The sequence below is a fragment of the Schistocerca piceifrons genome, chromosome 1, assembly GCF_021461385.2.
Source record: "Schistocerca piceifrons isolate TAMUIC-IGC-003096 chromosome 1, iqSchPice1.1, whole genome shotgun sequence".
Lineage (NCBI taxonomy): Eukaryota > Metazoa > Arthropoda > Insecta > Orthoptera > Acrididae > Schistocerca > Schistocerca piceifrons.
Window position 1 is genome coordinate 594,920,571 of NC_060138.1, and position 144,179 is coordinate 595,064,749.

The 144,179-nt window shown below is 39.9% G+C and overlaps 1 protein-coding gene and 1 non-coding gene across 2 annotated transcripts; both read right to left on the reverse strand.

The window, feature by feature from the left end:
• Positions 1 to 8,639: 8,639 nt before the first annotated feature.
• LOC124804768 (FAD synthase-like) lies at positions 8,640 to 115,576 on the reverse strand. Its single transcript, XM_047265090.1, has 12 exons — positions 115,416 to 115,576; positions 112,176 to 112,270; positions 87,747 to 87,870; positions 84,576 to 84,688; positions 74,470 to 74,613; positions 69,721 to 69,866; positions 53,748 to 53,836; positions 53,511 to 53,643; positions 40,640 to 40,813; positions 22,974 to 23,083; positions 10,336 to 10,477; positions 8,640 to 9,804 (listed from the first exon to the last, which is right to left on the reverse strand). The coding sequence occupies exons 1-12, from the start codon at positions 115,540 to 115,542 to the stop codon at positions 9,681 to 9,683; spliced, it is 1,521 nt and encodes a 506-aa protein (XP_047121046.1). The 5' UTR covers positions 115,543 to 115,576; the 3' UTR covers positions 8,640 to 9,680.
• Positions 115,577 to 136,407: 20,831 nt separating this feature from the next.
• Trnal-caa lies at positions 136,408 to 136,482 on the reverse strand. The gene has a single exon. It is a non-coding gene; the product is annotated as a tRNA-Leu (tRNA).
• Between the last annotated feature and the right edge of the window lie 7,697 nt (positions 136,483 to 144,179).

A 144,179-nucleotide genomic window follows, 5' to 3' on the forward strand; every position in this document is an offset into this window, starting at 1 on the left:
TATTAACTTCAGTCATTACACAGAAATTAATGACACATACAACACAGAACAAAATTATAAATGAAGAACAAAAAGGCTGCTGCAAAGGAGCACGAGGATGTAAAGAGCAACTGATAATAGATGCAAAGGTGACATATCAAGCTAAAATTAAACAAAGGTCGCTACACTACACATACATTGATTACCAAAAAGCTTTTGATAGTGTACCCCACTCATGGTTACTACAGATATTGGAAATATACAAAGTAGATCCTAAATTGATACAGTTCCTAAACATAGTAACGAAAAACTGGAAAACCACACTTAATATCCAAACAAATTCAGATAATATCACATCACAGCCAATACAGATTAAGCGTGGAATATACCAAGGAGACTCATTAAGTCCTTTCTGGTTCTGTCTTGCTCTGAACCCACTATCCAACATGCTAAATAATACAAATTATGGATATAATATTACTGGAACATACCCACACAAAATCACACATTTGCTATACATGGATGATCTAAAACTACTGGCAGCAGCCAATCAACAACTCATCCAATTACTAAAGATAACAGAAGTATTCAGCAATGATATAAATATGGCTTTTGGAACAGACAAATGTAAGAAAAATAGCATAGTCAAGGGAAAGCACACTAAACAAGATCACATATTGAATAACCACAGTGACTCCATAGAAGCGATGGAAAAAAACAGATGCCTATAAATATCTAGGATAAAGACAAAAAATAGGAATAGATAATACAAATATTAAAGAAGAACTAAAAGAAAAATATAGACAAAGACTAACAAAAATACTGAAAACAGAATTGACAGCAAGAAACAAGACAAAAGCTATAAATACTTATGCTATACCAATATTGACCTACTCATTTGGAGTAGTGAAATGGAGGAACACAGACCTAGAAGCACTCAATACACTTACACGCTCACAATGCCACAAATATAGAATACATCACATACATTCAGCAACAGAAAGATTCACATTAAGCAGAAAGGAAGGAGGAAGGGGATTCATCGACATAAAAAACCTACATTATGGACAGGTAGACAATTTAAGAAAATTCTTTCTAGAACGAGCAGAAACTAGCAAAATACACAAAGCAATCACTCATATAAATACATCGGCTACACCACTGCAATTTCATAACCACTTCTACAACCCTTTAGATCACATAACATCAACAGATACGAAGAAAGTAAATTGGAAAAAGAAAACACTACATGGTAAGCACCCGTATCATCTAACACAGCCACACATCGATCAAAGACGCATCCAACACATGGCCAAGAAAAGGCAATATATACAGTGAGACGGAAGGATTCATGATTGCAATACAGGATCAAACAATAAACACCAGATATTACAGCAAGCATATTATTAAAGATCCCAATACCACAACAGATAAATGCAGACTTTGCAAACAACAAATAGAAACAGTAGATCACATCACAAGTGGATGTACAATACTAGCAAATACAGAATACCCCAGAAGACATGACAATGTAGCAAAAATAATACATCAACAACTTGCCATAAAACATAAACTAATAAAACAACACGTTCCCACATACAAGTATGCACCACAAAATGTACTGGAGAATGATGAATACAAATTATACTGGAACAGAACCATTATAACAGATAAAACAACACCGCATAACAAACCTGACATCATACTCACCAATAAAAAGAAGAAATTAACACAACTAATCAAAATATCCATACCCAATACAACAAATATACAGAAGAAAACAGAAGAAAAAATTGAAAAATACATCCAACTGGCTGAGGAAGTCAAGGACATGTGACGTTATACCAATTATACTATCAACTACAGGAGTCATACCACACAATATCCACCAGTACATCAATGCAATACAGCTACATCCAAACGTATATATACAACTACAGAAATCCGTAATTATTGATACGTGTTCAATTACCCGAAAGTTCCTAAATGCAATATAACACATACCATACAGTTAAAGGAAGTGACGCTTGATCAAGGTCCGCGTCACTTTCCACTTTTAACCAGACTTAACGTCTGAGAAAGTAAAGAAGAAATAATAATAATAAAAATGAATGTAAATTACCTTCATCTTCAGTCTTGGAGCTGTCACTCTCCACATTAGCGACAGGTTGGTAATCTTCATCTGTAAAATCTTTCACAAGGTCCTCAATTTCAGGATCATTTTCAGCATCCGATTCATACAAAAGTGTGACAATTTCTTCATCTGAAAGTGGCCGTGGCCATGGTTTGTATCGCTGTGACATCTGAGCCATGTCTACTGCTCTGAGACCAGTACTCAACTAATCAGTCTTGTTTATGCGAAACCCAATAGCAAACAATAAATGACATATTGCATTGTTGAGCTTTTAAATTCAAACAATGCAAATAAACTTCAGTAACCAACATATTTAGTACATTGTTGACGAGTGCTAAGAATAAATCCGGTGACTGATGCACAACAATCTTCAACTAATCTGTTTTCAATTATACATGTAAAGTGGTCAGTGACCACTCAGCGGTTTTAAGAATAAGTGGTCATTCAAAAAAAAACTAATGGAGATAAAATAAATATTGGACTACTTATATGTTCTACATAAACATTTAGGAAAAGTCATTAACTTACAACAGCACAGATTAGAAATTGACCGAATAACAACATGTTAAAATATAAAAAGTGGTCAAATTGACCACTCGGCAGTCCTCGTGTTAAAGTAACGCTTTTCAGACATCCATTCGCAATATTTTCCCGTGCCATATTAGAAACAGGCTCGTTCCAGCAGTTGCCGGAGAGCGACAGATAACAGGTGGCACCGCACTTGCGCAGCTATGATGGCGCAGAAAGCCTGTATGTTCGTATGTGTAAAACATTAAAAGATCTTACATTAGGTCATAAAAGAAACAAGACATCAGAGGATACCCCAAAAAGCATCGGAATTTCGTGAACCATACTAAAATGTGCACATTTAAATTGCATACTTTAAGTGCAGCCGGCCGCGGTGGTCTCGCGGTTAAGGCGCTCAGTCCGGAACCGCACGACTGCTAAGGTCGCAGGTTCGAATCCTGCCTCGGGCATGGATGTGTGTGATGTCCTTAGGTTAGCTAGGTTTAAGTAGTTCTAAGTTCTAGGGGACTGATGACCACAGAAGTTAAGTCCCATAGTGCTCAGAGCCATTTGCACCATTTTAAGTGCTCATTCATATGTCCAGATTCTCAATGAAGTAGGCCTCAACCTGATTTTAAGCTTTTCAGTGTGGTTTTCAGGATGTAAATTTTCTTGGAATACCAGTACTGTATTGTCTCATGTTTGGTTCTTTATTATGGCATAATGATGCTAGAAGATGAAAATGTGCACTTGAAATGCAGTGAACATTTGAAACTAGCCAATAGTTTGGAATTAAACACTTCGTTTAAAATACATTGACTGCCTTAGGGGAAAAGATTAGTAAAAGCCAAATTACTTTACCAAACGGACAAAAATAACTTCATTGTTCTGCAAGGCGATTAATGCTTGACTGTCAGAAAGGTGGAAATAAATCTGAAACTAATAACATATTTTAGCCTTCCATAATTATGTGAATGTACTTTAATTCACTCGATAGCCACAGAAATTCGATTTGTTTTCATTTGACGACAGAGCAGTAAACGAAGAGGAAACAGCAAAATCACTAAATGTAAACACAAGTCATGTGGAGACTACACACTTCCCCACTATAATTCAGACTGCTCTGCACATCAGCTCCAGATCTACATTATTTCCACACCTGGGCAGTATGAGATAGTGGCGCTCCCCTCCCCCTACCGCCCTCCTACATAGAGCGTTTGAGATATGTCAAAAATTTAAAAAAAATCGAATTTTCAAAAATATGTTCATTTGTAGTGCACATCTTTCTGAAGAGTCTGATACATAAAACATATGTGCTCGATGAAATGTAAGGCATGTTATTTGGTCTTAAGTGTGCCAAAGTGCAGTGCCACGCCTCTTCACACAGCATTCTTCTATCGCACGTCACTGTATATCACTCTGTGGAATTGAAACGCGTATATTTTGTAATGGATGCCATCAAACCATATTGAGGACAGTGGAAATTAAAATGTCCAGTGATACCTCTTCTGCTCCCAGTCGGCCAGTTTGACACCCTGCACCTCTTTCTTTCTATTTTTTTCTTTTTTTAATAAAAATCATAAAAAATCTCGCAATTAATAGATGATGCAATTATTTGTAATGGGAGAACAAGAACTCAGAAAATTTGCGCTCTTTATTGACTATTAGGCAATAACTTTCTCTTTCGCTTGACATAAACTAAATATAGGATACATAAAACCAGTAAAGACAAGAGACAAGCAAGGCAGTGAACTTTTCTTCAATCCTTAACTCCTAGCATTTTTTTCTCTCTAACCTTGCTATGGCTTTATATGGCGTGCTTTCCTTTCCGCAAAAGAATATATTACCTCAACAAAGTTTGTCAAACGTTTTGCTACATGAAAAGTCGAAATGTGGTTGTCTAATACTGCAAAAGCTGTTAGTATATATAGTACCCAAGAACAGTGTGGTTTCTCGAACTGATTACGTGTATTTTGTCACTGTCTGCTAAATAAAACAAAATAGGCTTTCTAATATTGCAGCAGTTGTCACACACATCAAATAAACCAGCCTGTTTTGGCATAAATGGTCATTTTTATAACACGACAGAATATAATTCACGAAGTACCAATATCAAATGCCTATTAGGCCTACTACAAGCAAAAAGCTTTATGTTAGTTTCACATTTCATTCATACGCTCCAGTTTCTCAAGCATGAGATCGAAACATAGTAGTACAAAATTTTTATATAAATTTGAAATTGTCATATTCTTCCATAATTTGTGTGATGCCCCTGTTTCTTCTCATTCCTCATTCTAACAAACAATCTTATCATCACTAATTCCGGAACTATTCCTGCCACTGTCAAAACTTATTCGCCGGTTAATTTCACTAACCCTACCAGAATCACCAGTTTAGTTATAGCGCGATTATTCTCCGGTTAGGCATTTTGATATGTATGTACAGCGCGTCTTCCGCGCTACTTCCAGAATAGAACTGCTAACCAGGAACTGTGCAACTGACCCTTATTAGTGTAGTGATCTGACCAAAAATTTTCTGTCAAAGTTTCATTTCCTTGGATACACCGAGGATATAATACGCAATCTTTCTTACCTGTTATTCCTGTTAGTCATTCATTTCCACTCTGGTAGTCTGAATCTATGGATTTCGCTTGTAATTATAACAACGCTGGTCATTCGCAAACACAATCAACCACATAATCAGACAGCGATTGGCATTCACCCGTTCGGCTTTACTCCGCTCAGCTTGTATAGCCCCATCCCCTTTTGCCTGCAGGAAAGTTTATTTCAAGATACGACGAGGATTCCCCTGACATACACATCATGTACATTATGCACGCATTCAAAAACCAACTTATGATTCATTCAGAAATCGGCTTAGAATGTGTTCAAAAACTAACAGGGATGCGTTTCAAAATCATATGAGTAATCAATAGACCAACGTGCGCTGGATGCTAGGCGCTTTGTGAAACGAGGTCTTTTACCTCAAGAATATGAATTGCCTTGCCCCCCCCCCCCCCTCCCATATATCCGGGCCTGACGCGCATACGTGAATCTGGTAGGTTGGGCGCGAGAGTAAAATTTTTCCCAGTTGCATCTAGCTGATGCTGCGACTGCTTACACAGCCAACAATCACGTTTCTGTAGCCAGAAGTGGGAGAACGTACTACTCATCCGCGACTCAACTGCGCATGTGCATGAGCTCACTCGTATCAGCTAAAATGAATCTAAATGTAAACAGTTGTGACGTCACGCTCATCGGAGGCAATTTGTTGTTATGAAGCATTGCATAGTCTCCCTAAAGCCTTTGACACATTTTTCTATTGGCAGATGCTTGTATGAGTACTGCGTTTTGTTGTTGCGTATGGCACATTTCCTTTGCAATTTAAGTTTTATTTTAGGTTTTTTCCCTAGTTCATGTTTTATTGGTGCAGTATTATTCTGCAATAGTGGGATACAGTAATATCTTTTGTTAGAGTATCGGTTCTTACCAGTCAAACTTACAAAAAATTAACTGTAAACTAAAACAATGAAAAATTCCCGAAATTCTAAAAAATTCCCGGACTTTTCCCAGTTTTCACCCGGATGAAAAAATTCCCGGCTTTTCCCGGATCTCCCGGGTCGTATACACCCTGCTGGTGCCAGTAGGATCCGCGGCGAAGACTGTGATAAGTTTTATATTTGTCAGACGGGAAGGAATTTCAAGACTTGTCTTAGAGAACACACATGCAGTCAAAATAAGAGTGCATTCGGTACACATCTTGATAAATGAAAACATGTGGAAGGAAGTGTAGAGGATAATATGTAACTGTAGCATAAGGCACCAAAGGACACTTTTGAACCAACTCGAAGACACGGAAGTTTACATACACAGAAAATGGCAACCAGGATTACTGCTGACTGAACAGAATGAATTCAAGTTGAATACTTCTTTGATGTATTCAGAAACTTAGCCAGTTTGAGCAGAATTAAGTGCTGCAGTAGCCTGATGTGCGGTTATGTGAACCAGCTATCAGTGGCAAGGAGACTGTGCCTTCTTCTGCAAGCTCCACCACAGGAAAAGAAAAACTTCTTACAGGAAAACCATGACGCGGCACCAATGGGATTCCACTCAAATGTGTCATCAACTATAGAGGTTTTAATAAATAGTCATTGTCTTCTTAATTATCTTACACTTACTGTTATGTTTTATTGTTTTGTCATGCTGAAACAGTTCAATTTCTAGATGTAATATTACTTTTAAACTTTTTGCTGTTTTACACAATTATGTGTTACTTACTTTGTCAGGTGGGAACTTTCTGTTATTTCTGTTTACATGCTTTACATGGATTTTACGTATGGATTTAATTCCACATATCATATGACAGTTCAAGTTTCATTGTCAGAAGTTCTTTTGCCATGTTGTTTTTGTGGTCTTCAGTCGTGAGACTAGTTTGATGCATCTCTTCATGCTACTCTATCCTGTGCAAGCTTCTTCATCTCCCAGTACCTACTGCAGCCTACATCCTTCTGGATCTGCTTAGTGTATTCATCTCTTGGTCTCCCTCTACGATTTTTACCCTCCACGCTGCCCTCCAGTACCAAATTGGTGATCCCTTGATGCCTCAGAACATGTCCTACCAACCGATCCCTTCTTCTAGTCAAGTTGTGCCACAAACTCCTCTTCTCCCCAATTCTATTCAATACCTCGTCATTAGTTATGTGATCTACTCATCTAATCTTCAGCATTCTTCTGTAGCACCGCATTTCAAAAGCTTCTATTCTCTTCTTGTCGAAACTATTTATCGTCCACGTTTCACTTCCATACACGGCTACACTCCAACAAATATTTTCAGAAATGACTTCTTGACACTTAAATCTATACTCGACGTTAACAAATTTCTCTTCTTCAGAAATGCTTTCCTTGCCATTGCCAGTCTACGTTTTATATCATCTGTACTTCGACCATCATCAGTTATTTTGCTCCACAAATAGCAAAACTCATTTACTACTTTAAGTGTCTCATTTCCTAATCTAATTCTCTCAGCATCACCCGATTTAATTCGACTACATTCCATTATCCTCGTTTTGCTTTTGTTGATGCTCATCTTATACCCTCCTTTCAAGACACTATCCATTCCGTTGAACTGCTCTTCCAAGTCCTCTGGTGTCTCTGACAGAATTACAATGTCATTGGCAAACCTCAAAGTTGTATTTCTTCTCCATGGATTTTAATACCTACTCCGAATTTTTCTTTTGTTTCCTTTACTACTTGCTCAACATACAGATTGAATAACATCGGGGATAGGCTACAACCCTGTCTCACTCCCTTCCCAACCACTGCTTCCCTTTCATGTCCCTCGACTCTTTATAACTGCCATCTGGTTTCTGTTCAAATTGTAAATAGCCTTTTGCTCCCTGTATTTTTGCCATATGAAGTACTTTTAATTAATGATTACATGTACTGCATTTTAACTATTGAATATACAATACTCGTTATTCATGTATCCTAGCAACAGTGTGCTCTACTGGCCTCAGTTATTAGTATAAATAATGGGCGCATCTAGGCCATCGGCAGACTTACTATGTACCAAGATACATGGATTTTGATGTTGATACCTACATTAAAATATTTTTATGGTTTGTATGAGTGGAATGCTTACTTTTCTTGTGTGTCACTACACCTGTTATAAATTTCACTCCAGCTAATTGAACTTGCTTGGTTACAAAACTGTTTTTCTTTGTAACAGATCTGAAGATGATTATGGCTGAACAGGTAACTGTGAATTGTACAATTTATTTGATCAAGATGGTCCTTTACAAATAAATTGTCATAACATAATCTTGGCCTCATTTACAGACTTTATGCTGTCAGTTCACAAACTTTGGAAGTCTGGGCTACTTGACCTGAACTCAACTAGTGTTGACCAGACTCCTCGAACTCCCCAACCATACATTTAACTGCTAAGATAACTAAGTAGATCACACTAAAGTTACAACCAAGACAGGAGGTTTCAAATAATAGTACAAAAAAGAATGGAGTAATATGCAAAAATGTATTACAGAACTTACAAAGATACACAGATAATGCATCTTAAGTCATTTGAACATGTATAATAAGTTTGTATTCTAAACTTTCTAGTTATTTGAATGCCACAATAGGTAAAAATGATGAATAATTTTAAAATAACATGAATAATTTTACTTTAGAATGCAGAGGTCAGGATTTGGCATCACAGTATCAACAACACCTTCACTACAGTAAAATAAGTACCTTCGATTTAATCTATAAGGAACAGAAAATAGTTCTCATGTGACACCCTTAATTTACTAGTGTATCAGAAGAAAATTATCTTCCATCTGGTCTATTCTTAAATCATCCTGCATCATTGGAATTCAAACTGTTTTTCATTATTTTCTCTCACTGAAAAGTTCATGTCCACTTATTCTGAAAACACACATTAACAGTCCCATGGAACAGTGCCAGTTTGAGAATTTTTGCTGCAGAAGAAAAAGTACATGTATTTATCTTTGTTAAAATATCTTTGTTCTTTGGTTGTATTTACATCAGTTACAATCAAAAATTGTCAGAGAAAACTATCATTAGAACCACATTTTATGCAGTCGATTTGTACTTCACTTAAGTTAGAATTTCCAAGATGCTCCTCAGAGAGTTAATAGCTGTGGTATATCATCTACTGAAATAGAAAACAATTGTTCATTGAGTCCATCCAAATCTGACATAATCCTGTACAAAATACACATGAAGCAACAAATTAAAAATACTAACATTACACACCACGACAGCTGCTACTAACATTTCTGCCCACGTATAAAATTTGGCTGACTTTTTTTTCATATTGAGTAACAGAAATATATTACTGTCCCATTTTTTGTCAGCATTATGTCCAGAAAAGATAAGATTTTCCTTATTAATGGACAGCTTATGTAAAATCTATTTATTATTTAGAAACAATAGTCAATACATCAAACAATAAATGGTATGGAAGAAATATATACAATTTTTGTTACATAAGTCTAATGCTCAATTTCTAAAGTGCTAACTGTTCATTTTTGTGGAGCTCATGGTTCCAAAGATGTTTTCGTAGGTTTGTACTGATGAATATTCTTGCCGTCATTATGACTTCTTTCAGGTTCCTGGGATGTAAGATGAACTTCTTCCATCATGCTTCTAACGGTGGGATACCTGCCACAGGATATGTGAATAAAGCAGCACAGAATGACAAATGTACAGTCAGTTCCATGATAAATTTGTTATCACATTTACAGCTAAGCTGATACAAACACTGAGTACATATTTAAATGTTTTACAAAGCTTCATGTTCCTTACATACTAATACCAACAACACTACATTATAGCATGGGATAAAAAGCTCTATATATCATTATCACAATTCTGCAGTGGTATATGTGAACTACATCTGTTTCATTGGTAATCAAGTAAGCTCTAACCTGGCAGCAAAAAAAATCATGTTATTCTCCATTACAATAACATAATTTTGCTGATAATGCAGATGTGTCTTATGCATGGTGCTTAAAAACTGTTTATGGACACACTAAAACTTGTTTGAATATTTTTGCTATTCCTACAGCCCATAACAAAACCATTTTCAGAAAATACATGCAGTCTAACTATCTTTGAAAGCTGTAAACTATTACAGTACTGTTGCAGCTACGCTCATGTAATAACAATAAGGAAAAACTATGAAATAATTACCCTCTGTCATAAAGTCCACAGTATGGTATGTACAACGATCGGATGAAGCTCCATATTTCTGATGATGTACATGATTGTAATGGAGCAGATATGTCAATTCCATGTAGACTTTCAAATGATGCCCTTGGGTACTGCATGTCATCTAAAAGCAGAAGCAACTAGTTGTTACTGTGAATTAAAAGGGCAATGCACACTGAAATAGACATAAATATTTTACAGGAGGAATAAATGTAGATCAATCTTATAGAAAATTCTTATATTTTAACACAAAAAAACTATTTGGATAAGGCAATCAAGTATGATCTTAAGTTAAAGACAAGAATGTCCAGTTCATCTAATGAATGGCAGCTCTTTAAATGAGGATACAATGCTCATAACACAGAAAAATAACCGTATAATATTTGGTTACAAGATCAACTGTAAATTTCTGGATGTTTTTTCATTGCTTAATGATGTAATTATGAATCTATTAAGCAATAAAAAATTGGAACATAAGGAGCAATCGGCAGAAGGGAACATGACTGGAATTAGTTGATTTGTTGTTGACTTCTGGAAAACTATGGTGCCTCTGAAAATGAAACCACAAACAAGATACCAGTGCCACCAATTTTAGTGTAAGTTCCAGTATTGTTATGACGCAGGCACGACAGTAAACATCAAAGGAATTCAGAAGTTAGATGACTGGACAAAGATGAAGGAAAATATCGTATTAGAGGAGAGGATCACAGAAGATTCAGCAGTAATTTAAATATTAAATTAATTAAGCTGCTTTCAAAGTTAACATTTACCCTTTCAAACCAAAATAGAGAAAGCAGGCAATATCAGAAACATGACAGATGTAAAGGACAGAGCATGGACAAATCTCTTAAAGCACATTTCACTATCAGTTAATGTTGGATATCATTTTTCAATTGCAGGAAACAGATCATTCAAGCATCTTTTGGTGAAAATGCAAATGTCGCTGTTTTAATCTTGGATTAGGAGATACATTGTCCACTAAAGGCAAGCATTTCATATGTGAAAACTCTCATGTAAGCTTTTAATACAGGGCTGTGTATCCAATCAGTGGACTCCTTACATCCCTAGTAGGTAAATAAATAAATAAATAAATAAAAACTATGTACAAAAAGATAGATTGCTACTTACTGTAAAGCAGACACATCAAGTTGCAGATAGGAACAATTAAAAGACACTCACACACAGCTTTTCACACGCGCGCACACACACACACACACACACACACACACACACACACACACACACACACACACACACAAGTGCGCACTTGCACACACAACCGCCCACTCCAGCATCGTAGGCCAGAATATGACATCACGTGGGATGCAAGCAGCAATCCGGAGGGTGTGGGGAAGGGATAGTAGTGTATGGGTGGGGAGAGAGACGAATGCTATCTGGAGGAGTGTGCAGAGACTAGATTGCCAACAGGTGCAGTGTCAGGAGGTTTTGGGGCTGTGAGGTTTGGAGAAGAGGAAGAAAACAGGAGAGGAGCGGGAAAAATATGGGCGGATTCATTGGCAAAGGGCTGCAAATAAACAGGGTGAGAGACGAGAATGGGGAGGAGATGATAGGACACGGGGGGTGGAAACTGTTGGGTGGAGGATGTGGAGACAGTATGTTACCGCACATTGAGGCCAGGATAATTATGGGGGCAGAAAATGTGTTATAAGGATAACTCTCATCTGCGCAGTTCAGAAACGCTGGTGGTGGAGAGAAGGATCCAGATGGCTCAGGTAGTGAAGCAGCCATTGAAATCAAGTGTGTTACGTTCAGCTGCATGTTGTGGCACAGGGTGGTTAAATTTGTTCTTGGCCACACTTTGGTGGTGGCCGTTCATCCTGTTGGACAGCTGGTTGGTAGTCATACCAATATTAAAAGCTGTGCAATGATTGCAGCAGAGCTGGTGAATGGCGTGGCTGCTTTCACAGGTGATCCAGCCCCTGATGGGTTAGGATAAATGTCTGACTGGACTGGAATGGAAAGTGCTGGGTGGGTGGACTAGGCATGTTTTGCACCTGGGTCTTCCACAGGGATATGATCCTTGCAGCAAGGGGTTGGGACAGGGAGTGGCATTGGGATGGACTACGATGTTGTGAAGGTTGGGTGAATGACAGAACACCACTTTAGGAGAGGTAGGAAGCATCTCGGGAAGGACGTTCATCATTTTATGGCACAGTGATAGGTAATCAAAGCCACGACGAACGGTGTTCAGTTGTTCCAGTCAGGGATATTACTGGGTGACACTCCTTTGTGGCTGGTTTTCAGGAGTGGTGGGAGGATTAGGTTTGTGGGGGTAAATGGCATGGGACATCTGTTTGTGGACTAGGTCTGGCGGATAGTGCTCATCTGCGAAGGCCTTGGTGAGACCCACAACACACTGAGTAAGGGAGTTTTTGTCACTAAACATATGCCTTCCCCAGGTAGCCAGGCTATATGGAAGGGATTTTTAAGTGAGGAAGAGATGACAGCAGTCAAAATGCAGGTACTGTTGGTGGTTGATGAGTTTAATACAGGTATGAATGGAGCCATAAGAGAGGAGGAGGTCAACATCTAGGGTGGTGTGCTGGTTTGAGGAGGACCGCATGAAGCAAATGGGAGAGAAGGTGTTGAGGTTGTGAAGGAATAAAGATAGTGCGTCTTAGACTTGGGTCCAGATCATGAAGATATATCATCAATGAACCTGAACCAGACTAGGGGTTTGGTGTTTTGGGAGACTAGGAAGGTCTCCTCTAGATGGCCCAAAAAAGATTGGCATAGGAGGGTGCCATGCGGGTGCCATTGGCTGTGATGCAGATTTGGTTGTATACCTTCCCTTCAAATGAGAAGTAGATGTGGGTTAGGATAAAGTTAGTAAGGCATATGAGGAATGACATAGTGTGTTTGGAGTCTGATGGATGTTGGGAATGGTAGAATTCAATAGCGGTAAGACCATGGGCATGAAGGATGTTGGTGAATCGGGAGGCAGTGTCAACATTGATGAGTAGGGATCCAAGAGGTAAAGGGGTGGTGATGGTGGAGAATTACTGAAGGAAGTAGTTGGTGTCTTTAACGTGGGAGGCTAGATTACAGGCAATGGGTTGGAGGTGTTCGTCAGTGAGTTCTGAAATTCTTTCAGTGGGGGCACAATAACCAGCCACAATGGGCTGTCCAGGATTGTTGGGTTTGTGGATTTTGGAGAGCATGTAGAAGGTGGGTATGCAGAGTGCCATTGGGATTTTTTTTTTTGGGGGGGGGGGGGGGTGGATTCAGGGGAGACGTTTTGGCAAGGGCCTAAGGCTTTAAGCAGGGATTGGAGTTGGTGTTGGACTTCTGGAATGGGATAACTCTTGCGAAGTTTATAGGTGGAGGAGTCAGGCAATTGGTGGAGGCTTTCTGCCAGGTTGTCATTGCAATTCATACCAATTGTGGTGGTGGAACCTTTGTCTGCAGGTACTATGATTAGGTCAGGATTTGTTTTGAGAATGTGTATGGCAAAAACAAATTACAAAAAATATCAGTAGGCTCTGTTTCTGAACACCTACACTGATCTTCATTCTCAGGGGAATATCCTTCACAACTGCACAAGCACCCATTACAAGACTATGGTCATGAAAGTGGGTGGAGAAATGTCTCCAAGTATTACAAGCACTTGCTCAAAGTCACAATAAAATTTAGTTTTAAACTGGAAAAAAATCACAAACACTCCTGCTTCAACTCTATTATGGACATCACTTGACAACTATGTGATGGCCAATGGATGCCCCTACACAGTGTTGTACACTACGATCTCCTCACAAAATTTTACTGAAACCTGACTTCATTGACAGAAGCTTATGCATTTATTACGGCTTAAATAAAATAACTCCGTGACTGTTAGGAGGTTGTGATTTCACCCTGTACAGACAGGATGCCAAATGCTCATGAATGTAGTAACTCTGATTGTACATCAATATCTTAATAACATATTTGAGGGTGAGTAGTGGTACTGGGATGAGTGTTCAGTATCACATAGTAAATGTTGTGAAGTAAAAAAATGTCTTATTAAAACAACTAAAGTTTCAGTACAAAAGGTTTTACCATCAACAAATGCATTCCACTTTAGTTGTTGTGTGTTTACTAAAATTGCTGTTATAAGGAGATAATTAGATTTAATGTTATCTTTCATGACATATTTATTCTCTCATGCTTTCATTACTTTCTTTGTGTGTTTCACACCACTGTGCTCCAAATTTTCTAATATTTCAATTGGGAGGGGATACAAAGCTGAAACAAGTGATCTGAATGACAACAATTGCCACACTGACTGTCATTACTTGGTTTAAAGTAGCCTGTCATTTTGTATTCATTACTGCTGCACAGGTTCCACAGTTTTCAAGGGTGTAATATGAGTGCCATTCATAAATTAACTTTCAATTGACTGTTAAAAAAATAGATACTTTGTTTAACATAAGATCTGTACTTACATGTCGAAGTTACTTCTTCACTAGTTGCCACCCAAATTCAAACATTTGCATACTATGGCACCAACTGTTTTTATCCCTTCTTCAAAGAATGGTACTGCCTGGTGCTCTCAACAGTTACTTACAGCATCCTTGTGCTCATTGTCAGTCATGAAGTGCTGAATAGCTAGCCAGGCCTTCATCTTGGGGAAGATATGAAAGTCACTTGATGCAAAGACTGGATTATATGGAGGAAGTTGAAAAATCTTCCATCCAAAAATTCTCAGTTTTTCCGCCATTCAATATGCAGCATAGCTCACACTGTCATAAAGGAGAATGATTGCTTTGGTAACCATCTTGCACCACTTGTTTCAGACTGACCATCAGAGTTTTGTAAGAGTCTCGCAATAAACTTGTGATGTCACAGTATTCTCACAAGATATCCTCATTAAATCTATTGCCAAATTCTTTTGCAATCCCAGAAAAACCAAAGCCATCATTTTGCTTGAATTGTTTGGTCTAATTAGGAACAAACAGTGTATCCACTGTTTGGACTGTTTGTTAGTTTCGGAGTTCACATACAGCATCCACGTATGATAAAGGCCTTAAGAATAACAACTAGAGTAAGAACTAGAGGTAGTACTCTAAGTATCAGTGTAAAGAGCTATTTACAAAATTTGGGCACCCTTGATGCACCAAGTGAATACATTTACCAGTCTGCAGTGCATACCAGGGAAAACATTAATAAATATTTCACTAACAGTCCTATACATAATTACGGAACAAGAACCAGTTTGGACTAACATTTATCTAGGAAAAACAAGCAAACAAACTCAAAACAGCATTTTCTATCTGGTAATTACACTGGCTAGTAAACTGCTCAAGGAACTGAAAAGATTACTAAAATACATATTTAAAATGTCACCTAAAACATTCTTCAGAAATACCACATACTGCACAATTAAAGATTACTTTGAGGACTCACTAGCGGACAGTAACAAAAGTGGATAACTACAACATCCTGTCACATTTCAATATGGTTTATTGCTTTCTGTAAGGAAATCATGTGACAAGATGTGAAGTGCATGACAGAGTGTCTTAAATGTCTTATTCTCCCGAGTTCAACATTTCACTCATCATGGGAGGTTCCTGACTCAGCTTTTCAAGTGGACTGAAGAGCATAATTGAATGTGTGCAGACATGGAGTCAGGTACAGTAGTGCCTTTACAGTCCCATCAGCAGGTGTCGTTATTGTGAGCGGTGATGAAAAAGGAAACTATGTTCTACATTAAATGTTACCTGAAACAAATTGTGTGTAAATCAAGGAACACTATTAGGGACCAACTGAATGATGCAATGCAGCTGTTAAAACACTGACCTCATATTTGGGAGGATGGAGTTACTCTGTTCGGCCTTCCGTATTTTGGTGTTCCAAGGTTTTGCTAAATCACTTAGGCAAATGCCGGGATGGTTCCTTAGTCAAAGTCATGACTGACCACTTGTCCTATCCTCATAAAGCTTGTCATGTATTCCATATGTTGTATATTTTGAGCTACTGACTTGCTTTGTATTACTATGACAATTACTATATCATTGAGAGATGATCCTTGGATGGATGAAGAATAAATGTCTCTTCCCCAGTCACAATTCTGTTCAGAAAATCCTCATCCTCTTCATGGTAGTACTGAAGGAATATAAAAGCTGAGTCCAATCTTTCAGTTTTGCAAACATCGGTTATATATTTGGGTATCCACTGTGGACAAAAATTACACTAACTTAACCAGTCTGTGACAGCATTAAAGAAAGTTTAGAAATTATGAGCCAATGTCTCACACGAATGTCTTCCTCAACTACTTTCACTGTGCTCATTTGCACATCTAGCCTTGAATTTTCTGTATGACTCCTTCATTACACCTTCACTTGTAAATCCACAAAGACAACATAATCAACAGCGAATCTTGGCTGCACTGATTCCTCCTCCTTGTAAGAAGTGAATGACAGAACATACCTGGCAAGTGGCAGGAGACATAATAATGCAGTACATTTAAATTGTGCACTGCATACACATTACAAACGTAACAGACTGTCGCCTGACACAATTTGACCTTCCAAGTCTCCTTTTCAAACCATGCAAGCACCATGAAGCTACAGCCATTTCTTAATTTTTAAAAGCCAGTCAGAAGTTAATTTATGAACACCCATCATATAAACCACAAGACGGTCTGGTGATGGACTGTTTATAGCAGCCACCCCACTGAATTTTTACAATATATGACCAATGTAGGTTATGACTGCAACCCAAACATGTCTGTACAGTGGATTATACTATACATTGAAAAATGGCTACACACTCAGAACACAGTACAGCAGTGAGGAACTTATTTATTTATTACACCGTAGCCTGTTACCCATAGTTTAAACAAATTATTACCACCAACAAGATTTTTTTCCCCTACACATCAACAACTAGTTACGAAATATACATTATTACATCCTACACTACACTACTTCCCACCACTGTAACTAAGTCTACTATTAATAAAAACTACAGCTACTATCATATCTAGTGTACCAACATTATAACATCAGTTCTTGTTTGCCACATTCCACAATGCATTCCATTGGTCCATAGACACATTCTGCTGATTCGTTACGCACTGTGGAAAGTACTGTGGTTCATCTGTCTGTGTCAGCTTCCTGGTTGCAGAAGCGACTCCCATTTCAAAGGAACATCATTGCTGCTGATGAGGAGCACAGTCACATGGTGGCCGAGACATGGCCCACTGCTGTGTTCCCACTCTGTTGCTGTTGTTGAGATCACCGTGGATGCGATGCTGTTCACCTGCCACAGTGTGTTGACCTCAGCTGTCTTCGCTGCATTGCTTCTTGAACTTCTATTCACAAGAGCAGTACACAGGATTTGACTGATAAGGTAACACACTAGTCAAGCCTTTCTTAACATAGCATTGGCCAAGTTGTCCTATCCATCTAGAATGAAATTTTCACCCTGCAGTGAGGTGTCCACTGATATGAAACTTTCTGGCAGATTAAAGCTGTGTGTTGGACCGAGACTCGAATACGGGACCTTCGCTGTTTGTGGGGTAGAGCACTTGCCTCTGTAAAGCAAAAGTCCCAAGTTTCAGTCTCAGTCTGGCACACAGTTTTAATCTGCCAGAAAGTTTCAACACAGTATCCCTTTGACTCAAGTCCTCAGAGCCGATTCAGTTGTTGCCAATCAACATTAGCAACATCGGCATACAGGAAGACTTTCTAGATAATATGTTCTTGCGTGCCTCCATCACCACAAGCACCACTCTGGAGGTTTTTGTTTGACTAATTTGATGCCAGCAGGCAGAGAAGGGCTGTGGCTTTGCAAGAATGTGTCAGGCCTGTTGAGGGATTCAGGTGCCTCATTCCCAGTCTCTGTTTTATATCTGGGAGAAAGCTATAGGTGTGTCTCACTGTGTGGGCATCATCACATTATATCTTCCACAGATGGAGAATCAGACTGTGGATTTGCTGCTTGCTTGTGGCCTGTATTCCTATTAAATTCAGCACTTCATGATATTATTCTCTCTTCAGCTGCTTTTTCATGTTATCTGGAGATTGAGTGGAGAATTCCAAGTGTTACCTGTAATGGCTCAACTAACGCAATGCATAAAGCTCCCATCAACTGAAAAAATATTCCATATTGCACCCTGTTAACTACCCATGTCAGTCTCATGAGCAGAAGCACTCACATAGTATCCCATGAATAAGTAGTGAAGAACACAGAATAAAAGGACATTTTAATCTTAGTAACAACACCCAGTGTAGCAGATACTGTGATTCAGAAGAAAATATAGTTTTCTATGAAACCTCCACTGTCAGTAATTTCAAGCAGGAAAATCAATTAACATGGTGCTGGTTATTGTTTCTTTTTTCCCAAAAATGTTCTACAGTAACTATTAGCATTTGCTACATCATTATATTCCTCTTCCCACAATCTATCACACACTACTAAAAAACTATCAAAAAATTATATGGTTCTCCTGTAACAAAATTGCGTCTATATGTAGGCACAAAAAGTTTCTAGTGTTAACCTATGTCAAAATACTTGCCTGTCTGCTATACTTAAATTAAAATTATTTTGTGATTGATAGATTGCAATAGTGGGGTGGAGGGAATGGAAGGGGGGATCCAGTGTTGCTGATGTGCAGCCAGCCACGCATCACAATGTGCTAAATGTAACTTGCAACACACACAACATTGCATGTTGAAATGTCAGTCACCAAGTAATTTCAATCAGAGTATAAACATGGTGTGCAAGAAATCTTGTTTCGATGTTTCAGACTGATTATGAAATAGTAGAAGTGTTACAACTTGAATGGTTTATGCTGCGTATAAATATAATGCTGTATCTGCAGTAGCCTGCCTGTAGACAAATTCACAAATGAAAAGAACTGTTTATGCAATATAACTTCTACTGTGTCTGTGATTAACTTGATAACCCATTTACAAAAGATAAATACAAAATACATCAATGAATTTGGTATCATATGCAAGCACAGCTTCTAACATGATGTAGTATGGTGTATTGCACATTATATAAAATATGTTTACAGCAGATTGAAGTGAGACATAGCTCTCCTTACAACTTTAGGAACAATTTCAGTATGTTTGCCACATGCTGTGCACAGGAACACATGATTTACATCCCACTTAATGATAAGTAGTCAGTGACCACACTTTTAATTTGAAACTCTTCTGCTTAAGTGCCACGGGTTACTTGATTTTGAAGCATCATAAATCCTACCATGAAAAGATGGCATTTCATTATGAAGCCTTGAGGTGTGACTGTAGAAAAGAATCAAATTTAATAACAATACAGCTTCCCTAAAGACTGTGAATACAAAAAGTGTTTTCAATTTTTTACACAGAAAGTAAATGATTTAACAAAAGGCTACCTTCAGAAACTGGTGTTGCTTTGCTTATTTACTTGCCCAATTACACTGACATAAAAAAAATCAAAGCACCAAGAAGGAGTTGCATGACACAAATGAAAGTTGGTAGGCATATTTCTACACCTGAAAGATGATGTCTACTAAAATATCACACTTGTCACATAAGAGTGCAGCTAGTAGTGCCATTGTGAGGATGCAAATCAGGTTTGTTTTAAATACATACTGTAACAGTCATGAGCATTAGTTACATTTGAGATTGGATGTGGTGAGTTAAGGTTAGGAACACCTTAAGGTGCCAAGGACATAATTATTAACACATCACTGAGTTTCAACAAGTTCCTGTAATAGGGCTACAAGAAACTGGATGCCCTTCTGCAATACTGCAGAAAGACTTAGCAGGAATTCAGCCACCATACATGACTGCTGGCAGTGGTGGTCAGGAGAATGTATGGACGCACGAAGACCGGGCTCCAGGTGGCCACATGGCACTACCAAGAGGGAAGACTATCATATTCAGCATATAGCTCTGGCACATTGTACTACATCTATAGCAGCAATTTGAGCAGCAGTTGGCACCACCGTGACACAACAAACTGTTACACATCTGTTACATGCAGGACAGCTCTGAGCCAGATGCTCTGTAGCAACCATTCCACTGACCCCAAACTGTCAAAATTTGTGAGAGCTCACTGGAGGGCAGGGTGGAGGTCTGTTGTGTTTTCTGATGAAAGCTGGTTCAGCCTCGGGGCCAGGTATAGTTATCTGTTGGTTAGGAGGAGGCCAGTTAAGGCCCTGCAACCAACCTGTCTGTGCGCTAGACACAGTGGACCTATACCTGTTGTTATGATGAAGGGTGTGATATTGTATGACAGCAGAAGCACTCTCATAGTTATTCCAAGCACCCTGACTGCAAATATGTACGTCAATCTGGTGATTTAACCTGTTGTGCTGCCATTGATGAACAGCATTCCAAGGGGTGTTTTCCAACAGGATAATGCTCACCCACATACCACTGCTGTGATCCAACATGCTCTATCAGAATGTCGCATGTTGCCTTCGCCTGCTTGCTGGATCATCAGATATCTTCAATTGAGCACATACGGGACATCATCAGATGACAACTCCAGTGTCATCCACAAACACCATTAACCCCCCTGTAATGACCGATCAAGTGCAACAGGCAGGAACTCCATCGCACAAACTGATATCCAGCACCCATACAACTCAACACATGCATGTTTCCATGCTTGCATTCAACATTCTGGCAACCCTTACATTGGTTAGTAATGTACTAGCTTTTCAAATTTGTAATGACTTATCTTGTGCTTACATTAACCTCTGACCTTGTGATGTTAATCACTTATATATGTTACACAGACAAATGTAATCCAAAAATTTCATTACTCTACATTAATTATTTTTTGGTTTTGTGATTCTTTTTCCATCAGTGTATTTTTTAGGAGGCACAACAGGTGACGAAATCTTTAGTTTATGAGTGCCACCCCCCCCTCCCCCCCCCCCCCCCCCCCCACCATCCCTTGTAACCTGCTATGCCTGATACTGATCTGTATGTACTTACAAATCAGAAACACACTGAGCATGTGATGCCCCGAAAAAAGAACTGATATTTAGCTCCTACCACTCTACTCACTGAAATATCAATTACAAGACTGTTTTAACGGAAGCACATTATTGCATATAGTGAAACTGCGGGATACACAACTATTCTACCTGTAGGAGTTACAGACACAAGTTTTCAGATCAGGCAATTGCAAGCATGCAGATTTTGAACTTTTGCACTGGCCTGTCAGATTATATGTCTCGAAGGTAATTGGGGTTATTTTTACACCACAACATGGGGATCACTCATTCATGTTGATGTGAGCATCAACAAGGGTGTTTATTTCAACAGTCACAGTGGCCAAGTGCTGCCTTTTGTTTTCCCCCTTCATGATGAGTATACTGTAGACACTCTCATCTTCTAAGATGACAACAGCTGGGTTCATAGGGCCGCATACACACATTCATGGTTTGACCAACATTCAGGCACCCTCTCACACCTTGACTGACTTGCTAAACTGTCCAGTCTTAAGGCATTAGAAATGTCTGGGTCTCTCTGGAACAATGGGTGATAAATAGCAACCAATGTCCCAGGAATTTGGTAGCCTTACGAAACCTAATCACCAATACGTGGCCTCGACTGCATATTGCATATCAGAAGAAACTTACGGACCCTCTTCCTTTTGTTAAGGCTGAATTCTCTTCCTTTTTGAATTAAGGCCACTGTTAAGGCTAGAGGAACTGCTAAATGTTATCAGTGTGATGTCTGCTGGGGCTGACTAATATTTTGTCCAGTGCGTTTGCTATTTACACCTTAATGGAGAAATCCTGGCCTAGTTATCAGACTTGAGGTTGCTAACAAATCACCTACACCATTAGCCCAGGCTATATCTTGCGGCTAAGAGAAGCAAAAAAGTGATCAACAAAGCAGAAAGAACAACAGTTAAAATACACTGATTTACTAAATTTCCCAAAGATCATGTCATTATATGTATAAACTGTTACTGTTGTTGTTGCTGTACTTGTTTACATTCATTTTATATCATGAATTCCACAGTGAATGAGAACATTCACATGTCTGGAAGGTAAAAGGTAAAGCCCTTGTCAACTCAAAAATGAGTTTGAACAACACAATGCTTTACTAGACCTGGCCCTATTGGAAATGGTATGCCCTTGTCTGCCTTTCAAACCAACTTACCCACCCAGTTACAGGAGGATCTACAGTTTCACATGGACTCCAAACAACGATGCAACACTGAAAACTGGACACATGGATTTGTAGTATACACCAATTACACATCAAACAATGCTAAAGTAACACGAATTCTCTGCTCTGTGTTAAAAATTAATTTAGTTATCAGATCATTTGTAATTACAGAGGCCAAATTTGATATAGTGCAATTAATAGTAAAGATGCTACCCTTAAAAAAGCTGCTGGTTCCTCAGGTGCACTAATTACTTAATATCAGTAAGATTACACAGATAATTGTCACAAATATCAGGTATTTGCATGCTGCAAGCATAGAAGCCTTCTTAAAATGTAAATACATACTTCAGTCTACTTCTGCATCATTTCCAATTTCTAGATTTTTTCAATATATGTTTTTGACATAAATTTTAAAACTTTTTTAAACAAAGGCTCCAATCCAGCTCCATTTGTTTATATCTTAACAGCTACATACAGCAAATATGAAGTTACCTTCAAGAGAATAACCAACAACTAGAATTTTCAGTCCTTTATGTTTTGATATGTGTGATTTCATGGCCTTGTTAAAATCTCCATTAAGAACTTGAAAGTTGGCATCATACCTGTGAAAACAAAAGTGCATCTCAAATTAGATAATACACAAGACTTAACATTTCTTGTAAAATCCGCCTAAGAATTTACAGACAATTTGCATTGTCGGAAATCACCAAAGGAATGGCAATTTTTTTATCGACAACATACTTCTCAAGAATTCTACAAGTTAATGGCACGTGTGTTTAATACGCCGGTGTTTGGAGCTTACACATGCTCAATGGCAAGGTTATCAGTGTCCTTACACTCACTGAAAGAAACGAATGTGGATAAAATGCCTAAAATTTTTTTCAAACAGTGAGGAGGAAACCTATAGAATAATACTCATTCATTCACTCCCACCTCACTCGCACTGACCTCAAATGCCTTTACACTATGGAGAGAAAGGGTGAAAGTTACAACAGAGGAGCTAAAAGAAAGGCACAGTGAAAGGTGACTGCAGACCACTTACAAAACTAAAGGGTGTAAATTAAGAACATCTCACTAAACATTTGGCAATGGCCTTGCCGCAGTGGATACACTGGTACCGAAGTTAAGCGCTGTTGGGCGTGGCCGGCACTTGGATGGGTGACCATCCGGGCCACCATGTGCTGTTGCCATTTTTCGGGGTGCACTCAGCCTCGTGATTCCAACTGAGGAGCTACTCGGCCGAATAGTAGCGCCTCCGGTCAAAGAAAACCATCGTAACAACCGGGAGAGTGGTGTGCTGACCACACGCCCCTCCTATCCGCATCCTCAACTGAGGATGACACGGCGGTCGGATGGTCCCGATGGGCCACTTGTGGGCTGATGATGGAGTGCCCTCACTAAACATTTGGAAACAAATAGGACCTATCAGAAAACCTTAAAACTCTGATCACAATCATTTAAATGTCACTTAAAATTGAGGGCAGATCTCTCAGCAAATTTGTCACTGCCCTGTCTGTCTGTCTAATAAAGTGTAAGGAAAGGTAGATTGCTTTTTACTATAAATAGGGCATGTTAAGTTACTGACAGGCTCAATTACAGAGCTTCTATTGTTGGATTTAGGCCAATAAAATGTGGCACACAGTGATCTGTACACCACAAGCACAAACATAGGAGGGTCCCCTTGCCGGAGGAGGAAGCCATGCATCATAGGACTATGATCTATGCAGAGTCAAGTAAGGAGAAGCTCGTCCCACTTAAGTGGCTGGAAGGAGGTACATCACAGCCATGTTGTGCGCTTTATTGGATGGAGTTTACTGTCTGTCATTTCCAGCCACTCACCTTCTCAGTGATGCATGACTCTGGACCTCAACAGCATAATGATAGCAAGTGTGGGAATGGCACATTGAACTGAGGATCATGACATGCCCCCTTATCTGGTGCATCTGCTCTTTCGTTCCCTCCAATACTCGTGTGTCCTGGCATCCAGCAGAAAGACACCTTCTCCCCCAGTCTTTATAAATGGAGAAGGGTATCCTGGATATAATGGACTACCATACTTTATCGGCTGCATACAACTGTTGCGAGACTGAAGGTCACTCTGGGACTCTAAACAGATGAGGAATTTAGCAGACCCGGCACATCTCATCTGCTCCAGTGCCCTCAAGATCACAGATAATTCAACACTCTAGAGGCAACCGAATCTTGAGGACACAATACAGGAAAACAAGGGCAGCCTTCAGATTCCCCCTTTTCAGACCAACCTGTGAATACTGCAACATAACTTTGTTGCTCATTTAAAATATGGGAAAATATTGTATTAAAAACAGAAGCAGGAGTGCAATCTCTCATGTACTGCACTAAATCTAAAATTATTCTGGGCCTCTGCAGTAACCAGATGACAGTTGGTTAAAATGCCAGATTTGAGTCCGTACGTATCCCACACCAAGGGACTCCAACAAACACTTTGCACAACTCCCACACGGCCTACTTACCCATTCACAGAAGAGCTTCTGTGAAGTTTGGAAGGTAGGAGATGAGGTACTGGCAGGACTGAAGCTGTGAGGACGGATTGCGAATCATGCTTGGCGAGCTCAGTTTGTAGAACACTTGTCCATGAAAGGCAAAGGTCTCGACTTCGAGTATTACTCCGGTACACAGTTTTAATCTGCCAGGACGTTTCATATCAGCGCACACTCCGCTGCAGAGTGAAAATATAAAAAGGTGCTTTGATAAAAAAAGCCTGAATGAAGATGGGGAGACAGCCAAGAAAACTCCATTGGTGGAGCTCCTCTAGAATACTGTGTCTCCAAGTAGTGTCGTATGCCATACTGAAGTCAAAGAATATACAATGCTGTTTAAGTAGCTACTAGCCTGCTGGATAGCTGCCTCCAGCAGGATCAGGCTGTTGACAGTGGATCGACATCTCCTGAAAATACACTGAGAGCAGCTTAGGAGCTACCTGGACTCTTAACATACAGACCATTTGCTCAGAGGTTTTTCCTACACAGCTCATTACGACAATGCTCTGGTAACTACTGGGACACAATCGAACCTTTCCTGGTTTGAGGAGAGGTACAAAATTATCTCCCTCCATGAGCTGGGAAAGTAGCCTGTCCCCCATATAAAATTATAACATTTTCAGAGGACTTCCTTTGACACTGGTTTCAAATTCTACAGCATGCTGCAATGGATTTGGTCGTGACCGGGTGCAGTATCATAAGCCACAGACAGTGCCAAATTCTGCCCCCACATGGAGAACAGGCAGTTGGAGGACTACGAATTTTTGGACTTGAAGTCCAACTCATACCTTTCTATGATGGCATGTTAATGACAGAACACTGGATCTCATCTGGCAGTGGTCATTGCAAAATGCTCTGCCCTTGTCTGTGTGATGTCTCCAGGAGTTGTTTGGAGAAACTCCTGCTTCAAAAACGCCACTATGGGTAACCAACTACCTTTACCGGAAATCGTCCTCATGGCTTTCCATACTGTAGCGCAACAAGTGGGACAGTTGACAGAGTTCAGGAACGCTTCCCATGACCTTCTCTTGCTCTCCATGATGATGCATATAGCCTTGGCCCTTGCTAAATGATTAGCTGTGAGGTTTTCCGCCATCGGGCAGCACTTAAACCATCACACAGCTGCATGCCTGACCCGGATTACTGCCCAGCACTTATCAGTGCACCAAGGGGCAGGTGATCCCCTAGGATGACAAGAGGACTCAGGATAGAGAAGTTAGTGGCACAGTGGGTTACTTGGGTCATGTGGTCCATCCACTCATGGATGCTGTCATAGTGTTCAAACATACCCAACTTGCTGAGCAACATCCAAGTGGCTCTGCTGAACATCCATCATGGCCACATACATGCAGGCAGAGCTTCATCCAGTACGTGAATCCAGATTAGGAAGTGGTCACTGGAATGAAGGCCATCAGTGACTTACCACTGAACACAACCCGCAAGGGTTGGAGAGTATAAAGAGAGGCTGATGGCCGAGGATGACCCACTAACAGCACAGAAATAAGTGGGAATGACTGTTGAGGATACACTGCTTGCGAGACATCACAAGGCTCTCAGAAATTTGACCCCAAAAGCAAGCAGAGGTCGAGTCCAACAAAACATGATGGGCACTGCTCTTCCAGTATGACAAACAGTTGGGCGAGTTGTTCTATAAGATCCGTGATAGCCACAGAGTCTTACAAATCTTGTGGAGGTAAGTACAGTGAGCAAACAGTGATTCTCCGATGCACATGAATTTCAACTGCAACTGCTTGCAGGTAAGTAACCAAGGGGAGAGCAGAGGGGTCGTGTGCATTATCAACAAACACAATGACTCCTTCCTTGGCCCTATCTCTGTCAGGTCACCATTTCGTTGAAGAGTATAGCCCCATAATAATGGGGTATCAGATGCTTTAAAATGTGTTTCCTGCAAACACAAGCACAGGGGGTGCTCCTGTTCAAGCAGTTTCATTTCCTCCATGTGTCCTGAATCCAGTAATGTTGCACTGTAGTATGGGAGCCAATTATCACTGGAGTTGCACTTTTATCCTGTCATTCTGCTGGGGAGGGGATACCTTAGAGGGTGGAGACCCATTCTTGGTGTGAGATCTGCGCGCCAGGCTGAATCACAAAAGACATCAGAGAGAGTGACATCAACATTGTAAGACTGCTTACTTCCCTTCTCCATCAGCAATTGATTCTTTGCTTCCGACTTTGATTTGTTTGCTTGTCAATGCTTCAGACCCACAATTGTGCAAGTGGAAGTGACAGTGCTGGATGGTGGACAAATCTGAGCCTTTGGAGGGACAGCAAACTATACAACTTCAGCAACCATGCCCTTTTCTGATGTTTTGAGGGGAGGTGCAGGTTCTGAAGTAATTGCGGCAGCACAAGTGCATTGACAAACACAGGTACTAGTACTGACACTAGCAACTTGCATTTGTGTAGCAGCATTGGTTTCCTGAACTGGTTGTTTACGAACAGAATCAAAGGAGATAGCGAACATGGGGGAGGCTGGGTGGGGGCAGTATGACATAAGTCTTTTTTGGCGTCACCAAATGGAATGCACTCCGTAGTTTTAAATTCTTGTATTTATGTTCCTCAAGGTACACGCTGCAGGCCCTGCTACAAACAGGGTGATCCCCAGAGAAGTTCACACACTTGAAAGGAGATGAACAAGCAACTCCTTTGTGGGCGGCTTTGCCACATTTGTTAGAAGTGACTTTTCCATTACACCCAAGAGTAGTGTGCCAAAAGAGCTGGCATTTGAAACAGCCCACTGGGTTGGAAACGTAAAGCTACATGCTTAAGCTAAGGAAGCCTACCTTGATGCACTCTGATAGTTTCATGTTGTTAAAAGTAAGTACAAGCAAGTCTGCCTTAATCAGATCACCAGCTACCCTTTTCATTATACTTTGGGTGTCAACAATGCCTTCTTTGACCCATTCATCTTTGGGAATGTCCACCAGACCCCTGCATATCACAGCACCTTTGCTGTAGTTCAAAGTGGTAAGGAGCTCAGGCTCAATGGCATATTCCCCAAAGCTTTTGGCTTTCTGCAAATTTGCCAATTATTGAGAACTTGAGCTTTCAACCAACAATGACCCATTTTGCAACCACTTAACAGATTTTAATGTACTGGCAATCCCTTCTAAAGCCTTTAGCATGTAAAAAGGTGCAACTTTTTCAAATCTTCCTTCTTTCCTTTCAACTACTAAAAACACATTCTGAGTAGCACATGCTAGTCTGTTACAACAGAATCTAGAATTCTGAGATATTCCTGAGTATGGAAGCCCTCTTGTTATAATGTGCATTATAACCTACCAGTAGCCCACCCTCACTGAGTGGGTTGTGCAGTGGTTAGCACACTGGACTCACATTTTGGAGGATGATATTTCAAACCCACATCCAGCCATCCTGATTTTGGTTTTCTGTTACTTCCATAAATCACTTAAGGGCAACGCTGGGATGGTTCCTTCAAAAGGGCATGGCTGCTTACCTTCTCCATCCTTCCCTAATCCGAGCTTGTGCACTGCCTCTAATGACCTTATTGTCAACGAGACATTAAACACTAATCTTTGGTCCCATAGGAATTTACCATTTACCACTAATCTCCTCCTCCTCCTCCTCCTCCTCCTCCTCCTCCTCTGAAGCCCACCTGTTCCACTGGGAGGAGGAGATAATTTTGAGGGTTCCATCTTGTTCCCATAAGCAGCAGGGATATAAAGGTCCACTTGCTTGAGTAAGCATTATACAATTGAGTTGCGACTGTTTCCCCAGAGGTTGCCCACTAATGATTGCTCTACCTCAACAGCCATGCATCTCATTGAAGTGCAGCATGCCTTGAGATTGAGTGTTTTTTTAAGAGCAGTTTTCACCATCTTCACAATCCACACAGGCAAGCCAGTATACCGGATCCCGATGACACATAACGTCCCACTGTCGCGCCACACACTGGTCACTGAAGCATGCCCGGAGCTTACAGTGACAGAAGTGGCAGTGCTTACTAGTCCCCAGCTCAAGAGCTCCAGCGTTACCAAGAACATATCCAGCAAATGAATGCTGAGCCCCCGTGGATGCGAGAAGTAGAGATCCACTCACCACTCTTGGACCTGCTGAAGAGGCTGCTGGCCAGCCACAAAGTGCTGCCTGGACTGCTCACATTCAGGTCACTGGCCCTTTATACTTGGTACAGCAGAAATAAAGGAGAAACCAATTAAGTTTTAAATCACAGACAAAAGAGGGGTGGGGTCAGGGGTGGGGGGGGGATAAAAGAAAATTGCTATGACAGCTGGAAGTTGTTAGGAATAAATTATTAAAAAAAAGTCAGGGAATAGAAGGTAACAGGGTAAGGTGTATGTCAGTTAGGAATGACTGGAGGCTAACTGCAGCTTGTTATGTAGCAGAAGACACATCCCTGCAATCGACTAGGAAAGGAACACTGCACTGTTCTTCTTAACAATATAGGCACTGCAGGCAGCAACTGTAGAGTAAAATACCTTCCCCTGCACGGGAATTATATAATGGGTGTTCGAGTACAAATTGTGATGCAGGAATGATGATGTATGGAAGTTTAGGCCTGGGTCATGCACAGATAGCCAAAACAGTTAAGGTCGACTGCTCATGCAAAACAGGAAACCCAGGTTTTGAATCCCAGTTCAACACAAATTTTCATTGTCGTCATTCCTTATACAGCTGATGGCTGTCCGTATTTGCAACCACAAATACATTTCCTGCATTTCATAATGGCTGTAGTCGCCACAGTGTCTGTTCCTTTGGACATGCATGCATGCATGTACAAAAGAATCTTACAGCATTTTTCTTAACAACATAAATACTGCGATGTCATTATGAAGTGTTTGCTGTTCCAAGGAGAATTATCAGTTGCAGTGATCAATCAAATGGGTTTGTATACCATCATCCTATAAGCCGCCAACCGCAGTTGGTGAGGATTGTGCTATAGCCACCAACATATTCCAGGTGTAATACTACACTGAACAAAGTGGAAGAGATGCTATCAGACAGTTCTGTCATGATAACATTGCATTTTATACTGAGATTCTAAAAGCTCACAGTTTCTTCAGATGGATTGGAAATGTTGTGAAATATCATGCATCAAAGTGATTGCTGGTTTAAAGTAAAGTGTAAGTTCAGTGTTGTGTATTAAGAAATTTATCTTCCTTTGCTTTTTATTTTACTCGTATCTGTAAGGATGAAGCCAAGAACGCTGTGCTATATACTTTATGAGCTGGTTTAATTTAGCATGATAATCAGCAAAAGTGGTACCTTCAAGTAAGTTTTGATCAATCAGATTGAGAATGTTAAATTTCATTTGCTCTTTTGCATCTTTCTGTGAACATTTGGACTTTTTCTTTTATTAATTATTAGCTGCTTTTGCCATACAGTGTATTCAATTTGTTTAACTGCATAAATGTTATGCCAGGAAAGCTATGCCTGTTATATATTTTTCGTTATTCACACACTAAACTGCTTTCTCTCCTAAAGGGAAAGAAAACATCATGAATGGCTACGCCATCAAACTGTGCTGTGGTAAAGTGTACCCACTCTATATTCTGATTCTTGATTCTTCAGCAGTTCCTTGAACTGGAAGCAATTTACACCATGATGTAACACAAAGTCTATACATTTCACCACACAATTTTCACTTAATACCTAAATTTCTCGTTTTTGACATACAATACTTCTTGATGAATGAAGAAATTAATATACAAAAGTTCTCTCCAAATTGTATCGGCTTTATTTTTTTTTAAATGAGGAACAAAATTCTGATGATGGTAACAGAGCTCTTCACAGAGAATTCCTACTCCCCACTGAGACTCAAATAGCTTCATAAATACCAAAACATCTGTAAGTTCCTAAGTTACTTCCACTTCCACAATGACAATACTTAAATAATTAAAGCTGTACACTGTATGATTATAATAGAGGGAAACATTCCATGTAGGAAAAATGATGTGTTGGGAAATGTGCCAACACCTTGTAGATAGAGGCGGCCTAAATGCACGCTATCTAGCGCAGACGGGCGTGAATTCTGGAACAGGATAAGTAGTGAATTCTAATAAGAAAAGTATGCAGCTCCTCGAATACTTAACTTTTATATAGTCCTTTGGTACATCGCTCTTGATAATACAAATAAGACTATCTTCAGATACGGTTAATGGCACCTTGCTAGGTCGTAGTCATGGACTTAGCTGAAGGCTATTCTAACTGTCTCTCGGCAAATGAGAGAAAGGCTTCGTCAGTGTAGTCGCTAGCAAAGTCGTCGTACAACTGGGGCGAGTGATATATCGTATCTCGAGACCTGCCTTGTGGTGGCGCTCGGTCTGCAATCACACAGTGGCGACACGCGGGTCCGACATGTACTAAATGGGACCGCGGCCGATTTAAGCTACCACCTAGCAAGTGTGGTGTCTGGCGGTGACACCACAAAAAATATATCTAAAAACAAAGATGATGTGACTTACCAAATGAAAGTGCTGGCAGGTCGACAGACACACAAAGAAACACAAACATACACACATAATTCAAGCTTTCGCAACAAACTGTTGCCTCATCAGGAAAGAGGGAAGGAGAGGGAAAGACGAAAGGATGTGGGTTTTAAGGGAGAGGGTAAGGAGTCATTCCAATCCCGGGAGCGGAAAGACTTACCTTAGGAGGAAAAAAGGACGGGTATAAACTCGCACACACACATATCCATCCACACATATACAGACACAAGCAGACATATTTAAAGACAAAGACTGCTTGTTGTGTATTAGATGGAAGACAGTTTACATACATGAGGAACAATAGTGGATCTAAGACTGAGCCCTTGGGAACCCTATATATGATTTCTCCCCAGCCAGAATTATGTCCCTGGACTACATTGGTTGTATTACTAACTACAACTTTCTGCATTCTTTTGATTAGATATGACCTTATACATTGGTTGGCTATATTGTCAGTCCTATAAAACTTAAATTAATGTTGGAAAATACTGTTTCACTGCCAAGTAACATTGCTTGATTCAGCTTAGACCAATACACAGAAAGAACTACTACACTATAGTACAGAAGGTAACTCTAAGAAATATGCAGCGAGATGAACAGAAGTGACATTTTTACTGAAAGCATTAATTATACTAAGGTCACTGTGATTTAACACAGTCTCATGGACATTACAAAAGATGGGATACAGTTCTTAATACAGTGTGTGATCACTATTCTCTGCAACATATTCTCATGCTGGCCACGAGGTTGGTACAGAGTTCTGGTGGTAGGGCATTCCTTTCCTCTACCAGCATAGTTGATGATTGCTGGATTGTCATTGGTGTATGTGTGCATGCTGCAATAGTTCTCCCAAATGCAACCCACATGAGTTCCATGGGATTTAAGTCAGGAAACAGTCAGTGTGGTCCATTCATTGAACGTTCTCTCATTCTAAGAGCTCTTCCACCAGTGCCATTCAATTGGTCGCCCCACTGTCATCCATAAAAATAAAGTCAGGGCTGAATATACCCCCTGAAAGGATGCACATAGGGAAGGAGGACAATGTCAGAATGATGTTAACTGGTGAGTGTACTGTATTCAAACATTTGGAGGTCAATGCGGCCATGCACATTTTACTTGCCACACAACAGTACCTGGACCACCAAAATAATAATGTTCGAAATCAATGTAACATCATATGTCAAAAGTAAGACCACGCAATGCACCCAGGAATGTTGTGGAACATGAAGATGGTCCAGGTCTGATGGTGTGAAGAAGCATAATGTTGCATGGGTGCACTGACCTCCAAATCTTTGAATGCAGTGGTACACTCACCAGTTAATGTCACTGCGATGCTGCACTCCTTCCAATGAGAGGATATTCAGATAATGGATTGGTCTTCTCCTTCCTTAGACTTAAATCCCAATGAGCACATAAGGGTTGCATTTGGGAGATACATTGCAGCACATTCTCATGCAGCAATGACCATTCAGCAGTTGTCAATGGCACTGGGGAGGAATCCAGCACCCTAGCACAAGAACTCCTAACAAACCTTGTGGAGCACATTGCAGAGCAAGCACTGCCGTTAGTTACAACATACCTATACTCTAAAGTGTTGTTGTTATTGTGGAATTCAGTCCAGAGACTGGCTTGATGCAGCTCTCCATGCTACTCTATCCTGTGCAAGCTTCTTCATCTCCCAGTACATACTACAACCTACATCCTTCTGAATCTGCTTAGTGTAGTCATCTCTTGTTCTCCCTCTACGATTTTTACCTTTCGTGCTGCCCTCCAGTACTAAACTGGTGATCCCTTGATGTCTCAGAACATGTCCTATCTACCAATCCCTTCTTCTAGTCAAATTGTGCCACAAATTTCTCTTCTCCCCAATTCTAGTCAATACCTCCTCATTAGTTATGTGATCTATCTATCTAATCTTAGCATTCTTCCGTAGCACCACATTTCGAAAGCTTCTATTCTCTTCTTGTCTAAACTATTTATCATCCACATCTCACTTCCATACGTGGCTACACTCCACACAAATACTTTCAGAAACGACTTCCTGACACTTAACTCTATACTCAATGTTAACAAATTTCTCTTCTTCAGAAACGCTTTCCTTGTCATTGCCAGTCTACATTTTATATCCTCTCTACTTCGACCATCATCAGTTATTTTGCTCCCCAAATAACAAGACTCATTTACTATTTTAAGTGTCTCATTTCCTAATCTAATTCCCGCAGCATCACCCGATTTAATTCGACTACATTCCATTATTTTCATTTTGCTTTTGATGATGTTCATCTTATGTCCCCCTTTCAAGACACTGTCCATTCCATTCAGTTGCTCTTCCAGGTCCTTTGCTGTTTCTGACAGAATTATAATGTCATCGGTGAACCTCAAAGTTTTTATTTCTTCTCCATGGCTTTTAATTGCTACTCCGAATTTTTCTTTTGTTTCCTTTACTGCTTGCTCAATATATAGATCAAATAACATCGGGGATAGGCTACAACCCTGTCTCGCTCCCTTCCCAACCACCACTTCCCCTTCATGCCCCTCGACTCTTACAGCTGCCATCTGGTTTCTGTACAAACTGTAAATAGGCTTTCGTTCCCTGTATTTTATCCTGGCCCCCTTCAGAATTTGAATGAGAGTATTCCAGTCAACATTGTCAAAAGCTTTCTCTAAGTCTACAAATGCTAGAAACTTAGGTTTGCCTTTCAAAAATCTATTTTTTAAGATACGTTATAGAGTCGGTATTGCCTCACATGTTCCAGCATTTCTACGGAATCCAAACTGATCTTCCCTGAGGTCAGCTTCTACCAGTTTTTCTATTCATCTGTAAAGAATTTGTGCTAGTATTTTGCAGCCGTGGCTTATTAAACTGATAGTTTGGTAATTTTCACATCTGTCAACACCTGCTTTCTTTGGGACTGGAATTATTATATTCTTCTTTAAGTCTGAGGGTATTTTGCCTGTCTCATACATCTTGCTCACTAGATGGCAGAGTTTTGTTAGGCTTGGCTCTTCGAAGCCTCTCAGTAGTTCTAATGGAATGTTGTCTACTCCCAGGGCCTTGTTTTGACTTGTTTCAGTGCTCAGTCAAACTCTTCACGCAATATCATATCTCTTATTTCATCTTCATCTACATTCTCTTCCATTTCCATAATATTGTCCTCAAGAACATTGCCCTTGTATAGACCGTCTATATACTCCTTCCACCTATCTGAGCTCTCGATATTCATGCAAATGGTTCTCTTTTCTCCAAAGTCTCTTTAATTTTCCTGTAGGCAGTATCTACCTTACCCCTACTGATATGCACCTCTACAACCTTACATTTGTCCACTAGCCATCCCTGCTTAGCCATTTTGCACTTCCTGTTGATCTCATTTTTGAGAAGTTTGTATTCCTTTTTGCCTGCTTCATTTAGGGCACTTTTATATTTTCTCCTTTCATCAATAAAATTCAATATCTCTTCTGTTACCCATGGATTTCTATTAGCCCTTGTCTTTTTACCTACTTGATCCTCGGCTGCCTCCACCATTTCATCTCGCAAACCTACCCATTCTTCTTCTACTGTATTTCTTTCCCCCATTCTTGTCAATCGTTCCCTAATGCTCTCCCTGAAACTCTGTACAACCTCTGGTTCTTTCAGTTTATCCAGGTCCCATCTCCTCAAATTCCCACCTTTTTGCAGTTTCTTCAGTTTAAATCTACAGTTCATAACCAATAGATTGTGGTCAGAGACCACATCTGCCCCTGGAAATGTCTTACAATTTAAAACCTGGTTCCTCAATCTCTATCTTACCATTATATAATCTATCTGAGACCTTCCACTGTCTCCAGGCTTCTTCCATGTATAAAACCTTCTTTCATGATTCTTCAACCAAGTGTTACCTATGATTAAGTTATGCTCTGTGCAAAATTCTACTAGGCGGCTTCCTCTTTCCTTCCTTACTCCCATTCCATATTCATCTACTACGTTTCCTTCTCTGCCTTTTCCTACTATCGAGTTCCAGTCACCTATGACTATTAAATTTTCGTTTCCCTTTACTATCTGAATAATTTCTTTTATCTCATCATACATTTTTTCAATTTCTCCGTCATCTGCAGAGCTAGTTGGCATATAAACTTTTACTACTGTGGTAGGTGTGGGCTTCGTATCTATCTTGGCTACAATAATGCGTTCACTATGCTGTTTGTAGTAGCTTACGTGCATTCCTATTTTCCTATTCATTATTAAACCCACTCCTGCATTGCCACTATTTGATTTTGTATTTATAAGCCTGTATTCATCTAACCAGAAGTCTTGTTCCTCCTGCCACTGAACTTCACTAATACACTAATTCCCACTATATCTAACTTTAACCTACCCATTTCCCTTTTTAAATTTTCTAACCTACCTGCCCGATTAAGGGATCTGACATTCCACGCTCTGATCTGTACAACACCAGTTTTCTTTTTCTGATAACAACGTCCTCCTGAGTAGTCCCCGCCAAGAGATCTGAATGGGGGACAATTTTACCTCTGGAATATTTTACCCAAGAGGACGCCATCATCATTTAACCATACAGTAAAGCTGCAGGCCCTCGGGAAAAATTATGGCTGTAGTTTCCCCTTGCTTTCAGCTGTTCACAGTACCAGCACAGCAAGGGCATTTTGGTTAGTGTTACAAGGCCAGATTAGTCTATCATCCAGACTGTTGCCCCTGCAACTACTGAAAAGGCTGCTGTCGCTCTTCAGGAACCATACGTTTGTCTGGCCTCTCAAAAGATACCCCTCCATTGTGGTTGCACCTACAGTACGGCTATCTGTATCACTGAGGCACGCAAGCCTCCCAAGCCTCCCCACCAATGGCAAGGTCCATGGTTCATGGGGGGGACTCTAAGCTGTATGTAAGGTTTTACTGTGACACGTTTATCTAATGTTCTTCTATTAGTGGAAGCAAGGCATCAAATCCAAAGAGAAATGTTTACCGACAGAATATAGATAGTTACAACCTGATCGCTATCACACAAATGTTCAATACTGCATACACCAATGACCAAATTGTAAAAAACAGTAACAAATTACAGCTTCACTGTATTAGCCATAATTTTAGATGCCAGAATGTGGCTAGAATGAATAAAATGGCTGCCAGCTCCAAAATAAGCAAAAATTTAAATTAAGACAAAGCACCAAATGGATAAAATGCACACACCCTGCCTCACAAGTAAAGTCACATGTGACACAAACACTAAAGACACTAAGTTGGAATGCAATGCTGTTAGTTACCATAATGGGTTGGGTTGGGTTGGTTTGAGGAAGGAGACCAGACAGCGAGGTCATCAGTCCCAATAGATTGGAAGGATGGGGAAGGAAGTCGGCCATGCCCTTTGAAAGGAACCATCCCGGCATTTGCCTGGAGCAATTTAGGGGAATCACGGAAAACCTAAATCAGGATGGCCGGACGCGGGATAGAACCGTCGTCCTCCTGAAGGCGAGTCCAGTGTAGTTACCATAATGACTGCTAATAATAATCAAGTACTAGCAACAAGTTACAGAAACTGTACTGTGTTACGTATATCACGATAATGCTGTCTGTTTGACAACACACTTAATCGTGATACAAACTAATTATTAGTATTTAGTTATTACTCTACAAACGACTACTCTGGAACAGATGCAGTAAAAACTTCCATTGATTGCAATAATTATTTTTCAGTAGAAATGTTACATAGATGTATGCATATAGTATCATATAAAAAATACATATTAAAATTCTAACCCCATTTTGAATACATGAAAGCCAGCATGCTCTTGTCATAAAACATAAATTTAACTTTAAATCACATTTAATTTGAACTGATTGTCTGCAGTAATAGTGCAATATTGTATCAGCAGCTATAGTTACCACCACCTTCTCAGAATTTATGGGGAAAAGATAAAATGCTACTGAAGGCTGACGACTCCACAAGTTTTTTTCTTTGACTAAACACACTGTTGTTGTCGTGGTCTTCAGTCCTGAGACTGGTTTGATGCAGCTCTCCATGCTACTCTATCCTGTGCAAGCTTCTTCATCTCCCAGTACCTACTGCAACCTACATCCTTCTGAATCTGCTTAGTGTATTCATCTCTTGGTCCCCCTCTACGATTTTTACCCTCCACGCTGCCCTCCAATAATAAATTGGTGATCCCTCGATGTCTCAGAACATGTCCTACCGACCAATCCCTTCCTCTAGTCAAGTTGTGCCACAAGCTCCTCTTCTCCCCAATTCTATTCAATACCTCCTCATTAGTTATGTGATCTACCCATCTAATCTTCAGCATTCTTCTGTAACACCACATTTTGAAAGCTTCTATTCTCCTCTTGCCTAAACCATTTATCGTCCACGTTTCATTCCCATACATGGCTACACTCCATACAAATACTTTCAGAAACGACTTCCTGACACTTAAATCTATACTCGATATTAACAAATTTTTCTTCTTCAGAAATGCTTTCCTTGCCATTGCCAGTCTTCATTTTATATCCTACTTCGACCATCATCAGTTATTTTACTCCCTAAATAGCAAAATTTCTTTACTACTTTAAGTGTCTCATTTCCTAATCTAATTCCCTCTGCATCACCCGACTTAATTCGACTGCATTCCATTATCCTCGTTTTGCTTTTGTTGATGTTCATCTTATACCCTCCTTTCAAGACACTGTCCATTCCGTTCAACTGCTCTTCCAAGTCCTTTGCTGTCTCTGACAGAATTACAATGTCTAAACACACTATACTGATGCAAAAAGTTTCTAAGATAGTGGTGTGCCTATTACGCAGCTACAAAATACTGTATTACAACAGTATTTTCAATGAAAAACATTGTGGCATTTGCGCGCCAACACATACATCTGTTCCACACTAAAATTGCGGCACAACTCCTCCTTTGCCTTAGCTCTACAACTGTGTGTACTCATGACAACAACATTATTGTTATGCAAAAGATATACTATGTGCTTTATACAATAAAAACTTCCCTGATATGGCCATTTTTTTTACTACAATGATTTGACACGAATAATTCTTACCTATCCTATCAACATACATTATCACAAACACATATTACTGATAAAATTCATTAATATGTACACATATTTACAAAATGTGGTTACAAACTCAAGCAATTAAGTAGCTGAAAAATATATGAGGCACTGCGCTGTTGTATTACAAGTGGAGTGCACACTCTCAATGAAGAACCATGCCCCACCTTTTGTAATGTACAGGAATCACTGTGATTTCAGTGCAATCACTCTCTTTGAATGAAAGTGTCATTTCTGTTTGTCTCATTATGTATTTCTTTCGGTTATCTTCTGTACTGCAGTGAAAAAGTTCTTTCTATGCACAGTCCAAGATTTATCGAAATGTTACTCGGCACCGACACATTGTATGAAAGTTCTTTTACTTCATACGTTTTGCACACTTGTGACGATCAAAACACATTGGTGTAAGCAGATGTTATGTTAGCTCCATCATCTTATGGTTGGAGGACTTTGACCGAACTCTTCCCACCTACACACTATGTCTCACTCCTGTTCCATGGAGCTCTGTTAGAAAAACATGCATTACAGTTTTCCCCACTCTGCTGCACATCATTCAGCTTGTCACATTTAGTCCCTGTATATTCTTCTCTTTGGTGAAGACTGAGTTCTCTCTCTACTCCATGTCGGGTCACTATCCCAAAAGGTGATTGGGAGATGAGACACTAAAATTCTGTCTTGAGTTTGCAGGTGCTTTAGTCATATCACCCACAAGCCTGGATCAGATAAATTCTGTCTTATTATAAAATGGGAGCTTGTTGAATTAAATATTAGAATGAAAGCACATGTTGTTCCCAGTGTGCCACTGATGTTTTTTTATGTTCCTTACCTAAGAGATATGTTTTTCTTCATGCACACTCAGCATCTCTTTAACATTAACTTGCATTATTTATATTCAAGAGACACTATCAATACCAAATCCAAAGTAATTTTTGTCTGACATACCTGTAGCTGGATAATCTCCTTGGGATTCACATTCAAACCCTAGTGTACTTGGAACACTGTGTGATGATCTCTATCACGAGAGTATTATTAGAGAGGCATTTATGGACTTCAAAGCTTCTGTGATGACTGACAGACAGTCTTAAATACAGAAAACAAATAATTTTTCACATTTCCCTGCTCCCTCTTTACTACAATGAATACATCTGTGCATGATTCTGCCCTTTAACTATCCACAAATACCCTACCTACAAACATTTCATCAGGAGTAGGAGTAGTAACCCAACACTTTCTTAGAACAATGGTTGTTACAGCTCCATGGAAGTATTTTTCTTCTACTTTCAAAGTTCCATTACTGCCCCATGAAAAGCTTGGAAATAAAAGCCCATCAGTCAGAGCTCTGCACATCTCAGCTAGATTAATAGAACTGGGATGCAGCCTTCGCTACAAAGCTTACTTACAACAAAAGCTTTGTCTCAACACCCATATATTCCATCAGTATGGGTCAGCATACTGGAGATAGCAATTTTCTCCCAAATCATTTGTGACTGATGACAGTTTAGGAGACTATAATAGTAAAATAAGTGTGTTGTGTATCACAAACACACATTATTTTTAATTAATCGTGCTACAAAAATAACTTCAAGTTTGAAGCAAATGTAAGTCATGAATAATTACTATACATGAGCTGATATGCAACAAATGCTCTTTTGCAAGTGGTTGTCTCTGTTTCAACCCTGTCAAATATCATCAACTGAATTTTAACACTGAAATAAGTGTTTTGTTACAAGTGCAAAATGACATATACAACTTACATGATGCAGCACTTACTATCAGAAGTAAAACACACACACACACACACACACACACACACACATACACACACACACACACACACACACACACACACACACACACACACACAGCACTTACTATCAGAAGTAAAAAACACACACACACACACACACACACACACACACACACACACACACACACAGAGAGAGAGAGAGAGAGAGAGAGAGAGAGAGAGAGAGAGAGAGAGAGAGAGAGAGAGAGGGAGAGAGGGGGGGGGAAGAGGGAGAGGAAGAGAGAGGGGGGGGAGGGAGGGAGGGAGAGAGAGAGAGAGAGAGAGAGAGAGAGAGAGAGAGAGAGAGAAATAGTAATTACCTCTTTGCTGATTCCCTAATAAATTTCATCACTTCCACATTGGACTTTTCACCTTCTGCATAAATAGCTTCAACTCTTGCAGCAAAATGAGCTTCCTTCATACAAGCATACAGCATATGGAGAAGTGCAGTTGCTGCTTTGCTTCCATCAAGGTAAAGACACACTTCTTCTGGCCTATATTGAAATACAATGAATTTGTTCTGAATACTTAAAATTACTATATTCTGAAGCAAGCATTTGTCATATACCCAACAAGAATCTGTTTCCACATATTGTAAATACTCCAGAAAGCATTATTAGGAGTGATGTAATACAGACAGAAGCATTAGTAGAGAATAAGAGAAGAAAAGGATTTACTCTACAAAGGAAAACATTCAGCCACAATGGTTGCCACTCGATAGATCAAAATATAAAGAGATATTTCATTCCACTGAAAGGTAATCACAGTGTGGAAGGATGTTTTCAGTCACGTAATTCATTGTGGCTATGCACCCAGATGTAACTAAAATATTTATTCTTACTCTGTGCTAATATGTTTACTTACACCTGGAGCTGTGGATGAATTTACCACCTCACAGAAAACTCTAATGATTCCTTTAGCTCTTTGCTTTTAAAAACATAATTACATTAATTATACACTTTGTAAATGTTGGGTGCCAGACAACTAATTCCTATAACAGAGGATCAAATTTACAGTAATGCTATAAAGCTGTCGTCAACCCACAGGTTGGTTTTAACACCACAGTCCTTTATTAGGCATGATCCTATTTCCTTTCTTTCATCTGATTTTGAACTTACTTACCCAGCTAGTCATATGAAAATGTATACTTTACTGTGCAGTCTAAATGACTGGGTAATTAGGGATTTTTCACAATAATGAAAGAAATTATAAGTGATACGAGGGTCACTCCAAAAGAAGTGCACGCCATATTTTTTTTTTTTTTTTTTAAATCCATCTTTCATTCTACATGTTTAAAAGTTTTACAGTGTGTAGATACATCCTGTAGGAACAATATTTTCATTTCTCTACATAATTTCCATCCCTCTCAACTGCCTTACATCATCTTGGAACCAGCGCCTGTATACCCGCACGGTAAAATTCTGGACCAACCTATTGGAGCCACTGTTTGGCACCGTGCACAAGGGAGTCATCATCTTCAAACCTTATTCACCGAGTGAGGTGGTGCAGTGGATAGACACTGGACTCGCATTCGGGAGGACGACGGTTCAATCCCACGTCCGGCCATCCTGATTTAGGTTTTCCGTGATTTCCCTAAATCGCTCCAGGCAAATGCCAGGATGGTTCCTTAGAAAGGGCACGGCCGACTTCCTTCCCTAATCCGATGAGACCGATGACCTCACTGTCTGGTTTCCTTCCCCAAAGAATCCAACCCCAACCCTCAAACCTTGTTCCACGAAGAGAGTCTTCCAGTTTCCCAAAGAGATGACAGTCAGGTGGAGCCAGGTCAAGACTGTAAGGTGGGCGTTTCAGTGTTGTCCACCCGAGTTTTGTGATCGCTTCCATGGTTTTTTGACAGACATGTGCCTGTGCATTGCCATGCAACAGCAAAACATCCTGCTTTTGCCGATGCGGTCGAACATGACTCAGTCGAGCTTGAAGTTTCTTCAGTGTTGTCACATACACATCAGAATTTATGGTGGTTTTCAATTTTTTTTTCTTGGGTGAATTTGCATGAAGCCACTCCACTGATTGCCTCTTTGTCTTTGGTGAGAATGATGGAGCCACGTTTCATCACCTGTCACAATTCTTCCAAGAAATTCATCTCCACCATTCTCATACTGTTCCAAAAGTTCGCTGCATACAATTTATCTTGTTCCTTTGTAAGCCACTGTCAACATCCTGGGAATCCACCTGGCACAAACCTTTTTTAACGCCAACACTTTCAGTATTCTGCAAACACTTCCTTCCCCTATCCCAACGTAGTGTGACAATTCGTTCACTGTGATGCGTCTGTCAGCAGTCACCAATTCGTTAACTCTCTGCACATTGTCTGGAGTGCGTGCAGTACGAGGCCTGCCACTGTGAGGACAATCCTCAATATTGCCGTGCCCGCTTTCATCACGTAACCTGCTTGCCCACCAACTAACTGTACTGCGATCAACAGCAGCATCTCCATACACCTTTTTCAATCTCTTGTGGATGTTTCCTACTGTCTCGTTTTCACAGCATAGGAATTCTATGACAGCACATTGCTTCTGATGAACGTCAAGTGTAGCAGCCATCTTGAAGATATGCTGTGACAGTGCCACTCACGGCAACAGGTTGAACTAAGTTTGAAAACAAGCGGGAAGGATGTATCTACACACTGTAAAACTTTCATGGAAACTGTATTTTTACAAAAATAGTGTGCATTTCTTTTGGAGTGACCCTCGTAGATAAAAATCCTAGGATGACCATGGATCAAACCCCAAATCTTTGGATCCACAGTGTGGCACTTAGCCACTGACAAACACGAAACTATGTTTTATGACACATTCGGAGGGAGAGAGGGAGGGAGACCTTTCTAGATGTCAATTCCCACATTTCAGATGGCTCCATAAATACATCTGTCCATATCAAGTGCACCACCCACTTTGGCAGCTGTCACTCGTTTCATATCAAAAAGTCTCTTCCTTACAGTCTCATCAACCATGGACATTGCATGTGCAGTGGAAAACAGGAGATATTGAAATACACCAATAATTTGATCACAGCCTTTGCTGAAAATTTTCTATCCAGCTCATCCTTAAATCCATCTCCTACTCTGACACCAGTAAACTTGTTAACCAGCTACTGTTCACCAAATATCAGCCTGACCTTGAAAGGCTCAATCCCATTCTTCATCAGTGCTTTGATTACTTCTCATCACACCATGAAATGCGAAATATCCTAAGCACATCACATAAGGAAGTATTCTAGTGTCCACCGAACCTATAGAATTTCTTCTCCATCCCTATTCCATTCCTGGTGAAAGGGATGACAGTTGGCAAAATGCAGGTATTGCTGGTTGTTGGTGAGTTTAATGTGGATAGAGGTGCAGATGGAACCATCAGAGAGGAGATGGCACACTGGGTTGAAGAGGACCACATGCCATCTTCCTTGATGTTGATCTCCTACTCTCTGATGGCTCCATCTGCACCTCTGCTCACATTAAACCCATCAACCACAAGCAGTACCTGCCTTTCACATCAAAATATCTCTCCCATAATGCCTGGCCACCTGGGGACAGCGTATCTTCACTGACAAAAACTCCCTTGCTCAGTATGCTGAAGGTCTCCCCATGGCCTTCATAGACAGGCACTATTCCCCAGACCTAGTCCACAAACAGATCTCCCATGCCATCTACCTTAACACCCCCAATCCTCCACCACTTCCAAGAACCAGCCACAAAGGAGTGCCCCCTCCACCAGTACCACCCTGGACTGCAACAACTGAACCACACCCTTCGCCAGGACTTTGATCACCTATCATCGTGCCCTGAAATGAGGAACATCCTACCCAAGATACTCCCACCCCTCACAAGATCCTAGCCCATCCCTTCGTCACTTCCAATCACAACCCCTTGCTGCAAGGATCATATCCCTGTGGAAGACCCAGGTACAAAACATGCCCAATCCCCCCCCCCCCCCCACCCCCTCTTTCCTATTCCAGTCCTGCCACAGGTTTATCCAACCCCATCAGTGGCTGGGCCACCCATGAAAGCAGCCATGTCAATCACCAGTTCTGCTGCAATCACTGCACTGCTTTTTATATTGGTGTAACTACCAACCAGCTGTCTGTCAGGATGAATGGCCACCACCCTGTGGCACAACATGCAGCTGAACATCAGACATTTGATTTCAATGGCTGCTTCACTACCCGAGCCATCTGGGTCCTTCCCTCCACCACCAGCTTTTCTGAACTGCACAGATGGGAGTTATCCTTACAACACATTCTCTGCTCCCATAATTATCCCAGCCTCAACCTACAGTAAGATACTGTCTCCACACCCTCTACCCAACAGTTTCCACCACCTGTGTCCTCTCATCTCCGCCCCATTCTCATCTCCCACCTTGTTTATTTGCAGTCCTCTGCCAATGCATATATCTGTCCTTCTCTGATCCTTTTCCTTTTTTGCTGCTTTTTTCTCCACTTCCCTGATCCACAACCTACTGACCCTGTGCCTGTTGACAGCATAGACCATGCATACTCCGCCATACAGCATTTGTCTCTCTACCCACCCATACACAACTATCCCTTCCTCTTCCCCATCCCATTTAGATTACTGCTTGTATCCCATGTGATAGCTGTATTCTGGCCCAAGATGCTTGAGTTGGTGGTCATGTTTGTGTGAGGTGTGCTTGCTTTGTGTGTGTGTGTGTGTGTGTGTGTGTGTGTGTATCTTTTATACATGAAGGTTGTGGTCAAAAGCATTGTGTACGTGTCTTTTAACTGTGCCTGTCTGCAACTTGACATGTCTTCTTTACGGCAAGTAGCACTCTGTCTTTTCCTACATTGTTAATGTTATATATCAGCTGTGTTGCAATTCCTTTGAGGCATTCCATGTGGGCACAACAAGTAAGTAACTGTCTATTCGCTTAACAGGCCACTGCCTAACTGTGACAAATTGTAAATTTCAACATCCAGTTGCTGATCATGTTGGGCACCATGAAAAGTGACTTCAACAACTGCTTCACTATGCAGGCCATTGTATACTCCCTTCCTACACAAGTTTCTCTGATGTACAGATGTGTGAATTGTCTCTCCAGCATATCATGCACTCTCACATTCTCTTTGGCCTTAATCTCCACTAACTAGTTTCCTACTGATTCATTTTACACTTTCTATCCTATCTTCTGTCCACACTACTCCTTTCTCATCCACATCATATATTACCTTCTCCTACTATTCATTACCATTGCCTTCTCCTACCATCATCCCCCCCCCCTCCCACCACACATGTGGAGGTTCTCTCTCTCTCTCTCTCTCTCTCTCTCTCTCTCACCCCCCCCCCCCCCCCCCCCCCCAAAAATTCCTCAGTCAGCCCCTCTCTCAAGCACTTACCCACCCCTCTCCCCTTCTCTCTTTCCTTCCTGTCTCCCTCCTCATCTCCCCCTTCCTCTCCTATTCCCCCATCTCCTCTCTCTATATCTCTTATATGCTCTACTTTCTGAAGTCCTTTTGTCTTCTTGTGCAGCCACTGAATCTTTTGTCAAAACACCTGCCTTGCACTATCCTGCTACCCCCACCTTGTCTCATGCATTGTTCCTCACTCCTTCCCAAATCATTAGCCCAGGCAACTGATCTTAACAATGAACAGTCAGTAATCAGCCTCGCTGTGGGTGCGGGAGTATGCTTTTGGATGTCTGTGTGTTTTTGTGTGCGTGAAAAGTATTTACTTTTGTAGAAAAAGAGCAAGAGATCGAAAGCTAGTGTGAATAAAGTTTTCTGTTGTATGTGTGTATGTGCCACACATCACTCCACTATAAGCGGGTCTTCCCCCTATTTTACACATTTCTCCATCCACGAATTTCCATTATTCTTATATTAAAAAATGTGGATGCAGTAATAATGAACTGCAACTGAGTAGTGGGAAAGGAGGAGAAATTTAGAAAATAGTGACTCTTTTAAAAATTATGTAAGATGCCAATTATCAGCATTTTTAAAGTGTAAAGCAGATTATATAGCAAGTGCATTTGAAAAATAACACATCATCTGTTTTAATGATAACAGCTATTAAAGCACTCTACAGAACCAGGTCATCACTCCCCCCCCCCCTCCCCCCCCACACACACCACATGGGGGAGAAGGCAGAAGGGGAGGGGGGGCAGGGGAGAGGGGAGGGGAGGGGAGGGGAGGAGGAGGGTGAACGGGAGGGGTAGGGGGTAGGGGAGGGGCAGGGGAGGGGGAATGGGAGGGGGAGGGGACAGGGAGGGGAGGGTGAGAGGGAGGGGGAAGGGGAGGGGGATAGGAAGGGGGAGAGGGAGAGGGAGAAGGAGGGGGGGGGGAGAGAGAGAGAGAGAGAGAGAGAGAGAGAGAGAGAGAGAGAGAGAGAGAGAGAGAGAGAGAGAGAGTGGGGGGAGAGAGAGGGTGGGGGGGAGGGGGTGGTCTCAGTTTGCTGTTTGTATTCCACTTAGAAATTTTTGTATTATGAATGAACTCATATGGTCAACCCACCTAATCTTCAACATTCGTCTGTAATACCACATTTTGAAAGACCTTCAGAAAAGATTTTCTAACACTTAAATCTATATTTGATATATTTCTCTTCTTCAGAAATGCTTTATTTTTATTTATTTATCAATTAATTAATTTATTTTTTTGTGATTGCCAGTCTACGTTTTAAATTCTTTCTAGTTCAGTCATCATCAATTATTTTGCTGCCCAAGTAACAAAACTATCCACTACTTTAAGGGTCTACATTTCCTAATCTGTTTCCCTTAGCATGACTTGATTTCATTTGACTGCATACCATTATCTCTGTTTTGCTTTTGTTGATGTTCATCTTATATCCTCCTTTCAAGACAGTCCATTCCATTCAACTGCTCCTCCAAGTCCTTTGCTGTCTCTGACAGAATTACAATGTCATTGGCACACCTAGAAGTTTTCATTTCTTGCATCTGAATTTAATTTCTATTCCAAATTTTTCTTTTACTTCCTTTACTGCCTGTTTAATGTACAGATTGAACAACATTGGGGATAGGCTGTAACCCTGTCTCACTCCCTTCTCAACCACTGTCTCCCTCTCATATCCCTCAACTCTTGTAACTGCCATCTGGTTTCTGTACAAGTTGTAAATAGCCTTTCACTCCCTGTATTTTACCCCCAATACCTCCAGAATTTCAAAGAGAGTATTCCAGTCAACACTGTCAAAAGCTTTCTCTAAGTCTACAAATGCTATAAATGTAGTTTCCCTTTTCTTAACTTATCTTCTAAGATAGGCTGCAGCGTCAGTATTGTGTCAGTGTTCCTACATTTCTCCAACTGATCTTCCCCACAGTCTGCTTCTACCAGCTCTTCCATTCTTCTTTAAAGAATCTGTGTTAGTATTTTGCAACCATGACTTATTAAACTAATAGTTCATTAATTTTCACATCTGTCAGCAACTGCTTTCTTTGGAATGAGTACTACATTCTTCTTGAAGTATGAGATTATTTCGCCTGGCTCATACATCGTGCACACCAGATGAAAGATTTCTGCCACGGGTGGCTCTCCCAAGGCTATCAGTAATTCTGGCGGTGTATCACATACTCCCGGCACCTTGTTTCGACTTAGATCTTTCTGAGCTCTGTCAAATCATTCTTGCAATATTATATCTTCCCTCTCATCTTCATCTATGTCCACTTCCATTTCTATAATATTGCCTTCAAGTTCATCTGCCTCGTATAGACCCTCTACGTACTCCTTTCACCTTTCAGCTTTCCCTTCTTTGCTTAGACTGGTTTTCCAACTGAGCTTTTCCCCAAAGGCCTCTTTAATTTCCTGTATGTGATATCTATCTTTTGTCTAATGAAATATGCTTCTAAGTCTTTACATTTGTCGTCGAGCCATTCCTGCTTACCCATTTTCCACGTCTTGCCAATCTCAATTTTTAGATGTTTATATTCCCTTTTGCTTGTTTCATTTGCTGCATTTTGAAATTTTCTCCTTTCATCAATTAAATTTAGTATCCCTGTGTTTTACCTACTTGAACCTATGCTGCCTTCACCATTTCATCTCTAGTTGCTACCCATTAGTCTTTTACTGTATTCCTTTCCCCTGTTCTAGTCAACTGTTGCCTAAAGCTCTCTCTGAAACTCTCAACAATCTGTGGTTCTTTCAACTTATCGAGGTCCCATCTAACTTTTCGAAATTTCTTCAGTTTTAAAATTACTGCCCACAATCAATAAATTGTGGTCAGAGTCCATGTCTGGCACTGGAAATGTTCTACAATTTAAAATTTGGTTCCTAAACTTCGGTTTAACCATTACATAACCAATCTGAAGCCTTTCCATGTCACCAAATCTCTTCCAAGTATACAACGTTGTTTTAAGATTATTAAACCAAGTGTTAGCAATAATTAAATTATGCTCTGTGCAGAACTGTACCAGGCGGCTTCCTTTTTCATTTCTTTCCCCCAGTCCATATTCACCTATTAGTTTTCCTTTTCTTCCTTTTTGTACTATTGAATTCCAGTCATAATTAAATTTTCATCTCATTTAATTATCTGAACAACTTCTTTTATCTCATCACACATCTCTTCAATCTATTCATCATCTGCAGAGCTAGTTGACATACACACCGGTACAATTGTGGTAGGCATGTTCCTCATGTCTACTGGTATCTTGGCTACAATAATGCGTTAACTATGCTGTTCATAGTAGCTTACCCGTATTTCTATTTTCTTACTCATTATGAGTTCTTGTTATCTTTCCCTTTATTGTTTATGAGAAATTTTCCTTTCACATCTACAGGTAATAGTTTCAGTATGAACACTGTGGTCAGAACTAGGTATTAATAAATTACAGGGGGACCATAACTATGACAGAAAATGAAAAACAGCAAATTTAGTACCAGTTGCCAAGCGTTCCACCAATCATGTTTCGCTTTAACAAATAACAAAATTACTAAAGTTCCAAGGGTACCAAAATTTCATAAAAATAAAATTTATTAAATACAAATCAAAATATTAAATAAGAGTCAAGCTGATAAAGTAATGTCTAGATTCACAGATATTGTGTATACATAATGTTTAGTTTTTAACTATGTACTTACGTATCTGCTCTACGTATTCCAATATGTGCTCTAGCATGGAAAGTAACTTTTGCCATTTAGTGAACAGTACGCATATTGACTGAATACATCTGACCTACCAGATTACCATGGTCTGGAACGTCAATTTACTGTGCAGTATGTCTAACACAACTGTACAAGAAATGTGAATCAAGGAGTGAAATTACTGTACATTAGCAAAACTGAGGGTATAATACACTGAGCCGGCTGTTGTGGCCGAGCGGTTCTAGGCGCTTCAGTCTGGTACCGCGCGACCGCTATGGTCGCAGGTTCGAATCCTGCCTCGGGCGTGGATGTGTGTGCTGTCCTTAGGTTAGTTAGGTTTAAGTAGTTCTAAGTTCTAGGGGACTGATGACCTCAGATGTTAAGTCCCATAGTGCTCAGAGCCATTTGAACCATTTTTTGTATAATACACTGAAGCACCAAAGAAACTGGTATAGGAATGTCTATTCAAACACAGAGATATGCAAACAGGCAGAATACGTCACTGCAGTCAGCAATACCTATATAAGACAACAAGTGCCTGGTGCAGTTGTTAGATTGATTACTGCTACTATAATGGCAGGTTATCAAGATTAAAGTGAATGCGAACGTGCTGTTATAGTCAGTGCACAATCAATGGGACACAGCAACTCTGAGGTAGTGATGAAGTGGGGATTTTCCTGTACGACCATTTCATGAGTGAACTGTGAATATCACGAATCTGGCAAAACATCAAATCTCAGACATCAGTGCAGCCGGAAGAAGATGCTGCAAGAACGGGACCGACAACTTCTGAGGAGAATCATTCATTGTGACAGAATTGCAACCCTTCCCCAAATTACTACAGATTTCAATGCTCGGCGATCAACAAGTGTCAGTTTGTGAACCATTCCACAAAACATCATCAATATGGGCTTTTGGAGCCAAAGGCCCACTTGTGTACCCTTGAGGACTGCATGACACAAAGCTTTACACCTCATCTGGGCCTGTCAACACCAACATTGGACTGTTGATGAGTGGAAACATGTTGCCTGGTTGGATGAGACTCATTTCGAATTGTATCGAGCACATGGATGTGTACGGGTATGGAGACAACCTCATGAATCCATGGACCCTGCATGTCAGCAGGGGAATGTTCAAGCTGGTAGAGACTCTGTAATAGTATGCAGTATGTGCAGTTGGAGTGATGTGGGACCCCTGATATGTCTAGATACAACTCTGATAGGTGACACATATGTAAGCATCCTGTCTGATCACCTGAATCAATTCATGTGAATTGTGCATTCTGGCAGATTTGGGCAATTCCAACAGGGCAATGCAACACCCCTCACATCCAGAATTGTTACAGAGTGGCTCCAGGAACACTCTTCTGAGTTTAAACACTTCTGCTCACCACCAAACTCCCCAGACATGAACGTTGTTGAGCATATCTGGGATGCCACGCAACGAGCTAAAGAGACCTCGACCCCCCCTCCCCCCCTCCTCATACTCTTATGGATTTATGGACAGCCCTGCAGGATCCGTTGCGTAAATTCTCTCCAGCACTACTTCAGCCATTAGTCGAGTCCATGCCACATCGTGCTGCACCACTTCTGCGTGCTCGTGGGTTGTTGTTGTGGTCTTCAGTCCAGAGACTGGTTTGATGCAGCTCTCCATGCTACTCTATCCTGTGCAAGCTTCTTCATCTCCCAGTACCTACTGCAACCTACATCCTTCTGAATCTGCTTAGTGTATTCATCTCTTGTTCTCCCTCTATGATTTTTACCCTCTGTGCTGCCCTCCAGTACTAAATTGGTGATCCCTTGGTGTCTCAGAAGAAGTCCTACCAACCAATCCCTTCTTCTAGTCAAGTTGTGCCACAAATTTCTCTTCTCCCCAATTCTATTCAATACCTCCTCATTAGTTATGTTATCTACCTATCTAATCTTAGCATTCTTCTGTAGCACCCCATTTCAAAAGCTTCTATTCTCTTCTTGTCTAAACTATTTATCGTCCACATTTCATTTCCATACATGGCTACACTCCATACAAATACTTTCAGAAACGACTTCGTGACACTTAAATTTATACTCGATGTTAGCAAAATTCTCTTCTTCAGAAACGCTTTCCTTGCCATTGCCAGTCTACATTTTATATCCTCTCTACCGCGACCATCATCAGTTATTTTGATCCCTAAATAGCAAAACTCATTTACTACTTTAAGTGTCTCATTTCCTAGACTAATTCCCTCAGCATCGCCTGATTTAATTCAGCTACATTCCATTATCCTCATTTTGCTTTTGTTGATGTTCATCTTATATCCTCCTTTTAAGACACTGTCCATTCAGTTCAATTGCTCTTCCAAGTCCTTTGCCGTCTCTTGACAGAATTACAATATCATTGGCGAACCTCAAAGTTTTTATTTCTTCTCTGTAGATTTTAATTCCTACTCTGAATTTTCCTTTTGTTTCCTTTACTGCTTGCTCAATATACTGATTGAATAACGTCTGGGATAGGCTACAACCCTGTCCCACTCCCTTCCCAACCACTGCTTCCCTTTCATGCCCCTCAAACTCTTATAACTGCCATCTGGTTTCTGTACAAACTGTAAATAGCATTTCGCTCCCTGTATTTTACCCCTGCCACCTTAAGAATTTGAGAGAGAGTATTCCAGTCAAATCGTCAAAAGCATTCTCTAAGTCTACAAATGCTAGAAACATAGGTTTGCCTTTCCTTAATCTATCTTCTAAGATAAGTCGTAGGGTTGGTATTGTCTCACATGTTCCAACATTTCTACGGAATCCAAACTGATCTCCCCGAGGTCAGCTTATACCAGTTTTTCCATTTGCCTGTAAAGAATCTGTGTTAGTATTTTGAAGCCATGACTTATTAAACTGATAGTTTGGTAATTTTCACATCTGTCAACACCTGAACACCTGCTTTCTTTGGGATTGAAATTATTATATTCTTCTTAAAGTCTGTGGGTATTTCACTTGTCTCATACATCTTGCTCACCAGATGGTAGAGTTTTGTCAGGCCATCAGTGGTTCTAATGGAATGTTGTCTACTCCTGGGGCCGTTTTTCAACTTAGGTCTTTCAGTGCTCTGTCATACTCTTCACGCAATATCGTTTCTCCCATTTCATCTTCATCTACATCCTCTTCCATTTCCATAATATTGTTCTCAAGTACATCGCCCTTGTATAGACCCTCTATATACTCCTTCCACCTTTCTGCTTTCCCTTCTTTGCTTAGAACTGGGTTTCCGTCTGAGGTCTTGATATTCATACAAGTGGTTCTCTTCTCTCCAAAGGACTCTTTAATTTACCTATAGGCAGTATCTCTCTTACATGCTTCTACATCCTTACATCTGTCCTCTAGCCATCCCTGCTTAAACATTTTGCACTTCCTGTCGATCTCATTTTTGAGATGTTTTTATTGCTTTCTGCCTGCTTCATTTACTGCATTTTTATATTTTCTCCTTTCATCAATTAAATTCTGTTACCCAAGGAGTTCTAACAGCCCTCATCTTTTTACCTGCTTGATCCTCTGCTGCCTTCACTATTTCATCTCTCAAAGCTACCCATTCTTCTTCTACTGTATTTCTTTCCCCCACTTGTGAGACCTACATGATCTTAGGCAGGTGTACCAGTTTCTTTGGCCTGAACTGGCAACAACAGGATGTGCAATATATCTTGAGAACAGGACATAGGATGATATCAGGCTGGGAGTTCATAGGATGAAGGGTACCTAACAGTGGTGTAATGTGCCATATGCCGCAGTGAAAACAGCTAAGTAGAAAATTTTGTAAAACAGAATGATCTCTGCCACCAATGAAACTTGTGTTCACCCAGAACATGTTTCAAATACACTCAAAAAAGGGAATGTTAAAATATACCTAAGAGAAGCATTACTGGGACATCACTAGAAAGCAAGTGAAATAGCTAAATGTCAGGCATAACACACCATTTTATTCTTATGTGAAAATGCAGGTCACTTCAAATGCACCAGAAAGGGAGGAAATAATAATAAACTACACAAGATATTTTCAAGGAAAATACTAATAAAAGGCTTCCAGAGCTTCACATTATTTTATGTCTGAGTCTCACTGTGAACTTGATGTACTTCCAATTAGTGAACAGTTAGGGCTGATACTAACTTGTACTTTTGACATAATGATGTTACATAACGGAACGCTTCTCGCACTGTTGCCATGTCTCCACGGGCCACTGCTTGTTCTATTTTTCTATATGTTTCATCCAGTGGGCACTTGTCATAGGGTACTATAATATCTGGAACAAAACGAAGTAGTATCAGTAACAGGTACAATATGGAAATCCATCAAATTTATATAAAACCTGATAAAATGCACTGAATAGATGACGAGATACAGCACCTTCTCCCAATAATGACTTCAGCATATTGTAAGCCTCCTCAGCATCCTTTTCTACGTCAGATTCCACAGTAACTAGTAAACTGTAATAGCTGAAAAGTAATAAAGTAATTATTAATGTTGTATGGATGTATAACAATCACATTTCTTAAACAGAAGATTTATCAAGGATATTCTATTCATAGCATTCATATTTTAACACAATCAATGTTGGATTCTCTGATACATAATGTTTACCTTTAGGGCATTTAAAAAGAAAACATTCACGCAACAAGCATTAAGAACCATTATCACATTATGACCCAGTTTAAATAGATTTTCATTCACTGAGTAATGTGGAAATGTAATAACATATTTGAAAGGGACAGATTATCCAAAAAAGAAACATTATATTTTAGTGTCCAGAGAACTTTGAAGCCATTAGAGATGATGTCCTAATTCAGATGAAACTGGACTTTGATGGGGAAAACAATTGGCTTCAATCTTGCTTAAGTTACTATCCTCACGTATGGCAGGGTAGTAAACAAAAAAGATTCTGTTCTTTACAACGGTAGAATTTATTATGTTATGCACTGTCTGGTAACATTAACATGAATACCAGTCAGAAGCCTGAATAACCACTTTTTGCAGTGTGGACTGCTACAAGAAGTGCATGAAATGAGTCAATAATTTCTGGAAGTTACTGACAGGGATGTGGAGCTATGCCAACTTCAGTGCAGTGGCCAGTTGCACTAATTTCTCAGTTGAGCAGTTGAGGATCCATGGTGTGAACAGCCTGATTGAAATGGGTTCCCACAGTTTCTCGGTTTGCTTTAAATCCGGTGAGTTTGGTGGCCATGGGAACACAGGAAACTTATCCTGGTACTCTTCAAGCCACACATGCACACTGCAAACTGTGCAACATGCTGCTTTGTCCTGGTGATAGATGCCATTGCGCTGAGAAAAGACAAACTGCATGTACGGGTGGACATGATACCCAAGGACAGATGCAGTTCGATGCTGATTTACTGTGCCTTCCAGATTGATGAGATCACACAGCGAATGCCAGAAAACTCTTCCAATGATTGTTGCAGAATGTTTGCTTGGTGCATAAAACATGATTCACATGGAAAGGCAATCAGTCATCATTCAGTGCATGTTCAGTTGCAGCTGACAAACAGCAGTCGACTTGAGTGCATGAATCAGTGAAGCAGGCATCTGCTGTGGAAACCCATACACAGCAATGTTCGCTGAACGACCATTAGGAGACACTTTTGGTAGCCCCTTGGTTCATCTGGACTATCAAAAGTCATGTCTATCTGCCTGTAAACATCTCCACAACTGTCCTTGACCCCTTTCTTCTATGGCCCATGCACACCACACCTGCCTCAGCGCCAGTTTTGGATCGCATCATTTTGCCATGCACAGTATATTTCAACTACGGTGACACACAAACAGTTTACAAACTTAGCCATTTCACAAATTCATTCACCCTTGGTCAAAAAGCCAATGATCAGGCTCTTTTGGGTGTCGGATAAATGACTCCATTTCCACATTACAACAACAACTGCACTGCTTTCCGTGTCCCCAGATGCTTTTTGCATGCCGTCATGCTAGTGCTGGCACCGGCCATTCGTGAATGACTATTGCACACTGACATCAAACATAGGTGATGGTTATGTTAATGTGATTGGATCATGAATCTCATTTATGTCATTGCAGATATCTGAGGCAGACCATGGTGCAATCTCTAACTTTGCATGAGCAGGCTCAGCTGGCATACAGATACAAAGTATGGTGATCCATGGTACAAGTAAGAGATGGTAGCAAAGTGCGAAATGATCTCGTGCCTTGGTTGGTCCAAAGACCATAAGAAATTTCCAGTCAGACCTACTGGACACAGCTTCTGTACCAAATATTAAGAGAAGCAGTCGACCCTCAGCATCCAGGATGGAGGAGGATGTGCAGATGGTTCAGAAAATACTCATTCAAAGTCCACAAAAATCGTAAAGAAAGATAGCTTGCAAAGACTGTGATCGTAAGTTGGAATACTGGGAGATGATTCTTGCTAGGCATGTAGATTTGTCAAATATTTTTGGCAATCTCCTATGGTCAGTTGAAGTTGTGTTTCATGTTGGGAGGTTTGGTCTCCAGCACAGTAGTCAATATCGGGCATCAGAGAATCCAAAGGTAGTTGTTGAACAAAGCCAACATCACACAAATGTCACAGTGTGGTGCGACATGACATCCAAAAAAGTTGTGAGTCTGTATCTCATTTGGAACACAGTGCATGCTGAGCGGTACCTTGATAAATACCTATTAAAACATTAATTTCCAGTTTGCAACCTAAACCTGTGCGATTGAGATATAGTGATCTTATACTAATCAAACATTTCAAGTATTTACTTCTTTTATTGGTGTTTTCTGTATATACCATGTAGCCAACACCTTATTACACAGGTGGTACATCTGTTAATTAGGAAAACAAAAGAATGCACAGAGCATATAATTGCTGAAAGCTGGTCATAACAACCCATCATTGTAGTTCCATATGGCACTATCAACTGCCAGATAGTCCATAAGGTAGCATAAAAGCTCTCCATGGTAATAGACTCTCAACTATGTTTATAATTTATAATCTCTTTAAAAGTCCATGACCATCCTCTAAATTGCAGCACGTTCTGATGGGAAGATAGTGGCGACACTTGGGAGTAGTAGTTGTTTAAGCTTGCTTAGTATCTAGCATAAAGTAACTTGCTGGTTTCAATAGCTCACACAAAAGGAATATGTTTTTTAAATCACCTTCTGAAGTTGAGTCATGTGAAACTGTTGAGGAGTTCCTGATGACTTATCCTGCAGAGGTGATTGAGGAAGTTACCATGATGGAAGTGTATCCTAATGATATGACATTAGATGCCAACTATCACATGTGCACTGTACACTGCACTGTTCTGCAACATACTGCAGAGTATAGCATTGGATCTCAGTTCCACTATGTTTCTTCCAACTTTTCTTTCCATGATTTATATCCCTAACTTTCAGTTTAGGGATGTGGTCAGATGCACTAAAATTGAGATGAAGTACTTAATTTGTGTCACACATTCTACAGGGTAATCCACTTATCCATTTTGTTGTCTGCCTTGGTCGACTGGTTAACACACAAGATTTCCCAAAGCACCTGTCTCATGAAAGTACCATATCCTTGTAAACCAACCATCTTTTGCATAATGTTCATAAGATGCTGGAGGTGTTGAGAGATGACAATGCACCTATTGTTTCAAATAGAAATAGGATCTTATTCCGTCCCATGTGCCTGATGAACTGAGAAGTTTTCATGATGGCCACTGCTCTACTGTAACCACTGGCATATCTTCTGGACAGGGAGCGGGTGAGTATTCTGTATGGAACTCAGAACTCCAGAAGTTGCTAAAAGCAAATAGTTTATAGTTACTTCAACACATTAGAAAATATTTTAATAGGATCTGGCCACTGCATTTGCATATATCCTGGAAAGGCACAGTCACTGAGTAGAGGAATATTTTGTCTGCATATGTACTAGTTCAACAGTTGCCAGCAAGAACTTTCAATACAGGCAGTACATATGGTGTAAAATACTGAGCTGAAGACTGTCCTTAGATGGAGGTCTTGCTATATACTGTATGGGACATTCATCTCATTGCATAACCAAATTTACACTCATCAAATGTGAAGCAGGTGATATATACCTGTGATAAAAGTAACTGGGATTCTAAGACAGCATAGCTTATGCATTAGTACATGATTTTGTACACCATCGTTCACAGTTGAGATATCACAAAAAACTGATGAACAATCTGCACCAAATGAATGTAACAAAACTGTCAATTCCTATCTGAAGCAATCTAAGTGCTAAAAAGTAACTAGTTGTCTTCCAGCCTCCATTCCATTTGCAGTTTAATACTCCATTTTCAGAGTTTTGTTGATGCAATAGCACAGAGAAAACGGCATGAAGGACATGGCATGGCCTTCATCTGTTCCCTACTTTACTATGAGTACAATGATTTGTGCAGTTATTTCGTAAGAGATTATTCTGTAAGCCACATTTAACTGAAAATATGTTGTAACAACTCCAATTCCAAAGAAACATGTGCTAACAGGAGTGAGTATTATTGCACTATCCATTTAATAAATCATAGTTGCAAAACACTAACACTAATTATTTACAGAAGGACAGAGAAACTGGTAGAAGTTAATCTCGGCGAAATCAGTTTGGATTTCAGAGAAATGTAGAAACACACAAGGCAGTACTGACTCTATAATGCACCACAGAAGGTAAAGAAAGGCAAACATACATTTATAGCATTTGTAGAATTAGAGAAAGCTTTTCACTATGTTGATTGGATGACATGTTTTGAAATTCTGAAGGTATCAGGAGTAAAATACAGGGAGTGAAAGGCTATTTACAACATATACAGAAACCATAGGGCAGTTATAAAGAGTCAAGGAGCATAAAAGGAAAGCAGCGATTGATAAGGGAATGAGACAGGGTTTTAGCCTATCCCAGATATTATTCAATCTGTCCATTGAGCAAACAGTAAAGGAAACCAAAGAAAAATTTGGAGATGAAATTAAAGTTCAGTAAGAAGAAAGTTTGTCGATGACATTGTAATTCTTTCCGAGACAGCAAAGAACACCTGAGCAGTTGAATGGAATGGACATCATCTTGAAAAGAAGATATAAGATGAACATCAACAAAATCAAATCCAGGATAACAGAATATAGTTATAATAGAGATATAGTTGAACTAAATAGGGTGATGGCGAGGGAATTAAATGTAGTAGATGAATTTTGCTATTTGGGCAGTAAAGTAACTTATCATGGCCAAAGCAGAGAAGATATAAAACGTATGAATAAAATGGCAATGGGAAGGAGAAGAAGAGAAATTTATTAACATCAAATGTAGATTCAGTTATTAGGAAAACTTTCCTGTAGATATCTGTTCAAATGGCTCTGAGCACTATGGGACTTAACATCTGAGGTCATCAGACCCATTACTTAGAACTACTTAAACCTAACTAACCTAAGGACATCACACGCATCCATGCCCGAGGCAGGATTCGAACCTGCGACCGTAGCAGCAACGCGGTTCCAGACTGAAGTGCCTAGAACCGCTCGGCCACGGTGGCCAGCTAGATATCTGTCTGGAGTGTAGGTGCTACAGAAGAATGTTGATGATTAGATCAGTAGATCATCTAATTAACAAGGTGGTAATGAATAGAACTGATGTGAAAAGAAATTTGTGGTACATCCTCACTAAAAGAAGGGATCAGTTGACAGGACACATTCTGAAAACATCGAGGAATCGCCAATTTAGTACTGGAGGAAAATGTTGGGGATAAAAATCATAGAGGGAGACCACAAGATGAATACAGTAAGCAGGCTTGAAGCATGTAGGTTGCAGCAGTTATTCAGATATGAAGAGCCTTGCGGAAGATAGAGTAACATGGAAAGCTGCATCAAACCAGTCTTCGATGGATAACCACAACAACACCATATTTCAGATGATGTATTTGCACAAGCGTGTGGTAACCAATGTTGTAAAAACTGGAGGTGGTCTTTGCTTGACTGCCAATGGAAGTTCCTTAGTGCTCTCACGATGCTATCACTGCATTACAACAAGGCAAGAACAACTTCTGAGCATCTCTTTGGCATTGTTTCAAGCCTGATTTCTTTCAAGATGAACAGAAAGTGATCGCCTGCCATGCTACCAAATGAAATTTCTTGAGTGTTAATAGTCGGAGAAGTAATTGTGTGTGCAAAGTCTTGTATCCAGCTGGTGACTTTATCTCCAGTGTTGTAGCCATATTTAGGTTTCTACATCTTTTTAACTTTCTGCCATGCACTCATCATGTTAGTGCTGCATTTGAACAAGGCACAGAACAGCTTCAGAGCTTCTCTTTTCTGCTGTTTCAAGAACTGCTTAAGCCTGGTGTTGATTTTCTATTTATTTATTTACACATCAAGTTCCATAGGACCAAATTGAGGAGCAAATCTCAAAGGTCATGGAACGTGTCAGAACATGAAATTACAACATAAAAGTAGTAACACATAAAAATAATACATTTATGAACCCGAAAAAAGTCAAGCCATAAGTTTAAGTAAACGGAGTCACCAATACAACGAGAATCAGCTAATTTTTCAAGGAACTCTTCGACAGAATAGAAGGAGTGACCCATGAGGAAACTCTTCAGTTTCGATTTAAAGCAACTGGATTCTATTGGCAGCTTATTGAAAATGGATGCAGCAAAATACTGCACACCTTTCTGCACAAGAGTTACGGAAGTCGGATCCAAATGCAGGTTTTATTTCTGCCGAATATTAACTGAGTGAAAGCTGCTTGTTCTTGGGAATAACCTAATATTGTTAACAAGAAATGACAGTAAGGAATATATATATTGAGAGGCAAATGTCAAAATACCCAGACTCGTGAACAGAGGTCGACAAGAGGTTTGTGATCTTACACAATTTATTGCCCGAATCGCCTGTTTCTGAGCCAAAAATATCCTTTTAGAATGGGAATAGGTACCCCAAAATATAATACCATATGCCTTAAGCAAATGAAAATAAGCAAAGTAGACTAATTTTCGTGCTGAACGATCACTCACTTCAGATACCATTCGAATAGTAAAAATGGCAGCATTAAGTCTTTGAACAAGATCCTGAATGTGGGCTTTCCATGACAGCTTACTATCTATCTGAACCACTAGAAATCTGAACTGTTCAGTTTCATTAATCATACGCCCATTCTGTGAAATTAAAATGTCAGGTTTTGTTGAATGGTGTGTTATAAACTGTAAAAACTGAGTCTTACTGTGATTTAGTGTTAGTTTATTTTCTACAAGCCATGAGCTTATGTCATGAATTCCACTACTTGAAACCGAGTCAATATTGTACACAACATCCTTCACTACCAAGCTAGTGTCATCAGCAAACAGAAATGTTTTAGAGTTACCTGTAATGCTAGAGGGCATATGATTTATATAAATAAGGAACAGGAGTGGCCCCAACACTGATCCCTGGGGCACCTTCCACCTGACAGTACCCTGCTCAGACCCCACATCACAATCACAGCCATTCTCAACAACGTGAATAATGACCTTTTGCTCTCTGTTGATAAGGTAAGAGGTGAAACCAATTGTGAGAAACTCCTCGTATTCCCCAATGGTCCAATTTCTGGGGCAATATTTTTTGATCAACACAATCAAACACCTGAGGTAAATCAAAAAATATGACTAGCATATGAAACCTTTTGTTTAATCCATCCAGGACCTGACAGAGAAAAGAGAATATAGCATTTTCAGTTGTTAAATGACTTCTAAAGCCGAACTGTACATTTAATATCAAATCAAGTGACACAAAATGATCAATTATCCTTACATACACAGCCTTTTCAATAACTTTAGCAAACACTGATGGTATAGGAATAGGTCTACAATTGTCTACATTTTTCCTTTGTCTACATTATTCCTGTCTCCCTTTTTATAAAGTGGCTTTACTACTGAGTACTTAAGGAAACTGACCATTCCTAAAGGAAAAATTACTAATATGGCTAAAAACAGGGTTAACATGTGCAGCACAGTACTTTAATATTCTGCTAGGCATTCCATCATATCCATGAGAGTCCTTAGTCTTCAGTGATTTAATTATTGACTTAATCTCCCCCTTGTCTGTATCACAGAGGAGTATTTCAGACATCAATCTCAGAAAGGCATTTGCCAAGAGAGTTATATGATTCCCTATAGAAACGAAATTTTTATTTAATTCACCAGCAATGCTAAGAAAATAATTGTTAAATACTGTACATATATCTGATTTATCAGTAACAGAAATATTTTTACTATGAACTGACTTTATATTATCAACCTTGTGCTGCTGACCAGACACTTCCTTCACAACTAACCATATGGTTTTAATTTTATCCTGTGAATTAGCTGCTCTATTTACATACCACATATTCTTTGCCCTCCTAATAACAGTACTATTTGTATGGGCTACTGTAGATTGATTGTGATTACTTCTAATGTTTTGATATAATTCCTGCTTTGATCTACATGATATCCTTACCCCACTAGTCAGCCACCCGGGCTGCCTTTTACTGCTAGTACCCCATTTAGAACATTTTAATGGAAAGCAACTCTCAAAGAGCACGAGAAATGTGTTAAGGAAAGCATTATATTTGTCATCTATGTTATCGGCATATAAACATCCTGCCACCCTTCTTCCTTGATGAGGTTTAAAAAAACTCTCTATTGCTGTTGGATTAACTTTCCTGCATAGTTCGTAATTATATGTGACATTTATTTGAGTACAAAAACCTTTTAGTGTTAAAATTTGTGCATCATGGTTTGAAAGGCCATTCATTCTTTTACTAACATGTTTGTATTTTAGGTACATTCCTTTGTGGACTGCTGTCAGAACTCTCGTATTGCTATTCTAGTTAACACAATAGCCAGAGGTTCTAGCTTATTGTAAAATACTTATTTTATCAAAGGTGGAAAATTTTATTTGGAATTGTTACAGAAACTACTCTCTTCAATATATCTATGAACCACTCATATGCCACACATCCAGTGAGGAGGGAAAGGAAATTGTTCATTTCCTCCTTACCCATGTAGGGAACCTTCAGATTTAGCAACGTCACAATTGCATTTGGATGATCCAGCTATCTGGAGGACACGAATTTGTTGACATAGTGCTCAAAATTATCTGACGCTATGGAGTTTTTCACCAATAACCCATCACATATCAGAGAAAGATGTGGAACTTGATGGAGTATAAGCAACTGAATTTGCTTGGTAAGTTGACGGTATCACACAGACCAAAGTTGTTTTATTAGTGAAATAATTGTTGCAAAATTTTGGTCAGTTGCCTGGGCTTCAACAGCTGCATTACAACTGCCACAAATTAGGTAAGGAGTATCTGTGAAAGTGATTCCTACCATACATTACATGATGTGCCTAATCCTGATAGGCTGTTAGATTATTCAACTGTTAATGAAGTACCTGATAGTTTTATATGCAATGCCTCAAGCCAGAGTGTTGATAACACCATATTCAGTACTGTTAAGTACTGGTACACTACAATTACTAGGTTCTACACCTACATACTCTGCTAGCCACTGTACAGTGCATGGCGGAGGATAAATAGGACAGTGTCAACCTCCCTCAGTCATTACTAGAGCTTCAGAAAGATAAAAACTTATACAGAGATGGGATTAATCATGACTAGAGCTTCAGAAAGATAAAAACTTATCAAGAGATAGGAAACCTCATCACGATCTAATGTAAGAAGACCAATGTCTACAGTTTTAACCAATAAAACAGATTATTATGCACAAAGTCCAACTTTTTATTTCACAGTATATATTTATTTTGAAAACTACAGTGGTGTAATATAAACAGAAATAACAGTAGGAGGAGCAAATTTCCAAAGCAAAAAGAGACGGTATATGCTGACAGGTAATAGTTTCAATGATGAATTAGGGTTCAGTATTACCTCAAATGACCACCGTCTGCAGTATGGTAACATCACTGAGAGATGACACAGTCCGCCAAGGTTTTGAAGACACACAATCTTATTATCCCTATAATATTAGTGTGGGGACCTATTGGGTGTGACATTAAAGTCACCTCTTGTACAGATTCATTGAACTTTACCAGTACAGTGGCATTTCACAGACACATTGCAGCCTTACTTGTTACCTCTCTTGAAATAGCTTCCTGGTACCGCCTTTGTATCAATTACACTCGTTCTCATGCAGCATATGTGTATATGAACTGCCTTCATGGCGTTAAGGGACTCCACTGGCCAGCAAAACCCTCACGTCTACCCTCCAATAGAACACATGTGGAACACTTGAACATCAACTCCATCCACTTCAGGAGAGGATACAAAGACTGAGAGAAGTTTGGCATTGTGGCTGCACCTTCTAATAATATGTTCAATATGTAGCCACAAAGGCATTTTATTGACAAAAAACACAAACTGTGGACATTCTACAGCATTTTAGTTCTACATGATTGAAAACTTTAATCATTTTTTCAAAACCACCTTAAGTACCAAAATAAATTTAAAATTGAAGTTATTTCTTCTGAACAACTGCTTCTGTTCTGCAGAAACATTTTTAATCAAAACCTAGTAATCTGCCTCTGTGTAGAACAGTAGAAAAATATGTTTATGTTGGTGTTAAAGTCAATTACGTTTCATTAGTAACAACAGTGTCAAACACTAATATGTTCATTTTCACTCAATTCATGGTTGTCAGCTCTTCCCAGGGCATTTGTCTTAGCAATCCTGCCCCATTCCATACCTCCCTAATTCATTACTCCCATCTGCTAAGGAAGCAAGTTTCTTTCTTCATTTCCCTACTTTCACAAGAGCTCCTGATTCAGCCACTCTACTGTACACTGTTTATTAGGGTTGCTGAGACCTAGACAATAGCTCTGGACCTATCTAGGCTTCTACTGGCCTAACCTAACTCTCAGTTCAGACCTTCTCTTTACAATGATAATATCAGAATTCAGTCCTGCACACAGTGTGATGGATACACCACTTGTTGATGCACTTCATATTTGAAACACTTGTCAAAAAGTATTCAGAATCATCTGTGTTCCCTCCAACCGGCAAGTGTTTGTGCCATGTGGATACTAATCAAGTTTCAAGCTCCCACCCATTATGGCCAGTATGTTTGGGTGATAACTGAGTTCCATTCCTTTGGATCTTGTCCTGGCCATTTCTCCCACAAGACACAACCAATTCCGCACCTCTAGAGAACAAAAATTGTGTTCATGCTAGCGAATACTCGGAAATGAGATAGTGACTTTTTTCTGTATTCCACATTAATGTGGAATGTTTGTCAGATTTCTATTGTTGAGGCGAATCAGCACTAAGGATTCTTACTGCACAGCTCTTTATTTAGTGTTATAATACGAGCAAGCAACTTTTGCTAAGAACTAGTAAATTTTGAGATCATTCAGTTCTCCTTGTTGTAATTATCTGAAGAAATCTGTTGCTTTTCTCAACCCCTTGTGAACATTATTCACCGTGCTGTACCCAACATGCCTGCTCTCTTGTCCTCAACATCAGCTACATTTATGCGATCATTTTACTAACTTAAGTAGGGACAATTTCTCACACTGGTGATACAACAATTAACTCAGGTGACTAAATCTAAAAATCCTGGATTTTGATGGTCACCTCATAGCATCAGCAGTGCATTCAGACTCCCCATCACATGCTTCACACCACAAGCTATTTTTATTGTGTGTGCTTAGCATGTTTTCCCCCTCTCAAACTAACAACCATGGCTTCCGCCACCAGCCCAACCAATGCCTCGCCACCTGTGGTTGCTTCTCTAGAAACCCCCGTCATCGCTGATCTGACTGTCCATCTTGCGGAACTGGAACACCGACCTGCACATGCACAACTCGAGGTGACAAGAAGATCAACAGCCCAGCTTCTGGTACCGCACTCCAATTCCACCTAGCTGCACCACAGCTCATCTACAGCCCTTTGATCACTGGGACCCACACGTGCAGTTGTCCTTGCTGATGCCATCTTCACTGGCTGCAGTATCACCCATGATGACGCAAAGTTCGCAATGGTGATCAGCCACTTCAAGCCCAAATACATGAAGGAGGCCCGCAATGTTCATCTCGCGAACTCCCCAGCCACTGACTGCTAAAGACACTCCACTGTCATCTTGTGATGCAACTCGTGTCCTCCAAGATGCAGCATGTTTGGGTCTTTCCTCCCCTCAAGCAGTGCGGAAAGCAGTAAACCTCACAACTACTCCACCACATCCACATTATGGAATAACACATGCTCTCTGACAGTTTCCTGCACAACTTCTGACTAGCTTGCCTTCTGGACCCAATATAGACAGCTGTGGCTTTGCATGCCGATCCCTCCCTCAACGATGCCACCAACCCCACCGACAGGGTATAGGAGACACTGGTCTCCCTGCCTGCCACTGCCCCCATCACTTGGCACCTGCACTCCCATTCGACTCTGCCAGCCAGCCATCAAACTGACTGACAGCCAGCCCATCAAGAGTTGACACTCATTGCTCAATGCGGAGATGTCACCAGCCACCTCTCACTCCAGTAACCCGCAGCACAGCACCCAATACTCTTGAATGTATGACAACCTTGTCGGTCTATTGCAGACATGATAATGCTGCAGGCTACCTTCGCCCACCTTGACATCAACTGACACCACCTGACAGCACAATGATGGCTACCACTGTCACAGCTCCAGCCACCACGCCAACGCCTCTTGCCACATGGCTGGTCTCTGTTAGTAGCACGAGTTCTTAAGCCCAATACTGCTAACTGCATAGAGCCCTGCTCTTGAGCCCCAAATTCTAACATCCGTCAGGACGAGGCATGCCTGGCTCTGTTCAGTCTGCCAGTGCTTGTTTGTCTGCAATGCCTCCGCACCACACGATTCCTGATCAACACTGTGTATCTACCCATGTGGCTTGGATGGGACCCAAGAGCTGCCTCAGCGATCTTCCTGATGGCAGCGAACAACTTTATCATTACCACCTATGGCAAACATCATCATGCCCTGGAATGGGTCCTCTCCTGTCAACATGAACATCACCAACCCCAATAATGGAGCAGACTTCATTGAACACTATTGTCTGCCCCATGACATCACCAGCCAGCAGCTCATCGACAGCAATACCAAGAAATCAACTAAGAAAAAGTGCACAACCCACTTCACCATTTTCTTCCATGTGAAGAAGGTGGCATTCTTTGGCCACATGCCGACCTCCTGGCACAGTTTTTTGCTCTTACATGCCCCTCCAGTGCATAATTGGAGGTTTCCAATTAAACTGTCTGTTGCCATGCCTGGACCACCTGTCTTCTGCTGGTTACAGCCCCTACCTCCAGATAAGCTCTAGATCACCAAGGCGGAGTTTGATGAGCTGACCACCACTGGCTTGTTGCATCCTTCAAAGAGCCCTTGGGCGTCCACCCTTCAACTTGTCAAGAGTAGGATGGTTCTTGGCACTCAAGGTGTGGTTAGTGAGTGCTAAACATCTGTACCATTCCCAACTAATTACCGGTGCCACTCCTATGCAGCTAAACCACTATGCACAATTTTTTTAAACTGCATCAAGCATCTCTTCCAGATCCCTCTCAAACATGAGGATATCCCTTCAGCCTGTACAAAAACATCTTTATGACCCAGCCTTTGTAATGCTGACCAAATATGGCAGCACTTTCTGGGAAGTATGCTGCAAGGCTTGCCCTGGTGTTTTGTCTCTTGGATGACATCCTCAATGTCTCTGTGATGTTCGAAGAATCCAGCAAGTAACTCCAGATTATCCTTGAGTGCCTCCAGGAAGCTGGCATCATCGTAAACAGAGTAAAGTGCAGTTTCAGTGTCAGCGAGGTGGTATTCCTGTGCCATAATATCTCTGCCATCAATTTTTGTCCACTGCCCAACAAGATGTGAGGTATCCTAGATTTCCCACACTCTGAGACATTCAAGGACCTCCATCATTTCCTTGGCATGTTAAACTTCTTCAACTGTCACCTAAGGAATGCCACTACTGCACAGAAGCCACTCACCACAGCTCTTCATGGTGTGAAAACAAAGGGGTTCAAGCCTGTGTCTTGGACACTACAAATGGAAGTCAGATCTGTTGCCACCAAGTGCGACTCAGCAAACACTACCTTGCTTTCCTTCCCCCACCCCTATTTGCTACCGTGATCGATGCCAGTCAGATTGCCTGCAACAGCACCTCATCAGCAACTGGCAGCCACTAATTTTTCTCTCATCCACGCTCTCTGCCATCTAATGGCACTGGAGCACATATGACAGAGAGCTACTTGCCCTCTAAACGGCAATAAAATATTTTTGGCCATCAGTGGAGACCGATCACTCCACAGTCTTCACCAAACCCAAGCGCTCCCTAAAAACATTGACCAATTCCCTCCATGTCACTTCCGGTAACAGTTGTTCATATTCAAGTTTACTACAAACATAAGCTGCATTACTGAAATGATAACAATCGTCACTGACTGCCTAAGGTCCATTGTTGATTCATCCTGGAAGGCACTCAGCACCGTCCATGGTCACAACCTGATATTCACCCACCTCTGCTTGGATGCCACTTCTGGTCTCCACCTTCAATATAAATCAGTCCCCAATTCAGACTGCAGTATTTGGTGTAACATATCCACCAGCACAGCACACCCATTCCTCCCCACTACCTTCCCCAAGGCGACATCTGAGCAGTTACACAACCTGGTGCACCCCAGCATGTGCATTTCTACCACCCTGGTGATGCAGCGTTTGATGTGGCCAAGTATTCAGAGGGACTGCAAGACCTGAGTCCATACCTGCCTAGCCTGTTGGCATGCCAAAGTCCATCACCATATATACACCCCTGACACTGCTTGCATAGATGTCAGGCATCACTTCTCCGGCATTCACATGGACATTGGTGGCCCTCTTTCTTCCTCTGACAGCTGCTGTTATTCCCACTGGCCTCGGGCAATGCCAATACGTGACATTACTGTTGTCACAGTAGTCACCACCATAGTGACCACCATCTTTGTCTCCAAGTGGATTGTCTGTTTCAGCTGCCCACATCATATCACAACAGACTGTGAGCATCTAATTCACATATTCCCTTTTTCGCAAGTTGATGGACCTCTGCATGGCGACCTCTGCCATGCTGCCAACAGCTGTGTCATTGTTGACACTGCTTGAAGCACCCCTCTGCCACGAACCCCCCCCCCCCCCCCCCCCCCGACACAATTCTACTGCAGCTCCACCGAGGACAGGGCCACAAACCAATCACGCTATGCCAACACTGCTCCCACTCTTGATTCAATTCTGTCGTGCAACTGGACACCTGTTTACTACAATAGCTGACTACAGGGTCCTAGACAACAGCACCAGATCTAGCTAGGCTTCTGCTGGCGTAATCTCGTCCTCAGTTCTGATCTTCCCTCCAGATTTTGCTCACCTAACCTCATCCTCAGTTCTGATCTTCCCTCCATTGCTCCTGCCCATGCACCATGGCATACATGCCACATGGCCACTTTATATTCCACACACTCATTGCAAAGTACTGCGACACACCCACATATTGCCAAGGTTGTTTTAACTATGGTGCATGTGGGTAGGCCCATATCTTTCCGTTTCTACTATGCTGCAGAAGTTTCACTGGAAAGCCCTTACACACACTCCATATAGTCCTGAAGTCTCCACATGCAGTTTGCATATTTTTGGAGCCCTGAAGAAAGATATTTGTAACCACTGATTTGCTTTGGATGAAGAAGAGTATATGCCTGGCTACAATCATGGTTCTATAGGAAGCTGCAAACATTTTTCCATGAAGGCATTGGCTGTTTTGTCTCACAGTTGGATAAATTTATTAACAGTTATGGTGATTACTTTTGAAATAATAAACAGTTTACTTACTTTTTTCCATGTGTCTCATTTTCATTTGACTATCCCTTCTATTTTTTGGGATGAGTCAGCAAAAGGACACTATTCTTTCTGTCCTGCTCTTTACTTAATGTTATTATATTAGCAAGTGAATTTTGCTACAAACTATTAAATTTTGAGATCATTCAGTGCTCCCTGTTGTAATTTAGTTATTTGAATAAATTTTGCTTAACCCCCTGTGAACATATTCACCGTGTGGTACCCAATATACCCGTTCTCATGCCCTCCACTTCAGCTATATGTTTGTAATTATTTTATTGTGTTAGGTAGGGGTACTTTCCTACAATGCCACTGTGCTACTTAGGAGCTCAGAAATAACCAGCATGTTGTTCTATATGCAAATAAATCACATATGACATTTTCTACGTCATTCTGATATACATTGTGTTGGTAGTCTATGGAACACAGAAATAACCAACCGACCAATCTGATTAAGACTGTAAGATGATGTGATGTACTTGTAATTTAAGTAAACACAACAAACCTGTGATAAAATTTTGGATATGAGCCAAAAGATACCATTGGAAATAATTTCACAGCTTGATTAAGTTTCTCGGTCACAGCAACCTCATTTGCTGACAGGTAGAGTTCTTTCACATGTGCATGTTTGTTTTTACTACCAAACAGATCCTGAAAAAGTAAGTCAAGAAATGCCATGTAAAATTAAAATATGACATTTGAAACAGATTATTCATTTTTCATTTCACTAAAGCAGAGAACAACTGACAATTAGAGAAAAAAAAAACAGATTTTACAATACATTTGGTTCCTGATACTGCAGTAACATGGAGCATGTTTCTAAGGCTATATGATCACCTTCCACACGTTGCAGTGAACAAAATAGGTGAAATATTGTCAGTATTATCAAAATAAGTATTAGGGAAACCAGGTAATACACATGTAACTAATTCTGACAATCTGTGCAGGGGCACCCACAAAGGGATGGGGAGTAGGAGTAAGGTGATGGTACTGGGTGGATGCAGAGCTCCATCCCCTCCCTTCCCTGTTGGCTGTAAGCATAGCCAAGTTTTCATTTTTAATCATCAGATGAAATTGGTTTGATGTTGAAGCTGTAAACTGAAAATAAACCTGATTGTTGTATGTATCAATACCACTTTACTTCACTCAAATCCACCTGTGGGATGTGGAAACAACATAGTGATCAAACAGCTATCTTAGTGAATTTACAGGCATGAAGTATTGGGTGGCACATCATTCAATCCACTGGTAAGTGCAAAAAAAAAAAAAAATCTCAGTTTTAAATGAATTTCTCCTATGTAACTTTTCAGAGTTATGAAATTGTTATACCACTGAAATTTTCTCATCAAGAATTACACATCTTCCCTGTGACTATTATAAATGGATTTTATTATTTGCAAAATTAATTTTACTGACAGACATCCAGTACCTGCGTACAAATGACTCACATACTTGTTCTGCAAATGTGAGAAAACAACTGTCACAGGAAAACAGGAGCAGTTACAGTATTTGGAGCAGACAGATCACCTAGTGCCCAACCAAGGGAACTGTACCGCACACATAGATGGCAGCAGTGGGCTGATGGGCTCTGTTTGTTCATGAAGTGAGAAACAGAATGACAAGGTCACATAAAACTAATGGACAATGTATTAGGAAACAACACTTGCTGGGCACAGTTCTGCAATATGAGCAAACATTGTTTTATGTCTCACAGGCTCACATCGTTTGTGCATCTGATTATACTTTCCTGGTTGTGTGGCTTATGTGTGATGTTAATTCCTGCTACTTTCTCATTCCAATAATAATGACCACTTGGTTGAGTGAAGCAAAAATTAATCATTTCTTGGTAGCATCTTCAGCTCTAGTGAATCAACTTCAAGGAGTGTAATGGCTCTGAGAAAATATTTGAGGATCTATTCCTGAATGTAGTCTAACTTCTGCAAACTTTATTTCTGAAATAGTTATTTTTCTTTTCTACAACCAAACATCATAGGTTGTGTGCAAGTGCAGCATTCATGAGAAACTGTTGTCAAATACATATTGCAACCACTAGGGGAGAGCTGTTCTATTTTGGAGCCAGAAAACAGCATAGTACCATAATGGTCAATAAACAAATAGACATAATAAACTAAAATGAAAAACACTGGTTAATAAGATTATGAAGACATGGTGGTAATTACTTTATTTAATAAAAATCATATAAATTAAAATAGGCTACAAATATCTTCAATGTAGCAAACAATATTTGAGATGAAGAACTCCGAATAACGGGGTGCATGCATTTTCTGGTGTCAGCCGGCACCTTGCCACACCCCTATTTCAGCTAGAGAATAACAGAAAATAGCCCAGTTAATTGCAGTTATTGATGTTTGAGTTACGTGACAGGCACTGTGATTGGCAAGTTTCAACATGCTGCAGTCAATTTTTTAGCTGTCATATCTAGGAAGTCCACCTGCTGTTTTCCAAATATTCTGCTTATTAGGAAGTTATGAATCAAAAAATGGAAGGCATCAATGGAGAAATAAGAATTCACGATTGTTTTGTTGTGTGAGCCACTTGCTGTAATTACTCCCTACTGAGATAATTAAAGTCTGTTACAGAGTTTTATATAATTTTCCTGTGATGTGTGCATCTGATTCACAGCTGTATACACTTATTTATTTACTTATGATGTAATAGAAAGAAACATTCCACATGGGAAAAATATATTAAAATGGTTTGGAAGAAAATTACGTATTATTGAGTATATACAGGCAGGATAAATTGTATGGTAGATTATGGAAAAAAGGGAAGATGAATACAAAGTGAAACTACTTGCACACACAATATATTTATTTACTTAGTATGTTGTTATAATCACATCATTACAATAGCTGTCTACAGAAACTTAGCAGAAACAACCAACAGGAAAACTGCAAAAAAGGCAAAAGCTTAATGAATAGCAAACAATCTTAAACAGAAAGGTTACCTTGTTCAAGAGACATGAGTAATTTCTGTGAAGAATTCTCATCTTTGAGTGTTTCTGAAAACAGTAATGCAGAAAGAAAATATAAATGCTGCTTTACACCCTTGTGGAAGTAGTGGTTTGAGGATTGATTTGAGAAAAGGTTGATGCATTCAAGAAAAAAAGGCAAATTCCTCATTACTCACTCTCAGCTGAAAAAATAGTCGAGCACAAACAGCTTAAGTATGATAAAAATGGATCTAATCATCAGAATATTACTCTGTAAATTACAGTCTTTAATGAGTTGAGGATTTTTTGTGGCGACCCCCCCACCCTCTGACCCAAGAAAAAGTAATCATATGGGTACATGAATACAATAGAATATAAGTTTACTGTGTCATAACATACTATTTCAAGTCAGCGACTTAATGTACAGGAAACTCGTCAAAACACAAAAACTGGTTTACAATTTTTTTTTATAATATCAGTAATATAATATACTGTACCAGATAGTTAATTAACTAAGCAATTAATAATTTTTCTTTGCAAGTAACCAACTTTCAAAAATTAACAGTCATAAGTACTTGCTATCTCCAGCTCAAATTTTCATGTTGTCATTCATGAATTCTTTTACTGAATAAAACATTTCAGCACTAATTTCTTATATAAGGTTTTTTCAGTGTTCCTAAATTTATACTGAGCAATTCTCTTCCTTTCACTTTGTTATAAATTTCCATGGCCACATAACGTGGAATTTGAACATGAAGTTTTAAATGGTGGATGGGCAGCATAAAATTATTTTCTACAAATAAATCAGGTTACTGTGTACAAAGATAATCAGCTCGTAGATGTATAGTGAGGGAACACTTAATATACTTAGATTTTGACATGATTTTCTTTGCTCTACATTGTGCATATTTCAAAATAAGTGTGTCTTGTTGAAGTACTGAGCTGTCAGATATTAGATATAACTTGTTGATCAACGTGGGCAAAATTTCCAGCTTAATTTGCAGAAGTTTTTCTTTAGTGACATAATTATTATACTGAACCCATCTAAATTATCCCACAGGTCATCTTTGCAACACCAGTTTTTGGTTTTCTTTCATTCTTTTATATATCTTAAAATTTCATTATAAGAACGAAAACAGTCAACTACTGACACAATTATTTAATTGGATACAAAAAAAATTTACTCACCAAGCAACGGCAGAACACACACACAATAGACGATTGTAACTGGCAAGCTTTTGGAGCCAGTGGCTCCTCCTTCAAGCAGAGAGAAAGAAGAAGGGTGAAGGAAAAGGACCGGAGAGGTCTAGGAAAAGGGGTAGATTTTGGGAAAGTCACCCAGAACCGCAGGTCAGGGAAGACTTACCATACAGGATGAGGAGGAAAGACTGACTGCTGGGGAGTGCATCGGACGAGATTTGAAAATCTGAGAGCTTAAAGGTGGAAGACAGGCTAACATGCAGACTGAGATTACTGCTTAAACATCATGCATGAGTTAATAAGAGTACATTGTACGTAACAGAGGTGGGATTGGCAGAGGTGTGTTGAAAAATTTCTTTAAATTCATCTCATTTTCCAAAATTATTTGACACAATGAAAACAAAGCTAAGGTAAACTGAACTACTCCATCGATACATTAGGTCTCTGTATCAAAACAGAGATCATCATCATCAAAACAGTGACACATCATACAAAAGGATTCTGGTGCAAAGAAAGATTGTTTGTAACATATTTCTAACTGGTTTAACTCCATAAGTTGAAAATACCCTTCTACTAAAGATTGGATGTCAGTGTTATGTGGTAAGGTAGAGGTGTTAATTAAAGCACTACTGTGTAATTTTGTTACCATTACAAGAACAAATTAATTCTTATGTCACATTTTTCAATTTATTTTGCTGTCCTTCAAGAGTATATGTAGGACTCTTTGATTTAAAATTGGCTCAATCACCTGGTGACAGTTTATGTAAATTCTAACTGCCTTAAAAGCAGACACAAGAATATCAAAAACACGTTATACAGAAAAAAGTGAATGAGTTCCTTAACTGCTACCAGATTTCAACTCAGACTTTTTATTTATAACCAGATTTTAGTCAGTAAGTCAATTTCACATCGTAGTTTATTCTCAGTCATATTACTACAGTCAATATTACATATATACAAAAGCTGTAAATTTAAGAATACATATGTCATATTAAAAAGAAATGTAGCTTCATATTACATGGATAATATGAAACATTACTTTTCACATGATTCATGTATTCTAAAATTTTCAATTTAGATATACATTTTTCGTTTCTGTACCTTGTAAAGAATTGTAAACAGCCTCTCCAACAGTTCTGGTACGCCTGGGAAAATGTAGACATTGTTCACAGACACACAAGGATAGAGTGTGTGACGTCCACGTAACTCATCAAAGCCAAAATTCAGCTTTGCTGACTTAGGTACCTGGATAAAATTTGACAGAACTCTCTGCTAAGTATGAAGTACATCTTAGATAAGCAAATTTTAGATCACTCCAATCACCAAGAATTGTCATTCATTTACATAATGCAATGTTATTTGCAATGGTTTTATAAACATTTAGCAATAATGTCTCATAACAGAAGTCCACAGACGTAAGTCTATAAATGTTGTAGATTAAGGCACAAACAAATAAAAAAATTAAGAAAACATAAAAGTGCTTTACATAAATCATTTCAACAGCACAAAAAACTAAAAAATAATTAAGAAAACTGTAAAAATGCTTTACATAAATCATTTCAACAGTGTGAAGAGAGTAACGGTTGACTTTGTTACCCTTTATAACAAATCAGCTAAATCAAACAACAAAGGCAGGAAGATCTTACAGAGCCATACAATGCAGGTGTGGTGTATGGAAGAATCCTAATTCTTGTGACAGCTATATTGCAACAAATATATTACATTCCAGTTAACCGTCACCAACATTTTGGCAGTAATTATCTGTAGTCTGTTTTTCTGAATGCTTTCGTTTCTTGTCTACAATGTTATAGTTTCGCCTATCTTGGGTTTAAAGTATGGAGCAGAAGCAGGGTGCAAAGCATATTGTGGACTGGGAAAGATGTGGTATATTACACAACAAAATATTGGCTACACTGTGCTATTTTACCCAGCTGTATTGCCATTAACTATTTTAAATCTGCACCCACAACAAAAAACTGAGAGTTAACTTGTTTATTTCAGTTGGAAGAGTACAAATCGCTATATCAATACAAAATTTAAAGTTGGAATCAAAGTTTCAACTTGTCACTTGCTGCCTACATAACTTCTTTAAGAACTTACACGGGAGGCATGTCCAAAAAGTGAATACCATTTCATTCTACTCCCACTGCAGCACTAATATTACAGTTCTGCACAATTCATACTTGTCTCCCTAGTTCATTCTTTCCCCTGAGGCTACAGCTAGATTGGGCTATGAGTAATACATTTGTAAGTAATTGATCAAAATGTTTAAGACAATTTCAAAATCCACTGATGGTAAAGTTCACTATGTAATACAGTTATTGAATGCAAGAAGTGTTATAGTCAGCTGAAATTCATCGACTTGTTGAGATTTAGGATGGAAACGTAATGACAGACTGAATGATGAGAAAGTTGGCGAGACAATTCAATGACAGACAAATCAAACACCAGGTTCACAATAAGAATGCTTAGAGATGAGTTTCCAAAAAAAAATTGGAACAATGTTGTCAAAAAAAAAAAAAAAAAAAAAAAAAAAAAAAAAAAAAAAATCACTGCACTGTGTTCTGGGACAGAAATGTAAATCTGCTTGTTGGGTTCCTCCCCACAGGTGAAACACTGAGAAAGCTTTGGTACGTAATTCAAAACAAAAGGCATGGAATGTGCAAGGGTTTGTTTTTAGTTTAAGTTAATTCATTGTGATCTTCAGCTTGGAGTAGTCTCTGAATCCCCAACTAGTTAAATATTCTTCTTACCTGTAGAATAACTTAATTTTTCCTAAAATCCAGGAATTGGCAATTCCAATCTTTTAATGCTTTTATTGTGCCTTTAAATACAACACATATTAGATGATTACGTATCTCATTACAGGAGACTTTCTGTGTAACAAATAACAAGCTTTTTTTCGTTTCATAAATGTATACTTTATTGATATAAACTTCTGGTCATTGGTATTCCTTGCAGCATGACTGCCACAGAAGATCTTTGTCGTATTTGACTACTCTGCCACCAGGACACCAAATATGTCTTCAACTCTCTTGTAACAGCACGGCAACCACGTGGAACACCCCATACAAATAATAAAATACACAAAACAGGACTTCTCCCTTTATAAATCTTCTTACATAACAATTAAAGCTTTATATTCTGAACAATTATCCTGTATAACAAAAATCACACAATTCTAGCAATAAAGCTTGTTCATTTATATTCAAAATTAGTACGAAATTTCACTTCCACTGAACAAAATTATTTACATCCAAAATTTGGCTACAAAATATCTCACACCTGTCGGCCTGTGTAAATGTATTAGCATTATCACATAATCCTTTTTTTTAGTATGTGTGTAGTTAATAAAAGGCAATTCCATATACTGTAATGTTTTGTAATGTACGGTTCAAATCCATCATGCACACAATTAATGAAAATATGTCTTTAAACTCTTAATATGGTAGCGATGCAACTATTGCAGTTGGATACTGGGAAGATAGAACCTGTACCCCATTGGGGGAAGAAAGAAAGGAAAAGGAAGAACTAGGAGTGTAAGGAATGAAGGAGGACAAAAGATAGCCCCCCAAAGACTGGTACCCTACCCTCCCTCCCCCCCCCCCCTGCCCCCCCCCCCCCCCCCCCACACACACACACACAACACATAGGACTACATTCCTGGGGGGTCTCTTCACTGGTGGGCTGGAGAATAGAGGGGTTCGTCAATTCTACAGAATTGACACCACCAGCTTCACCACCCCAGGCTCCGAAATATGGTCCCTATCACCTACTACAGACTGCCAATGGAAAGAATGGTGCAGTTATCCAGTTTGATTTCTGGGGAGAAACAAGAGAATAATGAAACCTAAGACTATTTTAGTAAATCATACACTTGCTTATTCGAAGGTTCCAGAGACAATTGATCATTTCTGAAGAATGGGAATGAATTCGACTTAACAACTAATTATAACTAAAAAAGCAGTGTTCAGCAGAGGCTGTTTTCATTGGTAGCATCTGTCTTTGTAAAGGGCATAGAAAAGTTGGTTTCCTGCTGTGAAAAACGTCTGAAGAATAATGGCAACTATGTAGCAAAATAGTTTAAAAAAATGCTCTTTCTTGTAAAAATAAACTTTGGTTTGGAAAAAATGTTTTCATGAGATTTTTTTCCAAACATGTCTCATACATCATATGTATGGAACTGAAAAATTCGCAATTGCTATAAATGCCAGTACAGATGCACGTTCTGCCTCAAAATGCAAAGACGCATGATAACCTAATAACATACACACTGTGTAATGCAACACAGGATATGCCTGTGGGACCTAGCATCTTTCACAAAGCAATGCAATCATCTGTTACCTCAAGTTCAAAAGTTGGCACAATTTGGACACTTTAACATGATAGTTTTAAGTGGCATGTATTTTGAACTGTGGTTGCATCAAATATCAGTAGTGGTCGGACATGAACTACCTCAATTATGACAATGTCAACCTCAGCAACCAACTGCAAGGTAGCACTTACCAAATGCATTTTGTTGTTCATTGTTTTCGTTTCTTAATCTGGAGTGAGTGAAGTGACTAATCCTCTCCATCACAGAGTTTTACTATGATCCTCACAACCCTGACAATAGGTCAGTTCTACTTTCGCAGATAAGAACATACATGTGGCTGACTGCTCTACGAGAGGGAGGTGGGGTTTGTTTCACTGCATTGCTCCCCTCACCAGAAATCGTACTTCTGATTTGCTTACACTCACAGCCAACTGCCAGTTTATAGTGTCCGCACTCTACACTATAGCAACCAGGAAATAAAAACTGGCAATGTATTTCGATCATGCCAAAAATTTTCTCCTAGATTGCAAATAGATTTAATTTTTGTTCTACTTATATGCTAAGTATTTTGTCGGTTCAATCTGTAATGATGTCAAGTATGAGTCACACTGCTATGAATGCCCACAAAAATTATAAATTCTGCAGATTTTTTAATTATCAAATTGGGTGGGAAAAGAAAAACAAATGTTGAGAAACACCTTAAATGAGAGAAGAACTCTATTCTCTGGCAGAAAATAATGCTGCTTTTTCTCAATAGAACGAATCCTTTGTTGAAACCTTGACTAGAGCCAAAGTTGAAAGCAAGAAAATAGCATATTGAAAATTAAAAAAAATCTGGAGTTTTTGCAAAAGTAAACATTCCAATCAAAAGGCTCCCAAATATCAGTTTTTAACAGTTAATTTCAAAGCAATAAGGAAAATCCAGATTTGAATAATGATAACATTATGAAAAGGGCAGACTGCTACTCACCATATAGCAGAGACAATGAGTCACAGATAGGCACAACAAAAAGACTGACAAACACGTAAGATTTGGGCCAAGAAGCCCTTCATTGGGACTAGACGAGATACACACACACACACACACACACACACACACACACACACACACACACACACACACACACACACAGTCTCTGGCTGCTGAGGCCAGACTGTGAGCAGCAGTGCATGATGGGAGAAGCAATCTGTGTGGTGGAGATGAGGAGGAAGCTGAGGCAGAGGGGGAAGTGGGGGGGGGGGGGGGGGGGGGGCAGCAGGGTAGGAGTACAGGACTGTAAAGTGGTGCTTGTGGGAGCATACAGAGATGAGCTGGAGAGAGGATACAGCAGCTAGGTGAAGTCGGGAGGTTAGACGGAGGGTACGGGGCAGTGGAAGAGGAGAAAATAAAAAGACTGTGAGTGCATTGGTGGAATAGAGGGCTGTGTAGAGCTGGAATGGGAGCAGGGAAGGGGATACATGGGTAAAGGACAATGACTGATGAAGGCTGAGTGAACAACCATAAAGCGCAACCCAATGAAACATGAACGCCATTGCCAGTGTCTCTGTGGAGATGTCTTCCATTGGAATCACTTCTGGCCGACACATATATTTGTCTATGATTGTCAGTAAATAGCGTTGCCTGTCTGATGGTGGCAGGGGTCCCATAACATCAATTTGAACATGGGAAAATCTCTCAGTTATCTCCAGAAAGTTCCCAATGGGTGCATGGACATGGTGTAAGACTTTACTACATTGGCAGCCTAGGCACATACAAGCCCATTGCCAGCAATCCTTCTGTACCCTGGGCTGTACGTAATCGGCAGAGACAAGTTTAGCAGTTGCCGCGGTTCCTGGGTGATCATAAAGGCTCTGAAAAATGCACTTGCAGAGCTCTGCTGGCAGATAGGGACGCGCCTTTCCAGTGGCTGTGTCACAGCACAATTGCATGTCTGTTCCTGGCAGGTTTACAAGTTTGAGTCAAAGGTGTGCCTTAGTATCTCTGAGTACATCACAGAGCTCCTGATCAGACTGGTGCACAATGGACAAACATAGGTGGTCAACAGTTTCTGTGACAGCACCGACCTGTGACAAGCAATCAGCTACAATGTTATTCAGCCCTGAGACATGCTGGATATCCATCAAAAATTGTGCTACAAATTCGAGTTGGTTGAATTGTCTCAGCAAGCACTTGTCATTACTTTCATGGAAAATGTTCGTGGGAGGTTTATGGTCCGTTTTTCACAGAAATATCTCGCCACCACATAAGCAGCCAACAATTCTCTTTCAAATGCACACTCCATAATTGTTGCATGAGAAAAAGGCAACATATTGTTGGAGCACAGGCCCGATGGTAGTCAGGGATGCATCTATCACTGGATGAGCAAGTAGTACAGGGTTGGAAATGGTTTTTTGGCAACTTCGAATGTGTCAATCATCACCAGTGTCCAATGCACAAGTGCCTTTCACTTTTGGACTGGTGAGTGTGCAGTTTGGCTGTCCACACAGATGGCAGCAGTAAATATTGAGCATGCTGAGAAATCTACGTAGTTCCTTTGCTGTTACTGGATGCAGATTATTTCAAATCGCCTTGACATTCTCTGGTAAGGAATGCGATCTCTCTGACAAAATCTGACAGCCCATGAAAGTTATTTCAGGTTGGCTGAATAAATACTTAGAAAAATTCAGGATGATACTGTGTGCAGTCAGGCACTCAGAAACTTGCTTGAGGTGTTGCTTATGTTCTTCCAATGTTTCTGGAAAGACAAGGATATTGTCCAAGTACGAAAAACAATTCAGTAAACCTCATAGCACCATATGTATAAATCACTGCCACATTTGAATCACATTTCTCATGCTAAAGGTCATAAACAAACTTCCAAATGGGCCACAAGGTATTATAACGGCCGTTTTAGGAATGTCTTGTTCAGCAACAGGAATCTGGATGTACGCCTTGGCACAATCAAGAACGCTGAACATTTGTTTTCCACTCAAGGCACTGTTGTAGTATCTCAAATGTGACACAGGGCAACAGTCTGGGATGGTCCTTGCATTTAAGGCGTGGTAATAACCATATGGCCACCATACACTGTTCTTCTAGAAAACGAGGTGGAGAGATGATGACCACGCACAACTGGATGGTGGAGTTGTTAGCTGCCGACAGTCTGAAGTTTGAGACCAGGCAGCACATACCCAATTTGTCTCCCTGAAAAATACTTAGGTCTGATCCCAGGAAAATCAAAAATTTGTGGCCAGTCATAAACAGGTGGGCAGAGGAACAACCAGACACATCGACTTCTGCCTGCTGTTTAAGGTTGACATACTCACATGGCAGATTACTCTTATGTACTTAGTCACCAAACTGCTAATAGTATCAGCATATGTTAGCTGCTTCTGAGTTGTCATCATGAGGAGCACTGGATGTAGAACCACTCTGTGATCTGTGTCAATATCTACCTTTAGCATGGCACTATGCAAGAAGTTTGCTCAGTAGTTTGCTTAGAGCGTCAACTTAGTTCAACAGGACATCATTCAGTTGCTGTGCCAGTGCCACAACTTTTTTTTGTCAATTAGTTGAAGTCACATCTGACATCTGTCGAAGTACTGTTGCAATTTAGTCATGTCAGGGTAGGAGGTAGGTACGATGGCATCCTGTATATGGTCAGCCAAATCAGCTACCTCATCCAAAAGCATTTCAGTTTGCAATGCAACTATGGCCTTGATTTGTGCTGACAATCTGCTATACCACAACATGCGTAGTAGCATGTCCGGTACAGTGTGTGCATTGACCTTTCTTTGTACATGGCAGAGGTATTAGACGGCTTTTTGCCACCTATATTTTCCTGGATGAGCACTTGTAGTACCCTCTCTTCCTGCGAGGCAGATACCCAGCGTATGAGTTCAGCTTTCAGTTTCAGGTATGTGTCTGTCTCCGATTGGCACTGTTATAATATCCTGTACCTCTGCTGCATACCTGTGATTAAGCTGACTAATCAATAGCACAAATTTGGTAGAATCATTACTATTCCAGAACACAGAAAACTTCCCTCCACCAGTGCAAACCACAGCGAGGGGTTGTTCAGTCAAAACGGTGAAGTCGTACTGTCAGTCTTGAAGTAACAGGGGCATTGTTATTCGTCATGTTTCTGTTGTGCAACACAATATCTTCTCTTATAATCCACATTCCTGACAATGATCACGTCAGGGCCACCAGTGCAGCTTATCTTGTAGGGATACAAGGCTGGGCCTTATTTTGACGCGCTTGGCATGTGGACTACAGACAACAATTCACTGCTGAGTTTAACATACATTGCTTCCAGCTACTCTGTGTAATACACTAGAATAGGAGAGAGAACATGAATATTTATTTCCTTCTGCAGTAGTGGAAGACTCAGTTACTACTTAATAACAACAGAATAATTAATTGCTAAATCACAGAATTCACAGACTGTCTGTGCTGCAGCAAGGAATAAGCGTGCGGCAGCAGCACTCCATGTGACAGGCATGTGAATTCCCTAACATTTTGTGGCCATCAGCTGATTGCACATGCCGAGTGCACGATCTCACATAATTGCCACAGACGAGAGAAATTCCTTATGTATCACTTGTATACATACCACACATATAACAAAACTGTAAAAGATTGTAGCCTCAAGTGTAGGATGAGAGAATGTTGAGTATGGCTGATATTTTTATTTGATTATAGTTATGACGACTTAGGGAGGAGGGAGCTCTTGTTCAGTTGTTCATTACGGTACAATTATTCATTTTTCTGGGGATGTCATTGTTGGATCACCTTGGGATTTCTAGATTCTTTTGAGTTTTCCAAAAAAACTCATTTTTGGCATTTGTTGGAAAAATTCAGGAGGAGGCATGTAAGAGGTACTACTATCAATAGTGGTATAACAAAGCAGACCGTACCCTTTAAACATTGCTGGTTCTATGGAACTTTTGGAGCTGAGAGCACATTTTTTCAGTAGGTGCACTGTCTTGCGGTTATGTCCAACAAGGCCCAAGCACTACCGGTCATACGTCATAATGCGAGGAGGGAGTCACTATATGGGATTTCGGATTTATCGGTCACATGTAGCTTTGCCACACCAAAATTATTTGAATAGTTTGTTCACATGATGAATTATAAGTCTGTAAGTACTACATCAATTGGTAGGGTAACAGTGAGTAACAATCTGGTTTATTTGTGGAAGGTTCGGATAATTATCTATAAAATCAGTGGGCAAAACAGTATCGTCATTCTTTGTCAGTAGGGGAAAATATTATTAGTAAAATAAATGTAAAAAACCTGTCATGGACAATTATAACATGAAAGATTAATTTGCAAAATCAATACAGCAATGGGAAACTTCAGTTTGAAAGTGGAGTCTATGTAAGTGTTAATACCAGTATGGCTGGATCTCGGGATTTTTAGGAAGTTTGTTACTTGCAAAAAGTGAATAAATGAAGTAAAATGATCTGTACTGTTATCCTTTCAAAGCAATATTTTTCCACCTAAAATTTGTTAAAGTAATGCTGTACATGTTCGTATTAGGCAACACAATCAAATTTATTTTGCAACGGAGCACGTTCTTACTGTTTACCATCCCCCATCCACATCTGATCACTGCAAATTAATGTAAAAGGAGATGAGAGGGGGAGGTTATTCAGTCCTTGGCTAATTTCTGTTCAAAAAATTCAATGGGATTCCTAACCACAGAAAATTAAAACTGCATAAAATATTCATGTGCATTCAGAGTGCAGCAGCTCCTTTTTTTTTAGGGAATAGTTTTTTATATGGGAATAGCGTGAAATGTATTTTGACTTTATAGATTTGTGTGTTAAGCTATTCATGTCTGACTCAAGGGAAGAAGAAAAACTGAAGACAACAGACTGTAAATGCCACAACTGAAGTTACATGTTTGTGAGGGTGCATTTCTTTTTCTCTCTCCCGAAGTGGTGACACACGCAGATATTCAGCAAGGGAGCATCAGATAGGGAACACTGTTCAGAAATAATCATCTTTTATTTACAGCTGAAACACTTGTAACAGTTGAAATGCTGAATGCAGAATGGCTCTTAAGAGGGTTACTTTATTGTCACCCTTATCCAAAGGACAATACTGTCTCCTCACTTCACAATACTTTAGAAAGGCATTTGCAACTGAACACGGAGCAGGGAAGTACAATTCAAAATTACTTTTTACAACATTCCTTCAGATATTAGATTTCTCAATACCTCCCCCATAATAAGCACTTACTGAATTCTAAACACATTAATAAGGCAGGAAACTCTGAAATATATTTATTGGGATGTAAAAACTTGGGAACTTAGTAAAGGATTTCCCAATGATCAATTAAGTGTGAGATCTCAGTCCTGCAGCAATAAAGATTCACTCTCATATTTAGTTTGCCTTTGTGGATAACTCTTTTGTAAATTACAAGTTTTTAATACTATTTTCAACACTGTAGGAAAAGGCTGACTGCTACTTATCATAAAGACGACACATTAAGTTGCAGACTGGCACAATTAAAAGACAATTGCACATAAGCTTCTAGCTACAGCCTTCATTGGAAAAAGAGAAATGCACACCATTCATTCACACAAGCAAGCACACCTCATGCACATGACTGTCAACTCTTGGAGTTTTAGCCTGAGCTGCTGCAGTTGACGGACAGGTGTGAGGTGAAGTTGCTTGTTTGAGGGAATGGTGTGTGTGTTCCTTTTTATGATGAAGGCTGTGGCTGAAAGCTTATATGTAACTGTTTTTTAATTGTGCCTACCTGCAACTTAACGTGTCATCTTTATGGTAAGTAGCAATCTATCTTTTCCTACATTGTTGATATTCCTACCTGGAGCTTCCACTGTTTAATGTTATATTCTCTGTATAAAATACAGCAGTACCTGTACTTTCAAACCTTACATGCGCTAACTTCATTCCAGGAGCTGTATCATCACTTGTTTTGAAAAATTTTTTGCAAATGTCAATTAACTTTGGATGTGGATAGGTTGTTTCACTAAATGCTTTTGCAATTGCTGAAAATGGAAACAAAAGAATCAGTGCAATATTCTCATATTCCAAAAAAATACATTGTAACATCACTATGAACAAGGCAACACAATGAGAAACAATATATACATGCTAAGCGAGAGGGATGCACTGTATTGTGTTATTACAGTTTCATGTACCATGGATGATGGATGATTAATCATAATGAGGTGGAATGAGTCATTTTACATTCACATTATACATTTGTATGTAAATATGGATAAAGGCTGACCATTTAAAATTGTGGATATCAAATTAAACACCTTTCAGTCATCAATTATCAACCTTATTTTATTGGACAACCAGTTTCAGCATTTTACTATGCCATCTTCAGGGCCCTGACAGACTTGTAGGAATAATCTACCTTGCTTGTGATCAAAACAGGACCCAGCGATACTGGTATTAGCAGATATTTGTTACAGTGACCACTTCAATCATTACCTGGGTAGGCAGGTGCTGGTGGAAGTGGTCACTGTAACAAATATCTACTAATACCAGTATTGCTAGCCCCTGTTTTGATCACAAGCGAGGTAGATTATTTCTACAAGTCTGTCAAGGGCCTGAAGATGGCACAGTAAAACAGTGAAACTCGTTGTCCAACAAAATAAGGTTGAAAATTGATGGCTGAAACGTGTTTAATTTGATATCCTCTATCGAACAGCTGAGTACTGCAAAGTTTGCTAAAAAAATTGACATACAGAGTTTTAAAATTGTGTTTTAACACAGTTCTGAGTAATTAATTGCTACCCAGAACTTTTTACACATTACAAAAATATAAAATAAAATTTTCAGTTCATTTTTATTTTTAATTTTGTCATCTGTCTGACATTTTATATCAATTGGTAAGTAACAAAAAGTTTTGGCTGCAGCTTTGTGAACCCCTTTTTGTGCATATATAACACTAATGTGAAGTTGTGAAAGCCATTTTTTTCTTATGATTTTGTGATCATGTACAACATTGTTCCTTTTAAATTCCAGTGGATTATTTATAACAAACTTCAGGTGGGAATAAATAGACTGTGAGGCAGCTGTCAAAATGCCTAACTCCTTAAATACAGTGTCACTGGTGATCAGATTGCGCTCAGAATGCCTGTCTGTGCACCCTCTCTTTTGGCTCTCCAGGCAGTAGCTGCGCTGAGTTTAAAGTCAAACGGTGTTTGCAACATTCATTCTAGGGTGCAACCATGCCCCACTAACAAATATGTACTGTTGCTGAACAGCTTCATCCATTTGAACTGGGCACAGTGTGGACCTGCACAAAGCTGCACATGCTGGGCAAAATATATCAGTAGTGAGTAGCTGATTTCAACAGTGGTCTATGGAACATTCCCACACCTGCAGACCAGCTTCTGGATGTCCGCACTGCACAGACACATGTTAAGATCAAAGCATTGTGTGAGCGGCGGTGGCCAGCTGAATATCACCCGGGTCTGAAATCCAGGCATGTTTCACCTGTTGTATCATCAGGGACCACTGAGAATAGTCTGCTTGCAACATTTTTAAGATCTTATGAGCCTTTGGTTGGGCTATTACCAATACCATGACATTGTCAAGCAGATCTAAATATGTTGTCTTGTTTCGAAATTGAGAAAGAGACCAATTGCAGAAAACCACTCAGTAACATTATTATGAATGTTATTCACCATTTACTCTATTGCTGTTTGTATGCTTGAATTGATTACAATGGACGGGTCATCCAAAAAAAGAATTAATTGTGCTTGTTATGTATTAAACAGAGAGTTGTTTACATACACAAGAAACAGTAGTGGACCTAAGATCAAACCTTGTGGTACCCCATACTCTCTCCCGTCAGAAGAGTCGCCACCACTTAACATTGGTTGAATTATTAACTATAACATTAGCATTCCTTTAATTAGATATGACATTATCCATTGGCTCACTACACCATCAGTTCCATAAAACTTCAGTTTATCCAGGAGAATACTGTGATTCACACAATCAAATGCCTTGGATAGGTCACAGATGAGATTAGGATTGACTTTCATGTAAGTTGCTCGTTCAACATACTTTTTGATTTATGCTCTTGAACTGTTTGAACCTGTATTTTTTACTACATTTAAGAAATGATTATTAAACATACCAGCTACTTGTGACTTGATCATTTACAGCCCTCCCTTTTAAATTAATAGTGATGTTATACTGTTCTGTGGCTTGTACTGCCTCTCACTTTACTACATTCCAACAGTATTAAGTTCATTGTCAGAATCACTGATTTCTGACCTAATCTCCATGTTCATTTACTTTTGATTAAAAAAATAATCAGCTACAAAATCAAGCCTTCCTTCAATTGTCTGACTTGAGCTGTCATTGTAGTTGCCTATGAAAACTGTCACTGAACACTTGTTCAGAGTAGAATGCAACCACTGTTGGACAGCAAGATACAGCTCCTGACAATCTACAATATGTCACCCACTTGTAGGTCACTTCAGGATATGGGAACATCTGAAAGTCCACCTCCCATGACATCAAATGTCTCCCGACCACAAAGAACAGTGTTGTTCAACAGCATGCTTCCCAAGCTGCCTGTTTTGAATCTTGCACACGAAGATCACCACAGTTCACGTCTGCTCATAACTAATCCATCAGAGCAATGCCTCACTTTTATGGGCATCTGAAATGCTGAATTTCTATACTGCATACTGTCTCCGCATCATCATCAAAATCAACAGCATCATCTTTCATCATTTTTCACACTATCCAAATAAAATAATGAAAAGAATAATGACCCCTGTCATTGCAGTATAATACCCAAATGACACATTGGCATAGTTGAAATGAATGAGGTACAAAGAGAGGCCACAATTGTTGTTACAATTTAGTGTTCAAGTTAATACAGTATCTATCTAATTTTTATTACTTCAGAGATGGAAAATCCAGAATGGAATAATGATGATATTAGGAGAGGATTTATTACTTGAGAACAGAGAGAAGAAGGAAGTACAAAGGAAGAAGGGGAAACAAAAAAACTAATGGAGCATCACTTAACAAAATCTGTTTGCAACAAAACCTCTGTGTTGTCCTCACCTTCAAATGTAATATCGTCATGTGTTGGTCCAATGCCTCCCGTTGTTATAACATATGTAAACTCACCAGATAGTGCCTTTATTTCATTTGCTACTGCATCTATATCATCTCCAACAACCAAAATCTGTAACCAATGTAAACTGTATATTTCAGTTTAAGGAAACTGGTAAGCCAAGGAAAATAAAAAGCTGATTAATAAGAAATATAATTCTACTAAATGTACAAATACAATAAGATAAATATGGAATCAGTAATACATTCATGAGTTTAATTTCATAATAAGCAAAAAGCAGAAGGTGTTTTGCAGTGCTAAGGGACACATCAAACTTTATAGATTCGTTCTTTCAAAGTTAAATGTACTGTATAGTGTCTGAGTATAATATAGCTGAGGTCAGTTAAACTAGTCTACACAGCATCAACTACTTGGAGAGGGACAATATCTTTTATGGATAAAAATTCTTGGGGGTGACTTTATAAATGAGTTATGCTACCTGTTGCCTCAGGAAACACAAGTCATTAATTTTAGAATCCTACACTGGTTAATCTTGTAATTTTCAGAATTTTCCTGGTGGTACAGCACAGCAGTATAGTAGACCCTGTCTAGAGATTAAATACTTATCCCACATTATGCATGTTTGAAAAGTAAGTATCTTTTTGGAAAAACCTTATAAAACATTTTTTCAAACCAAAATTTGTTTTTCCAAGAAAGGGAATGCTTAACTACTTTTCTACATAGTTGTCACTTTTGTTCAGACCTTTGTTATAGCAGGAAACCAACTTTTCTATGTCCTCTTCATACGAAGATGCTGCCAGAGAAGAGAGCCACTGCTGAACACTGTTCTTTGTGTCATTATTGCTGTCAGAGCACCTTCCTCCAAAACCATGCTTCAAGTTCAAGAACATATGGTAGCCAGAAGGTGCGAGCTCGGGACTATATGGTGTGTGATCAAAATGGTCCCAATCGAATTGCTGAATAAGACTTTGAGAGACACCAGCAGAATGGGGATGTGCATTGCCATGAACCAACACAATGCCTTGAGTGAGTATCCGATGTTCTTTGTTTTAAATTGTGTGCATAAATTTTCTCAATGTTTTACTGTATTATATTACACTGATGGCTTCACCTCTGGGACGGAACTCAAAAAGCAGAAAACGATGCAAAAAATGGTGTTCAGTAGGGGTTGTCTTCACTGGCCGTATCTTTCTGTGAAGAGGGCAAAGAAAAGTTGGTTTCCCACTACAACAAACATCTGCACTACGGTGGCAACTACGTAGATATACAGTTTAAGAAATGCTCTTGCTTGAAAAAATAAATTTTAGTTTGACAAAAATGTTTTATGATTTTTTTCCACAACAGTACTTACTTTCTGGACATGTCTTACACATATAAAGAAATATTGATGTCAAGTACCAGCATTTAATGAGATGTGATGGACTAATGTATATGCAATGATAGAGCACTGAATAAAAGTTCCCTGCTCAACACATGTTCATAGAGTAATCGAAATATAAGAGATCAGTTAAAAGTGTGTTGACCCCTTGTGATCTAAGCACCAGAAACATTCCTCATCTTAATTTTTACCTTTCGGATTCTCTCATCTGATGCCTGGAAGGACTTTGTTTCTCCAACATATTCCAGAAGTCCTGGACATGTCTGCTTACTGAAGACAATGGCTCCTAGTTTAATCTCTTACTAAGTGGTGCAGTGTCAATATGAGTTTAATACATCTACTGAGGGAGAGATTAATCCTAATCATATTCTTTATTAAAGATTAACTGAGTTCTTTTTTATTTCAATTGACATTTTAAGATGTAAATGTCATAAACAGATGGTTTCTTTTGTGGTTTTTAAATAAATGTTTCATTTTGAAAATGCCATTTGATGTTTTGTCAACATGTTAGCAGAGCATGTTCAACAAAATTTTCATGAATTGTGACAGCTGTAGCCAATCTCGATGATAATTCGAAATTACAGAAGTGTTCGAAATTACAGAAGTGTTAAAAGACGAGTCCATGGCTGATGAAATACAGCAAATAGAAAACCTCACTAGTGAAGAAAATTGGGGGACTTTAAGAGCCATAATGAGAACTATTTCAGAGGATGACAAAATCTTTCATGTCATAAATGTTACGCTTATTAAGCCAGAAGAAAGTGGACAAAATTACAAAACCAATCTTGTGAAATTCTTTCACTTGACACCAAGCCGTTACTTTATATTGGTGAATATAAGACTGTTGAAGAGATTTGAGATGAGGTACATAGAATTTATGATGTTCACTCACCCAAAAACATTGATCTGCTTTCACACAAATTACATAACATCATGTCGGAAGCATCTGGTGTACAAGGTGATTTATCCAAATTTGATGAGGTTCAAACTCAACTTTCATTGTTAGAAAAGCTAATTGATGATAGTGAGCTCTGAGCATGATTTTTGCAAGCTTTGCAAAGTGAGAATAACAGATCATGATGATAAAAGTGTTGCTACAAGAATGATGTTGAAGATGGAGATTAACAAACAGTGATAAAGGTGCAAAAAACAACTCAGTATACATTAAGGTGAAAAAAGTCATGGATTAGTGATATGAAAATATACAGATGGCAGTAGTATCATACACATCTGCTATAAAAGGGTAGTTCATTGGCAGAGTTATCATTTGTACTCCAGTGATTCCTGTGAAAAGGTTTCTGAAGTGATTATGGCTGTGTGATGGTAATTAAGAGACTTTGAACATGGAACAGTAGTTGGAGCTACACATGGGACATCCAATTTCAGAACTTATTAGGGAACTCAATACTCTGAGATCCACAGTGACAAGAGTGTCCCGAGAGTACTGCATTTCAGGCATTAACCTATCACCAACACAATGACTGACAGCCTTCACTTAACGAGCAACAGCAACAACGTTTGCGTTTGAGTTGTCAGTGCTAACAGACAAGCAAAACTGCATGAAATAACCACAGAAATCAATGTGGGATGTATAACATATCCATTAATTAGGACAGTGCAGCAAAATCTGGCATTAGGGGCTATGGCAGCACAAGACCAATACAAGTGTCTTTGCTAACAGCATAACATCACCTGCAGTGCCTCTCTAGGCCTCCCGACGTTATTAGTTAGACCCTACACAACTGGAAAACTGTGGCCTGATCAGACAATTTCAGTTGGTAAGAGCTTATGGTAGGGTTTGAGTGTGGCACAAACCCCATGAACCATGGACCCAAGTTGTCAAAAAGACACTATGCAGATTGTGGCTCCATAATGGTGTGGGCTGTGTTTACATGGAATGGACTGGGTCTTCTGATCCAAATGAACCAATCATTGAGTGGGAGTGGTTATGTTCAGCTACTTGGAGACCATTTGCAGCCATTCTTGGAGTTCATGTTACCGAAGTCATGTCACCAGGCCACAATTGTTTGCAATTGGTTTGAAGAACATCCTGGACAGTTCAAGTGAATGATTCGGCCACTGAGATCACCCAATATGAACCTCATTGAACATTTTTGGGACATAACCGAGAAATCAGTTTGTGCACAACGTCCTGAGCAGCAACGCTTTCTCTGTTATGTAAGACTAAAGAGGCAGCGTGGCTCAATATTTCTGCAACGGACTACCAACGACTTGTAGAGTCCATACTACACTGAGTTGCTGCAAAACACTGGGTAAAAGGATGTCTGACATGATGTTAGGAGGTATCCTATGACTTTTGTTGCTTCAGTGTAAAAGAAATGAAGATAGAAAATGCTTTTCATGTGGTAAAGGAAGTCACTTATCAAAAGAGTGTAAAACAGGGTTGGTTTGTTTTAAAAGCAAGAAGAAGGGCCATCGATCAATTTAATGTATTAGCATAGGCATAAAGGAAGACTGTACTATGTTGTCATCTGGCATAAAATCAGTGGAAATTTCAAGATAATCTAGTCACAGAGATACATCAAAAACAGAACAACGTTTTAATGCTGGTCCACAATAATTTTGTTGTACACTGGGCTGTGATGAGTGGTACACTGACAGTGGTGTAGCACAGCACACAATAAATCAGTGTGATTGGTACACTATGTATGAATCATTTGAAACTCCAATGAAGATGGACAATACCAAGGATGGCATGCAACTAAAAAGCACTTTGTACAGACTGAACTGATATGCAGGTGTTCAATAGAGACAAATGGACAGAATAATAGTTTGAAAATATGTGATTTAGCTCTGATGGACCTTGTAACTTATTTTACATTAAGAAGGCTGCACAGAAAGTGATAAATCACGTAATAGCAAATCGTGGGCACTTTTCAAAACCAATACGACACTTGTTATTGCTACATCCAGTGACAAAAAATGAACTTTATCATTTAGCTGTGAAGGTTGTTTGTCAAGAAAAGTCTTGTGTTGTTGCTGAAACTGATGACACTTTACAGAGATGGCATGAAAAAATGGGTCACCAAAATAAATGCTTTCTGCACCAGTTTTTGAATTTTATGTTTTTTGCCATTCTATGCCATAAATTTGTAGCCAATTGTAAAATCCAAATGATCATTGCTAAAAATTCCCCAATTTTACACTTCTTCCTAAAAAGGTTTACCTCGGTTTTACATTCTTACTCGACATCTTGCTCAATTTCATCTGGTTTTATTCCTATTGACATTTAATGTGACTGAACATGTTAGAAGTGGCACAAAAGAAAGACAGTTCGCACCACGGGTGGTGGTAGAGTTAAGGGTGTATTTTAGGCCATTGCAGAGAGGGGGGAGAGAGAGAGGAAATGCATACATAATCCATGATCAGCACTGCCAACACAATTTACATCATTTAGCTTCACTAGCAAAGGAAAAACAAGACAGTTGGCGCAAAGTGTTCCATACTGATCCAATATGTGATGAGGGACACCACTTATAACTCAATCTTTTTGCAAGTACTGTACTTCCGACATACTGTATTCAGCAACAATATCAATCATCAATCTTTTAAATTCAAACACTGAATCTTGAAGAATAAGCATGGTCAGCATCAGGGAAAAGGCCATTTCCAGCTAGTGAGCTCTTATTGGCTGGTGTCTTGTTATGTCACAAAACATCCAGCGGAGCCGCCACATGTAAAATGACCTTGCCTGCTGAAGGTGTGGAGAGGGGGAGTGTTCCTTCAATGACAGGAATGCAGGTATGGGTGAAAACATTTTGTGAAGTGCTGAAAAAAATAGTTTTTGCGCAGCTCATGTGCTGTGGCAGAGATGTCACAAGGACTTACAACAATGGCTTTGCAATAACATATTTTAAAGACTTCCATGTTCAAATCTTATATGATACATACACTACTCACAAACAGTGGCGGCTTGTCAGTATACATTCTGGGTGTTCAAAAATTTTTAGATTCATGTTAATTTGGGAATGTGAAATTAATTGCATCTGCTGTATAACAGTCATGCTTATCAACAAGTTTATACAACAATAGCCATTAACAATAATAATAATAATAATAATAATAATAATAATAACAATAATAATGGAACAGAACCATTATAACAGATAAAACAACACCACATAACAAACCTGACATCATATTCACCAATAAAAAGAAGAAATTAACACAACTAATTGAAATATAAATACCCAATACAACTAATATACAGAAGAAAACAGGAGAAAAAATTGAAAAAAAGCATCCAACTGGTTGAGGAAGTCAAGGACATGTGGCATCAGGATAAAGTTGACATTATACCAGTTATACTATCAACTACAGGAGTCATACCACACAATATCCACCAGTACATCAACGCAATACAGCTACATCCAAACATATATATACAACTACAGAAATATGCAATTATTGATACATGTTCAATTACCCAAAAGTTCCTAAATGCAATGTAACATATACCGTACAGTTAAAAGGAAGTCACGCTTGATCAAGGTCCGCATCACTTTCCATTTTTAGCCAGACATAACGTCTGAGAAAGGAAAGAAATAAAAATAATAATAATATGCCTAAGATCTGACAAAAGAAAGAATTGTTTTTGTGGAATTTTATTGTTTTGTGCATAATTAAATACAGTCTAGGGCATTAACAAAAGAATGTGTCCAAGCTTTCGCAACTCTCCATTTCAGGTTTTTGTGTAAGTGGGAGTTTTTGTGCTTTTCCATTTTTTCGAACAACTTCTTCTAACTGAACAGTTCCTTGTTAAACATTCGCTTGTAGTCACCCTTATTTGACTTCGTCACCCTCTCAATCACAGGATCTGTTCTTGGAGGTCCCAGTGCCTTTGCGGCTAACTGTTCCTAATAATTTACTTTTCTGTTCCCTGAATGAGATTTTCACTCTGCAGCAGAGTGCGCATTGATATGAGACTTCCTGGCAGATTAAAGCTGTGTGCTGGACCGAGACTCGTACTCAGGACCTTTGCCCTTCACGGGCAAGTGCTCTACTGACTGAGCTACCCAAGGACGATTCAAGACCTGTCCTCTCAGCTTTACTTTCCTGCTAGCATTTCAAATAGATTCCACAAAGTTCATGTTTGCACTGGACATGAAAGTCAATTTCCACATAGTAAACAACCAACTCCAAACACAAAGTGCTGCTTGTGGAAATAATTAAAAGTAAGTCTATCAATGTGGTCACTTGACTAGAATATAAATGAGGGCCTAAAGCACACCACCATCAATCCCACATTTAAGTGAATTATCAGAGAAAGAAGCTTCTCATGAATTTTCATGTGGGCCTATAGCACAGATAAATGTGACTCAGCATAAGATCAACAGGCTTCTGAAGCATGGATAAATACTACAATCACACAATCGGTGGTAATGTGCTTTAGGCCCTTATGATTCTCACAAGGAAAACTCCACATCGCTCCCCGCTCAGATTTAGTGGTAAGAGCGCCCAGTGGAAAGCCCGTCAAAAACTGAACAGATATCAAGCATGAAAAAAAATGGAAAATAGAAATAGTGAACGATCCAAGTGGTTAAGCACTAATGGTGTTGGACTGTAAAGTGGACAAGCTGTGATGAAGCAAGCTGGGATATCTTTACTTTCCCTCTTATTTTGCCATCTGCCTCCTTAAAAATTCATTTTTTCATCTTTGACTAATTACTATTAACATATGTGAGTATAATCTGCATTTTTATATAAAGGAAAGGTTGGCCCTCAGTTTTAAAGAATATAAAACCAGATCTAATTTTGTGCTTAGTTTTATGTATTTAATTGATTTTCTAATTTATTGTGACTATTCCTTGTTAATACTTTCATTACAGAGTGAAATCAGTGAGTGTTTCATAACTTCAATTCTGTTGCTGATGAACAGGGTGAAAAGTATTTAAACCGACAAACTCTGGGAGGTTGTAGGGGACATCAAAACAAATATTTTTCCCTAATGTCATTTTTTCCTATGAGGAGTATTTAAACCAGTAGAGGATGATTTCTCTGGCGGCAAATTAATTAAAGCAACAAACACTTTTCCATTTTTTTATGACCAAGAGACAACACATTAACACAACCCAATTTCAATTACAGAATATTTTCAAAAATGCCTCCATTGACACGTAAACAAAGGTTACACCGTCGGATCATGTTCTGTCTGACACGGGCAAAAATCCCAGGAGTATCCTGAATTGTTCCTGCTGCTGCTGCTATCCGGGCAACCAGATCCTCTTCTGATGCAACATGAGTTGCATACACAAGGTTGTGCATCTCTCCCCACACAAAAAAGTCCATAGGGGACATATCTGGGGATCGAGCAGGCCATGGTACAGGACCGCCTCTGCCAATCCACATTTCTGGGAACCGTCGGTCCAGGAATTGATGCACACGACAACTGAAATGTGCCAGTGCCCCGTCGTGTTGGAACCACATGTGTTGCCTTGTAGGGAGCGAGACGTCTTCCAGCAATTCTGGCAATGCTCTGGCGAGAAAACTGTAATAGAGCCTGCCATTTAATGGCCTAGGTAGCAGACACGGTCCAATTAAACAGTTTTTGGATTGTTTGGGGGAGGAGACCAGACAGCGAGGGCATCGGTCTCATCGGATTAGGGAGGGGCGGGGAAGGAAGTCGGCCGTGCCCTTTCAAAGGAACCATCCCGGCATTTGCCAGGAGCGATTAAGGGAAATCACGGAAAACCTAAGTCAGGATGGCCGGACGCGGGATTGAACCGTCATCCTCCAGAATGCGAGTCCAGTGTGCTAGCCACTCCAATTAAACAGTCCCCAACAACACCGACCCACACATTAACAAAGAACTGCACTTGATGAGCACTAGTAACTGTGGCATGTGGGTTATCCTCACTCCAAACATGCGAGTTGTTCATGTTGAAGACTCCATCATGCCCGAACGTTGCTTCATCAGTAAACAACACAGAGGATGGAAATGTAGGATGCATTTCACACTGTTCCAGGTACCATTGCGAAAACTGTGCTCTGGGTGGATAATCAACTGGTTTCAGGTTGTGGACACGCTGTATGTGAAATGGACGTAACAATTGCTCTTGAACGGCTGTTCTTTCATTTGTCTGATTCGTCCCCATGTTACATGCAATTGCACGAGTGCTGACTGAAGGATTCCACTCCACACGGTGCAAGACATATTCCTCAAATTGCAACGTTCTTACTGTGTGACGGCGTCCCTGTCCAGGTAATCTGCTAAATGACCCAGTCTCATGCAGATATTGGTACACAGCAGCAAAAGTCATACGATGTGGGATACGGCAATTAGGATATTGTTGTTGATAAACCCGCTGTGCAGCTTGTCCGTTGTGGTGCACTACATAGTACGCACCAACTATATCAGTGTACTTCCTCCAGGTGTATCGCTCCATTAATAAACAGAGACAATGCACTACTACACTGGTGGACAGCAGTTGCCTACAACTGAAGAGCATAATATGCCCTCTAACAAATGAAGATCGTAATACAGCCTCTAACAACTGAAGAGCTTAATACGGCCTCCACCAGTTTAAATAATCCTCATAGGAAAAAATGACGATAGGGAAAAATATTTGTTTTGATGTCCCCTACAACCTCCGAGAGTTTGTCAGTTTAAATACTTTCCACCCTGTATGAACAAATATAAATTCTGCAATAACTGTAAACATTTGGAGGAACAACTAATAGTATTCTTAAAGGATCTATTTGGCTCTAATCGAAAACACGTTAGCAAAGCCAGCTCTTAATTAATTCCAAAGTAATTTCCAGTTTAGTCAAAAGTATTGTTTGTGTAACTATATTTGTAATTTCATGACTTAAACAAAATAATACGGCTTAACCCTTGTAGTAGAAGAAACTGTTAAAAAGACGCAATTTTCCAATGTTTTCAGTTCATTTAATGAGTTATGTTTGTTATTTCTGTAAATTAAACATCAAACAACGTGTAGTTTCAGTGCTTACTATTGCCATAATATATAAGGGCCCAATTTTTGGTCCCGACACAGTCAGTCCACGGCCGTGTTTCAGATGTGGAACCCATATTGGTTAGATCAACAAGAACAAATCAACTCAACTGTGAAATAAGTGTTACACCAATAGGCCATGTGTTTAAGCAATGACAGTGTCTGTTCAACTTATCTGAAAGACTGTGAAATGTGTGGATAGGTTTTTACTGCTCATAGATGATCAACAGTAAACTATTGTAGCAGTATGTGGATGTTTGCCTGCAACCTATTAATTACGCTTATCGAAAATTAGACAACAGTTAACTGGCCATATTAAATGTGTATATTGGGGGGTTGTGAACAGTGAAAGTAAATAACTGTGGAATGCAAATCTGCACCTGTTGGCTACATCATTTAAAGTAGTCAGTGTTGAACTTCCACCTCCATTTTTCAGCCAGTATAGCAACGCAGTACGTCAACACAGAGGAAATCAACGAGGAAATAAAGTAGGCAAACGTCACAGAGCCTGCATTAAAAGCACCATCGCACCATTCCCCCCCCCCCACAAATTATGAACTGTCCATTCAGTCACTGACTTGTCTGTTCGTAACATTCACATTTATGTCTGTGTCATGTTGTAATGTCTGTCTGCAACATCGAGGTGTAAGGAAGAGACCCATAATGAAAGTTAACTCTGAACAACTACTGTATTAGCAGCCAAAAGGAAGTGGCTTTCGAATGGGAACCACAAATGTTTGATGACAAGGCAACAAATCAACCAAATCCTCCACTGGAAAACACGTCTGGTGTGTCATTCTCGGCACTAGTGACAGTATGTGAGTCATATGATAGGAATCTCTTATCAATGCACCTAACTGGTATGCATGGTGAGTGAGTGACAAATGCTTCCTCGCCTGATTTAGGTAGGCCTATTTGTATGAATGTGAGTCCGCAGCTCGTGGTCTTGCGATAGCATTCTCGCTTCCCGCGCACGGGGTCCCAGGTTCGATTCCCGGCGGGGTCAGGGAATTTCCCTGCCTCGAGATGACTGGGTATTGTTGTGTCATCTTCATCATTATCATTCATCCCCATAATGGTCAGAAGAAGGCAATGGCAAACCTTGTCTAGTACGGCGGTGCGGGTTTCCCGCATCGTTCCCTACGCTCCTCGGAGTATGGGACCTCATCATCATCATGAATGTGAATGTGATCACTCCTATGGAAATGGTGAAATCACAACAGTTTGTCACACAAGCTGCAACAAATGAACTCAACAGTTTCACAATCACACTGTTTTATCAAAACATACAAGGTGGAATCCAAAATTTTCAGAACTGGTGCTGCCATCTGGAAAGTAGATCTTTGCACTGCCAGGTGGCGAGAGCTGCATATCTGATGAGTCAGTGGACGGAGTGGCATTCAGCTGCGAGCAAATGTTGTGTGTCCACAATGATTTCCGTAATACTGTGTGTTTGGTGTGTGGTGTTTTACAATGGATCCGCAAACAGAACAGTGCATGTGTGTCAAATTCTGTGTGAATCTCAGAAAAAGTGCTATGGAGACCCTTGCAATTATTCAACAATTGTTTGGGGGACAGAGCATGAGCCGTACGCGTGTGTTTGAGTGGATGATACCACGCTCTCCAAAACCCAAAAAAGCGAGACAGGTGAAGAGCAAAGTGAAGAGTATGATCATCATTTTCTTTGATACCAAGGGAATTGTGCACAAAGAATTCATCCCACCTAACCACACAGTGAATTCCGCATACTACTGTGACGTTTTGCAATGGATCCGTGAAAACATGCAGTGATGATGGCCCAAACTTTGGCGTCAAGGGAACTGGCTGCTGCATCACGACAATGCGCCCTGTCACACGTCCTCGCTCACCAGGACCTTTTTGGCAAAAAACAACATGGCGGTTGTACCCCACCCACCGTACTCACCAGATTTGGCACCTTGTGTCTTTGTGATATTCCCAAAACTGAAACTAAAGTTGAAAGGCCGTTGGTTTGACACTCTAGAGAGGATTCAAAAAGCATGGCTGGCAGTGATTAACACCCTCGAAGAACAGGACTTCCAGAAAATGTTTGACCTGTGGCAGAAGTGCTAGGACCGGTGAGTACAAGCAGATGGGAACTACTTTGAGGGTGATGGTGACCATTAGTCCAGATGGCAGCATCAGTCCAAAAACGTTTGGATAGCACCTCGTATGTTTTTAACATTTTTGAAGTTGTGTTCCATTTTTGGAAGTTTTGACTCTCCAATCGCTTTGTTGTAAGATTGATCACACCCATTTATTTGTCATCATTTCTGTGAGATGTCTATGTGGTATCTCTCCTGCCCTCACTATTCATCACATTTACTTCCAGAGTAATGTATTCTTATCACGAATCATATTCTATAACCAATGTATAGTATGACAATTGCCAAGACTACAGAAATAAAACAAACATTTCAATGACTGGATGGACAGTTGATAATGTTGTGGGAAAAAAAATAAAAAAATAAAAATAAAAAAATTTGACATGGGGGGGGTTTTGAACAATTCTCATCCACTTTTCAGTCCAATACCATGACCACTTAACTATGAAGCCATGGCTGTTCAACAACACTTTATGTTGTACATCTTAAGCTTGAACTGTTTGCTGTTTCTATTTTGCTTTTTTTCACAGTTCAGTACACCTTCTTCCTGTTTTGAAGCTTGATTTGCATTCAGTTTTTGACAGGCTATCCACTGGACCATATCACCACTAAATCTGAGGGAGGGGGGGGGGGGGTGCATTAGAGTGTTTCCTTTGCCAGCACTTCAAATGGATTACCGTGTGTACAACTTTAACATATATTGACATCCAATTTAATTTTACTAAAGTATATAGTAAGTGAATTAGAATATCTGTGGTGTGTTCTATCATCTAGTAGGATTTATGCCAAGCAAATGGTGGCAAAAGTCTGCCACTGTGTGCTGCCACCTGGTGGCACTGACGTAAATTTCTAGTTGAGTGGCAAGGGCTAGCTGTGCTCTTTGTGAACTGTACAGATTGTTTATCAAATCTGTACATATTTGGCTCGTAAGGCTATTACATCATGTGTAATGTGCATGTGCAAAAATTACTTAAAATGTGCACAACTGAAGCTGTGCTCATGACTCTACTGTTATGTTTCATGGAGTCTAGAGGAGCAGCAGCATGGTAGATTTAAGTGCTGTATCCTTCAGACTGCAGCTTCTATGTTGTGTTTAACAGCATTCATAGATAAATAACCAATAAATCTGCAAGATGTCAAAAGTTAGGGTGTTCACATGCTCTTGTGCTCTTCCACAGAAGCCACCACTGCTCAGTATATACTTTGCACAACACACTATAGATCCTAAAGATTGACAGCAGTGATAGAAGGCAGAAGTGAAACTGTAGCGTGTGAGCTCTCTTTTAAATTTATATTTTACTCAGTGTACAGAAATTCACTGAGGCGACATCGAATAAGTTTGTAATGTCAACTGAGGAAGTAAACTCACTTTTTGACATTTCTCTCATTGAGCCTAAAATATCACTTTGATGGGGTGGAGCACATGAAGTGCAGTGAACATACGAAGTGTGACTTGTAAGAAAAGCGTTAAACAATAACAGCAATGTTGATGAAGTTTGTCAATGATCAGTGCTGTGATATTTTACCTTTCTACAATGCATAAAATAAAAATTGGATGACACTTTAGCTTGTGTTTGTGTGAAATCTTATGGGACTTAACTGCTAAGGTCATCAGTCCCTAAGCTTACACACTACTTAACCTAAATTATCCTAAGGACAAACACACACACCCATCCCCGAGGGAGGACTCGAACCTCTGCCGGAACCAGCAGCACAGTCCATGACTGCAGCTCCTTAGACCGCTCGGACACTTTAGCTTGTAACTGCTACAAACTTGTATGTCCAGGTCTATTATTGTTTGCAAAAGTCTGCCTCATTGTATCAAATTTACAGTAATTCTTTCATCTAAATACTTGTTGCCTTCGTTCAGCAATTCCTGAATGAAGTAAAATTATGGTTGTAGCACATTGGAAAATAGCTTGATTACCTTGTACAAGATATCAATTTCAGTTTTTTGATGAGTTTTCACTTGTTGTTACACACCTGTGACTTTTTAAGAACTAATGAAACTCATTACAACAAATGATTGTATAAACATTGTATTTTATGTTTAATGTCCTTCACTTATACAGACTTCATTCAATGTGTTGGAGAGGGTAAAAATTTTTAATCATACATGCCAATTACATATGTTTTCCCTTTTATTTTGGTTATTTTAATGTTTTTCTCAATTCTGTATTTTCCTGAACTTTGTGTTTTTTAAGTCTGCACCACATGAAAATGTAAAACAGGGCTTTCACTGTATTAACAATTGAGACATTATTTTCTCTAAAATTACTACGATTTTTTAAATTACTTTGTTACACTCAGGCACTAGCCAGAGAAGTTACAAAATATGATATATTGCCCCAAAAAAATAAAAAAAATGTCAGTTGATGGATAGGACTAATCCTAGCTAAGTATGCAAAGAAACAGTCAAACATGTAGAATTCTACATCTTAAAACAAAACAAAAAATTAACAAAAACTACAAATTTCGCATGCAACAAAAGAATATGAATGAGTTTAACAAATTATTTTTCTACATATTCACCACCTAGCTCTATGATGCTATCTTCTGGAATGTGAAATATACCCCTGCCACATATCGTAACCCATTCTTTTCCCAAGGCCATCACCTACTAACAGACATAACTTTGCAATCTTTTCCTAATTTTCAACATTCCTGTGTTAGAAAGAACAGTTACATATCTGTGGGTAAGTCCTCTGGTGTGGAGACAACGGGTCAGTGGATGTGTGCATGGACTCCAGAATCATTTGTGATCATGAACTCTCGGCCAGATACAAGTAGTATCTACAGTCACATGACTTCAAGCTTCACAAAGTAGCTACAGCAGCATATGGTGCAAACTTATGCATGTGTATGCATTAAATTCACACATTATGCTAGACTACAACAGTGGATGTGTGAGACATCAATCTGTAGTTTATCCCTGTATCATAGGCTTCAAGTAATAAACTAACATTCCAATAACGATCGGGTCATTAGATACAGAGCACGTGATAGAACTGGACTTAGACATGGACGAAAATGCTCATTAAATGCTTTATATGCCCTCCACTGCTAGTGCTGCTGCCTGGTGTCTGTGTTTGGTTATTGCACATTGATGTCAAATGTGTAGGTTTCTGAAAGTCATTGACACAGTGCCCACTGCAGACTTAACAGGGGTATGAGCATATGGAAAAGGTTCCACAGTGTGTGACTGACTCAAAGACCTCTTAAGTGATAGAACGCAGTATGTTGTACTCAACGACGAGTGTTTGTCAGAGACAATGTTGCCAGGAGTGCCCCAGGGAAGTGTGATAGGACTGCTATTATTTTCTACATTCAGAAATGATCTGGCGGATGGTGTTGGCAGCAATCTGTGGTCCAGACAAGGTGGGCAGCAATCTGTGATTGTTTGCTGATGATGCTTTGGTGTACCAGCAAAGTGTCAAAGTTGGGTGATTGTAGGACGATACGAGATGACTTCTTGTAGGTGTGATGAATGACATCTAGCTCCAAATGTAGAGAAATGTAACTTAATGTGGTTGAGTGGGAAAAACAAACCTTTAATATTTAGCTACAGCATTATTAGGGTTTAATGTCCTGCTTGACACAGTCACATTGTCTAAATATCTGGGCAAAACATTGCAGAAAATATTAAATGGAATGAGCATGTGGGGATTGTGGTAGGGAAAGCGAATGGTCAACTTCGGTTTATTGTGTGAATTTTGTGAGAGTATGGTTCATCTGTAAAGGAGACTGCATGTAGGATGCTAGTCAGACCTATTCTTGAATGCTGTTCAAGGGATTGGAACCTACACCAGGTTGGATTAAAGGAAGACACTGAATCCAATTCAAAAGTAAACAGCTAGATTTATTACCAGTAGGTTTGATCCACTCACAAGTATTACAGACACGCTTCAGGAACTCAAATGGAAATCTCTGGAGGAAGGTGATGTTCTTTTTAAGGAACGCTGTTGAGAAAATTTAAAGAAGAGGCATTTGAAACTTACTGCAAAACGATTCTACTGCCGCCAACAGACTTTTCGTGTACGAGCCATGAAGATAAGATATGAGAAATTAGGGCTCATATGGAGGCAGTCATTTTTCCACAGCTCTGTTTGTGAGTGGAACAGGAGAGGCAGGGATCACTGGCGGTACAGGGCCCCTCTGCCACACGTGGTACAGTGGCTGGCAGAGTATGTACGTAGATGTAGAATGTATGTGGTGGTCACTGGACCAAGTAATTGTGATCTGTTTCGTGGTTTATGCTTAGCAAGTTCATGTTTCACAAGCACATTAATAATTATGTTCTTTTAATAGGATGGGCCAATTAAATTAATATCATTTGAAAGATAAATTATGGATACCAGTATTGCAATTGATTACTTTACCAGTTCTGGTACATCAGAAATTGTTATATCTACGGTTGACCCTACCAGTCACTTCTTCCAGAAAGCTTACCAGTTTCATACAAACAGACTCTGAAACCAAAACCTGTCTCTTCTCATTCTAGTGGAGATGTGTCGGAGTATTCGCTCTTTGCCACAAGTTTAATATTTTTTTGTGTTCAGAAAGATAATTTTATGATTGGATGAGAAGTAGGTTTATTGTTGGGGTTATCAAATGAGGTGACACATTAATTAAAGCACTGGATTTGCACCCTAAGACAACAGGGTCTGGATCCCCACCTAACCATACAAGTTTGCATTTCTGTGGTTTTCCTAAAATATACGCTGGAATGATTCGTTTGACGGGCCAAGAGTGGAAGCATATCCAAAATGGCTAAGTTTGTAAATAGCTTGTATGACACTCTGACTAAAGTATTCCACGCATGCCAAAATGGCACTATCCAAAATGGGTTCTGTGGTAAGTGTGGTGCACTATGGGTCATAGATGACAGGGTTGAACAACAGCTGTGCAGATGTGTTTGGGTGAACAGACATGCAACTATTGAATGACTGATTGCCCATATGAACCAAGGGGCCGCCAACAGTGTCTCCTCAACGACATTTCAGTGAACGTTACTGCACAAGGGCCCATGCATCAAGCACCTGGTTCTTGCACCCACGCTGACTGCTGTTCATCGGCAATGAAGCTTGGAATTTGCATGCTCGTACTGCAAATGGAGGTCCACTGAGTGGCAGTAGGTGGCCAGTTCAGATTAAATGTTTTATGCTCCATCGGATAGATGGTCATTGGCGTGTACAGCGTGAAATGTCTGAAAGCAAACAGCCTGCAACAATTGTCAGAAGGACTCATGATGGAGGAGAGAACATTATGATCTGAGGAATGTTTTCGAGGCACTAGCTGCATGAACATGTCATTCTGGGAAGAACAATGGATCAACACAAGTATGCATCTATCCTTGGGGACCATGTCCTCCCCTACAAGCAGTTTGGTTTTCATTAGCGCAGTGGCAACTATCAGCAGGACAATGCAACCTGTCACGCGCATGGTTCGAAGAGCACTGGAACGAGGTTACTGTAAGGGTTTAAAGGGGAGAGTGCGGGTCGGGGGAGGGGGGGGAGGCAAACTGCTTGGTCATCAGTCCCTTGTTTCTAGGGAAAGAATAAAACAAACTACACTTACAGCACAAAACCACGAGTAAGAAAAAATCACGAGAATGACAGAAGGGCAACAAACATTACAATGGACAAAATAGGACAAGAAAACCATAGAGACACAAGAAACAGGTAGAAGGGATTAAAACAAGAGAGCAGATCACCATGGCTCGCTGATCACCAGAGTAAAACGGATAGGCCAGCCACTCTGCAACGCATTAAAACCTCCAGCCTGAAACCACTAGGGTCAAGAAGACAGAGGGGCAAAGGACATGCACTAAAACTTAGATAGAATGATAAAACCTACCCTCACGTATAAAACATAGATCAGCTGATGAGGTGTTGTCAACTAAAATTAACAGTAACGAGTCCGGGGCCACTGTCAACCAGGCACCACACCGACACTGAGGCGGGTCTTCACAGCGCAGCAGATAGCCATGGGTCACCCAAGCATGGCCAATGCAGAATTGGCAGAGGACCACAGAGACCCTGCGAGAGGCCCACATGGAGGACTTCCACACATTCATAGTCTCCTTAATGGACGCAGTTGTTGTGCATACCGAGGTTATGCCATTCTGTCTCCCAAAGCCGAAAAGCTTTGAGGTGTAATACTGAACGCAGGTCAGTTTCAGAGATGCTGATCTCCAGAAGCAGTCTCTGTGTAGCCTGTTTAGCCAGCCTGTCAGCAAGTTCACTGCCTGATATTCCGACATGTCCTGGGGTCCAGAAAACACCACTGAATGAGTGGACTGTTCCCGGGCATAGACAGACTTATGAATGGTCACTATATCAAAGGATGGCGAGGGCAGCACTGGTCAATAGCTTGTAGGCTGCTCAAGGAGTCACTACAGATAATACAGATAAGAAACAACTCACCAGGGCAAGAACGGACATGCTCAAGAGCACGAAATATGGCCACCATCTCTGCAGTGAAAACACTGCAACCATCTGGCAAGGAGAGCTGTTCAATAGGTCCCCTGTGAACATAGGCAAAGCCAATGTGACCATCAGGTGTTGAGCAGTCAGTGTAAACCACTTCAGAGCCCTGGGACACGTCGACAATTGAGAGGAAGTGACAGCAGAAAGCCGCAGGATTAGCTGAGTCCTTAGAGCCATGCGAAAGGTCCAGGTGAAGCTGCAGCCTAGATATACACCTTGGAGGTGTATGCGAATGGACCCAGGGGGGAGGAGGTAAAGGAAAGCACTCTAGTTCACACAGAAGGGTTTGGGGGCGAACTGCGATCATAAGCCCTGACCTGGGCTGACGATGTGGGAGGTGAAGCACTGTAGTTGAGAAAAGGAGACGGTAATTTGGATGCTCAGGAGAGCTACGAATGTGTGCAACATAACTGGCAAGCAGTTATGGATATCTGATCTGCAATGGAGGGACTCCAGCCTCCACCAGTACGCTGGTCACTGGACTCATCCTAAAAGCTCCCGTCGCTAATCGAACACCACAGTGATGCACTGGGTCTAGCAACCACAAGGCTGAGGGTGCCGCTGAACCATAAACCAGACTCCCATAGTCAAGACGGGATTGAACAAGGGGCTCTGTAGAGCCACAACAGTGTAGAGCAACCCCAGTTGGTGTTGCTCAGGCAGTGGAGGGCATTGAGGTGCTGCCAGCACTTCCACTTAAGCTGATGAAGACAAGGAAGCCAAGTCAATTGGGCGCTGAAAACCATTTCTAAGACTTGATATGTCTCCACTACAGTGAATAGGTCATCAGCAAGGTAAATTTCTGGTTCCGGATGAATGGTATGGCACCGACACAAGCACTCAACAGGCAGATTCGCGGCTGCAAACTGGAAGCCATGGGCTAGAGCCCATGGCTGCAACTTGTGCTCAGCAACACCAGTACTGGAGGAGCAGTAGGAAATGCAGAAGTCGTCTGCATACACAGAAGGTGAGGCAGACTGCCCTACAGCAGCTGCTAGGCAATTAATGGCCACTAAAAATAGAGATAAACTCAATACAGAGGCCTGCAGGACCCCATTATCCTGGATATGGGGGGGGGGGGGGGGACTATGGGAGGCACTAACTTGAACACAGAAAGTATGGAGCAACAGGGAGTTTTGGATAAAAATCAGGAGAGGACCCTGGAGTCCCCACCCACACAGTGTGGCAAGGATATGATGTCGCCAGGACGTGTCATAAGCTTTTCATAAATCAAAAGAGATGGCAACCTGGTTGCTGCTGTCTGGAAAAGGCTGTTTGGATGGCAGACTCGAGGGACACTAGATTATCAGCAGTTGAGCAACCCTGGCAGAAACCTGACATGGAGCCAATAGGACTTGTGAGTCCAGGAGCCAACACAACCGCCGAGTCACCAGACGTTGTAGCAGCTTACAGAAGCTTAAAAAGAATGCTGGTGAGGCTGATGGGCTGATAGCTATCAAAATCAAGTGGGTTTTTACCAGGTTTGAGCAGTGGAATGATGGTGCTCTCCCATCACTGCGACAGGACGACGCCATCGCTCCAGATGCGGTTGAAGCTGATGAGGATATGTCGCTGGTAGTCCGACAAAATATGTTTAATCATCTGAATGTGGATCTGATTTGGCCCAGGAGCTGTGTCGGGGCAATGTGCAGGGGTGCTGAGGAGCTCCCACTTAGTAAATGCAGTCTTATATGGTTTTCTGTGGCATGTAGTGGACGAGAGGAGTTTCGCTTCCATCTGCCATCTGAGGGTACAAAGGCCGGGGGAGGGGGGGGGGGGGGGTAATTCTCCAATGCAGAGAGCCAAGCAAAGTGCTCTGCAATTACATTTGCATCGGTAGATAACATTCCATTTATATGAATGCCAGGGACACCTGTTGGGGTCTGGTACCCAAAGACACGTCTGATATTTGTCCAGACTTGTGAAGGCGACATACAGTACCCAATGGTCGAGACATACCTAACTCAACACTTCTGTTTCCATCTTTCTAAGAGACAGTGAACACGGGCACAGAGGTATTTCAAAGTTATTAGGTGCTCCAGGGAAGGGTGTCACTTATGTTGCTGTAGAGCCTGCCTACGCTCTTCAATGGCCTCAGCGATTTCTGGCGACCACCAAGGTGGCACCCTAAGGAGCAAGGGATTGCATTTTCTGCCACAGAAATAATCATTCTGGTGACTCCCTCAACCACCACATCGATGTAATCGTGTGGGAGAGATTCATCAGTGTCTGCAGAGGTGAAAGCTTCCCAGTGTGCCTTGTTTAATGCCCATTGGGGTAAGTGTCCAGGGGGAATGATCCTGGGGGAGTGACAGGAAGATGAGGAACTGGTCACTGCCACCCAAGTCATCATGTGCTCTCCAGTGGACAGATGGGAGAAGGCTACAGAGTGATAAATAAATGGCTGAGTAAGCACCATGAGCCATACTGAAATGTGTGGGAGCCCCAGCATTTAAGAGGCAGAGATCAAATTGAGACAATAAGGTTTCGACATCTCTACCTCGACCAGTAAGCACAGTGCCAACCCACAAGAGGTCGTGTGACTAGGGTCTCCCATTGGGTAGACCATTTGCTGGGGTGCAAGTCTTTCAATTTAACGCCACTTCAGCGACTTGCGCACTGATGGGGATGAAATGATGATGATTAGGACAACACAACACCCAGTCCCTGAGTGGAGAAAATCTCTGACCCAGCCGGGAATCGAACCTGGGCCCTTAGGATTGACATTCTGTTGCACTGACCACTCAGCTACCAGGGGCGGACACTCCACAAGAGGTTATGGGCATTAAAACCTACCAAAAGTAGGAAAGGTTTAGGGAGTTGATGAATCGGTGCGGCCAATATATTCAGGGGTACTGCACCATCTGAAGGAAGATATAGTTGGAGACAGTTATTCCCTGTGCTGTCCTTACTCTGATAGCCACAGCTTCAAGAGGAGTATGAAGGGGCACAGGTTCGCTACATACCGACTGCAGGACAGAGACCCAAATTCCACTTGACACACTATTACAGTCACTACAGTTTTTGTAATATCCCCTATAGCCACAATGCGCAGGAGTCTGCACTGCTGGGAACCAGGTTTCCTGACGGACAATGCAAAGAACAGGTGTAACACTTAAAAGTTGACATAACTTGGCCAGGTGGGAGAAAAAACTGCCGCAGTTCCACCAGAGAATGACACTTTCTGTCGTATGGGGAGGCATGAAGTGACCAAGGAGGAAAATTAGGCCTCAGCATCACCTGCTGCCACCAACTGAGTGTTAGCATCCAGTCCCATTGCATCCGAGGCATTGGCAAGATCTAGTTCTTCAGAGGATTTCAGAATCTCCACCCCATTCCTCAGTCGCAAAGCCATGGGGGAGTGCTGGTGCAGGGGCTACTGTAGCTCCCTTTTCTTAGTGGCCTCCTTCTTTGGTGGTTTGCCCTCTCACCGGTCCCTAGGGGCTTGCTGGGAGGGCTTCTCAGAAGTTGCTTCAGGGACAAAAGACCATGAAGCCCTTTGACCAGCTCTTTCAGCCACTGGCTGATGTCCACTTGTCCACTTGGGGGGGGGGGGGGGGGGGGGGGCGGACCGTCAAATGTAGAGACCCAAGGTACCCCTTCTGCTTGACAGGAGGCTGTTTCTTCTCCGGCTGGTGGGATGGGACCTATGTCCCTGGCATTTGGGGGGAGGGGGGGGGGTGATGCTACAAAAGTAGAAGCTTTGGGAGCAACAGAAGAAGACTTTCCCCCAGCCAGCTGGAGCGGAAAGGAAGATGGGTGACCCTGAGGGCCTACTGGAGTAACCTTAGATGATGGGTGTAATGGTGTCACTGATGGCGACGCCATCTTGGCGGCAGCATAGGAAAACAGCATGTGAACATGGTTTAGCCTTTCATATTTGAGTTTAGCCTCATGGTAAGACAGCCTGTCCAGGGTCTTGTACTCCATAATTTTCCACTCCTTTTGGAGTATCAGACAGTCCAGTGAGCAGGGCGAGTGGTGTTCTCCACAGTTGACACAGGTGGGAGGAGGCGAACATAGAGTATTTGGGTGCAGCGAATGTCCGCAATCTCTACATGTGGCACTGGAATTGCACCAAGAGGACGTGTGCCTGAACTCCCAGCACTTAAAGCATCGCATAGGGAGAGGGACATAAGGTTTGATGTCACAGTGGTACACCATCACTTTGACCTTTTCAGGTAACGAAGCACCCTCAAAGGCCAAGATGAAGGCATTGGTAGCAACCCTATTGTCTCTGGGTACCTTGTAAACGCGCCAGACGAAATGAACACCCTGCCATTCTAAATTGGCACATAGCTCGTTACTAGACTGCAACAGAAGTCGCAATGAAAAATAATTCACTGGACCATGTTTAGGTTTTTATGGGGAGCGACCGAAACAAGAATCCCACCCAGCTTGTCACTGGCGAGTAATGCTCAGGGGTGGTTGGGGATGCCATCTGAATCAAAACTGACCCATTGCGCATTTTGGACAGCACTGTCACTTCCACAAACTTATCCTCCAGGTGCTCAACAAAAAACAGAGGCTTCGTATCCATATAGAGAGGAATGATTTAGGGTATACCTATAAGCATTGAACTCAACCTTTCCTTCCTTAGAGACTGCTGGGGCCATTCGGTCCATAGCAAAAGATGAGTTAGTCTGCTTCCTTGCCCACCCACTCCGATCAGGGGCTCTCCCCACAGGCACAACCCAGCCACAGCAAAGGTCACCTGGCACGACGGCCATTTCCAGGACTCCTGATGCCCCAGGAAGATGGGTGCATCTACTCCTTGGCATACAGGGGGAGTTTACAGCTCAGGTATCAGCAGAGCAATCCCTGTGTTGTGAGGGGGCTACCGACAAACGGGTACATGACAGATCCACCACAAGGGACTGGCTACCATGCTGAATACTGGGTGCAGAGAAATCTGATATTGTCATGAGGGTGAAAGAGGAGAGGAGACAATGGAATAAATGACATGTCCCAGAAGGTGTCCTCGCCCAAATAGTTGAATTACAGGTGGACATGCAAAGCCATGACAAGAAAAGGTGCAGGAAATCGAATCTACCGGTAATGGCACTATGGATAACTGGTGCACCACGTAAGGCATCCTTCCCCAAACGGCCTGCACTTCTGTAGAATTTGTGAAGTAGGAGGTCAAACCATAAAATGGGATCTGAACTTATAGGGCTGAAAAGTGGGAGACTCCTTTTAGTTGCCTCTAATAACAGGCAGGAATACCTTGGGCCTATTCTAAAACACGGATCTGCAGGGTGGGGGGATTTCACTGTATTCCCTGGTCACCAAATACACCACATAGAATCTGTGGGAGCATCTCGGTCGGGCTGTAAGCACCAGGGATCCTCAACTGAGAAACGTAGTGTGTAGTGCAGATGGTCAATGCAACAGAGTAGAAATTATTTCACATCGCTGTCAGTACCTTCTAAAACCTCCATAACTCTCTTCCAATACATCTTTTAGCTGTCTACGCTGCAAAAGGTGTACATTCAGGCTTTCGACTGGCAGTCATATTAACGTGAATGGACAGTGTAGTCTCATCCTAGTACAAAGAAAAATTGTCAAAATATTTATGGGGCCTGCAGTACTAACGTGAGCTGCCACACTTTCATCTATGAAGAAGTAAACATGGTGTTAATAAGTATGAAAAAGCATCATGTATTCTGCAATACACAAGAATAGATGGATAATTTGCAGTGGTAATTTTGTATCCAGAGAAGCTTACTAGTACTGCACCTGGAGGTTCACAAAAGCAGACATTTTTAAGAGCTCGGATTCTCCACAGAAGACAATTTGGCAACAGAGGAGTTTCTCCACCACAGCCCTTTAAGGTCCATGCCACAAACATCAGCATTCTTACAAGTTACTGATATCAGATCTATGCACCAAAATACTCCCCAGAGAATTGTCTATTAGCAAACACCGCTTTTCTGAATTTACCCATCAGTTTCACCTTTCTTAATGAAAAGAGTATTGAATATGGCGCCAATGTTGACACTGGACTGCACTACTGATCAGACTGTCACCACATCCAACATTTCAGGTGGAGATCTTTCCACACCTTAGTCCAAACTACAGCCACATGAGAATCTTTGTTAGAAAGGACAGAGATGGTCAAATAAATTTCTGCATTGAAATTCTATTTATATCAGGAATTGACAGCTTCAAAGATTCACACATTATTATGAATCAAGAATCATTTCAGTTGCATGGAAATGGAGAACTGACACAAAGTGAAAAATCTAAGAAACTAAAAACACATACACTGTTTTGAATGTGTAAGAGATTTATCTACGGTTAATTGGATCGGAGAAATTTCATGTTTTACAAAGGCGCAACCTTGTGCTAACTATTAACAAAAATTCTATTACCTGTAGCTACATATTTCTCTTTACCTAAAACACAGATATTACAATAAAAAGAATGATGTGTTACAAAGAAATCTTACCTTTTTCACCTTTACTCCAATATCAAACAGCTTTTTTGCTATAAAATGTGAATTTGTATCCAATGTTTGGCCCTTCAAGACTTCATCTCCAATTACTGTAAAAAAGTTTTTTCATGTCTGGGATGAAATTCTCACATTTTCTAAAGGGATGATATTATTGTTATGCTGGGAGAAAGAAAAACAATTATATGATGTTTTCGTAAATATGGAAAAGTGTAGCATATGCAAATCCTTCACACAATCCGAACCAGTTAACAGAGTTTATTGGCTTAACAATGTGGTGTAAGTAGGTGTTTAAATAGCAGTTACTTAACCTATGTAAAATATGTACAGTAGCAATGGACAGTTGACATTTGAAGTACGAATTCTTCCAGTTATGTATTGAAATGATTTCTGGAAATTATAAATGCTATACCATTTTTGTTTCCCTATGTTCCACAAAATTAAAGATCTTGGAAAGGTCACAGAAAACCCCAATAGCATAACTTTTATTGTGTATTTGTACTAGAACTGAGTTCACGAGATCAAACATTGTCTAATTGGTACTGAAGCCTTTTACAAAAGCCAAACAGAGCTGTTGTTAAGAGATTATTCTCACAACAGATGGTTCAGTTTTTTGTTGTAAGCTACATTTTCAAAAATGTTTGATAAGAAGGAAAGGATAGAGACTGTTCTACAAAAAGAAATCCATAATCTCCACTTTTGTATATTTTATACTTCCATCTGCATGCTTCAGTATTTCGGGAGATACACACTGACTCATTGAAAACATCTCAAGGGTGGAGAAATCAAGCCAGGAAAAAACATTTGCGGATATTATCATGGCCAGAAGTGTTACCACTTTTTGGTGATTTAAGATCTTTGTGATTTCTCTAACAGATGAGTTGGCGAAACTGATGTGTTCTGGTAGAGAATTCATTGCCTGTCTATGTAATTTATTGCATCTGCTTTTGATAGACCATTTTTGGGCCCTCTGTTTTCAGTTATAATATGTTATTAGGTTAGCAGTCACTTGTTTCATTCCAACAGTGGCCATCATAAGAGTCTTCAAAATTTTACTTTCGCACATTTTAGATGTGATAACCCTTGTGAAATTTGTCTGTATAGGTAACAAACCATAGCTGGTGCTGGCAGCAATCTGTTTGTTAAAAGGTGGCTGCAAGAACTGTTTGTTTTTTAGCAAATATCTCATCATTCAGTTCCCACATAATGCAAAATCATTTTTACTGATGCATCTTTGCTCTTGGCTTCTCAAATTTTTCTCTGGTAAATTGGAAATGAATCACTCTGCTTACTAATTTTTACATAAAGTTGAAATCACGGTTGTTCTGACACGCAGAATTTTTCATTCAAACCATAGGGCAGTCTTGATAAAGCATTGGCATTGCAAGGTACTTCTGTGAATCTGTATCCAATTTCACAGATATATCCCATCAATGTGATTGTCCATCTTTGTAGTCTCTGAACTGACTTTACTGGCAGCTGTTTGCTTGGATGGAATATTGAAACCAGATGCTTGTGATCAATCAAATGGTTCAAATGGCTCTGAGCACTATGGGACTTAACATCGAAGGTCATCAGTCCCCTAGAACTTAGAACTACTTAAACCTAACTAACCTAAGGACATCACACACATCCATGCCCGAGGCAGGACTCAAACCTGCAACCGTAGCGGTCACGCGGTTCCAGTCTGTAGCCCCTAGAACCACTCGGCCACCCTGGCCAGCTGTGATCAATCCAAATCTTCTTTCCTGCAATTATTGATGAAATTTCTTGACCCCATTAATAACAGATAGCATCTGTCTTTATCTGAAGTTCATTTAAATCTTTGGAAGCAAAGGTGATGGGTTTTTCTGGTCCATCTGAATACTTGTGAGACAATACTGCTCTGACTACGAAGATGCACCAGTGACTATTACAACAGTTTCAGTTGTGCCAAAGTGCACCAATTTAGTTTTCTTGATAATTTCCTTCTTGAGCTTTAAAACTGCTGCTTCATCTTTCTTCTTCTCTCCTCCTCAGTTGGCCTTTTTCATGGCTTCCTTGGAATTTCTTACAAATCTTTTTGCTTCATGGTGAAATGAAGCTGTAGTCTTCACGTGTTCTATGCCATTCCTTCCACAGAAATCATTGAATTCCTTTGATACAAATTGTGTATCATTATCAGAAACTATGGACTTGGGGAATCCTTCAATGGCAATGATTTTTTTAAGTGCCTTTATTGGGTGTCTGAAGTTGCTAACACCATGTCAAATATATCTCATATAGGAACTATGAGAATGCATTCACACATATGAACCAGGATGCTTTTCAAAATTGCCCACCACAATCAATGAGAATTCTTTCCTATGGTTCTGTTGCTGGGGGCTAGTAATAAAAATCACTTTTAGATTTGTTTTTACTGTTTCAAAGGATTCACATTGTGATACCATTTCTTCCTTTCTTTATAACATGATGAGAAGGAAAGTTTTAACTCACCATACAGCAGAGATGCTGAGTCACAGATAGGCACAACAAAAAGACTTTCACAATCAAAGATTTTGGCCACTGGCCTTCATCATCATCAACAACAACAACACAACACCACACACACACACACACACACACACACACACACACACACACACACACACACACACACAAAAGAGACTAATTTTCTTTGCACATTTTGGCCGCCAAAAACATCTGCATTAATCATGACGTGTCTTCAAAATTCTCTTTTGGCACATTTTGGATAGGATAACCTTTGGGAAATCTGTCTGAACACATAACAAGCCATGGCTGGTGCTGATTGCAGTCCTTTTGTCCTTTGCCACATAGTGTTCAAAATGGTTCAAAAGGCTCTGAGCACTATGGGACTTAACATCTGAGATCATCAGCCCCTAGACTTAGAACTACTTAAACCTAACTAACCTAAGGACATCACACACATCCATGTCCGAGGCAGGATTCGAAGCTGTGACCGTTGCAGCAGCGCGGTTCCGAACTGAAGCGCCTAGAACCGCTCTGCCACAGCTGTCGGCGGCAAATAGTCTTGCCATCCACTTTTCACATAATAGATCATTTTTTGTGCTGCATCTTTGATAATGGCGCCTCGATTTTTTTCTGTGTAATTGGAAAACAATCGATCTGTTTTCTTCATCAAGCTGCACGCAGGATTCTTCATATATATTAAAATCTATCCGCTAATTCTTACGCGCAAGTTAAGAGTTACACCTCACAACAAAATATAAAACTTACTCACAATCCCTGCCGTTGGTTTCATTTCCTTGATCTTTTTAGAACAAAGGTTTCTACAACTATATATTACATGCTTCAGACTTAAACTTCGCTTCATGTTTTCCAGGTATAATAAAGATCTTGCCATTCACAACAGTCGTCTGCTACATTTGTTGTCAAAACATTAGTACTGCGGAAGTTCATTAGCATCAAAGAAAGTTAACATCGCTGCATCGTATAGTCACATTGCTTAACACTACGAAAACTGGCGCAAACGTTCATAACTGTCGACTGGTAATCATTTCTGAAAGTACTTGAAAGTTTATTTCTTTTACGATTATAATGACTATTAATTACTTCTATGCGGAATATATGAGTAATATTTAATTTTAAAAAATACATTACCACATCTTTCTTGTTTCTGCAATAAGAAAATAAACTCCTGTTATTGTAGCTCAAATGTTATAAACTGACTGTACTTTATGTGTAGTTATTTCTATGAATCATTTTCTCATTTCTAAAATAATAGTAGTTTTCTGTTTCAGATAGATTATATAATGGTAAGACAGAGATTTAGGAACCAGGTTTTAAATTGTAAGACATTTCCAGGGGCAGATGTGGACTCTGACCACAATCTGTTGGTTATGACCTGCAGATTAAAACTGAAGAAACTGCAAAAAGGTGGGAATTTAAGGAGATGGGACATGGATAAACTGAAAGAACCAGAGGTTGTACAGAGTTTCAGGGAGAGCATAAGGGCACAATTGACAGGAGTGGGGGAAAGAAATACAGTAGAAGAAGAATGGGTAGCTTAGAGGGATGAAATAATGAAGGCAGCAGAGGATCAAATTGGTAAAAAGACGAGGGCTAGTAGAAACCCTTGGGTAACAGAAGAAATATTGAATTTAATTGATGAAAGGAGAAAATATAAAATGCAGTAAATGAAGCAGACAAAAAGGAATACAAATGTCTCAAAAATGAGATCGACAGGAAGTGCAAAATGGCTAAGCAGGCATGGCTAGAGGACAAATGTAAGGATGTAGAGGCTTACCTCACTAGGGGTAAGATAGATACTGCCTACAGGAAAATTAAAGAGACCGTTGGAGATAATAGAACCACTTGCATGAAAATCAAGAGCTCAGATGGAAACCCAGTTCTAAGCAAAGAAGGAAAAGCAGAAAGGTGGAAGGAGTATATAGAGGGTCTATACAAGGGCGATGTACTTGAGGACAATATTATGGAAATGGAAGAGGATGTAGATGAAGATGAAATGGGAGATATGATACTGCGTGAAGAGTTTGACAGAACACTGAAAGACCTGAGTCGGAACAAGGCCCCCGGAGTAGACAACATTCCATTGGAACTACTGACGGCCTTGGGAGAGCCAGTCCTGACAAAACTCTACCATCTGGTGAGCAAGATGTATGAAACAGGCGAAATACCCGCAGACTTCAAGAAGAATATAATAATTCCAATCCCAAAGAAAGCAGGTGTTGACAGATGTGAAAATTACCGAACTATCAGTTTAATAAGTCACAGCTGCAAAATACTAACGCGAATTCTTTACAGACGAATGGAAAAACTGGTAGAAGCCGACCTCGGGGAAGATCAGTTTGGATTCCGTAGAAATGTTGGAACACGTGAGGCAATACTGACCCTACGACTTATCTTAGAAGCTAGATTAAGGAAGGGCAAACCTACTTTTCTAGCATTTGTAGACTTAGAGAAAGCTTTTGACAATGTTGACTGGAATACTCTCTTTCAAATTCTGAAGGTGGCAGGGGTAAAATAAAGGTAGCGAAAGGCTATTTAGAATTTGTACAGAAACCAGATGGCAGTTATAAGAGTTTGAGGGGCATGAAAGGGAAGCAGTGGTTGGGAAGGGAGTGGGACAGGGTTGTAGCCTATCCCAGATGTTATTCAATCAGTATATTGAGCAAGCAGTAAAGGAAACAAAAGGAAAATTCAGAGTAGGAATTAAAATCTACAGAGAATAAATAAAAACTTTGAGGTTCGCCAATGATATTGAAATTCTGTCAGAGACAGCAAAGGACTTGGAAGAGCAGTTGAAAGGAATGGATAGTGTCTTGAAAGAAGGATATAAGATGAACATCAACAAAAGCAAAGCGAGAATAATGGAATGTAGTCGAATTGAGTTGGGTGATACTGAGGGAATTGTTTTAGGAAATGAGACACTTAAAGTAGTAAAGGAGTTTTGCTATTTGGGGAACAAAATAACTGATGATGGTCGAAGTAGAGAGGATATAAAATGTAGACTGGCAATGGCAAGGAAAGCGTTTCTGAAGAAGAGAAATTTGTTAACATCGAATATAGATTTAAATGTCAGGAAGTCATTTCTGAAAGTATTTGTATGGAGTGTAGCCATGTATGGAAGTGAAACATGGACGATAAATAGTTTAGACAAGAACAGAATAGAAGCTTTTGAAATGTGGTGCTACAGAAGAATTCTGAAGATTAGATGGGTAGATCACATAACTAATGAGGAAGTATTGAATAGGATTGGGGTAAAGAGAAGTCTGTGGCACAACTTGACTAGAAGAAGGGCTCGGTTGGTAGGACATGTTCTGAGGCATTAAGGGATCACCAATTTAGTATTGGAGGGCAGCGTGGAGGGTAAAAATCGTAGAGGGGGACCAAGAGATGAATACACTAAGCAGATTCAGAAGGATGTAGGTTGCAGTAGGTACTGGGAGATGAAGAAGCTTGCACAGGATAGAGTAGCATGGAGAGCTGCATCAAACCAGTCTCAGGACTGAAGACCACAACAACAACATGTAAAGCCTGGTTCACACGTGTAACTGATGTGAGGCCACAACTTGTGGCGTTTCTATAGCGACACCGTGACCTACTGTTCAAATAAGACAATGTAGCGTCAGTTGAAGTATCAGGTATCAATGTTATAGTGCAGGTTATGGCATTAGAGCTGAGACAAGAGTTAAATACAAGGAAGGTGCACTCTTACTGCTGGAATCGAACATATTTTTCGCACAGGGATAAATCAATAACCAAAAACGCATTTACAAAATAAATAATACTTGAAGACACAAACTCTGTCTTCTGTGGCAAAGTAACCAACATCTGGAATGTAAATATCATCAGGAAATTCGTCACTCTTCCAAGATTTTAGATTCTTGTTGTATTCATTGATGTAAGCATTTTGAATGACTAATTTTAGTTTAACCACTGCCAGATCACACTCGGGGGCTATTTCCTGAATGTATAGTAATCCACAATTTCTACAGGGCTTGGTCTCACAAATTAGAAAGTTTATATAACTCACTTTTTTGGTTACGTATTACGTTTATTTATTCAAGCATCCCGAATACCTGTCAGGATTAAGGGATACATCTTTGGCTAGTAAATATTGCGTACACACACACACACACACACACACACACACACACACACACAGAAAATTAATCAAAGGTTCCTGTTGTTCCAGAAGTTACGAAAGTGTATCTGCCGACAACTGCTTTGGCTTTTTCAGTGATAAAATGAAAACACACTCAAATCCAATGGTGTACAGCAGCAGTCACTCCCCGATAACTGCGACAGAATGCTCTTTTTTTTTAATGCAGCCACCAGGGAACAGTGGTGGTAGGAAAGTGGAGCAACAGAGTGAAACCAAATTGAACTTTTTGTGGTATGACAAATGCTGCGTCTCTTATGGTGCATCACTAAAACCAAGGATTCACACACACAACTACATTGCAACTGCAGTGTGTCACAAACTGTGTAGACGTTCTTGAACCTGTCTTAACGCTTCTTCCTTTCAAGTCGACCTTTTTTTTTCATTTGAATACTCTACATCTTGAACAAGCAAAAACTATTATAATGCATTTCTCCTTTTCAGTTTTTCATATGCGCTCCTACAGCACAGTACGTATGCAGATTTGTTGATGCGTATGGAGTGTGCCACAATAGTTCAATGTTTCCTGAGTTTTGTGGGAATCTCTTGCACTGTTAAGCGGACAACAGGCAGCTAGGTGCACCTGCATTTCGTTTGAACTTCGTTATGGATTATTAAGGCGATTAATGTGGAATGATGTCTGTTGATTCCAAAGAAAGTGCACTGTCATTTATAGATAATTACTAATAAAGAGAAGCCATATTAAATCTCTCCTCTAAAGATTATTTGAAGGTATGGTCACTTCACTGTAAAAAATCAGATGAGTAGGAAAACAGAAAAGAAGCAGTTTACAAATTTAGGAAAACTTCATGCAAGAACTGTGGATGAATTTTCATGTTTTGGAGACTCAGTAGCACAACAGCTGAGGAATCTTAAACCTGCACAACAGAAAAAGATGGCACAGGTATAATACTTCAGCTTCTGTAAAGTTTGGAAGGTAGGAGACGAGGTACTGGCAGAAGTAAAGCTGTGAGTACCGGCCGTGAGTCGTGCTTCGGTAGCTCAGTTGGTAGAGCACTTGCCCGCGAAAGGCAAAGGTCCCGAGTTCGAGTCTCGGTCGGGCACACAGTTTTAATCTGCCAGGAAGTTTCATATCAGCGCACACTCTGCTGCAGAGTGAAAATCTCATTCTGGATTAAAGAATTAGTTGGTGACTTTAATAGATGTTTTTATTTTTTTAACGTAAATACAATGAATGGAAAATGTTCCCTCTCAGGATATCGTTGGTAACTTACACCAGCTAAATATGCAATAATTTCCCCATTGTTCTGAGGGTTGATTTTGTATTATTTCATGATGTAACAAAAACTGACACTCTACTAGCAAAACAATGGTGCTCTCTCCTTACTTGCACTGATATTGCATTCTTCCATGATGCAACAACACTCAACCCTAGTTCTTGTTGTCGGAACCTATTGTTATTGAAATGACACAACAGTTAACATTTGTATGTGCTCATGTAGAGAAAGAATTGTGGAGCATGTGTTACAATTAGTGCATTATCAGATTCATGCAAGAATGAGCTTTAGCAAATATTTTCCAGAATGGGAAGCAAAGGACTGAGCAAAAGGAATTAAGTACTACATTTTTTATTTATTCCACCATTGCATTGCACGCTTATTAATTATAGTTAGCTATTATACTAATAAATATTTACAATATTGTGTTGTAGGCTGGCTCACAGTGTGTTCAAAGGATGCCAACAGCTTTGAAGAAATCTATTGCAGTGTTTATAGGAAATATCTGTGTGACTATAAGACTGACCTGCAGGAGCATGCAACAGGGAAATCTCACGTCTAAAAAATGAAAAGTCAGTACCATAAACTGGGGTGAATAGTGACAGGGGGGGGGGGGGGTGAAATAGGGACAAAAACTGCGAAAATCGAATTATATGAAACCTCTCACTCGTGTTTTCGTCTAGGGTGTTGGGACGAGTGCAGTTAAGATGGCCATTCTGTTGTCTACAAGATGCTTTGGCGCCAAAATCGTGTTTTTATTTTTGACATGTTGGCAAACATTTTAATCTGCTGGTAATCTGCATTAAATTCTTATACCTCTTAAACTGTTGATTGATGCTAGCTAGTGACTGGATTGACGTGTTGTTGGAGTTATATTCTCAGTTCAGTGTATTTTTGTGAGTATTTACACATAATAAATGTTTAGTGATCTTCATTCTGAAAGCAACCATTTAATTTGTTTGTTTCAAGTAGCATTTGTGTAGCTATATTGGGGTGAATAGGGATAAGGCGAAAAATACTGGAAGTAGTTCTGGTGACATATTTAACTTAAAAATATTTAATTTGATGATAAACAAAATTTACTTTTAACAACTTCATTTACTTACTGGTTACCCTAACCTCAATGTTAACCTCATTCCAGTGTTTCACGATGCCTAGGACATATAAAAGAGATTCTCGATCGAACATACATCGTCCTGTTGATGAAAAGATTATAATGCAGGCAGTTCAGGCAGTTGCTCGTGGAATGTCTATAACAAAAGCAGAAAAAAATTTGAAATTTCTAAATCAGCCCTACAACGTTATGTGAAGAAATCAAGAGACACGCTTGCTGGGAATATTGAGTTCAGGAAGAATGGTGGTCAGACTTGCCTTCCTAATCATCTTGAAGAAGAACTTGTTGAATGTCTTACAGTTTGTGCAGATTGGGGATATCCATTACGCAAGAATGTAGCTAAATTTAAAGATAACATTCCTGGATATGAGTGGGCACTTGGCTTCCTCACTAGACACAAAACTAAACTCTCCCAACGACTGTGTCAAAATATTAAAAGGTGCCGAGCACAAGTGTCCCCAACAATTATCAGCACTTACTTTGATGAGTTGACAGCACCAGTGGAAGGTACTGGAGCCAGTGTACCGCCACATCTGATAATAAACTATGATGAGATTGCCCTCTCTGATGACCCAGGCCGACGAAAACGTATTTTTAAAAGAGGTTGCAAATACCCAGAGAGGGTGATGAATCAAAGCAAGTCCAGTGTATCTGTCATGTTTGCAGCATCTGCTTCTGGGATGCTGTTACCCCACTATGTAATCTACAAAGCAGCTTATATGTATGACTTGTGGACTGGAGGCAGCCCACCAAATGCCTTTTATAACCACAGTAAGTCTGGCTGGATGGATGGAAATTGCTTCCTTGACTGGTTCCAGAGAGTTATAATACCTTACTGTCGGCGATTTGAGGGGAGGAAGCTCGTGATAGGTGACAATTTAAGTTCTCACTTATCACCAATTGTTATCAGACTATGCGAGGACCATAACATCTCGTCTGTATTCCTTCCCGCAAATTTGACGCATCTGACACAAACATTAGATATTGCCCTATTCCGACCACTCAAGGTAAGCTGGAGAAAAGTTCTTGAGAATAATAAATCCAATGCAAATGACAAATGTAGAGCATTTGAGAAAAAGTATATTCCATCTCTTCTGAAGAAAACATTAAATTTAATGGAAGAAGCATTGGAAGATAATATCCAATCTGGTTTTCAAAAGACAGGTATATTTCCTCTTAACCGGAAGAAAGTACTTGACAACTTGCCAATTGAACATGAAGAAAATGAAGGAACTGCTGCCCCAACCTCTACAACAGGCAGTCTGACAGAATTTTTAAAAATAATGCGTTATGGGAAAGATGACACAGAGCAGACAAGGGGTCGGAAAAAGAGACTGAATGTCCCAGCCGGTCGCAGTGTTACTCTAGTGGACTTTCAGAAAACTAATGTAGATGACCATGAACAGTTATCAGATGAAGAAGAAGAAACCATTCCAGATGACCCACACTCTTCTGTGGAAGATGGGCAAAATGGTGATGCAGCCACTGCAGATGATGAGATAAACAATTTAAAGGAAGGAGACTGGGTTAAGGTCAAGTTTTCTTATGATAAGTGTGTGAAGGTATTCATTGGAAAGGTTCTTCAAATTGATAAAGAAAATAGACAATACAATGGAACATTTCTTTGCCAATCGAACAAGTGCTCCGATGTGTTTGTTTTTCCTGATGTGCCCAATGAGTGTGTTTTCTCAAAAGCTGATATTCTTGGTGTTTTGAAGACACCAACTGTGCGAAGAGGATGTTACACCTTCAAACCAAACCCATTTATGTAATGATTGATTTCTTTGGATAATCAATTTGCTCATTTTTTGCTAGCCTTTATGTGTATAATTGTAAATTGTATTGTAAAAATTATAGTGATGGGTTTAAAATGAACAAAAGTTCCTTTGTACTGCTACATTTATGTAATAAATATCATGAAATTCGTCTTAAAAAGAAAAATTATGTCCCTATACAGCCCACCAGATATTTGGATAGGGAACACAGTGATAAATAAATACATGTCCCTTTTCACCCCGACATTGGGGGGAATAGGGACACAAACAAAAGAAATATATACATGTGTAAGAAAAAGGAGAACAGATTTTTATTATATGGCATGGATTGCATGAACAGTGTTACACAATATAAAAATATTACCTTCAGTACAGAAGTTATTTACTGTTCACAAGTGACAAAAGAAACACAAAACTGTCCCTATTCACCCCAGTTTCTGGTACTCTCAAAAATAGCAATAGGTATTAAACAATTTTGTACAAGTCATTAATGATATCGGGAAAGAGAAAACGCCATTATTAGATGTGCATATAGTACTCAGTAATAAAAACTATTGATCATTTGAGAGTCTTAATAAATAAGATAGCTAAAGGAAACACCACTAGAATTTACAGAACAAAATGTTGTACTCTCATCAAACATGTTACTGCTCCTTGTTTATTTGATGCTTTATTGATGAATCCCACTTATTAATGATAGGCAAGAGCACTGATTTGTGGACACAAATTTTTTTGTATTTGTGTCACATATTACAGTGTGTGTGTGTGTGTGTGTGTGTGTGTGTGTGTGTGTGTGTGTGTGTGTGTGTGTCTTTTGGGGCTTACGGGACCTCAACGTCGAGGTCATCAGTGCCCTGACACACGTTAAAAGAAACGAATGTGGACAAATTTAGTAAAATGGATGCATACACGAAAAGAAAACTGGAAAAGACGAAAAATGCTGTATAAGAAAATAAAACGTAAGGTAAACGAGAAAAGAGCGTCAAGGATGCCACTGAAAATTGTCACTGGCTGGCCACTTACGTAAAATGTGGGCGAGCCAGTCACCCTGTGAACAAATTAAGACCCTCTCCCTAAAATCTTGGTAAAACATTGGACAAGTCACAGAAATGGCAGATCCGCTGGCAAGTCAGCCGTGGCCCGCTGGTAAGAAAATAAAACGCAGTCCAATAAAACGTGGCGCACAGTGACCTGGAAGCCACAAGTACCACACATTGGAGGGTCCTTTCGCCAGAGCAGGAAGCTATGTGTCATAGGACAGTGGGCTATCTGAAGCCGAGTGAGGAGAACATCATCCCGTCTATGTGGCTGGAAGGAAGTCCACCACACACTCATTGTGGGCTTGACTAAACAGAGCTTATTGTGAGTCATTTACAGCCACTCATCCTCCCACTGATGCACGACTCATGAGCTCAACAGTGAGATGAGTGTGTGCAGGGGGATGGCACACTGAAATATTTGGGAATCGAGACATGCCTCCTTGGCTGCAAGATCTGCCCTTTCATTCCCAGCAATGCCGATGAACCATGGAACCCAGCAGAAAGCCACCTCCTTCCCCAGTCGTTGTAGCTGGAGGAGGGCATCCTGGACGGTCTGGACTATTTTATCTGCTGGATACGAACGTTGCAATGAGTGAACGGCACTCAGTGAGTCGGAACAGACAAGAAATTTAGGACAGGAAGAGCATCTCATCTGCTCCAGTGCCCGCAACATCGTAGATAATTCTGCATCAAAGATAGTAAATGCTTGAGGCTGTTGGACCTTGAGGACATGATCCGGAAAAACAACAGGGCAACCAACGGAGCCCCCTTGTTTTGACCCATCCACAAAAGCAGCGACATAGTCGTGGTGCTCAAATAAAATGGACCAGCGTGGAAGAATCGACTGTAGTCGACCAAAGTGCGGAAAATAACAGTGTACAGTTTCCGGGCGCTGCCCCTACAGGTGCACTAAAATTGTAAAAATCACCTAACTTTGGGGAACAGACACAGCAGGAACGGTGTGTGCTGTCGGAAACACTTGTAAAGCAGACGCTAGTATGGGGGAGGAGGGGGGGGGCGGGGAGTAGGGTGGCTGGTGCAAAATCCAGAGTTCCGGGATCATCGTGAAATTTCCTATCTTGAGCGTCCGGATCGATTTGTAGTGCCACTGACTCAGGTGGAAATTTCAAACAGGCACTGGGGAAACTTGTAAACATAGTCACTGGGGTTTGAGCCCATTGTGTTGGTCATTGTTGAGCACTCAGAACATGTGGAAAGTTCACATTCGATGTAAAATGTTCAGATGTGAAGTTTTGTGCTCGAAAAACATTCTGTTGGTATGGAACACTGCCACACGACTGCTGATTGATGTACAATAATGAAAAGTTATTGTTCATACCTGAAGCTCGGCACACATGGCTAAGGGAATGTAGAAGCACTGTCCTGTTGAGTACAGCTAGCCGGTGTGTTCGGAAACTGCGTTGAACTATTGGGAACACAAGGTGGACGCCAAAGCATCTGTTGGAAAATCTAGTTGACAACTGTGCAGTGTAGCGGGCAGCAAGCAATCCATTGCATACGGCTCAACAGAACGAGAGTTCGTTGTAGCACACGCGAATAAATTTGGGGTCTCCAGTATGGGTTTAGTGTCGCAGATTGTTGGATCCAATTATGTAAACTATACCACATGTGAAAAGCTCTATTTTATTGGTCCGAAGTGCACATTTGCAGATATACACATCTCTTGATTCTCGGTACATGTTTACCATTTTGCATGTGACCACAGACCGCTCACAAAGAGCTTGCCAAACAAAAATGTTATACTGGCTTGGTCGATAGTCGCCACAAATATGTATTAAGAACCATAAGGGATCCAAGACTGAACCCTGTGGAACACAATTCTTGATACCTCCCCAGTTAGTGAATTATGCTGATTTTTTCAGGCTACCTATACTGTTGATTTCAACCTTCCAGTTAAATATGAATTAAACCAATTGTGCACTGTCCCACTCATACCACATTACTTAAGCTTATCTAGAAGAATTTCGTGCTCTGCACAGTCAAAAGCCTTTGAGAGATTACAAAATGTCCCAATGTGAGATATTTGGTTATTCAGAGCATATAATATTAGATCAGTGAAAGCATATATAGCATTTTCTGTTGAAAAGCCTTTCTGAAAACCACACTGACATTTTGGTAGTAGGCCTACTATTCTTGAATACATTACTTTTTCGAGAATTTTGGATGAAGCTGTCAGAAGTGAGATTGGACATTGGCAGTTAGTATCACACCTATCCCCTTTTTTATGTAATGGTTTAACAATAGCATATTGCAGTATATCTGGAAAAATGCCCTGTTTCAGTGAACTACTACATATGTTACCGTGGTCTAGGGGTAGCGTCTTTGATTCATAATCAAAACGTCTTTGGTCCCGGGTTCGACGTTCGACACCCCCCCCCCCCTCCCCCCCCCATTGCCTAAATTTTGATAAATAATCAGCATTGGCGGCCGAAGACTTCCGGCATAAGAAGTCAGCCTCATTCTGCCAACGGCCTTGTCAAAGAGGGCGGAGGAGCGGATAGAGGTTCTGGGCACTCTCTTGTCGTAGGGGTGGGAAATTGCCCCTAAAGGCGGAAGAATCAGCAATGACCAACGACATGAGGATGCAGAAGGCAATGGAAACCACTGCATTAAAGACACATAACGTGTATCCACAGGACATGTGGCCTGTAATTGAAGAAGTGTCATGATGATCTCTCCATTGGCAAAAGATTCCGAAATAGTCCCCCATTCGGATCTCTGGGAGGGGACTGCCAAGGGGGAGGTTACCATGAGAAAAAGATTGAATAATCAACGAAAGGATAACGTTCTATGAGTCGGGGCGTGGAATGTCAGAAGCTTGAACGTGGTAGGGAAACTAGAAAATCTGAAAAGGGAAATGCAAAGACTCAATCTAGATATAGTTGGGGTCAGTGAAGTGAAGTGGAAGGAAAACAAGGATTTCTGGTCAGATGAGTACCGGGTAATATCAACAGCAGCAGAAAATGGTGTAACAGGTGTAGGATTCGTTATGAATAGGAAGGTAGGGCAGAGGGTGTGTTACTGTGAACAGTTCAGTGACCGGGTTGTTCTAATCAGAATCGACAGCAGACCAACACCGACAACGATAGTTCAGGTATACATGCCGACGTCACAAGCTGAAGATGAACAGATAGAGAAAGTGTATGAGGATATTGAAAGGGTAATGCAGTATGTAAAGGGGGACGAAAATCTAATAGTCATGGGCGACTGGAATGCAGTTGTAGGGGAAGGAGTAGAAGAAAAGGTTACAGGAGAATATGGGCTTGGGACAAGGAATGAAAGAGGAGAAAGACTAATTGAGTTCTGTAACAAGTTTCAGCTAGTAATAGCAAATACCCTGTTCAAGAATCACAAGAGGAGGAGGTATACCTGGAAAAGGCCGGGAGATACGGGAAGATTTCAATTAGATTACATCATGGTCAGACAGAGATTCCGAAATCAGATACTGGATTGTAAGGCATACCCAGGAGCAGATACAGACTCAGATCACAATATAGTAGTGATGAAGAGTAGGCTGAATTCAAGACATTAGTCAGGAAGAATCAATTCGCAAAGAAGTGGGATACGGAAGTACTAAGGAATGATGAGATGCGTTTGAAGTTCTCTAACGCTATAGATACAGCAATAAGGAATAGCGCAGTAGGCAGTACAGTTGAAGAGGAATGGACATCTCTAAAAAGGGCCATCACAGAAGTTGGGAAGGAAAACATAGGCACATAAAAGGTAGCTGCGAAGAAACCATGGGTAACAGAAGAAATACTTCAGTTGATTGATGAAAGGAGGAAGTACAAACATGTTCTGGCAAAATCAGGAATACAGAAATACAAGTCACTGAGGAATGAAATAAATAGGAAGTGCAGGGAAGCTAAGACGAAATGGCTGCAGGAAAAATGTGAAGACATCGAAAAAGATATGATTGTCGAAAGGACAGACTCAGCATACAGGAAAGACAAAACAACCTTTGGTGACATTAAAAGCAACGGTGGTAACATTAAGAGTGCAACGGGAATTCCACTGTTAAATGCAGAGGAGAGAGCAGATAGGTGGAAATAATACATTGAAAGCCTCTATGAGGGTGAAGATTTGTATGATGTGATAGAAGAAGAAACAGGAGTCGATTTAGAAGAGACAGGGTATCCAGTATTAGAATCGGAATTTAAAAGAGCTTTGGAGGACTTATGGTCAAATAAGGCAGAAGGGATAGATAACATTCCATCAGAATTTCTAAAATCATTGGAGGAAATGGCAACAGAACGACTATTCACGTTGGTGTGTAGAATATATGAGTCTGGCGATATACCATCTGACTTTCGGAAAAGCAGCATCCACACAATTCCGAAGACGGCAAGAGCTGACAAGTGCGAGAATTATTGCACAATCAGCTTAACAGCTCATGCATCGAAGCCGCTTACAAGAATAATACACAGAAGAATGGAAAAGAAAATTGAGAATGCGATAGGTGATGATCAGTTCGGCTTTAGGAAAAGTAAAGGGACGAGAGAGGCAATTCTGACATTACGGCTAATAATGGAAGCAAGGCTAAAGAAAAATCAAGACACTTTCATAGGATTTGTCGACCTGGAAAACGCATTCGACAATATAAAATGGTGCAAGCTGTTTGAGATTCTGAAAAAATTAGGGGTAAGCTATAGGGGCAGACGGGTCATATACAATATGTATAACAACCAAGAGGGAATAATAAGAGTGGACGATCAAGAACGAAGTGCTCGTATTAAGAAAGGTGTAAGACAAGGCTGTAGCCTTTCGCCCCTACCCTTCAATCTGTACATCGAGGAAGCAATGATGGAAATAAAAGAAAGGTTCAGGAGTGGAATTAAAATACAAGGTGAAAGGATATCAATGATACGATTCGGTGATGACATTGCTATCCTGAGTGAAAGTGAAGAAGAATTAAATGATCTACTGAATGGAATGAACAGTCTAATGAGTACACAGTATGGTTTGAGAGTAAATCGGAGAAAGACGAAGGTAATGAGAAGTAGTAGAAATGAGAACAGCGAGAAACTTAACATCAGGATTGATGGTTACGAAGTCAATGAAGTTAAGGAATTCTGCTACCTAGGCAGTAAAATAACCAATGACGGACGGAGCAAGGAGGACATCAAAAGCAGACTCGCTATGGCAAAAAAGGCATTTCTGGCCAAGAGAAGTCTACTAATATCAAATACCGGTCTTAATTTGAGGAAGAAATTTCTGAGGATTTACGTCTGGAGTACAGCATTGTATGGTAGTGAAACATGGACTGTGGGAAAACCGGAACAGAAGAGAATCGAAGCATTTGAGATGTGGTGCTATAGACGAATGTTGAAAATTAGGTGGACTGATAAGGTAAGGAATGAGGAGGTTCTACGCAGAATCGGAGAGGAAAGGAATATGTGGAAAAGACTGATAAGGAAAAGGGACAGGATGATAGGACATCTGCTAAGACATGAAGGAATGACTTCCATGGTACTAGAGGGAGCTGTAGAGGGCAAAAACTGTAGAGGAAGACAGAGATTGGAATACGTCAAGCAAATAATTGTGGACGTAGGTTGCAAGTGCTCCTCTCCTCTGAAGAGAATCGAAGCATTTGAGATGTGGTGCTATAGACGAATGTTGAAAATTAGGTGGACTGATAAGGTAAGGAATGAGGAGGTTCTACGCAGAATCGGAGAGGAAAGGAATATGTGGAAAAGACTGATAAGGAAAAGGGACAGGATGATAGGACATCTGCTAAGACATGAAGGAATGACTTCCATGGTACTAGAGGGAGCTGTAGAGGGCAAAAACTGTAGAGGAAGACAGAGATTGGAATACGTCAAGCAAATAATTGTGGACGTAGGTTGCAAGTGCTCCTCTGAGATGAAGAGGTTAGCACAGGAAAGGAATTTGTGGCGGGCCGCATCAAACCAGTCAGTAGGCTGATGACCCAAAAAAAAAAAAAAACTATGTATGTGGCTGAGAATCCTACTTATCTACTGGGAACAAGCTTTTAGTACTCTTTTGAAAATTTTATTATCAGAGGTTCTAATCTTAGACATGATGCACAGACTTCTGGACTTTTTAATAACCTTTCTTTGTTCAGTGCGTAGTTATTATAATGTTTCACTGTTTCTGGATCATTACTTCTCCTAGCTATAAGATATATTTTTATTTTCTGTTGACAAGATATTTTTATCCCTATACCACATTACTTAATCTTATCTAGAAGGCTATGAGCCTTAGTAAGCCATGGCTTTTTAGATGGATTCTTCCAGATGTATTTCACTGTTCTCTTAGGGAAACTGTTTTCAAATATATTCACAAAGGTATAATAAAATATGTAAAATGTAAATTAGCATCAAGTTCCCTGTACACATTATCCCAGTCTAACAGTTGCAATCTTTCTGTAAAATTAGCAGTTGTTAAATTGTTACTTGAAGCATTATTTTGGAGGACTGTTTTGCATTACTGTATTGTGTGATGTATTATACTGTAACTACCTATGCATCATGAACAGACAGACCATTCTTAACAGGGAAAGTATTTATTTGATTAAATTTATCTTGATGTATAAAAACATCATCTATCAGTGTGCTGCTTTCTTGTACCACCTGAGTAGGATAATCAATAAGTGATGTCAAATTGAAAGAACCAAGTAGTACTTCTAGGTCAAGCTTTGTATTGGACTCTTTCAGAAAATCTGCATTGAAATCACCACTGACAGATAACATGACAAAGAATCCAAGTTTATCAAAAATAGCTGAAAATTTCCCAATGGGGACCTATACACAGCTACAATTATATAAGTACCATTATGTAGTTTAAGGTCACGTGCACACGCTTCTATATGTTGCTGTACAAAGAATTTTTTTTTTAAGTTTTTCACACTGTGATAAATTTTAACTTATATGGCAACTCTTCCTCTCTTCACAGTGTCTCTGCTTAGATGTGCTGAAAGCTTATATCCACCTACATTTACCTTTGCCATAATTGTGACTATGTTCAGACAGGCATGGTACATTTGTTCCACCTCAGTTTCTAAATCTTTTAAACAAACAAGAAACTCATCTACTTTGTTTTGTAATACCCTGATAGTCTGATGCAATAGACTACCATTATTATTCACTGTGCTTTTATGGGAATCTTGTGACATACTAGTATTATTTTCACTGTACTTTTACAAGAATCTGGTGATATTTTAACATATCTAGTACCTGCCTGTCTAAGCTTCTCATAAAGCTTAATTTCATTCAATGTCGAATCACTGGAAACTGATCTTAGACTAAAAAATAGGTACTCCCATGAGTTTCAGTGCCCCTTCTTAAAAATTTTGCTGTTATCCCAGCAAATTTACCCTTCCCTATCCTATTGAGATGCAGGCCATGTCTTGTGAAGTCCCACCTACCATTACCATCAATAGGAATCCTATGCCTGACAAAGGAGCTACCTGAAGCAGCTGATCTAGCTCCATATTGACCCTCCCGATGATGATGTCCAATTGGGGTCAATCATACTGCATGAAAACAGGATCCAAGCCAACATTTGTACGGTCCGTTGCAGACACTATTTTTACCATGTCACACTCAATATTGTAGCTCTGATCATTATCAATACAGTCTCCCACTTCACCAACTATCACAACGTGACCCTGATTTGTAAAACCCTTGCACAATAATCCTACATCATCTATCACTTGGCTAAAATATGCAGTGGGCTTAAAAAGCTTGTGACCTGGTACCTGTCACCTGATTTCTCCTGCAAGATCTGGTTCACACCTCTTCCATGATGATCTTTAGTCAAAATTTAAGTAGAACTGAGGGCATTTTGATCAGTAGTGAAAGGTGCTACCGTAGGCCATGAGTGCATGTGAGAGGGATTGAAATTGAAGGCAGCAAAGTGAAAGTAGAAATTCTTGACTCTGTTTTCAACTGTTCCTTTACAAAGGAAAACCCAGGAGAATTGCCACAGTTTAATCCTTGTATCACTGAAAAGATGAGTGAAGTAACTGCTATGTCAGTGGCGTTGTGATATTGCTGAAATTGTTAAAATTACACAAAGATTCAGGACTTGATGGAACCCCTATCAGAGTCCATCCTGAATTTGTGGCTCAGTTAGCCCCTCCTTCAACTATAATCATTCATAGAGCTGTTGAGAGCACCACATCCAGTACTCAGAAGAAAGCACAGGTACCTGTCTACAAGAAGTGTATTAGATGTGGTCCACAAATCCATTGCTGTATATCACTGATACAATTTATTTTGTAGAATCTTAGAAAATATTCTGAACTCGTGATCTCAAATGTAACGAGCTATCTTGCAGAGAATGACCTTCTCCATGCCAACTGACATGGAATCCGAAAACATTGATCATGTGTTACCTAAGTCACACTTTTCTCACATGACATACAGAAAGGTATGGATCAAGGCAGTCAGGTAGATACAGTATTCCTCAATTTCTGAAAAGCATTTCACTCAGAACCATATCTATGCTTGTTATCAAAAGTATGACTATATGGGGTGACTGGATTAAAAATTTCATGGTAGGGAGAGCACAGCCAGTTAAATTAGATGGAGAGTCAATGATAGATGTAGAAGTAACTCTGGGTGTGCAATAGGGAACTCTGCTGAGATCCTTGCTGTGTATTAATGCCTGTATAGACAATATTAATAATAACTTCACACTTTTTGGAGATGATACATTTATCTATAATGAAGTAATTTCTGATAGAAGCTGCACAAATATTAAATCAGATCTTGATAAGATTTCCAAGTGATGAAAAGATTAGCAACTTGCTTTAAATGTTCAGAAATTTAAAACTGTCCACTTCACTAAAAAAAGTATCCAATGACTATAATATCAATGAGCTGCAGTTGGAACTGGACGAGTCATACTGGGGTGTAACACTTTGTAATGATATGAAATGCAGTGATCACATAGGCTCAGTAGTGGGTTATAGATGTACAGACATTGATTTATTGATAGAGTGCTAGGAAAACAGAATCAGTATACATAGGAGATTGCTTACAGATTACTTGTGTGATCCATCCTACAATATTGCTCAAGAGTGTGAGACCTGTAGGCCAACCACACAGGACTAGGAGGGGTATTGAACACATACACAGAAGGACAGCATAAATGGTCACAGGTTTGTTTGACCCATCTGAGAGTGACAAGGAGATGCTGAAGAAACTAAAATGGCAGACTCTCAAAGACAGTTCTAAATCACCCCAAAAAGTCTACTTACCCACTTTCAGGCTCTTGAAAACAGATGTAAGCTATCCCAAAAGGGCCTATTTACTAGGTTTCAAATCCAGATTTAAATGACAATGTCAGGAATATATTAGAACTCCCTATGTATTGATCCTGTAAAGATCATGAGAGTCAGGTTAGATTAATAAACTACTGCATTCACAGAGGCATTCAAACAACCATTCTCTCAACACTCCATATATGAATGGAATGAGAAAAAGTCCGAACAACTGGTATAGTAGGATATGCCTCTGCCATGCACTTCACAGTGGTTTGCAGATTACAAATGCAGATGAACATGCAGACTTCTCAAGAAGCATGTAAATCTTCTGTCTGTCTATAACAGTGGTATATCCGTGCCAAATTTTGTATTAAAATTAATCAATATGAATCCAACAACCTGAAATCACCTTGAATCTAACCATGATGAATGAGTCTGGACCCCTAGTCCAAGCCTGTTTAGATACTGAGGAGATTACAGGGAAGATCATTAGAATTCTTACACCAAATAGTTGTAGCATCACATTCCCACTGAAATTGTCTATGGTACATGTAATAATTGGCATTGCCATAATTCTATTTGGTAAACAGAAACTGTAAACCTCAGTAAATTTCTAGGAATGTGAATCTGAGAAAATCTAAAGAGGGATAAGGATGTCAACATCATCAATAAAAGATTGAATACCATCTGCTGCTGAGTGTGAGACCTGTATGAGATTCTCACTAGCTGCATGACACAGCAAATGATAAACAATGTATAGTATACACAGGTGGGATCACTGTCAAAGTTTGGTATTTTTGTTTGTGGCAGCTCATCTGCCAGCAGAAGTAGCTTTATTGTCCCAAGATGAACTGTAAGGGCCATAGGGAATGCTAAGTACTAGAGGCTTAAGCAAGCTATTGTTTAAGACCTGCAATTTCTACTACTACTTTGCTTATATATTTTGGAAGTTACATATTTCAATAAGAAAATAATGAACACAGAAGACCAGATAGTGTATAAAAATGTATCAGTTCTTGAACATAATACATGACACAAAATGGAACTGCGTAGTGAATAATATGCAAAAACAAAACTGTGGCAAGATGGGCTTCTATATGCAGGGAGAAAACTTCAGAACAACTTAGCACATTGCATAAAAAACAAAATACTGTAATGAATCTTAAATTAGCTCTAAAATGTATCTTTTAAATAAATTGTACTACATTGTTGATGAAAATACACTAGAGGTGGCAGTAGTGTGTGTGAGGTGTGCTTGCCTATAATTACATGAATATGTGTGTGTGTGTTTCCTTTTATGAGGAATGTTTTGGCTGAAAGGTAATGTTTAAGCGTGTTTTCATTGTGCCTGTCTGCAACTAAACATGTCATTTTTACAGTGAGAAGCAACCTATCTTCCTCTTATATTGTTGTTTGTATAAATTCAGACTTCGTAAGTACACTACATGTATCCGTAAGAATTTGCATGTAAAATGAGCAAGAAAAACAAAACATTAAAAACATGTGAGTCATTATGGAAGGAATTAGGGATGAGGGAAATTTTAAGTCACAATTAAAAAATTAATTATTAAGTAACTGTTTTTATATCACAGAGAAATATTTTGAAATCCTAAATCACTAATAAACACTTGTATTTTTTTATTGTCATCAATCATGCTGTTTGCACTGTAAATTTTTTATTTTGTTTGTTTACTCTTTTACCTCTAATTGATGTGATAAATGTGTTTCTCAAAGTGTACTGCATCTATGCCAAATCATTATGTACTTGTTCAGAGAGCATATATGGTATAAGACCAATATTTTGCTTCATTGTGTCATTTTCTAAACTTTTGTAAAATGTTAATTTTATATTAATTGCATTAATTTGTAGAGCCATGCTGTGCATATTCTGTCCAGTATTATGACAATTCCTATATCATGTAAGTGATGCAAAGGACGCTAATAAACCACATCAAATTAAATTAGTCGTGAAACAGATGCTCCACATGTGACATATATGGCCTGTCAACTTTTGTGCAAGAAATATAATGGATTTAATATCGTATCAGCTTTGCACACATATAAATTGGATATTTAAGTGATCATTTTCCAGACTGTCTTACAAACACTGTGTTGATTTCCCTCTATAAAACAGGTGACTTTTTTTTAACGGGTACTTATTTTCTCCAAAGCAATTGAGTATTACATAAAACAGCATATTTCTGAGCAGTTGGCAGATAATTTCTAGATAATGTCCGAGTATGTTTCAGCTCCTAACAGTCAACACTGCTGAAAGTGTTATTTCTTTTATGCAGACCTCTTTTGAATGAAAATGATGTATCTTTATGGAGTATGTAGGCTTTCATGATATGTTTATGAGCGTAGCTACATTATAGCCATTTAGAGATCACTAACAGCATACTACCAGAGTTTAATACTACTCATGTAAATAATGATAAACAAATTTATTTTATTTAGCTACACAGGCTACAAGTTTTTAATAAATATTTGTTTATGGAATGGAAGAAATTGGCCAAAAGAAATATTGTAAAGCAAGGTTTAAATTTTACTGTGGTAACTATCTGAACCCCTCTCCCGAATGAATGAGCTGAGGAAGCGACACAAGTGGTTTACCACAGTTGCAGCTATAATGATGGGGAATCTGTGGAGAGGCCAGACTAACCTGTGATTGCTGAAGAGTGGCAGCAACCTTTTCAGTAGTTGCAACACTGTGGATGGTTGACCAACTTGACGTTGTAATGTAGCCTCACTGTGCTGGTGCTGCAAATGGCTGAAAGCAAGGGAAAACTACAGCCCTAATTATTCTTCCCAACAGCATGCTGCTCTGCTGCATTGCTAAATGATAATGGCACCCTCTTGAGTAAAATTTCCAGAGGAAAAACAGTTCTCCAGTTGGATTTGCAGGCAGGGACTATACAAGAGGATGTTGTCATCAGGAATAATGAAACTGTACTTTTACAGGTCAGAGTGTGGAATGCTACATCCCCTAATCAGGTAGGTAGACTGGAGAGTTTAGAAAGGGAAATGGATAGGTTGAAGTTACATACTGTGTGAATTAGTGAAGTGTAGTGGCAGGAAGAACACAGTTTCTGGTCAGGTCAGTACAGGGGTTCCAGAACGAAATGTTCACACTGCAGTAGAGTGTGCAATGATTCCAAACTTCCTGCCAGACCGAGATTTGAACTCAGGACCTTTGCTTTTTGAGGGCAAGTGCTCTACCAACTGAGCTACCCAGGCATGACTCATGACATGTCCTTAAAGCTTTACTTCCACCAGTGCCTCGTCTTCTTCCTTCCCACTTTCAGAGAAGCTCTTCTGTGAAACTTGCAGGACTAGCACTCCTGGAAGAAAGGCTATTGTGGTGATATGACTTAGCCACAATCTTATTGATGTTTCCAGAATGATATTTTCACTCTGCAGTGAAGTATTCACTGTTATGACGTTCCCTGGCCGGTTAATACCGTGTGCTGGACCAAGACTCAGAATTGGGACATTTGCAGGTAAGTGCTCTATTGACTGAGCTACCCAAGCACAGCTCATGACCCGCCCTCACAGCTTTACTTCCACTAGTACCTTATCTCCTACCTTTCAACTTCACAGAAGTTCTCCTGAGAGACTTGGAAGAGGAGACAAGGTTTAGCCACAGCCCAGGGATGTTTTCAGAATTAAATGGTCACTCTGCAGTGGAGTGTGTGCTGGTATGTTACTTCCTGGTGCAATAAAACTGTGTGCCATACCAAAACTCAAACTTAAGAGCTTTGCTTTCCTTCCAAGAATGCTAGTCTTACAAGTATCATAGCAGGGCTTCTGTGAAGTTTGGGAGGTAGGAGATGAGGTACTGGTGGATGCAAAGCTGTGAGGATGGGCTGTGCGTTGTCCTTGCACAGCACAGATGGTAAGGCACTTGCCCACGAAAGACCAAGGTTTTATCTTTTGGTAAGTTTCAGTACATTTTTATTGACACAAAATGAACATAGTAAGAGAATATGGAATGGGAGAAAGGATATGGTGCTCAAGAAGAATGCTCAAGATTAGATAGGGAAATCAAATAACAAAAGAGGAGGTACTGAATCGGATTATGAAAAACAGAAATTTATGATGTACTTCTACTAGAAGATGAGTTTGCTTAGTAGGACATCTACTCAGCATCATGGAATTGTCAATTGCATAAATGAAGTAAGTCAGGGGGGGGGGGGGGTTTACATCTGCCTCAGTGAATGTGGGTTGGTTTCCCTTATTCAGCCTCAGTTACACTATGCCAGCAATTTCTGCACAAACACTGTCTCCACATACGTGTACCCCATAACTACTCTACCACACAAACATTTGCGGTTACACTCGTCTGGTGTGTGACGATCCCGTGTGTGGGGGGGGAGGGGGGGGGGTTTCACTGGGGGCAAAACCGCACAATTCCCTGGGTTCGGTGTGGGGTGGCGGTGGGATGAGTGGACTGCTGTAGCCTCTTGTGGGGTTGTGAATCACTTAGGGCTACGGTGGAGACGTTTCTAGTCCCCAGTTCAATACAATACAATACAATATGGGGGGAGGAGTAAAAGCTACTGACGAAGGCCAAGGCTTGAATGTAGTGAGCAGGTTCAAACTGATATTTATTTATTGTTTGTCCATGGAGTCTAACTGATAATTTTCAGGTGAGAGTAATGGTTATGCTATGCAATTTTGTAGACTGACAGACTAAGGCAGTTGTAACATATGTGATCAAACTGCATTTACCATGATACATTAAACTAAAGACAATAAAGAATTCAGGATTACATTTTATAGGCAAATAAAAAGGTTTTGCATATTTTATGTAAAAATACATCATATGCACAATAAATGTACAGAAAAGGAAATAGGATTATACTTTACAGTCACATAAAAGGTTATTACATAGTTTCTGTTGCAATATAGCATTAACATTTAGTTTCATTTTAATACTCACACATGTTGTATGCACGTTTTACTGAGACATACACTTTTAAATAATTTTTGAAAAATCTGAATTCCTTTTCTGTCTTAATTGAGTTTTGTAGCTTGTGAAGAAATCTTTTGCCAGCTTCATCTGGAGCATTCATTGTCAGTTTAAGATTTCACTGCCTTGTGCAGTAATTTTCCTTTCCTCTTGTTTCATGGTCAGGCATGTCTTTATTTAGGAAGTGTTTATCACTTGCTCTCACTACCATAATATTTTGATAAACACTAGGTGTTCCAGGAGGAATGGTCAATATTCAAGGATATGACAGAAATACTCATTTGAAGCGTGAAACTTCAAATAACATTTATGCTTTTCTGAATGGTTTCCGAGATAGAACCATTTAATGTATATTTGTTTTGGGCTAGTGGCATGCACGTATTTGTCTTACTAATTCAACCTTTTTGATGTTTTATTCTAGCTCATCCTATCTCACTGCTTTCAACCTCTTTGTTTGGCATGTCCTTCTCTCATTAAACTAATCTGTAGTGCGCACATGTGTCCATGGTGTGTTGTGAGTGAAGTAGTGCAAGGGATTGAGAGTGTCTCAGAGAGAAGAATCAGTTAACTGTTTTTGTACATACACTGATTAAAATGGCGCAATCTGCTCTCATGGAGAAAAAATATATGTAGTGTATTTTACAGCTTATGCAGTGGTAGTACTCCTGCTGCAGTCAAAGAATACCATTGGCACTATCTGACAAACCAAATTTCTGTTCATAGAAGTTTACCAGAGTTTCAGCACATTGTGTGAAACAGGTATTCTTCTGAGTTCCCATTTTTCCTCTGAATATGAAGTTCAACAACCTCTGCAAGAACAGCAACACATTACTGAAACAGTGCAGCATAGTACTACTACCAGCACATGGTGACTTTCTATAGACAACATTACATGTGGAAAATGTGTACCCATTTCATATACAGTATGTCTGCAATCTCCACATTGGCAACAATGCCACATATGTTGATTTTGTACCTGTTTAAATGGCAATCACCTTTTGCTTCCAATAATACTAGTCACATATGTACTGAAGTTGGTGATGGTATATTTGAACATTTATTGTGAACTGTAAAACAGCTGTACTGTGACACCTCAGCACCCTTTTCTGAATTTTAAATATTATGTTTAAGTAATAGGCTGTGGTGGTATGCAGAGATAAAGAGGCTTGCACAGGACGCAATAGCTTGGAAAGCTAGACCAAACCCATTTTCAGATGGTAGATCGCACTACCAATAACACCTGTCTGACATCTTATGTTACAGGGCAAATTGTCAAAGACTTTTGTACCAGTGATTTAATTTCTTTTCTGAGATACTGACAGCTTTAATAATGAGTGCTATTGGTTAATTTTTGTTCTTGTGTTGTAGATGTGGACATTAACATTCTTCTCAAACCAATGTTTTTTTTTTTTAATGAGAAATTTCATTAGCAAATATGTACATTGTGAACAAGCAGTTAAAAATGCTTAGCTCCTTGTGATCTGAGGTTTTCTTGGGGGATTCCTCACTTGTGGAATTCTTGGGTGTCTGCCTGTGGTCCCACCAAGAGTTCCCATGATACTCTGGCAAACAGACTCATTGTCATCTTCAGGTTGTTCCTAATGACTGCTGCTCTGCTCTTGTTAGAGTCCCATGTAACTGGCCATTACCCCTACATCACTCTGTTCCTGTCACTATCTCTGTAGTCGCTATGGTAGATGGTGGGGGGAGGAGGTAGTGGCACCCAGCTGCAGTCTGTGATCTCCAATGTCTGCACTATCAGTGCTGGATGTGGATCTCACTGAAGGGGAACACTTTTCTTTTTCTAGGGTCAGTGCAGGGTTTCACATCTGATTCAGCTTGTAGGCCACTACCTTTGTTGGGCCATTTTGGACCCTAATTTCAATGGCTTCTTTAATCACACAATCCCAGAAGGAGGAAGCTTGCCAAAGTATCTGCTGACAGTTTGTTTTTCTGTAAATCCCAAATAACATATGTGTAATTGTAACTACCATTTAGCTCACTCACATACAAGTACATATGGATTGTATGATAAGCTTTGCAGTCACCATGATTCTTGTGACACAACTAATATTTAAAAACGTTTGATGCTTAGCAAATAAGTTGAATTTTCTAAATTTCACACTTAATAACTCAGAAAGAAAATTCAGCTAACTGAACCAATGCTAAAACAACTGTAACAAGCAAACAATTAAGGTTGATGGTCTGCTGTAGACAAATTAGCTAATTTTCTCCATTTGTTATTTATACAACAAATGTCCTCTTAATGCCATAATATTTTAGTTTCCCAGGTACAATTTTATAGACAAAACAAGGGTGACACTGACACACTAAATGCCAACAAGGAGATTATATCAATCCCAGTGTCTACTTACTGTCAGATTTTTAGAAATGAGTCTTTCACTAAATCCTAACTGCAAGGCACTAAGTATTTCTGCTTGGAAATAAAGGGTTACTTCCCTATTCGTGCCAGCATTTCAAAAAATTTTAGGAAGGCATGACACTAGTGAATCTCATTATTATGGATGATATGCTTACCTCCATTCTCATAGGTAGGTATAACTATTAGAAATGCTGTAGTGGAATTATCTTAAGTCATTGTGTCATTACAAAGATAGCTAAGATAAACAATATCAGCCACTCAGAATTTTAATTTTCCAATAGCCAGTAAATTTAAGGTATTGAATAATTGAAAGAAACACTACAGTTATACTCAACTGATACTATCTGGCTGAAAACCAACATAAAATTCTTCACAGACTGCTACTCTCCAGGTAATTTTGTCAGGTGATGAAACTGATGACATTCACACATAACAAAATATTAGTCATCCCTTAAAGGAGCACTTGGGTTACTTTGGAGTTGCGTAGCCTGTGTGCAACTGGTACCAAGCTCTCATGTGACCCTCTGCAGCTGATGCAAGTCATGGGTTGGAAGTGGTGTGTATATGCCCATCAGCACAGTAGGATTGGTCACTGGAGACCTGAAAAAATGACAGAAAGGAGCTGTTGTGTTTGGACTTACCCAAGGACATACCGGTACTGTGGACGAAGTTCACCAATCAACATGAACTGTCAAACAAGTCTAAAAGTGATAGTGTATCACTCACAGCCTGGTTTTAAGTACAGTTGTTACAAAAATAGTGAGACTGCTGGGTATCATACTTGTCAGTAATGATCAACTGCAAACCTAATAGATACTACTACCATCAGTAAATGTGAGTCCATCTAAACCAGTTTCAAAGTGACATCTGTGAAGGGAACAGTATGCAGCGGACTTCTAGAAGCAAGTACCTGATAAAAGTCCAGTGCCCTCATTGGCACATAAAGGTACCTGCTTTCAATGGGCCAAATGACACAGAAACTGGACAGTGGCTGAATAGACAGATGTAGTATGGTCTGATGAGTCAAAATTTTTGCCTGCTTTCAAAGTTTGAGGCTGTTTGGAACAGTGTGTGAAACATAGTAATTGATGTCCCCACAATTTGGTAGCTTCTAGGATCAGTGAGTGGCTTCATATGACTATGTCATAACCAAAGAAACTTCTAGCCTCTTTTCTTCAGAGAACTGAGGTCATTTTCAAGGCTAAAGGCAATGATATGCAATATCAGTTTGATGTGTCCTGCAGGTGATGTTTTCTCCAGTGTGTTTATTTACCAATGGTAGCCTGTGTTCTGTCAGAACTATAGTTGAAGCTCTACATAAAAAAGAGGTTTAGTATACTATTAGATAACCTTTTGGGATTAGCACTTAACTTCATTTCTTTTTATTAACTGTCATTTTCCTTTTCTTTTAATATTTCTACAATAATGTTATACTGGCTTTCTAATATTTGTGCATATCTTGAGTGAATGTTTCATCATACCCATGGCTATGTCTAAGTTACAAAGTATTGCTCTGCTGAGAGTTGTTCCATTTGCAACTATTTGCTGTTTGAAGCTGCAGCAATACAGACAACATATTATGGGGAGAAATGTGTGACAATAGGCATCTACAGATCACCAAACAGTCAGATAAATGGATTTCTAAAAGAGTTAGAAGTACTGTTAGGCAAGGCTAGCAGAGAATTCTCCTATATAATTGTAGCTGGTGACCTAAATATTGACACACTAAATGACAACTGCTATATAAGAAGTTTTCAAGATCTGATTAAATCTTACGGACTTTATTTAGCAGTAGACAGTCCCACGAGATACTGTAAAAATACAGAAACATTAATAGATCACTTGATCTCTAATGTACAACAGAGCAGGCAGAGAGTACAGGTCATAAACACGACCATCCCAGACCACTATGGGGTAGTAGTTGAATTAGCAGGCAACATAGGAAAGCAAGAAAAAAATATTTAAAGAGTTTAGACAAACAAAGCAAACAAATATAAATAGGCTAAAAAGGCTATTGGAAAACGAAGATTTTAGTGAAGTATACTTAACAGAAAATCTAGATAAAGGATGAGAATCATTCTGCAAAACATTAGGTCATTACATGGATGTTGCATGTCCATTAGTACCTAGAGAAATAAATAAGAAGAAGAATAAAAATTGGGTCACAGTAGAGGTAAAAAGGGAGAGGGAAGAGGTGAAAAACATGTATGAAAAGTGTCAGTTAAGGCCAAACCAAGAAAATAAGGATGTATATAGGGAAAAGAAGAAAACATACACGAAACTGATAAAAGAGCAACCTCAACAAATATCACTAAGACCATATGGTCTCTCATAAATGAAAAGAGGAAAGGTGTAGGTGTTGAAAACATTGATAACAGAACACTTGAGGAAAATGGGAGGGAACTAAGGGATGCACAAAATCTCAGCAATACTTTAAACAAACACTATATTGAAGTTGTGGACAAATTAATAACTCAAAATAATATTTCCAAAATATACACAATAAAAATTCCATGTGTGACAAAATGCTTATTCCTGACTCCAACTAATGAATCAGAAATTGTAAAAATAATACATAGTGTAAAAACAAAAACACTGAGGGACTTGATGGTATGTCCACTAAACTAATTAAATGCTGTTTGCAATTGGTAGTAAAGCCATTAGCCTGTCTGATGAGCTTATCTATAGAAAAAGGAATATTTCCAGTGTGCCTGGAAAAGAGTAAAATAATCCCTATACATAAAGGAGGCTGCAAAAAAGACCCAGGAAACTGCAGGCCTATAACTATTATATCTGTACTCTCTAAAATAATAGAAACCATAATAAAAGACAGAATATTAAATTTTATATAAACATGAAATATTCTAAACGATGAACAACATGGATTCAGAAAGGGCAAATCTACCAAAACAGCAATAGCTGAATTTGTAACACTGGTAACTAAAGCACTTGATGAACAGAAGAAAGTCTGTGGTATGTGATTGTGTATGTCATGACATCCTGTTAGAAAAGTTTCATCTTTATGCTATAAGGGGGAAAGCAGCAGACATCATTAAATCATTTTTGGAAAATAGAGAAAGCAGTGTCTAGAAATAAAGCAAAAAGTGAAAAATAATATTACAAGTGTCTTTTCAAATTATGAAATTGTTGAATATGGAGTTCCTCAAGGATCCATCCCTTGGTCCACTACTTTTCATTTTGTATGTCAACGATATGAACAAATCAGTATCCGATAGTGTAGTCATGTATGCAGATGACACTTCATTTGTTGTTACCAGTTATACAACAGATGACCTGCAAGAGAAGGCTTTGCTAAATATGAAAACTGGAAACAATTACATCAGGGAAAACAATCTCTTTATAAATGTAACCAGAACAACATATATACAGATACATGCAAACAAACAACACACTTTGGACTACATCACAGTCAGTCTTGGAGGCCTAGAACTAAAGGAGACAGCCAGCTATAAATTTCTAGGTGTAACATTGGATAGGTATATGACATAGGAGAATCACATAAATAACATGTGCAGCAAAGTAGGTTCAAGCATATTCCTGATGAGAAAAATGCCAAAGT

Bases quoted from the DNA above. Each gene is read 5' to 3' on its own strand.
- LOC124804768 (XM_047265090.1), bottom strand. From the start codon at position 115,542: ATGGCAAGATCTTTATTATACCTGGAAAACATGAAGCGAAGTTTAAGT. The intron at 84,689-87,746 runs GTGAGGACAACA...TTCCATTTTCAG, and splicing joins TGACGATATTACATTTGAAG to CAATTGCAAAAGCATTTAGT. The intron at 69,867-74,469 runs GTACAGAAACGA...TTACTTTTTCAG, and splicing joins TGTTTACAATTCTTTACAAG to GATCTGTTTGGTAGTAAAAA.